We start from the raw sequence: 144,179 nt of genomic DNA, 5'->3' as shown, positions 1-144,179 counted from the left end.
GGGCATACCCAGTCTCCACGAGGTTCAAAACCCAAAGGTCTGTTGGAACGGATTTCCAACCCCGCAGAAAGTAGGACACCCGACTCCCCACAGGTCTTACATGATCCGGGATGGGGGATCTAGGGCTGCTTCCCTGAAGCCTCATTTGGAGCAGAGGAGGAGGAAGATGACGAGGGGTTGCGACCAGAACCTCTCAGAACCCTTTGCCTCCCTCTATAGGATCTACAGAGGGGATTCTGCTGTTGTTGCTGTTGCTGCTGCTGCTGCTGCTGAGGTTGACGGTAGGAATGAAAAGAGGACCTTCCGAACCCCCTAAGCTTTTTTACACCAAACCCTTTAGCAGAAGCTTGCAGACCCAAAGATTTAGCTGTTACCCTGCTGTCCTTTAATCTTTTTAGGGCGGAGTCAGCATTCTCTCCAAATAATTTCTGTCCATCAAACAGCAAATCCACCAACGTAGCCTGAACGTCCGCGGAGAAGCCAGATGAACAGAGCCATGCCTGCCTTCTCACGGCTACAGACGAGCCCATTATCCTGGCCACTGAATATGCTGTATCAAGCCCTGACTGGATAACTTGTCTTGCAGCAGCCTGAGTATCTGCGACCACCTCCATGAAGGACGCCTTATCACCCTCAGGCAGCTTAGGGGGCCAAAGACTTCATCGAGTCCATTAAGGCATGCACATAACGACCCAGCAAGCACATGGTATTAGTAGATTTCAGTGCCATACTACCGGAAGAAAAAGTCTTCTTTGCCGCCTGGTCCACCTTTTTGGACTCCCTGTCCGCAGGAGCTTGAGGGAAGGCCCCAGAAGCATGCTTCGAGCAGGACGCTTGCACAACTAGGCTCTCTGGTGAAGGGTGTGATGAAAGAAAATCTGGATCACCAGGTGCCACCCTGAAGAAAGAGGTTTACGCCATACCTCCAAAACAGGCTCCAAAATTGCCTCATTAAAAGGCAGTAAAGGTTCTGATGTTGAAGTAGGAGAATGCAACACCTCTGTCAGCAGGTTAGATTTAAACTCCGCAGTGGGCAACTGCAAATCCAACAACTCCGCCGCCTTCTTAATAACCATATGGTAAGGAACCAATTCCTGAGGCGGAGAAGCCCTAAACGACGTATGCTCCCACTCAGGGGTCGTATCCAGGCCACTAGCATCCTGTATTCCTTCAAACTCATCAGAGGACGTGTCCACTTCACCTTCCTCTACCTCCACTCTATACCTTTCCTCATCCAAAACTCTTTGGGCCTTCCTTCTTGACCGAATCCGTGGAGCCGGCGTCGTCGGCGCCGTATGCGGCGTCGGTGGAGCCAGAGTCGTAGGAGTCGGTGGAGCCAAAGATGGAATCGGCGGCGCCGGACGCGGCGCCGAGGGAGTCGGCAATGGCGTCGAGGAAGGCTCTGAAGCATGACGATCCAGCCGGAGTCGCGATGGATCCCCATACGGCGCCGGAAACTGCCACAAAGGTGCCATCGGCAGAAAAGGCATAAACGGGGCCTGAGCATACAACTGCGGAACCCCTAGAGCATATGCCAAAGGACCCGTGGGACCAGTCGGTGCACCGGATTGGAAGGCAGCTCGATTGAAGATTCCATACATCGCATTTAAAAACTGCGAAGGATCCGAAACCGGAGCCGGGAACTGCGGATAAGGAATCGACCCTGGAGTCATCTGCGGAGTACCTGGCAACGGCGCCGCAGGATCCTCAGGCCCTGGAGAAGGCTCATTACTTTGGTCCTGCTCTTCATCAGAACCAGACGACTCCACAGGAACCTGAGACGGCGCCGGCGATGGCGCCGGGGACTGCACCGGGGACTGCGCCGGTGACCGCTCTGGAGTCCGCTTCGGCGAAGGAGATCCTCCTTGAGACTTAGAAGGAGAAGGAGAAGGAGACAGATCCTTACTTCGGCGTCGAGGCGAAGCCGATCTCGACGCCCTTTTCTTCGAAGACCGGCGCCGAGAGGAATGCTTCCGTTTCTTATGATGTTTTCTTGACTTCGATGATCGCGAAGTCGACGACTCCGGTCTCGACCTCTCCTTCTTTCTACCTCTCTTCTCTTTTTTGGCCTTAGCCATAAACAGCTTTGCCTCCCTTTCCTTCAATGCCTTCGGGTTCATCCTCCTACAGCTCGAACAATCTTCGACGTCGTGGTCAGATGAGAGACACCACAAACAGTCCTCATGGGGGTCTGTCATAGACATGCGGCCCCCACATTCCCTACAGGGCTTAAACCCCGACTTCTTCGTCGATGACATACCGAATTTCTTTAACAGTAACACCTTACAACTACATAGTAGCAGGAGAGTACTAGAAAAACTGTTGCGTGTTATCACGCCGACGTGGCTCTCTTATGGCTCCGGTGACGTCATACGGAGTCGCGAGCGGAGCCGATGCATTATGACGTCGTCGGCGTAGAGAGCTGGGGAAAAAAGTTCTGTGGAATGCTGGTGCAGGGGATATTCACAAGGTGAGGAATCCACTGGCAGATGTATCCATCAGAAAGGGTCCACCTGCTGGTGCTAAGACACCAGGGCTTTTAAGATCTTGCGGCGCCTTCTAAGGTGTAGCACAGGAATGTGCTCCCTCAGGAGAGTGGTCTGGGAGCCTGGTCATTAAGGCTGAACCTGGTTCACCAGTTCTACTTCAGCAGCTCTGACCATAGCGCCACATCCTCTCCCCCACTGAACACCATACTGCCCCACTTAGAGAAACTTGCAGTGCACTGACCCGCTATAAACACCTGGATGTGACTCAATTCTAATTACACACTAGACAAGAGCAATATGCTGCCTAAAAAAAGTATAACATCCTAGAAAAAGCAAACACTCATAGGGAATGCAAGATTAGGTAAAGCATGTCAAATGTAAGCAGGAAAAACTTGGTTAACTTTTTCCTTTTACACTCATTATTCTGGAATTAGTGAGTGCTTTTGCATGAAAAGGTAAGGCCATGACTACAGGGCCCGGAAGGAACCTGTTTCAGTGCCCATTGCTTATATCTTATCAAAACCTAAGCAGTATGGTTTAAAAAGACCACATTCGGTAGCACACAGTCACTGTACAAATTTTGGAGCATATTATCAAGGGCAATATTGCCGCTTTAGCTGCACTTTTTGCCGCTAAAGCGGCGATATTTTTATCGCCCTATTAGCAAGCTTTCGCTAACAGCTGTTAGCGACAGTTTACTGGCAATAGCTTCCGTTTTTTTTGCAACTTTGCTTGTCAGCGATATTTATCGCTAATGACATGCAAAGTAGGTGTTCCTCACTAAAACTAAATGGAAACAGTTGTAATCACAACTTCCCCCTATTATCAATGCCCGCGTTGCGATAAAAAAGTCGCACTAACCGCGATTATCGCTGGTTCCTAATGCCTGATTGAAACCTGACTTAGACATCTTTTCAATGGGATGTGGATTTTCAGGCTGAGACTACCTTAGCTTATTACCAAGGATTTCAGGAATTTCATAACTGGATGTCCAGCGATGATCAGTCATTTCGCTGCTATCGCTGTTTTTTTTTATCGCCTACGTGTTGCTAATAACGCGCTATCTCCGCGATAAAAACCAGCGATAGCCAGCGGTAAACAAATTGACGCTAAGCGCGCTTTGCGATATTTATCTCAAAGCGTTGCTAATATGCCCCTTTGTTTTCCAATTCACCCACCAACCAGGTATTTCAGTACCTCCAGGCAAGGTGCACTTTCCCACACAGGGAAAACAATGTTGTTCAAAGGGAGAGGAGAAAACAAAAGTATCACTTCACTGGCAAACACTGTAAAGTGGCGCTAATGTGTTTAGGTGTAAATCAATCTGGCCACCTTGAAAGCACTCTGTCTTGCTTTAATTAGTTATTTATTTTTCACAATTGGAATGTTTTATTTCTCTCCACCCTGAGGCTGCACTTGTGTCAGAAAAAGACAACGTTTCCAGCAAAAATGTTTTTCTTTTTTGGATCAATTTCACAGGGGAGCAAATAAACGAAAGGAGGAAAGAGAGGGTAATACGCGTTTCTTGAAGTCTCGGTTTTCACCAGCTGAGGAGCGAGACAGAAAGAGAGGGAAGACTCGGAGGCCTAGAGGCCGTCACCGTGGCGTGTGTGCACAGTTTAATTTATGGGGACTTGGGGAGGCCGTGCGCGCAGTAGCACTGTTTAATTTGAGAAGACTGGTCTCCCTCGCTGAGAGTGAGGGGGCCCCTGGTGCGTGGGGGCCCCCCCGCACCGCGGGGGCTGCGGGGCATGTGTTACGCCCCTGTTCTTAAGAAGACAGTCAACCAGCAATGTACAGAACACCTGGAACACAGCAACCTCCTGAACACCTCCCAATCTGGTTTCTGATCCATCCACAGCACCGAGACAGCCCTGAGCGAAATGTCAGCCCTCATCATCCTGGACCGATCAGCTGCCTTCAACTACGTCTCCCACCACATCTATTTTAGCAGACTCCATCACATCGGAAGCCAGGGACATGCCCTCCAATGATTGCCTCATTACTCATCGGCAGAACCCAAGGACTCTGTCTCCCACCTTTCACCTTTGAACCCAGGAAGATCATCTGTGGCATACCCCAAGGATCATCCATCAGCCTCACCCTCTTCAACACTTACATGACCCCTTTAGCCAACATCATCAGATCTCATGGACTGAACATCATTTTCAGCCCAGATGACATCCAGCTCACACTCTCACTGTCTCAAAACAATTCCACCACCAGTGCCAACTCCACAGATGCATGTTGAACGACTCCTACTGGATGAAGGACAACTGCCTCAAGCTGAACACAGAAGTCCTCATCTATGGTAACAACTCTTCACCTTGGAGTGAGACAGTCTCATCTGCTTGCTTCCGAACCCTACGCATTCTCCTCAAGATCATCAGGTGGCTTCCATTTGACACCAGAAAGACCATCACACAGTCCATTGTCACCAGCAGGTTGGACTTCAGGAAGACTCTCTACAACAGAGTAACAGCATGCCTCCTATTGAGACTAAAGACAATACAAATCTCAGCAACAAGGCTCATCATCGACATCCTCAGACTTATCTACATCATATTCCACCTTAAAAACGTACACTGGCTCCCAATCCAGAAGAGATGCTATTTTAAGATGTTGATCCACGCATACAAAGCACTGCACAACATAGGAGCTGCATGCATCACCAACCAGACACCTATATTCTCCCTGCTATTCCTCGCAGTCACCTCCTAGACTTGACGAGCCAGCAATATTATTTGGCGGCCAAAACTTGGAACAACCTCCTGTGAGAAAGTGGCTCTGTATATACTGTTCCCAAATAGGTACAGTGTGTACAGAGTCCACAGTCTCCAGAAGTTTGGCAGAGGTTAAAGTTAGATATAACCTTACTCTCTAAAGTGGTAGCTTGGTCAAGCAGTAAGGCAGTATCAGAGGACGGTGTAAAGCATTTGTTGTACACACTCAGTCAGCAAATGGTCTCACACACTCAAGAACTGAACTCTAGGCCAATGGTTGATATAAAAAATATATGGTTGTTTTATTTTAGAACTAACAATAGGTATTAACATATACTTTCTCAGAATGAGATGCTTTAGTTATATACTTTTTCAATATGCAATTGACTTTTGTAGGTAAAAATTACAGGTTGTTGCAATAGGCAACACAATTTCAAACACAATAGTACATTGAGCTCAATGGGAATTTTAATTTATTTGCAATAGATTACTTTTCTAACTTCAGGACTGGATCCTAGATTCAGTCCTGACACAGTTATTGGAAACAAGTGAGTAAAGTCGACTTAGTTACTGTTGTGATTTTTAGGCAATATTTTGCTATTTTAAAAGTTGACAGAAGAAATTTCATAGAAATTAGTCAATGATTCCCTATGGAAGAAAATTGGGTTAATGGTAAGTACGGTTGTGAGGACTTTTCAGGGTCAGTGCTGGGCACCAAGATCCAGCACTGGGATCTCTCCTAATAGCAGGTGAGTATTTTCGTTTTCGTTACTCGGTTGATTTTAGGTGAATATTTTGAGTTTTAGAAACTCCACACAGAAGAAATTTCAGAAGAAACCAGTCAATGTTACCCTATGGAGGAAAATTGGGTTATCAGCTTTTGGGTAAGTACTCGACTGGCAGAGTTAAGGTTCCGGGCACAGACTCAGGGGTCTCCCAGGGTCAGGTAAGTACAGTTGTTACACCCTCAGCAACAGAGGGGCAGCCGGGTGCAGAGTGAGTTAGGCCCAATGTTATCCTAAGAGAGGCAGGGGGGCCTTGGTTGGTGGCTGCTGACTAGCAGGCCACGTGGCTGTGGGAGCTTGCTCAGGGCAAATGGGGAAGAAGGTAGGAGTAGAGGTTACACTGCCAGGGCCACTCGGGCGGCTGGGTGCAGGGTACTTTTGAGGCTTCGTGCGCTCAATGGATTTCAAGGGGAAAGCTCCAGGATGAACAAAGGCTGCAAGCTCTGGGACGAAGATTCTTAAGGTGCCACCACCACTTCAAGAGGTAAGTTGGGTAGTTGGAGGATAGCTAAGTATCCATGAGCTGGGCACAGGGGGCCGCACGGCGCCGGGTGCAAGGGTGCGTTTTGATGTCGGGAAATTTTACCCTCTGTTGATCGCGGGTGGGGGGGTACCGGGTTCTGAGGATGCAGGCATCGTCAGAAGCGTCGAGATGAGTCCATGGGTGCTGGATTCGGGGTCACAGTCACTGGCGGGACATCCTCGGGGTCTTTGTTCACTCCGGCACAGGCCAGGCTTGGCGGGTGCAGAGTGTACAGGGTTCGCGGTTCCGGGCTGATGGCAGGGGTTAGAACTTGCTTTGAGCAGAGCCACTGCTCATGGGAGTCCCAGATGCTCAGAGTCACAAGGTAGCCAGGACCTCCGGGGTTTGTGAGGTTGCTGGCCACAAGAGGTGCCGGGATGTAGCAGAAGCAGGTTCGAGGGTCGACAGGCCGGTAGCGCTGGGGCCAAAGCAGTTGGTGTCTTCCTCTTCTTAGCAGCTGCACGACAGGTCTTCTTTCTTCTTGCTCTTCTTTGCTTTTTCAGAACCTGGAATCTGGAGAAGGAAGGTTCAGGGTGCCTCTAAATACTAGATTTAATGGCGTTACAGGTAGGTAAAGGGCAGGGACAAATGGGTCCCTGCCCTAGTGTGGGTACACCCCTATCCTGCCAATCTCCTGTGGGAGGGGGGCAGTAGCCTAGTCCTGATTGGGCAGGGCCTCCCATCTTCAAGATGGCGAGCGCCCGGAGATGTGCTTCACCTCGCCTCCCCCACCTGAGGGCACCTGGCAGGCCTTATTTGGGGTTTCCGGCCAGTCTTCCTTCCAGAATGGGGGTCAGAACCGGTGGGGGCCAGTTTGCTGGGTACAGCAACTGGCCTGGAGAAGCTCACAGAGGCGGCATGCCTTTGAAGCTTCCCCCTGACCATCCTGGGGGAGGAGACCTAGCACCTCGCTCAGGATGTGCATTGTTGCAAACCCAGGAGAGCGGGGGCTCTCCACCCAGGGGTCCAGCAACATCTCTGGGCAGCCTCCCAGACCAGACGTGGATTGTAGGTTAGGTTTCAGGGGGCATCACTAAGATGCCCTCTGTAGTGCTTTGTATATTAAATCTCACACTGACATTAGTCCGGGTTTAATGTGCTGAGAAGTTTGATACCAAACTTCTCAGTCTTCAGTGTTGCCATTATGGTGCTGTGGAGTTTGTGTTTGACGAGATCTCAGCACCATATACTCTTAAATGGCAGCACTGCACTTACAGAGCTCAGGAATGGATCTGGGTACTGTAGGAGCACAGGGCTCATACTCCTGTACCCACACCACTGGCATAGGGCACCCAGCTAGAGGGGTGGCTGATGTATGCCAGGGCAGTGTAAGTTGTGTAGATGGCACACAGGGATGTGTGCCATGTCGATTCTTTGTTTTGTCTTGTACCCAGACACTCAGCCTGCAAGGACAGTGTGTTTGTGTTAGGGTACAGATCCTCTAATGGTGGCACAATAAGTGCTGCAGCCCTTAGAGGCCTTCGCTGGTCACAAGGCCCTGGGTACCTAGGGTACCGTATACCTGGGGCTGACATGTGGCCAGGGTTTGCCAATTTGGGTTTGAGGTTTTTAGGGATGGAACATAGGCCCTCAGCAAAAAGTGGGGGCATACCATGCAAGAAAGATGGCACTTCCTCACACCTCCCACTCCTCCTCAGGGCCACCTCATCCCTCCAGCAATTCAGAAAGGGACTCAAGACCTGGTTCTTCAAATGAACAATTAACCAAGTAGCAGCCATCAAAGTCTTGCACCCTGAGACCCTCATGGCTGATTTTCCGCTGTTGCTTGAATATGAATTTACTTTGAAAAACAAAGACAAGAGGTGTTTGGAAAAACAGCAACAGTTGATTTTATCAAACACTATGGCCTGGAGAACAGCATACAGAAACCGGGCTGGGGACTGATTCAAAGTACCATAATTTGAGCGTCTTCATATGCATTTCTTGAAGCATCATAAAACAATTCATAGACTAAAAGACTACAGCGTCTAGCCCACGGAACTAACTTTGTACTGCAGTGAACTCTGCTCCGGCGAGACAGAGGGCACGGTGGGAGCGTTGAAGGATGAGAGGCAAGTACCTGCTATTTTAGGGTAGGGAAGTGGACATCAAGTTTTTGGAGATCCTTGTGAGTAGGTTGGATCAGAACGGGTCAAATTTTATAGATTGGTATCTTAAGGTCAGGTCTTAGTTATTGTGAGGGAGCGATCCTAATTTTGGTGCCATACGGAATATTTCTGGTTTCAAGAACGTTTAGTAGGTTTATTATGGCTGCTCGCCATAGTGCTGTTTTCCTGGTGTAGAGTATTATATAATTTTCAATGATGCCCTTTTCCCTGTTGCAGTACTGGTCAGAGATCAAAGTCCCAGGGTGTCTTCTTAGGAGATTGTGTCTGAAGGTTTTTCAGGTGGACTTGGATAGGTTAAGAGATATATGACACGTGTAGAAGTTACGTCCTGCAGCTTTCAGGCATGTTCCTGCCATACTGGTGAGAATGATTCTAGGTTGGTTGAAATAATAATTTGTATCCACTTTCTCAGTGAGCTTCCCTGTACAGAGGAAATTGAGAGAGTTATGCAGAGTAGATCGGTCTATCTGCTATCACCGTGACTTTCCTAGAGCACTGATCAGGATGTCCAAACGCAGCGAAGAAGTAGTGGGTGCGGTCATCGGAGAGTAAAAATAGGAGTAGTGAGGCTGCTATTCAGGTGTATTCCCTTCCTGTGTTCTAGGAAGTTATCAAGATGTCACTACATTATGTAGGGTAAACGCATAGATCCAGAATTTTTTCAAGGAGTCGAGGTGAAAGGACCTCAATGTCAGAATCAAGGACCTTATTACTGTGTATGAGGATGTTTAAAAATGGCGGCCTCTTTGTGAAGGTGTGCAGGCTTTCTGTCCTATTTCAGTTTCTATGGTCATATGTAGCTTAGGCCTCTTTCCATTCTTGCTGCTGGCTAACCGTGTGAGAGGGCTAGGTGATCATTCAGGGACCAAATGAAGCCACATATTTAAAGTCTGATGTGCTTCCATTCAGCTATTTTTGAGTTGTTCCAAAGTTAATTCACAAATGTGTTTGAATGGCTAATTGAGTACTCTACACATTTTCCTTTTCCTCATGGTTCAATTCTAAATTTGGCATAAACATTTGTAAAGGGGTAAATAGTTCTTTTAAAGCTTGGTGCCACAAGCCTCCAATTGAGTGGACGAGGCTAAGACCGGGAGCAAAGCCGAGAGCAAGCAGGCAGGCGAGGCCACAGAGGAGGAGCACAGCCCACCCCCAGGCTGGACCCGGCAGGCAAAACGTGGCACTGGGTGGTGAACTCCAGCAGAATGCCAGCCCACCCCAGGGCAGCACACCCTAGGACCGAGGAAGCAGGCGATGGCCTCAAGCAGGGAGCACGGCCGATTCTAGGGCCGCACCTGACCAGGAAATTAGAGCCGCCACTCGGCAGAATCTGCAGGCGGCCCACCCCAGGGCAGCACTCTTCAAGACAGAGGAAGCAGGTGGTGGCCTCATGCAGGGAGCACGGCCCGTTCCAAGGCAGCGGCCGACCAGGAATGAGAGCCACCACTTGGTAGGATCTACAGGTGGCTGACCAGACTGTGAGATGGCCGGTGGATGCAGGAGCACCCTGTCCTAGGCGTCATTGCTCTTCTGCAGCCAGCAGATGAGACCACACTGCCAGCTCAACACCGCAGGGTAGATCCGTTGTCCGGGAGAGAGGTGTGATTACTGGTATTCATTGAAATTTTCACTGGCGACGAGCGAGGGATCCATAGAAGAGAGTTTTAACACCTCAACATCGTGCTAAAGAGGAAGATACGAATGGTGTGCGTGGAAGATTACTTTCTGCTATTGGAATTTTGGAAGTGTATTTGAGCAGCGAGGAAAATTCTTCAAAGAAGTAAAGGCAGAGTCGGTCTGGGAAACGTGTAAGAAATTACAATTATATGTCCTACCACCTCCAGCATCTGACTGTTCCTGAGGTGAAGCTTGTATCCAGCGGATTTTGGTGCCGTTGTTTATCATCAAGGATACTCGGTGAGGAGATCAGCAGGAGGGGTTGGTGACTGTCTCTGTATTTGGCCGTGTAATCGCAAGGAGGTGCGACTCTGTGAGCCTCTCTGTTGGGGCCACACCTGACCAGGAAATTAGAGCCGCCACTCTGCAGAATCTGCAGGCGGCCCGCCCCAGGGCAGCACTCTTCAAGACAGAGGAAGCAGGTGGTGGCCTCATGCAGGGAGCACGGCCCATTCCAAGGCAGAGCCCGACCAGGAATGAGAGCCACCACTTGGTAGGATCTACAGGTGGCTGACCAGGCTGTGAGATGGCCAGTGGATGTAGGAGCACTCACACTGCCCTAAGGGTCGTTGCTCTTCTGCAGCCAGCAGATGAGACCACACTGCCAGCTCAACACCGCAGGGTAGATCCGTTATCCGGGAGAGAGGTTTGGATAAGTAGAGATCATCGTTTCACGTGGAAACAATTCCTATACACGGTGATAATATTTATGTATTCTGACACCTTTAGGCCATTGGTCAAGCATTTGCCTCATGACTTCTATGCTTTGTTGTTGGGTTATATTTGTATATATTTGTTGTCGACTGAAAAGAACCAAGAACAAGGGGCAATATGCCCTTTTAAAATAGAGACTTCAACCGTACCAACAAACTTATCAGGACCACTCCAGTCCTGAAAGAAATTTACCATGCCCTGAGGAAGCCCCAGGCCAGATGGCCATGTAAAGGGGGTGCAACACATGTTGGCTGTCTTAGGCTCTTCTCTTGACCCGGCTCTGTACCTTGTGAATGAGTCAGAATACATAAATAGTATCACCGTACATACTGTGTATTGGAATCTTTTCCACGTGAAATGACGATCTCTACATGTCCAGACCTCTCCTCTCCAGACCTTTCTTGTATCCAGGGGGATAGGGATGTCCACCTGTCATGGACAAGTACTCTTAACATATCCCGCTCAATTAAAATACGGCTATTAAGGGATTGGGACCATTCACCCCTCCATATATTGAAGAAAAGATCCGATGTCCGAGCTTCACCTTTCTCTCCAGTCAAACGACCTGGCAGGCAGCAAAGATGAGGAGGCGATGCCAGACAGTCCCGGGGGTGAAACGGCAGACAGAGAAGGTGAGCAGAGTCAAAACAGATACTCAGCAGCGTTATAGTCGTTCGGAGAGAGTAGCAGTGAGAGCCTGGGGGGTGGGCGGCAAGGTTGAAACGGGGATAACAACCAATTAGGTAATCCCCAACCTGGAGTTTACTGGAGGGGCTCCTGTTCGGCAGCCATCTTGCTCCAATCTATCTTATCTTCAACCTATCACATCCTAGGCTCAGATGAGGTTTCCTTTTGAGTAAGTATCTTTCCTTTATTATAACTGAAAACATTGATTATCTATAAAGTTCAATCAGAACTCTACAGTTGAGGCCCATGTTCTTCTTCATCCCTCCCAATGCTATGAGGCGCCCGGAAACCCTAAGCTATGAAACGGCTCTACTTGAAGATATCAATACTCTCAGGACAGAGAGGTCATTCATACTATATAATATCTTGTGGCTTGAAAGACAATTGTTCAAAAAACTGTGAATGAAAGATTCAATCATAATACAATCTGTAGGTAAAAGAAAGGGCATAGCTAAACAAGACAGACAAAAATATGAGGCAGAAATAATCATGCAGCTGTGCAATCCCGATCACTTTAAGAAACTGTCTGCCAATCTCTTCCCTGTGATCAGACGCAAACTTCTAGAAGCCACCATTCGTAGACTAGAACTAGCATTTCTTATACAATCAGAATTTGAGTTTCTGAACAAGAAATCTCCAAGGATAAAAATTCTTTACACTCTTCCCAAAATTCGTAAAGATGCCAACACACCTTCTGGAAAACCCATTCTATCAGGTGTGATTCCATTCTTGAGCCCATTTGTGAATACAATAACATATTCATTAAAATATATGTCCCATTACTAGACACATATGTACATGACAGTAGTTTTATTGTTAATCTCATGGAGGGCCTGGAATATGATCCATCAGAAGAGAACTAGTAATTCTTGACATGGAGTAAATCTATACAAATATACCCCAACGACACAGCATAGATGTCATGAGGTAAATCCTTGACCAATGACCTGCCCTCTACAGTGTACCTACTTCATTCATTGTTGAACTCCTATAAATTACCCTCACCACCAACTAATTCCTATTTGGTTGTGATTATTACCAACAATGCCCCGGGATGTCAATGGGAGCCATTTGTGCACCAAATCTAGCAAATCTCTATGTTTGCCAATTTGAAACTGACTTTGTCAAGCAACCGAGTGCACCGAAGATACAACAGACACGACCGCATACACCATGTGGGTCGAGATCGCCACACCACAACTCCAGTGCTTTCTGCTCAGTGGACGATTTCTCTGCAAACATACCACAGAAGTCTGGGATGCAATCTCAAACCTCACCCTGGATGTCGTCTTCCTCACAAACACCTGGCTAAAACCCAACCTCCGCACCAGACATCGCCATTGTGGCCCCTGAAGGCTAAAAGATAACACACTCAGACTGAACAAACAAAGATGGAGATGGTATTGCCATCATCAACAAGAACACGATGCAGTATACAACCTCCCCAGACAAACCAACCCCGATGATAGAGCACCTCGACATCCAACTCCACAAAGATGAAACAAGCGCCTTCCGAGGCACCTTCACATACAGACCACCATCATCCCTGACCTCATTGCCCCTACCGCCACCAACTCCGAGCTCTATGTCCTCCTTGAGGATATCAATTTCCCCCTTGATGACAACAGTGAAACCAACACAACCAGACTCCTAGAAAGCATGCACAACGTCCTCTCAAGCAAATGGTCATCGACCTGACCCACATCACATGACTCATGCTCAACTCTATTTTCATGTCCAGCGACAGAGTCAAGTACAGCCACATCACACAGCTCACCTGGTTGGACCACTACTGTGTCCACTTCAAAATCTTAGGGTCTAGCAACATGTGCACTGTGCCCCCCAACTCCACATACAGAAACTGGAGAAAGGTTAGAGAAGTCCAGTGGAACAATGCCCCCAACACACAACTCTCAGGCACAGCATCTGACCCAGATCAGGCTGAGAAGCATCTCTCCCAGTGGATCTCAGACTGCGCCAACACAGTCAGCCATGCCAAGCCAGCCACATTCAAGATACTAGAAGAGTCAGCTGGTTCCCCACAGAACTGAAATCCACCAAACGCAACTGTCTGCAACTTGAAAGGAAATGTCACACCAGCAAACAACCGTGACACTTCATTGCCTTCAAGACCCCACTCAACCAATATCATCGTAGATTAAAAGAAACAAAGAGGAACGCAAGCACTGACCACATAGACACCAGCACAAACTACGCCAAAGTCCTCTTTGCCATCGTGAATGAGTTCTCCAACCCCACAGCCACAGAAAAACAACATCAACCCCGCCCAAGAAAATGCATTCAATATTCTTACAGTCTGTATATTGTGCAAGAGTCGCTTCCCACTTAGTCAGTGAACAAATAGTATTAACATGGTGCAGATCAGCATGAATCAATTACATCTGTTCTAACTTTCCCGTGTCCAACTCCTCCCTTCCTCTCCCCTCTGCAGGTCTCATCCACGTCTGAAAAATATATCTGGGTTATGCCCATCGTCTTGTTCTCTCCGTTCCCCAGGTGTTATATGTTTCCTCTTGATGCCCCCTCCAATGGATCATGAAGTGTTGGGCTGCCTGGTTGGGACTATATCCGCGTTAAGATTTACCTGATTCAGTCCTAGGGTCTCTCATGCCATCCACCAGCACTTTCCAGACTCTAGCTCTTTCGACCAAGCCAATCCCCCTCAAGGCGCTCCTAAGCTGGACTCTACCCTCACAGCGTACCCATCTTTCTAGTTCTTTTTCATATCTCAATCCTGGTCCTCTCTGGTGCCTTCCAACACCTCGTTATTTCCCGTTTGGCTAGGATAAATGCCAAGTGTTAGAACCTTCTAGTGACCCTTGTTTTAGATGTGTGGGGTAACACTCTTAGAAGGCAGTGGGTCAGCGAGCAGGGAAATCTCAGTGATTCTTGCCACTTTTTTCATAACTACATCCTAATAAGTGTAGTGTTGAACATGTCCAAATCTTGTGCAGCATTCCTGCACCAAGTTCTCCACTTCGCTGACACCCAGCATCCTCCCTGTGAAAGTATTTGTTAATGAGCTTAGGGGTGAGAAATGCCCTGTGTAGGACATAGATATTAATTAATATGAAGCTGGTGTTTCACAATAGCTTGGGGTTTCTGGCTAGATTGTTCTCCTAGTCCTTGTCATCCATAGGGATACCTAAGTCCGCTGTCCAGCATTCCCTCAATGCTGTCAAAGGCTGTAGGTTATTACTTCCTATTGCTCTGCAGATGCATGCATTGTGGTGTATGGGTACTGAGGTACCAATCTCCCAAAGTCATCTGATGGCCACGGTCACCACTCTATGAAGCTCCCCTTGCCTGTACAGGTAACCTATCCTAGTCGCTGTTGCCTGTATCCTGTCCCCTATGCCCCTCCACTGTCCCCCATGCATCAGGATATGCAACATCATCAGAGTAAGGGATCCAACAATTTGTTTTATGAGACATATCCTCCAGCAGCACTGTACCACCTGGAGCTCACCAGTGCACTCCTGCGGGATCCCAATGGCTTTCAGTAATACCCACAAGAGCACATCTAGTTCTGGCAGAAATAGGCCCATCACAAACCCCTGCATGTGTCGCCCCCATAGCCATTGTGTGAATCACTGTAGCTGTCCTATTAGGTAATCCAATTCAAAGTTGAGAACAGTAATTCCCACTTCCCCCATTAGGAGCTTCAGCATCGCCATGGCCACCTCCCTGCGGCTAGTTAACTTCTTACATGACAAGAGCTAAGTCATCTATGAAAAGTACAAACCTCCCACCCCCACACATCAAACCTGAACACCTGCTCACCCCCTCGTATCCTCTCACAAACCAAGCCACAATCAGCTTCATAAACTCTGTGCACCCAGTAGCGCCCAAAGACCCCTGTCCCGAACACGTCTTCAACCTCGGGAGCAAGATGATTAGTGACAAGCACAAGAAAGTCCTGACCACCTCCATCACCTTTGCCTCCTTTCCTGAGGACTGGAAACATGTGAAAGTAAGGTCCCTCCTGAAAAAACATACTTTGACCCAGCAGAACCTAAGAACTACCAACCCATCTCCCTACTCCCCTTTCCAGCAAAGGTTCTCAAGCAGTGGCGTAACGAAACTTGAGGGGGCCCCCCTGCAAAGCACATGGAGGGCGCCCCCCCTACCCAGGCGGCACGGCCCACCATCTACCACTTTGCCCTACCGCCCAGAAATCTAGCATATTTTGATTTGAAACCTCCAACATTTAAATGAAATGCCTCTATATTGTCTTTCTCTAAGTTCCAATGAGAAAGTGGGAAACACTCTTAACATGCAAGCTAAGCCATTTTTATTAATACTGTCAAAAACGGATTATTTAACTGAGGCAGCAATCAGAACAATGCCAAGGAGTGATCCTATTGTCTCAGGAACTGCCTTTGGCTGAAGAACAAAGAACAACTATGAAGGGTCTGAAATAGAATTGACAATACCTTGAAACTTTGAAAGACCAACCCAAACCTGCAATTCCATAAAAACTCGACTGACAATAAACATGAGAAGTACACAAACTATAACTCAGTATCCTGCGAAAGTCAAGAGAAATAGACTGGTGAATTATCTGCATGCCACACACTAGCGACTGTCAAGGGTTGTGCATGATAATAATGTGAACTGAGGAAGCAATTTTAATCATAATGTCTTTGTTAGTAAGCACTGCAAAACAGGCAGGCAAACAAGGCTGAGGAAGAAAACTGTTTGGATGCTTCAGAACATTGATGCAGATGTCTGTTCTAATTTATCATTTCTGTAGTGTAAACTATGCTAAATACAAGATTTAAGGTACACGTATTACAGACAAGTGCAAGCAACACTATAAATAACACTGCATGTAGAATAAAAACAAACCATATCAGCAAGTACCTAATGACAATCTATTCAAACTGTAGTTGGTAAAGCAAAAGAAAAAGTGCAAATACTTTCAAAGTGCAAAATAAAGCAATCACCAGTCCAGCAATATACCAAAATCAAGCAATCCAACTTTCTTCTTGCATCAAGGTGAAAATACTTTCAAAGTGCATGGTAAAAACAAGTCCAGCAGCTTCCCTCACAAGGACGGACCTGAACCACCAGACTGGGCCTTACTTCATAACAAACAGAGGCCTCAGACCTCAGTGTGTCAACACTGGCGGTATTTACAATTTACTAAGAGTATAGACACGCCTGCTAAATTACAGATTCACCATTGCCTCCAAATGGCTCTATCATCACGTGTGACACCGCCTGCCAGGCCTGGATTTTAAGCCAACAGCGCCTTGCATTCTGGGAGTTGTGCTGTGACCATCTAAGTAAGGGGTTAAACAGTCCAGCATGCAAAGTGTTGCTGGATAAAAGTTACGAATGGACACGACATGGTGCCAATGCCATTTGGCAGCTATGTTTTATACAAGCACAAGGGGATGTTTAATTTCCTCAACACAAGCTGCAGAAGTCTGGCGTCAATTAGCAAACACGTTGTGCGGAGAACCCAGAAATATGCTGTGTAGCCCCGGTGTATGGACCTGAGGTGTCATTCTCTAAGAGACCCAGTGGTAAAAGCCCACAGTTGTCTCTAATGCATGTTAGTGTCAGGCAGTGGTCGAAGTGGTGGGAAAAAAGTAGGGAAACTGTGGGAGGAGAATCAGAGGGCGGGAATAACCAATGGATTGGGTCAGTGGGCGGAGTGAGAGGTGTGGCAGAATGAGCAAAATATCCCAATTTTTTGTATTCGTTTCCCATTTCACTAACCGGTTACAGCTTATTACATTATTTAATTTAACCAATAGATACACATGTTTATTTTAGGTTAAATATGTGTTATTGACATTAAAATACATTCACAAAGTGGGATACGTTTCCAATCACAGAATGTCCCAAATATCCTTAAAAGTGGAATCGCAAGTCATTTGTCTCCCAGCCATGGAGTTTCTGTCATCAGCACTTCTCCTCCCTTTTTCCACAAGAGCAGTTCAAACATGAATGGCAAAATATCCTAATTTGCAAATGTTTTCCACATAACTATGGCTTTGACATATTTGCCACATAATTCATCATCTGCTGCATAATCAGACGATTTTAACTAGTAAATTGTTTATAGCTCAAACACATCAAAAGTTGCTAAAAAATGTGACTTGTGCTGCGGTGAAGTGGAGGGCCCTTTGCAAAGGTTGACTGGTCACCTTTCTCATTGCTGCAGTTGTATGTTCCATTAGTACTAATAAGGAACAATCTTTGCAGAGACTGTTAGCATGTGTAAAAATGTCAAAATATTTAAAGTATCAGAAAATGTACAGCACCACTAATACCAGTGTAGGGTGTCAGAGCACTTTACATCACACATATTACACAGAGACAATCATTCATATGTGTGTAAATCACTGTGTAGGAAATGTTACATAAGACAAAGGACTACAAAGTGTAGGAGTCACATGACAAACATACTAGTAGGCAGCATAGTTTAATAGTGATTGGTCTGCAGAGAAACAAACTCAGAATTAAAAACATAATACCATGGTTGGGGGTTCTCTTTAATAATCAGAATTGATTTCAACCCAAATGAACCCTTTTTTTCAACATTAGGATAATCGAAGACTGGGGAAAAAAACATAATGCTCTCCTTTATACCTTGGAGTTTGCATGCAGCTCTTAAATGACAGTTAATAGCTTACTGTTCTATGTTAGGATTTTAACTTATTAACTGCAATTAACAATAGGGTCTTTCTGACAAAAGCAGTGACCCACTGACCTATTCACATTATGTGCACTTTGTGATCTGCATGGCACATGTTCTTAGCAGCATGCCCATTACACCTCTGCAATTTCTTTTCATGAGTCAAACCTTCCACTAGACAAAAGACCATCTCTCTCTACTAAGAACATTAATCACTGGAATTATCAAGACATTTTTATTGTTGCACAAAAATGTTGGAGGCCAGGAAGGAGGCAGCAAGTGCTTTTAAAACCATATTATACTTACAAACATGACGCCCCCACCTGAAGTTAGTGCCCTGTGTGGTCGCACTGCCCTAGAGCCACCCTGCTCAAGGGTCCTGTGACCTCAGTGACAGAGTCACTGCCACTCTATGGTGTGCTGCTTCATAGGTCTGTCCCCAAGACTGGAGGTGAACTTCATAGATAGTGGTGGACAGGCCTTCAAGATTAATCCACACTTGGCACCGATGAACAAGTTACTTACCTTCGGGAACGCTTTTTCTGGTGGATACAGTATCTACCTGTGGATTCCTCACCTTGTGAATATCCCCTGCGCCAGCATTCCACGGAACTTTTTTCCCCAGCTCTCTACGCCGACGTGGACGACGTCATAATGCATCGGCTCCGCTCGCGACTCTGTATTACGTCACCGGAGCCATAAGAGAGCCACGTCGGCGTGATGATGTCAGTTCCACCCATTTTTTCCGTGCCTCCGAGGCACACAGGTGGACCAACGACAGATACAAGGTATACACAGTATACAATATACAATCATATACACAAAGTATACAAGGAAAAGGAAAGCTAAATAAAACAAGCATTGTCTACCAATACATAGAAAGCATAACAACAACTCAAGCAAGACGACCTTTAAGGTATACAAAGGTGGACAACGGGGAGGCGGGTGGGCCAGTGAGGAATCCACAGGCAGATACTGTATCCACCAGAAAAAGCGTTACCGAAGGTAAGTAACTTGTTCTTCTGATGGATACATCTGCCACAGCAGTTCCCACTCCTGGAGGAGGGTGTCCACCTTTCCTATACCAGAAAGTCTTGCAAAACAGAGCGCGCGAAGTGGCCCTCCCTCCTCATTTCAGAGTCCAAGCAATAATGCTTTGCGAAAGTATGGAGGGAGGCCCAAGTTGTGGCCTTACAAATATCTGCCACAGGAACACCCCGGGCGAGTGCAGATGTAGTTGATTTGCCTCTAGTTGAATGAGCCCTAATACCTTCAGGAGGAGTCTTACCAGCAAGTGCGTAGCAGATCTTAATGGCAAGTACAATCCATCTCGACAAGGTGCGCTTGTGCACCACCTTTCCTTTCGAAGGACCAACATAGCCCACGAAGAGCTGATCATCCAGAAGAAAGTCCTTTGTTCTGTCCAGATAAAAACTCACAGCCCTCTTTGGATCCAGGCGATGGAGTCTTTCCTCCTCCTTGGAGGGATGAGGAGGTGGATAAAATACAGGAAGAGTAACAGACTGCCCCAAATGAAACGGAGTAACTACTTTTGGCAGGAAAGCAGCCCTGGTCCTGAGTACCATCCTTTCAGCATGCAATGTTAAAAAAGGGGGTTTAGAACTAAGAGCTTGAAGCTCAATAACCCTCCTTGCCGAGGTTATGGCCACAAGAAAGACCACCTTGAAGGACAACAGCCTCAAAGGACAGCTATGAAGGGGCTCAAACGGAGAACCCATCAGAAAAGTTAAGACCAAATTAAGGTCCCACTGAGGCATTACAAAGGGAGTGGGAGGAAACATATTTGTAAGGTCCTTGATAAACCTCAGTACAACCGGGGATTTAAATAATGACGGTTGATCAGGTAGACATAGAAAAGCCGATAAGGCCGACAGATAACCCTTAACCGTGGCCATAGCACAACCCTGCTGAGCCAAGGAAATGGCAAACTGGAGCACCTCAGAAAGATGTGCCTTTAAAGGGTCAATGGATCTCTCTCCACATCATTTTACAAACTTGGACCACCTGTAGGAGTAAATGGACTTGGTGGAGTGTCGCCTGGCCGATAAAATTATATCCACCACATCAGGCGGGAGAGAGAATGAATTCAGGTTGCCCCGTTCAATCTCCAAGCATGAAGGTGTAAGCTCTGGAGGTGGGGGTGTAAAACCTGCCCCTCCGACTGCGAGAGGAGGTCTGCCCTTCAGAGGGAGACGGAGCGGAGGGCACGAGGAGAGGTGGAGAAGATCTGAATACCACACCCTTCTTGGCCAATCCGCGGCAACCAAAATGACTTGGGCCCGGTCTTGGCGAATCTTCCTCAGAACCCGAGGAATCAAGGGTATGGGAGGAAACACGTAAAGGAGTTGTGAGCCCCATCTCAACTGAAATGCGTACCACAACGCCCCCTGCATCGGAAACTGGAGACTGCAGAATGACGGGCAGTGCGCGTTCTCGAGGGTGGCGAACAGGTCCATCTGAGGAGTCCCCCACATCCGGAAGACGTGCTGAACCACCTCTGGATGGAGCCTCCACTCGTGGTCGGCGGAGAACTGCCGACTGAGACTGTCCACACGCATGTTCAGCACCCCGGCCAGATGTTTGCCATCAGACAAATCCGATGGACCTGAGCCCAGGACCATAGACGCAGAGCCTCTCTGCAGAGACAATGCGACCCCACTCCTCCCTGCTTGTTGACATACCACATCGCGGTAGTGTTGTCCGTCAGGACTTGAACAGACTGACCGCGAAGGGAAGGGAGGAAGGCCTTGAGTACCAAACGAATCGCCCGCAATTCCAGAAGGTTGATGTGAAGCAACCTCTCCTCTGGAGACCAAAGACCCTTGATCTCCAGATCCCCAGATGTGCTCCCCACCCTAGGGTAGAGGCATCCGTTATCACTGTGACCACCGATGGAGATAGATGGAAGGGCTTTCCTTGGGACAGATTGCCCTCCACGCTCCACCAAGATAGATCCGCCGCAGCTTCTGGAGACCCTGATCGACTCCCTGAGATCTCCGTTGTGCTGATACCACTGCCTGCGGAGGCACCACTGGCACGCCCTAATGTGCCAGCGTGCATAGTTGACCAACAGAATGCAGGAGGCGAACAGACCGAGCAGACGAAGGACCTTCAGAACTGGAACAACCGCTCCATTGTGGAATAAAGGGACCATTTCCTGTATGTCGAGAATCCTTTGAGGAGGAGGGAATGCTCGACACACAGTAGTGTCCAGTACCGCCCCTATGAACAGGTTGCGTTGAGAGGGCACCAGGTGAGATTTGGGCACATTGATCGAAAAACCCAAGTCGAATAACAGCTGAGATGTTACCTGCAGATGACGCTGCACCATCTCTGGGGACTCTGCCTTCAGAAGCCAGTCATCCAGGTAGGGAAATACTGGAATCCCCGACCTCCTGAGATGAGCAGCCACCACTGCCATCACCTTCGTGAAGACTCGAGGTGCGGTTGTAAGACCAAACGGAAGGACTGCAAACTGGTAATGTTGCGCCCCAACCGTAAAACGGAGATACTTCCTGTGCGACTTCAGGATTGGAATATGGAAGTACGCGTCCTGCAAGTCGAGCGACACCATCCGGTCTCCTTGATGCAACGCTTGAAGAACCTGTGCAAGGGTCAGCATCTTGAACTTCTCCTGTTTCCGGTAAAAGTTCAAGATTCTGAGGTCCAGGATAGGACGTAATCTGCCGTCCTTTTTTGGAATCAGCAAATACCGGGAGTAGCATCCCTGACCCCTTTCCTGCTCTGGAACCACCTCTATCGCACCCTTTTGAAGCAAAGATAGCACCTCCTTCTGCAGAAGAAGTAGATGGTCTTCTGAGCAGTAACCCTGGCAAGGAGGGTAAGGGGTAGGAAACTCCCAAAAGGGAAGGGCATACCCAGTCTCCACGAGGTTCAAAACCCAAAGGTCTGTTGGAACGGATTTCCAACCCTGCAGAAAGTAGGACACCCGACTCCCCACAGGTCTTACATGATCCGGGATGGGGGATCTAGGGCTGCTTCCCTGAAGCCTCATTTGGAGCAGAGGAGGAGGAAGATGACGAGGGGTTGCGACCAGAACCTCTCAGACCCCTTTGCCTCCCTCTATAGGACCTACAGAGGGGATTCTGCTGTTGTTGCTGTTGCTGCTGCTGCTGAGGTTGACGGTAGGAATGAAAAGAGGACCTTCCGAACCCCCTAAGCTTTTTTACACCAAACCCTTTAGCAGAAGCTTGCAGACCCAAAGATTTAACTGTTACCCTGCTGTCCTTTAATCTTTTTAGGGCGGAGTCAGCATTCTCTCCAAATAATTTCTGTCCATCAAACAGCAAATCCACCAACGTAGCCTGAACGTCCGCGGAGAAGCAAGATGAACGGAGCCATGCCTGCCTTCTCACGGCTACAGACGAGCCCATTATCCTGGCCACTGAATCTGCTGTATCAAGCCCTGACTGGATAACTTGTCTTGCAGCAGCCTGAGTATCTGCGACCACCTTCATGAAGGACGCCTTATCACCCTCAGGCAGCTTAGGGGGCCAAAGACTTCATCGAGTCCATTAAGGCATGCACATAACGACCCAGCAAGCACATGGTATTAGTAGATTTCAGTGCCATACTACCGGAAGAAAAAGTCTTCTTTGCCACCTGGTCCACCTTTTTGGACTCCCTGTCCGCAGGAGCTTGAGGGAAGGCCCCAGAAGCATGCTTCGAGCAGGACGCTTGCACAACTAGGCTCTCTGGTGAAGGGTGTGATGAAAGAAAATCTGGATCACCAGGTGCCACCCTGAAGAAAGAGGTTTACGCCATACCTCCAAAACAGGCTCCAAAATTGCCTCATTAAAAGGCAGTAAAGGTTCTGATGTTGAAGTAGGAGAATGCAACACCTCTGTCAGCAGGTTAGATTTAAACTCCGCAGTGGGCAACTGCAAATCCAACAACTCCGCCGCCTTCTTAATAACCATATGGTAAGGAACCAATTCCTGAGGCGGAGAAGCCCTAGACGACGTATGCTCCCACTCAGGGGTCGTATCCAGGCCACTAGCATCCTGTATTCCTTCAAACTCATCAGAGGACGTGTCCACTTCACCTTCCTCTACCTCCACTCTATACCTTTCCTCATCCAAAACTCTTTGGGCCTTCCTTCTTGACCGAATCCGTGGAGCCGGCGTCGTCGGCGCCGTATGCGGCGTCGGTGGAGCCAGAGTCGTAGGAGTCGGTGGAGCCAAAGATGGAATCGGCGGCGCCGGACGCGGCGCCGAGGGAGTCGGCAATGGCGTCGAGGAAGGCTCTGAAGCATGACGATCCAGCCGGAGTCGCGATGGATTCCCATACGGCGCCGGAAACTGCCACAAAGGTGCCATCGGCAGAAAAGGCATAAACGGGGCCTGAGCATACAACTGCGGAACCCCTAGAGCATATGCCAAAGGACCCGTGGGACCAGTCGGTGCACCGGATGGGAAGGCAGCTCGATTGAAGATTCCATACATCGCATTTAAAAACTGCAAAGGATCCGAAACCGGAGCCGGGAACTGCGGATAAGGAATCGACCCTGGAGTCATCTGCGGAGTACCTGGCAACGGCGCCGCAGGATCCTCAGGCCCTGGAGAAGGCTCATTACTTTGGTCCTGCTCTTCATCAGAACCAGACGACTCCACAGGAACCTGAGACGGCGCCGGCGATGGCGCCGGGGACTGCACCGGGGACTGCGCCGGTGACCGCTCTGGAGTCCGCTTCGGCGAAGGAGAACCTCCTTGAGACTTAGAAGGAGAAGGAGAAGGAGACAGATCCTTACTTCGGCGTCGAGGCGAAGCCGATCTCGACGCCCTTTTCTTCGAAGACCGGCGCCGAGAGGAATGCTTCCGTTTCTTATGATGTTTTCTTGACTTCGATGATCGCGAAGTCGACGACTCCGGTCTCGACCTCTCCTTCTTTCTACCTCTCTTCTCTTTTTTGGCCTTAGCCATAAACAGCATCGCCTCCCTTTCCTTCAATGCCTTCGGGTTCATCCTCCTACAGCTCAAACAATCTTCGACGTCGTGGTCAGATGAGAGACACCACAAACAGTCCTCATGGGGGTCTGTCATAGACATGCGTCCCCCACATTCCCTACAGGGCTTAAACCCCGACTTCTTCGTCGATGACATACCGAATTTCTTTAACAGTAACACCTTACAACTACAAAGTAGCAGGAGAGTACTGGAAAAACCGTTGCGTGTCATCACGCCGACGTGGCTCTCTTATGGATTCGGTGACGTCATACGGAGTCGCGAGCGGAGCCGATGCATTATGACGTCGTCGGCGTAGAGAGCTGGGGAAAAAAGTTCTGTGGAATGCTGGCGCAGGGGATATTCACAAGGTGAGGAATCCACTGGCAGATGTATCCATCAGAAAGGGTCCACCTGCTGGTGCTAAGACACCAGGGCTTTTAAGATCTTGCGGCGCCTTCTAAGGTGTAGCACAGGAATGTGCTCCCTCAGGAGAGTGGTCTGGGAGCCTGGTCATTAAGGCTGAACCTGGTTCACCAGTTCTACTTCAGCAGCTCTGACCATAGCGCCACATCCTCTCCCCCACTGAACACCATACTGCCCCACTTAGAGAAACTTGCAGTGCACTGACCCGCTATAAACACCTGGATGTGACTCAATTCTAATTACACACTAGACAAGAGCAATATGCTGCCTAAAAAAAATATAACATCCTAGAAAAAGCAAACACTCATAGGGAATGCAAGATTAAGTAAAGCATGTCAAATGTAAGCAGGAACAACATGGTTAACTTTTTCCTTTTACACTCATTATTCTGGAATTAGTGAGTGCTTTTGCATGAAAAGGTAAGGCCATGACTACAGGGCCCGGAAGGAACCTGTTTCAGTGCCCATTGCTTATATATATCTTATCAAAACCTAAGCAGTATGGTTTAAAAAGACCACATTCGGTAGCACACAGTCACTGTACAAATTTTGGAGCATATTATCAAGGGCAATATTGCCGCTTTAGCTGCACTTTTTGCCGCTAAAGCGGCGATATTTTTATCGCCCTATTAGCAAGCTTTCGCTAACAGCTGTTAGCGACAGTTTACTGGCAATAGCTTCCGTTTTTTTTGCAACTTTGCTTGTCAGCGATATTTATCGCTAATGACATGCAAAGTAGGTGTTCCTCACTAAAACTAAATGGAAACAGTTGTAATCACAACTTCCCCCTATTATCAATGCCCGCGTTGCGATAAAAAAGTCGCACTAACCGCGATTATCGCTGGTTCCTAATGCCTGATTGAAACCTGACTTAGACATCTTTTCAATGGGATGTGGATTTTCAGGCTGAGACCACCTTAGCTTATTACCAAGGATTTCACTATCGCAGGAATTTCATAACTGGATGTCCAGCGATGATCAGTCATTTCGCTGCTATCGCTGTTTTTTTTTATCGCCTACGTGTTGCTAATAACGCGCTATCTCCGCGATAAAAACCAGCGATAGCCAGCGGTAAACAAATTGACGCTAAGCGCGCTTTGCGATATTTATCTCAAAGCGTTGCTAGTATGCCCCTTTGTTTTCCAATTCACCCACCAACCAGGTATTACAGTACCTCCAGGCAAGGTGCACTTTCCCACACAGGGAAAACAATGTTGTTCAAAGGGAGAGGAGAAAACAAAAGTATCACTTCACTGGCAAACACTGTAAAGTGGCGCTAATGTGTTTAGGTGTAAATCAATCTGGCCACCTTGAAACCACTCTGTCTTGCTTTAATTAGTTATTTATTTTTCACAATTGGAATGTTTTATTTCTCTCCACCCTGAGGCTGCACTTGTGTCAGAAAAAGACAACGTTTCCAGCAAAAATGTTTTTCTTTTTTGGATCAATTTCACAGGGGAGCAAATAAACGAAAGGAGGAAAGAGAGGGTAATACGCGTTTCTTGAAGTCTCGGTTTTCACCAGCTGAGGAGCGAGACAGAAAGAGAGGGAAGACTCGGAGGCCTAGAGGCCGTCACCGTGGCGTGTGTGCACAGTTTAATTTATGGGGACTTGGGGAGGCCGTGCGCGCAGTAGCACTGTTTAATTTGAGAAGACTGGTCTCCCTCGCTGAGAGTGAGGGGGCCCCTGGGGCGTGGGGGCCCCCCCCGCACCGCGGGGGCTGCGGGGCATGTGTTACGCCCCTGTTCTTAAGAAGACAGTCAACCAGCAATGTACAGAACACCTGGAACACAGCAACCTCCTGAACACCTCCCAATCTGGTTTCTGATCCATCCACAGCACCGAGACAGCCCTGAGCGAAATGTCAGCCCTCATCATCGTGGACCTATCAGCTGCCTTCAACTACGTCTCCCACCACATCTATTTTAGCAGACTCCATCACATCGGAAGCCAGGGACATGCCCTCCAATGATTGCCTCATTACTCACCGGCAGAACCCAAGGACTCTGTCTCCCACCTTTCACCTTTGAACCCAGGAAGATCATCTGTGGCATACCCCAAGGATCATCCATCAGCCTCACCCTCTTCAACACTTACATGACCCCTTTAGCCAACATCATCAGATCTCAGGGACTGAACATCATTTGCAGCCCAGATGACATCCAGCTCACACTCTCACTGTCTCAAAACAATTCCACCACCAGTGCCAACTCCACAGATGCATGTTGAACGACTCCTACTGGATGAAGGACAACTGCCTCAAGCTGAACACAGAAGTCCTCATCTATGGTAACAACTCTTCACCTTGGAGTGAGACAGTCTCATCTGCTTGCTTCCGAACCCTACGCATTCTCCTCAAGATCATCAGGTGGCTTCCATTTGACACCAGAAAGACCATCACACAGTCCATTGTCACCAGCAGGTTGGACTTCAGGAAGACTCTCTACAATAGAGTAACAGCATGCCTCCTATTGAGACTAAGGACAATACAAATCTCAGCAACAAGGCTCATCATCGACATCCTCAGACTGATCCACATCATATTCCACCTTAAAAACGTACACTGGCTCCCAATCCAGAAGAGATGCTATTTTAAGATGTTGATCCACGCATACAACGCACTGCACAACATAGGAGCTGCATGCATCACCAACCAGACACCTATATTCTCCCTGCTATTCCTCGCAGTCACCTCCTAGACTTGACGAGCCAGCAATATTATTTGGCGGCCAAAACTTGGAACAACCTCCTGTGAGAAAGTGGCTCTGTATATACTGTTCCCAAATAGGTACAGTGTGTACAGAGTCCACAGTCCCCAGAGGTTTGGCAGAGGTTGAAGTTAGATATAACCTTACTCTCTAAAGTGGTAGCTTGGTCAAGCAGTAAGGCAGTATCAGAGGACGGTGTAAAGCATTTGTTGTACACACTCAGTCAGCAAATGGTCTCACACACTCAAGAACTGAACTCTAAGCCAATGGTTGATATAAAAAATATATGGTTGTTTTATTTTAGAACTAACAATAGGTATTAACATATACTTTCTCAGAATGAGATGCTTTAGTTATATACTTTTTCAATATGCAATTGACTTTTGTAGGTAAAAATTACAGGTTGGTGCAATAGGCAACACAATTTCAAACACAATAGTACATTGAGCTCAATGGGAGGCAGAAGCAGGTTCGAGGGTCGACAGGCCGGTAGCGCTGGGGCCAAAGCAGTTGGTGTCTTCCTCTTCTTAGCAGCTGCACGACAGGTCTTCTTTCTTCTTGCTCTTCTTTGCTTTTTCAGAACCTGGAATCTGGAGAAGGAAGGTTCAGGGTGCCTCTAAATACTAGATTTAATGGCGTTACAGGTAGGTAAAGGGCAGGGACAAATGGGTCCCTGCCCTGGTGTGGGTACACCCCTATCCTGCCACTCTCCTGTGGGAGGGGGGCAGTAGCCTAGTCCTGATTGGGCAGGGCCTCCTATCTTCAAGATGGCGAGCGCCCGGAGATGTGCTTCACCTCGCCTCCCCCACCTGAGGGGTGGGGTTGGCAGGCTGACACACCCCCTGTCCTTACTTGAGGTTTCCGGCCAATCTTCCTTCCAGAATGGTGGTCAGAACCGGTGGGGGGCAGTTTGCTGGGTACAGCAACTGGCCTGGAGAAGCTCACAGAGGCGGCATGCCTTTGAAGCTTCCCCCTGCCCATCCTGGGGGAGGAGACCTAGCACCTCGCTCAGGATGTGCATTGTTGCAAACCCAGGAGAGCGGGGGCTCTCCACCCAGGGGTCCAGCAACATCTCTGGGCAGCCTCCCAGACCAGACGTGGATTGTAGGTTAGGTTTCAGGGGGCATCTTTAAGATGCTCTCTGTAGTGCTTTGTATATTAAATCTCACACTGACATTAGTGCGGGTTTAATGTGCTGAGAAGTTTGATACCAAACTTCTCAGTCTTCAGTGTTGCCATTATGGTGCTGTGGAGTTTGTGTTTGACGAGATCTCAGCACCATATACTCTTAAATGGCAGCACTGCACTTACAGAGCCCAGGAATGGATCTGGGTACTGTAGGGGCACAGGGCTCATGCTCCTGTGCCCACACCACTGGCATAGGGCACCCAGCTAGAGGGGTGGCTGATGTATGCCAGGGCAGTGTAGGTTGTAGCCATGGCACACAGGGATGTGTGCCATGTCGACTCTTTGTTTTGTCTTGTACCCGGACACTCAGCCTGCAAGGACAGTGTGTTTGTGTTAGGGTACAGATCCTCTAATGGTGGCACAATAAGTGCTGCAGCCCTTAGAGGCCTTCCCTGGTCACAAGGCCCTGGGTACCTAGTGTACCATTTACCTGGGGCTGACATGTGGCCAGGGTTTGCCAATTTGGGTTTGAGGTTTTTAGGGATGGAACATAGGCCCTCGGCACCTGATTGGCAGGAGTCCAGGGCACACTCAGTCAAAGCACATTCAGCAATTCAGCAATTCAGCAAAAAGTGGGGGCATACCATGCAAGAAAGATGGCACTTCCTCACACCTCCCACTCCTCCTCAGGACCACCTCATCGCTCCAGCAATTCATAAAGGGACTCAAGACCTGGTTCTTCAAATGAACCATTAACCAAGTAGCAGCCATCAAAGTCTAGCACCCTGAGACCCTCATGGGTGATTTGCCGCTGTTGCTTGAATATGAATTTACTTTGAAAAAACAAAGACAAGAGGTGTTTGGAAAAACAGGAACAGTTGATTTAATCAAACACTATGGCCTGGAGAACAGCATACAGAAACCGGGCTGGGGACTGATTCAAAGTAAATGTAAATGTGTGTGTACTTGTAAAGCGCACTATCACTCCTGTCGGAGTATCCTGGCGCTGAAGACCGCTGGGGAACCCGTCCTGGTTTTCCCTGTGAGATGGTCCCTTACTGGGTATCTCCAAGGTGAAACCAGGCATCCCCGGCGTCTGTGGGGGGCCGTTGTAGAGATGAGGCAAGCTTAATGCCCAGAGTTGCCGAGTGTGTTCCTGGTTAGAGTAGGTACCGAGGCGAGAATTATCGAGTCCATTTTGACCCTGGTCCACGACCCTGCCGCGTCGGGAATTGAACCCTGGTCCCTGGCCGATTCTCTGCTTACGGGTCTGCCGCCTCTAACCAGTGAGCCACACCTCTCCATCATCACCAACAATCATTTGAGCGTCTTCATATGCATTTCTTGAAGCATCATAAAACAATTTATAGACTAAAAGACTACAGCGTCTTCATATGCATTTCTTGAAGCATCATAAAACAATTCATAGACTAAAAGACTACAGTGGGCACAGAATGCAGCTGCACACATGCTTTTTGAGCTAGCTAAGCACTGCCATGCGTCGGACCTTTTACGCCGGCTCCATTTGCTACCATTGAGCAGAGAGTCTACTTTAAGACCCTGTGTACGACACACAAGATCTTGTATGGTCTGGCTCCACATATTCTGAGTGAGCTGTACTCCCTCTATGTCCCGACATGAGCCTTGCGCTCTAAGGACCTGTATTTGGCCCATGACCCATAGGTGAGCAGGTCAAAAGCAGGAGGACGCTTGTTTAGGGCACTTGCCCCAACCCTTTGGAACTCAATCCCTTTTGCCACCCGCTGCATGCTAGATCATTGGGCCTTCAGAAAAATTATCAAGACGTGGCTCTTTTCCAATCACTAGATTCCTCGCCCCACTGCTCTGCCATATTTAGCACTGGGAAATCCTGCTGCCGGGGCAGCCATGTTCTCTACAAATGACCATAACATAACATAACATAGATCCTGTTTTGGAAGAGGAATGTAGGCCTAGTCAAGGGGGACACAACGAGGAACTACCCCCCTCAGGAATATCTAAAAACAAGGAACCGCAGATATTGGCGGTAGATAAAATCCCTATTATCAACCTTTCCTCAAAAATTTTAACAAAAACACAAATGGAAGTATTGGAGAGAGGATTTAGCTTTGCACCCACAGTAGTACCTAATAAATTTGACTTTGACACACATCTAAAATCGTTCTTTAGAAAGATTAGACTCGAGGATTTTTTTGTAGGGAAAGAAAACCGCCTTAATACCAACATCACTGGTTTCCGCGGTAAGTCTACCTTCACCCCAACTTTAGGACAAGTTACTGATAACATCTCCACTTTTGAAAAAATCGTGGAAATAGAAATTAAATCACTTTTTAAACGTCCCCATAATTTCATTAATAATAATCTCTCTTCAGAACATAGGAAGGCGCTGAGGGAACTAAAGGAAGACACTAACATTATTACGAAACCTGCCGATAAAGGCGGTGGTGTAGTAATTTTTGATCAGAAAACATATGATGAGAAAATGATAATGATGCTAAATGTAAAAGAACATTACCATCCAGTCTCTCATAATAAGAATACTCAACTTAAAAAGAGGTTTACAATCTTTTGGAGATGGCCATCAACGAGAACTGGATTAGTGAGGATGAATATAAATTCTTATATAGCTCAGGCCCTATTACACCAGCAATCTATGGACTGTCGAAAATTCATAAGGATATTGACAATCCCCCAATACGACCTATAGTTAGCAGCATCGGGTGTATTCTTGAACCTCTCAGCAAATATGCTGATTTTTTTCTAAGACACATAGTGGCCAAACAAAAATCATATCTTAGAGATTCAGCACTTGCCATTGCAACCTTTGAAGGCCTGGGCTTCAATGGGGTGACCCAATTCTTGTCACCCTTGACATTGAAGCCCTCAATACAAACATCCCACAAGAAGATACCATTAAAACTATTACAGCTTTGCTTCTGAGTGAAGATCTTGGTGGTGGTAACCTTGATTTTATCATGATGTGTGTGAGTATGGTACTAAGAAATAATGTTTTCCTCTATAAGAAGAACCTCTATCATCAAATCAAAGGGACCAGTATGGGCGCTACTTGCACCCCTAGTCTGGCCTGTCTTTATGTCAGCCAATTTGAACAAGTCCATGTTTTCAATGAACTGGCTCCTTTTTTTGAAAACATCAGTCACTGGCACCGTTTCATCGATGATATCATCTTTATCTGGAGTGGTGCCAGTGACCAATTGGAGGAGTTTATAGCCTGGCTTAATTTGGGTGACTCCAACCTCAGATTTACATCCCAGTTGAGCAATGTTTGTATAAACTTTTTGGACATCTGTATCAAGAATAATGATAACATATTGGAGGTTGAGCTTTACAGCAAACCAACAGATAAAAACACCCTGTTACACTATCGGAGTTACCACCCTAAAGCACAAAACGATTATATTGCAGAAACTGTACCACACTAAAAGACTTCTATGTTCATTCAGACAATCTCAAGAAGAAATTATTGGACAGAGGATACCCAAAAAAACTTATCAAAAATTCATTCAAAAGAGCTAGATTTTATGACAGGGAGTCAATGCTTGACATTAATAAAAAGAAAGATAAAAAGATAAAAACAAAAATGAAGATAAGATTGTGTTTGTTCTCATCCATTAGTAACCAGATAAAGAATATAATCAACAGAAAGTGGAAAATAATAAACAATGAAAGAGAGGAGCCTTTAGAAAAACCGTTGTTTGCTTTCAAGCGCAACGTGAATCTCCGCAATTCATTAGTATACACCTATAGGGACATTGAAGAAAATATCCAAACAACTCTGTTTCAATCCAAGGCAATAGGTAACAATAAATGTGGATTTTGCTCGATATGCGATCAGTGTATTATTAGTAAACAAATCATGTACAAAGGGAATACAATTTCATCCAAAGCTTTGACCAACTGCAGGAGCAAAAATTTAATTTATTTCCTTATTTGCCCGTGTGGCCTAGGCTATGTGGGCGAAACAGGTCGGGAAGTTCGACTCAAAATAATTGAACATAAATCTGCACTTCGTACGCATAAAGAAAATGCACCACTCACAACGCATTTTCTCCAACACAACCACAAATGTGATGAGTTCAAGTGGTTTGTGTTGGAAAAGATTAAGAACAACAGACGTGGTGGAAATGTAGACAAGGTCAGAAAAAAGAGGGAACAATGGTTTATATGCAAACTAGGTACGATCGGGGGAGGCCTCAACTCAAAGGAGGACTGGATGTCATTCATCTCTTGAATTGTTGGCCCTTCATTTACTATATAAAATATGACAGTTTTCTCCTTTTTCCATATTGGGCATCCTTCGTGAGAGGTAGATCTGTACTTGCAAGTCATCCAGGAAGTCCTATTCCAAGATGATGCTCATTATGGCGATCCTCGCGAGTATTTGTATATTCTCCCATTTGTTTTCTCAAATCAGGCTGGTAACGAGTCTATATATATAATAATTAAATTCTGATTATTTTTGCCCCATACACTGATATTGACCGCAATGTTGTATTTACGAGTGTTCCGGGCAGTTGCGGAATTGACTGACTATATTCAGCCCAACATGGCGCTCTTTTGGGAATGTTGCTTAGTCGTTTGACGTTTCAGTCAATCAGACGTTGCTCCCGACCCGGGAGCGGAAGGGATCCTACCGGGGAATACTCGCGCGACTGACCGGTGCAACACGGCAACTGTGTAGGCGGGAAAATGCTGTTTACGAACAGGTGTTTGGCATTATTGAAATAATATATATAGGGTCTAGGGTTAGAGATAGAGGCTGTTTATCCGTACCCCGCCGACCAAAACCCGTGGCTGAAATACGAAAAGTAAGTTATGCGCCAGTTTTTATTTTTTCCCTTTATGAGACGAGGCAGCCCGTTTGTAAGCGAGAACCCAATAGTTTAAATGTTTGATTTTGGGTTAGTGTTGCAGTGATATCTTAATCTAGTAGTGAGGGGACTTGGGATAAATATAACCATGGGTAAGATGGTGGCAGGACCTGGTATTGAACTAGTGCGTTCTACTAGTATACCCCGTGTTGGCATATCACATTAAATCTATGTGATTACATTGAACAATGCGAATCATTATATCCAGAGATATTTAGACTTGAGTTGGAGTGATACGGTAGAGAGGTGAACTTTCTCTCGTAGATTAGCGATTCTCCCTCAAGTACAACACAGTAACATTGAGCCTGTAACGGGCAAGAAAGCATGAACTCACATGTATAGGGAAGGTTAATAGATGTGTCCCTTAGGTGATAATTATCTTAACAGATAGGTATTCAAAGGAAAGTAACTCTGATGATATCCTTTTATTTTAGACCCTAATTATAAAAGGGATACTGTACAGCGATACCCCTACAAAGAAACCATAAAAAGCTCATGGCAAGACGGTCAAGACATACGTAGGAGGGGTGGCTTCAAAATTACGCATATTTCATCCCCAGGTAAACAGCAGTAAATCTGCGTTGTATTTAACTGTATGAATCCGAATAATGTACTATCCTGATTCACATCGTTCATCCTTCATAGGTCGGTCGATACATCGTATATGTGCCTTACCATTCCGATTGGACCAAGAATAGTGACCTCTTACAAATAAGGACGTTATTATAAAAAGAAGGGGAAAACTCAAAGGAAACAATAGATTTAAAATATGGAAGGTGAGCGGTTTCCATTCAGATTGAGAATCTAATAATCGGTTATACCCATTCAAATACCTATTATGAGGATTAAAAGATTATATTAAAAAAAAATAATTCTTCTCTATTGTTAATAGAATAATTTAAGAGCTGTGCAGACTACCTACAGGAGTCTTCCGTATTAAAAAATTTAAAACTACTGAACTACTGTATGGATGAAAACCTTTCCTAACTAGAAGAGGTGAGGTCCTATTTGGTCCCGCTTTTCAGTTTGAGAGAAAATTACTTGACGAAATAGAAGAAGTTAGGTCCTATTGGTCCTGTTACAAATGCCTGAAAATGGTAATCATTTTTGTCTGAGTGTGCTAGAGGGTTGGAATATACAGTGAGAGGATAGATAGTTGCATAAATCAGAACACAATAGCAAGATGAATTTTATTTGTGTAATTGACAGAATGGGTCAAGCATATGTTCCAACAAGATTTGTAGTAATGCTGAGGGCATTTTCTATATATATGTCCTAGTCTTTAGTATTAAACAACTGAAAATAGATATGCTGTGCACTCATTGACCGTTTGGAGAATATTGATTGTGTTTTTTTATGTTTTAACATATAGGTACAAACCTAACCATTGTGCCAGTTCCTGTTGCCTTTTAAATTACTACATGAGAGTCAAGAATGTGGTCTTGAAAATGATGGAGATATATTTAAACCATCAAAACGCGTCGATGCTTATTTTTCTACACAAATCTGTTTACAAGGGCAACAGCTAACGAGTACTAAGCACGAAAGTACCTGGCCCTACGCCCTATATACTGGTGTTACGGATGTGTAATATTCTTTATGACATATTGTGGTTGTCTATATTAGTGACTCTCATTTTTTATGGTTTTTACGCTTTGTGATGAACTTAGGTTGCTCATTTTTTATTGGTTATTTATGTGAAATCATTGTCTGTATGAAATAATCTTCTTGTTTTTTTAACACATGTCAAACAATTAATAAATCTACCTACCAAGTTAGTTTTTTACTGGTTTACAGTTTTGTTCTGTGTACTTCTGATTATATGCAACGCAATCTTCCTCGGTCGAGATGAATGAGTGAGATTATTGGGTTTGAAGGAGGATACGTGTGGGAGAATTTTCATCTGCACTCAATTATTTGGTCCAAAGGATACTTTTTTGATTTACCCGGCCTAGTCATGGAGCCATAAATGATTCCTACTTAATGAAAAAGGCAGGTGGGTCTTGATGGAGCAAGTACTCGTATAAAAGAGACTCGGAAGCAATCCTCTCAAATAACTTGCAATGTAGTAATAATTGTGTTCGTAAATACTAATAACGCACCAGAAAATCCGTACACTGAAGCTTGAGGGAAGCTTTCATATGTGTCGTACTAACAAGTAACCCGAGAGTGATTAAAGATGGCTGCTAACGCGGGAATTGTCACTGCGCATGCGTCAACTACATCTTCGTAGTAATGACGTACCTTTGCTCTGGAGGGAAATCTTTGCAGCTCTGCAAACGGTTTCAAAATGGCCGCTTGGAACTCACATGTTAATGCGCATGCTTAGGCTGAAACTAAACCCTGCAAAATCAATAAAATGCTAATGCGAAAGATTTATATAAGTAAATGGGAATCGAGTAGAGATTTAAATATTACCCCTTGAATATATATCACATATGCTCTGGTTATTGAGGAATTTCCTTGAAAAGAAGATTGGCATTTCGAGAGATAGCTGATTTAGATGAACTGCACAGGCAGCCCATACCATAATATCATGGGCAATCGCTTCACTCAGGCATACTCTCTGCCATACCATTTCGGAGTTTTACAGTGATTCATTCGCCAATCTCTAAGGAGATTAACTTTTGCCTTTGTACAACAGTTGTGGCCATACCCTGGAGTTTAACTCTTATCTATTCTTACATTCTGGTGTTCCTGGCCACATTTCCATGACCATTATCACTGATCCTTAATAATACATAGTCTTGCTGTTCACATACACTAATTATCTCCCCCTTGGTAAGTAGCAGCATAGCATCACACATACATGTCTCAGGATAACTGACTATTCCAGTCCCTAATACCTTGTACTGCCCACACAGGTCTTATGTATGTGTTTGTATCTAAAGGAACCAGGACAGTGGCCTTGATGTCCATCCAATACACAGGCCTTCTATGCAATCTCACCCAGTATGTATTCTCCTTTATTCCGCATATACATGTCAATTCCATTACACTTTTATTAATATTGCATAACTCTTCAGCTCCCCAGTTTGATGTCAGTTCTGATGAGAACTCTTTATATCTCATGCACGGTTGAAACGCAGTCGACACCATCTAACGACAAACCTCAGATCTAACCATGCCCTGGTACCACCCCTGGTGTGGCTAACTATATTTACTTCTGTTGGCTGTATTTTGTTGTATACCAATATACCATTAATATTCACATATTTGGCACTTCTCTTGCGATGTTCGTCTATGGTTTTTCTCATTTGGAGTCCTGTTTAGTAAGGCTCTCTGTAACGCCCTGAACGTCTCAGGATCGTTTAACAGACACGACAATGAGGACGCAACCACTTGTGAAGGGTTAGTTCTTTTAATGAAGGCAAATAAAATACAAAGAACAAACAAAAGTTATAGTCACTGGAATCCTCCAGGCTAAGTACGTTACCAGCCCACAGCACGGATGGTCCTAACCGTCCTCTGCATATACGCCGATCCCGGCGTATGCCAACAGAGGGCAGAAATGAAATGGCCGACAATGCCAATCGGTAGGCTGTGAGGGGCACGAAGAGTGTTGGGGAGAATCGAGGAGTCAGGGAAACACCCAGCCGGGGTCTCTACCTGAAGGGAGCAGCCGCTCAACCTCTTCCTCAGACTGCACCGGGACGCGGAGTCACCTCCTGGTGATGCGTCACCGATACCCCAATCACAAGCAAGAAGACTGAACCGAGAGCAGCCGCTCGATCGATCCTGTGGACTTCCGAGTCTGTAACGCGGCAAACACCTCCTGGTGTGCGTTACAGCTGGCAGTCCCTGTGTCTCTGGTCGGGCTGGGAGTTACGACTCCAACCAGCAAAAGCGCCACTGCGCTTGGACTCAGCCGAGTCAAAAAGCGAAGCTCAATGGTTGACCGGTAGAGCTTCCGGGTCCTTCACAGGTGACGATGGGGCAAGACACGGCCCAGGGAGTAACGACTCGACCTACCTCCGTTCTTGCCTTACTGGAGCACCACTCCGGAACACTGCTCTTCACGAAGCAGGTACGTCGGTGTAAACACAATATCCGACAGCCTTGTACCTCCCGGTTCCTCCCTTTATAGGGCGTGTTTTCCTTGAGTTATGTAACAGCTCTCCTGTTTACATAAGGGCGTGTTTCCCTTGAGTTATGTAACAGCTCTCCTGTTTACATAAGGGCGTGTTTCCCTTGAGTTATGTAACAGCTCTCCTGTTTACATAAGGGCGTGTTTCCCTTGAGTTATGTAACAGCTCTCCTGTTTACATAACCTCTCAACCGCTAAGCATCCTGGGAGATGTAGTCCGTTTTCGCTGGTTACCGTTTTCCTCCCCTCGTATGACAGGAATTCTTGACACTCTCATCACTCACCTGACTGTGTTATTTTCAACTGTTTTGTGCATTTCATTATGATTTTTGGAAATCAAATAAAATTCGGATGAATTAAATTTGATATAAACACTGGTTGACTTTCAAATACATTTTTACTGAGATTTAATTTGCAACAGAATGTCTTACTGAGCAGTCTCCAGCCCTGATTGATTAAATAAGTATTCTCCTGTTGTATTATAGTGTTCTTTAAATGAGTTCCACGTGCATGCCTGTTCCAAGTGTGCACTTGATACCCACGTTCACATGGATGTTTGGGTTTTTCTTGTTCCCTTAAACTACTCTAAACCAGAGAAGGTAGCTTAGAATCTGAGGTACTTAATTGATGACACTCTTTCTATGCAAGACCAGGTAAATGCAATATGTGGAAAATGCTTTAGTCTACTCCGCTTGCTGTGTTAGCTTTTCATTTGGATTCTGGTGAAATGGCGAGGGATATTCACTCAAAAATTAATTATGAACAGGCTGGCATATGGTAATTCTTTGCACCTAGGAAAGGCCAACTTTCTATTCACTTGACTGCAATTTATTCAGAATGCGGCAGCCTGACTTATTTGTAATAATATGCAAAGTTGTTCGGCTTGTGCCTGCTTGAACTCACTTCTTTGGCTTCCTGTACATAAGAGTGCCAAATTCAAGCTAGTATGTCATGTTCATAAGGCTCTCCATGACACTGAGCCAGCAGCCGCGGATCGTGTAGGGCGTGTTAGTGGGGCGGTGACGTGGCACAGAGGAGGGGCAGGGTGGGGGGTTGAAAAATGCGGCATACGGCCGATTTCAGGTAAGTTACGAACACATTCATTGCGTGCGCTGCATCGCCAAATGCGATGCAGCGCGCTCAACGAAATTTGTTTTATTATTTTTCTTTGTAACTTACCAGAAATCGGCCGTATGCCGCATTTTGCAACCCCCCACCCTGCCCCTCCTCTGTGCCACGTCACTGCCCCACTAACACGCCCTACACGTTCCGCGGCTGTGAGCCAGCCATTTTGCGTGACTGAGTCACTCCTTATAAGCCAATGTGAGCAGCTTGTTCAGCAAAACTAACTTTGGTGAGTGGCCAAGCGTATTAGAAAAGCCAGAATGGGTGGCCACTCTTTCAAACATCTGGCAGTCTCTCCGTGGAACTCTGCCCCTTGATCTTTGCCTTACCTCTGACCTCTTTTTTTTTGGAAGAGGTTGAAGACTTGGCTATTTCCCATACTGGGATTTTAGTGCATGGAGCTTTATAAACCTTGTTCCAGTGCCGGGATATGCCCTAGGGGATGATTGGAGTGCTTCATGAATACAATTTGAAGTTCCTAGAATTACCCACCTACTCTTGCAGCACTTCCTGTTTGTTTTACTGTGAGCTATCACACAGTGCCCCTCTCTACCTATAAACTATGTGCCAAAACCTTTCTTCCCTTATATGGAGCTCTGTGCACATCCCTGGAGTGTATCACAGGAGAATGATGAACTCCCCCTACAAACCAGTTATGAAACAGGTTTCCTGCCACTAGTATCAGGCCACTAGATTCGAGCTATTCCAAAAGTGAAGTCATGGATTATAAGGGGTTATAATGTAACCCCATCCAGGCGGCGGATCTCCCCTCCCTGCTTTCCCCCCCCCTCGTACCCTCCTGCTATGCTCTGCTACCTCAAATCACCACTGACAACTTCTGTTGGGTGCCTGAAAAGGTCGCAGTTTATTCATATCACAAAACTTTATACAATTGTAACGCATTGTTCATGGTCATGTACATATTGCATGGTTATTCTTGCCCCAGCTTTATCAATCAACTGGGAGGGGAGGGAACCCTTTCTGCGTTTCCTGCTTCCGGGTTTAGGCTTCAGCTTGCTACCGATTGGGCGGGTCTCCGTTTGGACCTGTCCGGGCCGCAAGTGCCGTCCCGCTCGCCCTGTGACCTTACATGGGCCCTCCCTTCTCCCAGAGGCCCCTGCCGGCTGGCATCCCAAGGGCCTTTCTTGTGTATCTACTTTAATTGCTTGTGACTGGGTCCTTTGTTTTTGTCTCCTTCTGAGCCCCTGCCGTGAGGCATCCCAAGGGTCATGGGGAGAGCATTGTCTCTAATCCTTGTTGGCGGCGTGCCGCCCTTTTGGCTCCCTCAGTGCCCCTGCCGTGCGGCATCCCCAAGGCATTGCAAGAGCTTCTCATCTATCTTCTACTGGGTTCTCCCCTTTCTTTTGTTAATTTAGTCTGTCTAGCTCCGCCACGCTCCCTATGGTTTCTCGATCAGAGGGAGCTCCCCCCTAGCCGACTCCTACCCCCGACTGTCATAGGAAACCCCTCTGCTCCAGAACCCCCACGATGTTCAGCAGGAACATATCCATCCCCACCCCTGTGAGGTGAACTCCGTCTTCGCTGTGATACCCCGGGGATCTTAAGTTTATGAACCCATGCCGTACGAAACCCCAGCCATTCGCCTTACATACTTTTGCCATGGTGATATTGAGTTTCTTCCTAGACTTTTCCACCGCCCCCAGGTCGATTGCCCCCCGCCAGGTGCTCCGCACGATGATTTCTGAAAAAATATGTCCGCGGGGCGTGTCATTCTTGCTAATGCTGTGAGGCCCTTCTGCATGTCTTCCAAGAGTGCCTTTCGCCCCATTGCTGCCAAGTCATTCCCGCCCAAGTGGACCACCACTGCATCTGGCTTGCTGCCCCGCTGTCCCGCATCCCGCGCTATGAACAGCAGCCCTTGGCCCGGGGGGGGGGATTTGTGATCACCAGCCCGGTGACCCCCCTTTTATTCCCCCCCCTGGCCCTTGAGCGCGACCCCTGATTGGGGGGGGCTCGCTCACGCCTTTGGGGCCAATCCTGGCCCCCGTCGGCCTAGCCCTTATTCAAATCCCTGAGGGGGTTGGCCGGGGGAGGGGCGCCGCCCCCGGACGGCGTTTTGCCCGGGCCCCTATCGGGTCCGGCTTTGCCTACCCGGCCCGGGTTCTAACTCAGTGCTTTTCAATGAGAGAGCCAGACTTCCCACAGTGAAAAACGGCTTCGGAAATGTTTCACTACCAGGACAACCAAAACATAATTACATGTGCCCTACATTTTAAATACCATCCATCCATCCTTCCGAATGACATTTAGTACCTGCCTTAGGGGCAACGTACAAGTTTTAAAAAAGCGGGTTTAGGCCTGAAAAAGGTTTATAAATTATTTTGCCAGTTTTAAAACTACACACTCATGTGCAAGGGCAGGACTGAAGACATGCTTGAACTGCCACTCTACGGGTGGCACAATAGGTGCTGTAGTCCACTAGTGTAATTTAACTTACAGGCCCTGAGCACACAGCATACGTTTCATGGTCGCCAGCCACGTCTGTAATAATAATAATAATCCACATTTATAAAGCGCGAACAATCACCCGTAAGGGTCTCTAGGCGCTGGGGGCTGTCGGGAAGATTAAGCAAGCTATTGCCCAGAGTCACATGGTGCTGGGCTTAACTACCGCCGGGGATCGAACCGTGACATTCAGATTCCAGAGTCAGTCGCCCTGGCCGTGGCACCACACCTCTTCCACGTCTGTAAGGCCTCATGGCCGAGCGGCAACATAAACTTTGTTGCAAGTTGCATAGAGCAGGTGCTGGTGGTAATTGCAGGCTAAGATGCTTTCATTGCATTTGTTGTGTACAGTGTACAACAGTTGACAAAGGCTAAGAATATCCTGTGAGTAGTGTACCAACTATTAACCAAACATGACAAACAGAAGTGATGTAGAGTCCCTTCTGCTTCCAAACTAACTATTGACCACATATGCGAAGCAAAGGTACTATAAAGCCTTTGTTAATGTTCTTCCTTTTGTGTATTCCCAGAAACTGTTATATGTACCAGGAGGGATATGCTTGTTTATTGGGACTTCCAATCCCAGCAGCCTCGAGCAGCAGCCATCATGGGAGAGGCTCTGGTGTAAGGAGAGCCCCGCCCAAAACCACAAGCACTTGGCATTGAGAATCCTCCTGCTGCCAGCGGGCACTCCTGGATTTTCACCGGTGCCATTGGGGGCTGCAGTCCTATGCTAAACCCTGGAAATTCCTCCAGCTGTGTTTAGAGATTGGGCCAATCACTTAAGAGAGATTTAGGCAGAACCATTATGAGTCAACTGCTAATGTCCAAACCAGTTTGCAGTTATCCTCAGTTACAGAAGCTAACAATGATCGAAACCCCATGGCAATGAAGGAATAGCTTGTGGTATGTACCAACGAATATGGTTGTCTTCTTGTTTAGAAAAGATGAATACAATAAACTAACCCTGTCCTTTGTTCATCACCTAAACGCTCATTCTTTCATATCAGCGCACTTGCTCCTGTTAAGACCCATCACAAGTTCCCTTGGCAGGCGATTACAAGTATTTAGTACATACTATGCATAAGAAGGAAAGGGAAGGGAGATCAAGAAAAAAATATTGTCTACTTTCTTTTACATAAATCCCTCCCAGCTGCTCCATCCCCCACACTGTTTCCCTTTCCTGGCAACTCCATAGTCTGTGCGATAATAGTAAGTGGACTTGGTGGTGCATGAAGGTGGACATCTGATTTGTCGTGTAAGACCAGAGGAACTTTACGAGCATTGTGACATGCCAGGGATTTATAGGTAAGTTAAATGCGCCAATTAGGATTTTTAACCACTTCAATAATATTGTAGGGACCAAAGCACATATACTGGGGCCTCGTCAGCATGGTCCAAGCAAAGAGTGTCCACAAATCAAAAGCAACAGTTTGTAAAGGGTGCTCAGGCAAAAGAAGGGCTTTTCTAATGGAGGTGAATCATTCTCTTGTACCACTAAAGCTGTCAGACCCTGTATGAGGGGGTCACCGCTCAGACAGGGACTTCTGGGACTCAGCAATGGTTGTTAGGGTCATTTTCCAATGGTGTCCTAGAGTTCACCCTACTATGATTTTGAAAGCAGGACAAAGTAAATCGTTTTCATATTTGACTCTCGGGGTAGCAAGGCTGAGCAGTAAAGGGCTATTCAGGGTGACTGAAACAAGAGCAAGACAACAGTCAAACAATAGATAAAAAAACAAATTATGGGGGTGGGCAGAAATATCATGGTGATTGGGGCTGTGCTGCCTCCCTCCCAGGCAGAAGATATCCCCTCATATGGTGTTATTCTTGTCCTACCGTGCTCAGACATCCTATTCTAAACCTTGCCAGGGGACTACTACCCTCATACTGCCAGGGCCAGGCACGGCTCCTGCCAGGGCCAGGCACGGTTGGTGCTCGGGCATTCCTCAGCATCTAATGCATCATCCTCACGTTCAGGCTACCCTCACCTGCCATACGTGCCCTCATGTTCAAACCCAGTAGGCAGCTACTGTCTGTGAAAGCTGTGGCACGCATCAACATGGATGGGGAAAAACAGACCCCAACAGACTCCGCACCGGGCACTATTCTAAAGAAACTGACCACTCTCCGGCTTTCTGTGACTATTGTGAAAACCATGACGGCAAAAATAGCATTGGATATCTTCCTGATTTACTCTGAGCTCTCCTCCTTCCACACACACATGCAGCAGACACAGGACAGGCTGCAGCAGGTGAAGCATAAAATAGTGGCCTCCATACTGGGAGAAGGACCACTTGTTCCACCAGTGCAATGTTATGGAGCCGGAGGACTTTAACCACAGAGATAACCTCTGCTTCCCGAGGATACAGAGCTATTGGAAGGATCAGGCATGCTGCGGTTGATGACGTGCTTTACCCTGGAAATTGCCAAGCTCCAATTAGATTCCTCTCTGGAATTCCAAAGAGCCCAAAGACTCAGAACAAGCCGGCAACAGATTAACAACAGACCCCAGCAGGTTATAGCCTGCTTCCTGAGGCACCAGCAAATAATTCAGGAAGCCAAGCGCCATAGCCCACTCGACCACGGGGAGCTGGAAATCATCATCATTCAGGACTTTTATCAGGAGAGTTTGCAATGCAGGAAGAGATTCCCAACCCTTCAATCCTGTCTTAAGAAATTTGACCTGTGTTATGGGCAACTGGATCCTGCCACCACACTGGCCATCACGGTAAGACCCAAGAATCTTTTTATTTTTTTTATAAACTTTCTATTTTCAACAAAATAGAGTGATATCAGTCCAAATGGCAGGCCCACAGTAAGTGACTCCAACTTCAATACATCAACATAAGCCACAAGAATTTGATGACCCTGGACAGTTAGAAAGCTAGCTAGGTTCTCACGATGGCCCAGAGATGGATGTCTCCCCACCAGTGAGCCTCCAGTGACACAACATCTCAATTTCAAGATGGTTCCACTGCCTCCCAGTCAAACAAACAGTGATGTCTGGAAGAAATAATGTGACAATGGGTGTCTGGCGTAAAACTGAATCAGATGGGGAAATGCCCTAAACTGCAGGATAAATCACACTCACCCCTGAAGTCCCTGTAACAGTCTGACCTGCAATGGACTGTCCTGGAGAGATCGGATGCTTTGTATTAGAATAACCTGGACTCTTGGTTTACATCCTTTGCAATGTTGATATGGGTACAAAGGTCTGATGGAGGAATTGCATGAATGCTGGAGTTGCAATGCTTGCTTTACCTGCTTCATGTTTATTACGGTCCACCATCTCCCCACTCCCCTACTGTTGGTTGTGACACAGGGTCTCCCTTGGGACTCATAGCTTTTAATATGGGCAAACCTTGGAGACACTACTGATATTGAGTGGGTTGCTCTCATTGTGGAGGCTGCATACTTAGGGACCCAAGGTGTCAGCTCTATGTTACCATGCCTCCCTACATGCCCACCACATCTACTGACAAGTCCTTGAAGTTACTCTCCAAAGGCCTGCATATTTCTACGCTGCTGCCACCCTGCTCAGCCTTAGCCAACTAATTCCCAGTAGGTTCACTTTTCTTCAGGCTTTATCAGGGCGCCAAGCTGCCCTTCCCCCTTCTTGCCTCCTCCCTCTTTCCCCCCAGGTGAGCAGCTGCCACACCGCCAGTTACCTCTAAGGAGGCTCATGAGTGAACCATATGGTTGAGAGGACCATCTCGCACCCTGTCCCAGGGAGTGCTCTCACTTGACTTTGCCCGTGCTCAATGGTTAAATGCCCTATGTCATGCATAACCTTGAGATCCTCTTACTTAGTATGAATGGAATGACTCACATATGTGAGGCTGGGGGCATTCCCTGCAACATCCATGGCTTTATGACACTGACCCATATTTACGACAAATCATAAGTCTGAGGCAGTGCCAAAAACTTATTGTGTAAGGGAGGCACAACGAGGAGATATATCTTTATTTCTCTTCATGTTTCCTCTTTCTCTGTGTGCTACATTTGGCAGCACACATGGAAAGAGGAAAAAGCCTCTTATGATAGTTTTTGTGCAGGAAGGGAAACCTTTCTGCACCAAAATAATCATCTCCTCAACACAGACACCCATGCACCATGGTGCAAAGGTGCCAGAGTTGGCCCATGGCAGCCCATTGAGCACCAGCGCAGGGGAAAAGGACAGGAATGCGCCATATCTAACATATACAGTGCATTCCTGTCCTTTTTATTTGTAATGGGGCAGTGCATCAGGAAAGACTGCTGCGTTGCCCTATGGCAAAGAACTCATAACTAACGCCCTGAATGTCATAAACACACTTTTCCAAACAACAGTAATAATTAAACATGAACTCCAATCAGGAGAGTTGGGGTGTGTGTCATTGGTGCACCCAGTGCCCCTTTTCACTGCAACATATAGAAAATGACGAGACCAATTCTATTTTTGCTGATGTAATGATATCCCCTGCATAATTCCTGACCGATTTCTCTGCCGGTTCTGGACAAACCATATTTTATTGATTGCTGCAAGAAGCTCATTTAAATCTGGGAAACATTACAACAAAAACATTTTAGACATCTTGATTAATATGCAATCTTTATTTATGTTAGTGCTTTGAAGCAGATCAAATGTTTACAAATTCTGATAAACCCATTCCATTTGAACATTCAAAAGTGGAATAATGTGGATTTTGGTATTCTCTTCTCATTAGGAGGGATTCGTGAGTGAACAGGATTGTTAAGTTTGTATGGTTACCTAGAGCTAGATGTACGACCTTACATTTTGTGAGTACCTATTTGCGATTTTTTTGAGACTCGCAAGTAGAGATTCTCAAAATGAAGTGTACGATAGGGCCAGATGTACGACCATTTTATTTTGGGAGCCCCCAATTATGATTTTTTGTGAATTACAATTAGGGACTCGCATAATAAAATGCACTAATGTGTCTCGGACACATTTTGAGATTCCCAATGGGGTCACAATTTACCTGCCTCATCAGTATTCATGAGGCAGGTCACAATTTGAGACCCATTAAGAATGGCATGTAGTTACAGGGATGGGGCAGCTGGGGTCAGCAGATCACCATGCCTGGGATTGATTTTTAAAGGAGCATTTTTTTTCAAATGCAGCCCGTTTTACTCAAATTAAAACGGGATGCATTTAAAAAATAAATAAATAGAAGCTAACTTTTCATTTTTTAAGAGTAGGCAGTGGTCTCTGGGACCACTGCTGGCTCTTCAAAAATGTTGGTGCCGATATTTACAAAGGGGAAGGGGTGTCTTGGGGACCCCTTCCTGCTCACAAATGGGTTACCACCTCTTTCACTGAATCAGTAATACATGAATGTTTTGCGACCGCATTCCAGTCGCAAAACAATCATACATGACCATGTGTCTGGCTATTAGGAGGGGATGCCTTTCATAGGCCCCACCCGAATACCAACTCACAAACCCTATTTTGCAAGTCAGTAATAGGTTACTGAATCGCAAAATATGGTTGGTACATGCTGACAGCCGATTTAGCGGCCGCAAACAGCCTGATTATCAGCTTTTGATCACTAAAAGCTGTTGTACATTTGGCCCCTAAAGTTAGTCTTGTAAATCTTGATGCCCCCTTTAGCTGGGTGTAGAGGCCATTACCAGTTTCTTGTCTGTAACTCATATTTGTCTACTGTTACCAATATTTCAGAAAGTTGATATGCAATTATTTTAAATATAATGCATTCACATAATTTAGCTGTACAATAAAATTGTTAGAATAGTGAATGGGATCGAGTTTGGAAGAACACATTGAAACATAAACAACTTTAAAGATAATAATACACTTTTATCGGGGCTCAAACCAAATTGGGGGCAGGGAGAAATGTTGAGTCAAAGTTGGCATGGTATTGGTTCACATTAATCGAACTGTCAGTATAAAAGGCAAATTCCATTCAAGTATCTTGATTAGAACAAATAGCAATTAAAACACTATTGGTGCAAACTATTAGCAGGGAACCCCCTGCAGTACATCTGGATTGCTAGCAACAGTTCTTGGTGCCTGGAGATGACAGAGGGAGCAATCTCTATTCTGTTGAAATGTTTAAACATTGCTCATGGCCACCTATCCAAAGTTTGCACAGGAATCAGCATTGTGGGCAGTGTGGCTATTACCAGATGAGGTATTGTGTGCTTTTTCCTACAGTACCACAATTTTCCCATTACAGATTTCACCAAGAAAATCATAATAAAATCTAACAAGGGAAAATAACAAGAATCATGTCATAATCTCTGCTGTAAATACTGAGTTCCCATTGTATGGATATTGCATAGCAATTCTTAACCAGGAGTACACCACACTTTGTATTTCCAACACCCTTGCCTGTAACTCTGTGCACCCCGTTCAAAGGACTGACACTCATAATTTGGGCCAGACTCTGACGATTCCCAATATGGCGGTAGTGGTCGGACCAGCTCCAGGGAGTTATATGTGCAGAAGAAGCTGCTAGAGAGACTACATGAACGTGAAGCATAGAGCGCTAGATGTGCATATTGGCTTTGGCTTTCAAAAACATAAAACATCAGGGGTAATGTGCTCCCTTCTTTCCCTAACCGAGCTCTCTGTAGGAATATTGTCTACTCACACTCACTTTCGGGAATACACTTGTCATTATGCAAGACAAATCCTTTCGCACAAACACACCCGGGAGCACATATAAAGGTGCAGGCAATGTGTTCTTGTTTGTAGTTCTTGCAGGTTCTCTGGCATTGCTTATTACAGCGACTGAAATAAGTATTTTCTGGACAGGATTCACAATCATGTTCCAGGACACAGTTGTGAGAACCCTCATGTTCAAGAATGTAATTGTCATCACAGACACAGCCGGGGACGCACATCTTGTTACATGGCTCCATCTCATTTCGATGTTCACAGCTTTGTTGACATCCAGCCCCACAATCTGAAAAATGTTGGTGCTCAGGGCATTCTGTGGAAGAAGATAATAAACGTTATTGCAACACATATGAAAACATTGAAAACCATCAAGACAACAACAATTGCAACAACACAACCCTACTTGTGTTCTTCTGTAGACCTGGTGGGGTGTTTCAAAGTATTATTCCATGTTTTAAGCTGGCTCATTCCATGAACTGAACATGGAAATAAATACATGTCTGGCAATGGACACAAACTACTAGGGCCTGATTTAAAAAAAAAAAAGAAACATTTACTGTGTGAGTTGTGTTTTTCTCTACTGTTGGTGTAACTGTCTCCAAAATATCCATAAAAATTGCACATTCATAGCCAAAATATTTCTGAATGAATTCAAATTTCAAATCATAGAGACATTAGCAGCAACATCTCTTCCAAATTCAGGATTACTGGAATCCCATAAGAGCTCTTTATTGTTATGAGCATATGACATCATTAATAACAGTAAATGTAACACATATGGTACATTGATGTTAAATATTTTTGACCCAGCTTCCTAGATGCAACTGAAGAGAGAAATGCATCTTTCCACAGCCTTTCTTTGTACATGGACATCCACATCAAAATTGTCAAAATGTATGTTCTAATTTCAAACCATACAGTAGGCCGAAAGTAAAAGATTTTGCGATGGTAAACCCACTGAACTAACAAAATCACTTGGTTTTCAAGATTCATTTTTGTAATATACAAAAGCTACTTTACAATTTGCAAACCTAATCAGAATTAATATAATATTTGTTGTGTCACATTTCATAGCTATTAATTGTGCATATGGACATAGCTATTTGAATGTAATTGTGGTTATGTCTTGCATGCAATCCATTAGGGGAGAACCATATGTGACCCTTAGTTTGATGCTCACTAGGGACCTCTAGCCGCAGATTGTGGTACTGCACCTAGTCAACTATGTTAGACCTTTAATGAATTTCCCTTCATTAGCTCCACATAGAGTACAACCTAATCCAGGATTAATATAATAATTATTTTGTCACATTTAAACGCTACTAATTGTATATATTCAATTTACTGTGATACTGTCTTGCATGCAATGCATTATGGGTAGGGTAGATTTACCATATCTTCAAAGTTTATGATGCTCCCTAGGTTCCGCTCGGCGCAGCTTGCAGTACTGCACCTACACATCTCACATTTATATTCAACCTGCTATAAATTTCCTTCATCAGCTCCACATAGAGTAAAACCTAATCTGGAATTAATATAATAATTGTTTTGTCACATTTCAAAGCTATAAATTGTATATGGACAGAGCTATTTGAATGTACTTGCGGTACTGTCTTGCCTGCAATGCATTATGGGAGTACCATATGTGACCAAATGTTTGTGATGCTCACTAGGGACCTCTAGGAGCAGCTTACACTACAGGCAGTGCTGGTACCTTGCTCACTAGGGACCTCTAGGAGCAGCTTGCAGTACTGCATCTACGACATCTCACATTTATATTCAACCTGCTATAATTTATTCTTCACCAGCTCCACATAGAGTACAACGTAACCTAATCCGGAATTAATATTATTCTTTTGTCACCTTTCAAAGCTACTAATTGTATATGGACAAAGCTATTTGAATGTACTTGTGGTACTGTCTTGCATGCTATGCATTATGGGTAGGGTGGATTTACCATATCTTCAAAGTTTATGATGCTCACTGGAGACCTCTAGGAGCAGCTTGAGGTGCTGCACCTAGACATGCAGTGCTGGTGCCTTGCTCACTAAGGACCTCTAGGAACAGCTGGCGGTACTGCACCTAGACATGCAGTGCTGGTGCCTTGCTCACTAAGGAGCTCTAGGAGCAGCTTGTGGTACTGCACTGGGACATACAATGCTGGTTCCTGGCTCACTATGCAATCATCTGCAATGCACTAGGTCTCACATTACTGAAAGTATGAGCTATTGGTGCTGCATTATTATCTGCAACACCAATACCTCAAACTATCATTAATGCGAGACCTATTGCATTGCAAATGCTTGTTTCTCTTTAGTATGGGATTGCATGTTACTTTTTCAGGACTCCATATAGCTAATCTAAGATCAAATTAAAGATGTGACTTACAAAGTTTTGAAACTCTGCCTGAAACAATTAGGAGGATAAATGGGGCTGACTTCAAGTCTATTCTTCATGTATTATACAGACGAGAACTCTCACACAGGTAAAGTTGTCAAGCCATACCTAAATAGTGGGCGCTGAAACAAGCCACTGCTACTCCCTCTGTGCCATATTTCATGTATTTTGTGACAAAAAAAATTAATAAGATTTCAAATTCAGCATGTGAAATTGTTTGACACAATGTCATAAGTCTGAATATATTCAGTTAGGGTTGGGTGATTCCAGCATGCCACAGTAGGGGAAATGCCCTGCCTGAGGACTCAGAAAAGCTCAGCACCATGATTGCAGCATTCTAGCACGACAGTGGTGAACAAACATACGTCTTTCTAGAACACAAGTCTTATCATATTCAAATTGAGACTGTAACAATGCAAAGAGAAAATGTTTCCTACGTTCCCAGCTATGTTGTGATAGTCACCCACCAAATCCTCCATGTAGGAGGCAACATTTGAAAAGGGAATACTGTATTCCCTCTTAGAAAGTTCTGGTTCCTCGGGATGAAGTAAATTAGGCCTTCTAGATTATATTTTTGGTATGTATTGAATAGTAGTGTTCCCAATCCCAACCACCTTCTTTCCCAAACTATTAGTAATGTAGGATTGACTAGCCTGTTAACTAGAGAACTTAAGGCAAAGATTAGAGGCTTGTGCAGAAATAGGAAGATTCAGACGTGCTCAACCTTTTGATAAAATGGATTATTTCCTCCATGTCTGTTCGCCTCTTCTCTTGCTATTTTTTTCTTTTCTCTGGAGAACTGGAAATTAGGATGCCATGAGTCTTTTGTACAAAATAGAATAGTTTCTTAACTTCTAAAAAATAATCATCTTCAGAGAGTGAAAATGATAACAATAGATCCAAATGCATTAGCATAGCAAAACGCCTAACCTTAAAGTGTTTGATTCAGTTTTTTCTGTGAACAGGTCTCTTCAATTGCTTGTAGTGTTGTGTTTAAACAGTTTGGTGCCCTTGGTATGATTGTATTTATTTTTTACTAAACATCTCTTAATTGATGATGTTCTGGTACAGAGACAACACAAACGGCCATTACACCTGAAGTGCAACGAGGCAACAACATTCCATTACATTATGATGACAAACAGCACCAAAGACAGTGCAATCAGTTGCTTACATCACCTATAGTAGTAAGGGTAACAGGCAGTATAGGAAAAATGGGAGAATACCATTTCAGCATAGTTAGAACCTCCCCAACACCTTTAACAGAAACAGAAAGAAAAAACAAAAACATGCTTGAAATAGAAATGTGTCATTCTAGGTGAAAACAACCATCTTTTACACTCAAATATTCCTAAAAGGCCCAAGTAGTAGAGCAAGGGGGAGGGGGATGTGGCCAGGGGTTTAGACTAGGAGTGAGAGCTCAGTTGAAGAGATGGATTGCTTTCAGTCTATGTGGAGTAAGGCAGGAGTATTCCAACAGGAGTATTCCGGATGATATTTATAATCTCATCCTTACACACAATTTTGACATTGCTTTCCTCACAGAAACTTGGTTAAACAGATCATCTCACCCTATCATAGACCTACTAGTTCCCCCTAGTCATAAGATTATTCAACTAGATATCCCCAAGCAATCTGGTGGGGGAAAAGCTTGCATATACCGCAACACTCTTGCAGTGTCGCAGGCAGAAACAATCATCCTGCCTGAAAGTGAATATCTGGGCATCAACATCACTAGCAATAATAAGCTCAGTTGTAAGCTACATGCCTTCTATCTCCCTCTTGGTTACAATCTGCTGTTCATTGAACAAAACATGGAGATCATCACAACCAATGATAACTCTCAAGTTTTCGAGATTTTCCTTTGAGACTTTAACCTACACTGGAATGACCTGAAGGACCAGGCAGTGAACAGCTTGAAGTCTTTTATATCAGACCATGAGTTCACCCAAATCTGCGACAGCCAGACTCACATCAAGGGCGAGACTTTGGATCTTATAATCTCAAAGACAGATAACATCACATTGGAATCCATTATCCCCTGTGATTGGACCAACCATTACTGAATCACCTTCCTAATCGAGCTAACGGTGGCTCAGATGGCCCAGAAGAGAGCACAACTGAAGAAAATACAACAATGGAAAATAAATCTACTAGACATAACCTCAATGATTTAGACAACCACTTTAAGATCACTTTGAACCCTCAGGTTGACATGGATGATATCCATGACCTCACAGACTTCTATCACACTACCATTTTGGAAGTTCTTGACTCGTTTGCCTCTTCAACTAAATAATATATCCACTAAAGTATCCAAGCCCTGGTTCAATGACAACTTGAACTTAGAAACACTTAAAGAGCTTGGATATCCTCTCTCTCCTTGACACTCCTAAAAAGCTTAAAATCAGCAAGGAACACATAAAACAGAAGAATAAGAAAATTGAAAGCTAACTTTTTAAAACTCAACTTGACCAAGCAAAAAACCGACCCAAAAAACTTTTTGAAATCATCAAACAACAATCAATCAATGTATCAGAGCCATCCCTCTCTCAAACTGTGAAGACCTGGCTGCATTCTTCCTGGAGAAAACTACAAATATCAAGAATGAACTTGAATCAGCAAAGGAACTACTCCTGGCTATCCCGTTCATCTTACCACACTCCACCCAGCCTGGTGAACAAATTTACTGAAACTATTTGAACGAAGGATGGGCATATCAGCAGTCGTATTGCAATGGTTTACCTCATTCCTCCACAACAGATCCCAAAGGGTCAAGATGAACCAATTTCTATTGAAGCCTTCCGCAGTCACACTGGGTGTTGCACAGGGATACACACTCTCTCACCTATTCTCTGTAATTCATTCTTGGAACACTAGCACGTTCCTTAAAATCTGCTAACATTCATTATCACATGTATGCTGCTGACACGCAATTGTATTTCAAAATCTCTTCCCCAGGTGACATTGTATCCCTCAACTCTATTCTACAAATTGCTTATATTTGGTTCACTGACAATCATCTTATGCTCAATGCCGCGAAAACCGAATACCTATTCACATCTCCTCCTAACAACATTCCCAACATTGATCTCTGAATGAAACATCTTACCGCACTCAACTATTCTTCACACATCATAGATGCTGTTAGATCCTTGGGAATTACATTAGTCAAACACATGAATATGCAGGATCACATCAGAATGAACACCAAAGGAGCAAATTATCAGATGAGCATACTATAGAAACATAAACATGTCCTCCAACAGGAGGAATTCAAGCGTGCGGTTCAAGCTCCTATGTTGCCCAGATTGGACTACGGTAGTGCCACTATATGTGGCCTACCTAGATACAAACTGGCGCCTCTAAGAGCCTCCCTCAATGCTGATTCCAGACTTGTCTCCGGTACAAAACAAACACATCTCCCCTGCCATTAAATCCCTGAACTGGCCCTCTTCACAGGCAAGAATTCAACTAAAGATTGCATGCATGACAATAACTAGAAAGATTGGGGGAATTGCAGACAATTGCAAAGTGCGAGAACCCTGCACACTGAAACCGCAGCACTTCCATAAAAAGAAAACTGGAAACAGAGCTTTCTCAAGTGTCGCACCAAAGATATGGAACTCTTTGCCTTTGAATGTTCGCCTAATTTCATCTACTGCCTCATAAAAAAAAGATGTAAAATCAATTCTGATGAACAAGTTTTTACACTAATCTATCTCTCTGTGCATATTTATTGTATCCATACCTGTAACTCTTTTATGATGCCTGGCCTTTCCTTGATGACTATCTTTGAGAACAAGTGTATGAAGTTATGTATGCTCAAGGCTTTTTACTTCCCTTTATACATGTGATCATGTTAGATGTTCAATTATACTATTGGAAATCACTCTAATACCCACTAGGGTCATGTTTGCGCTATACAAAACTTTATAAATAAATAAATTCCAAATGGGAAAAGTATTGTATGTGGGTGCTGCCAAATGCGCGTGATCCTACTCTCCGTGTTATTTTATGAAAACACCATTTTATATCAAAGACTTGCTACAGGCACATCAATCATTGGGATATAGGTCGAGAAGAAGGTTTCTTCCAATGTAGGGCTATCAGTTGCTTGGCAGCCCCAAATATGTTGGTGATTAAGTGCCATTCAGCATGCGTCATGGCCTGCATGTTTAGGGGTCAGATACCAGGAATGGTTGTTGGGTAGGAATCTAAAAGAGCGGAACGTATAGTTCCTCCTAATTTGGCCAAGAATGTCTTTCCAAAAGGTGGTGATGCTTGGGCAAGACGACCATATTGTGTAAATTGTCTCCTGGTACTGAATTGCAGAGCCAGCAAAGTGGAGCAGTTGAGAAATATAGTGCAAAGCTGAGATATGAGTGAGTCAATACTTTGTATGCTGTCTTGTGCTGGGCTAAGCTTATAGAAATCCACAGGATGTCGCGCCAGAGTTGTTCCCATTGTTTTGTAGATAAGCCTTCCCCAATGTCTATGTGCCTTTGTGATTGATAAGGATGTAGGCAGATGGGGTGAATTGTTGGAGGGCCTGGTATGTGTGCAAGATGAGTCCACGGGTCTCATCAAATGACCAAACTAGGGTCTCAAAAGCTCTCAGTTGGCGAGTAGCCCCCTGTGCCTTGGGTAAGGAGAGAGCCCAGTTGCACTGTAAATGATATTGTGGTCTAGTGGACTCAGGGAGACATAACTCCTGTCAACACTGATCAAATGTCTTCAGGGAATCACCATCAAAGTCATCCCAAAGTGTGTGACAGTCCCCCTACCTCCTGTGACTATAGGAGTGTGGCTGCAGAGTGGAAGTAAAGTCTGGATTATGTGCCAGAGGGGTGATGGGCGAGTGGAAAGTGGTCAGGCCTCATTTCACTGCAGCTTTGTCCCATATTTCCAGGACCATTTTAGTAGGGATGGCAATATAGGGTCTTTATGGTCTTGTGTGTGTCGGGAGCCATGCTAAGTCCCAGAGGGGTCCACAAGCCACAGCCCGGTAGATATGAAACCAATGCTTATTGCTTTCTCATACAACCCACTCTGAGACAAAGCAGAGGTGTGCTGTCCAGTAATATTTATGGAGATTAGGGCACCCCGGTCCTCCCTGTCCCAAGGGAGCATCAGCACTCTGTTTGAGAAGCAAGGGCGTCACCTCTCCCAAAGTAAGGAGCAAATATCCCCTTGAAGGCACAGTATCTCATCAAGGAGATCCGTGTAGGTAAACTATGAAAGAGGTAGAGTATTTTTGGAAGGAGAGACATCTTTACTGAACTTGAACAGCCCAGTGTGGGGGTTTCCAGCAGTGGAGGACCTCTAAGACAGATTTATGGTCAGTTGGTCATTGTCTAGGTGGCCAATGTTTAGGTAAGCTGGAGGACCAGGTATTGAATGGATCAATGTGCTTATTGGATGGGTGTAAGGTATAGAAGTGCCAAAAGGCCCATAGGAGGGAGAGTCAAGTTTAGTGCCTGAGACTTGGACAAATTCATCTTGAAGCCTCAGAGGCATGGAGAGTAAGCACACACATTGTGAGGGATTTCACTGGCTGAGTGCGAGTCAGGAGAATATAGTCAACAAACAGGGCAATATTATGAGTGCGTCCCCCAAAGCGTATCTGTCCTATATTCTCGGTTAGCCGAATGATGACTCCCGAGAGTTGCGAGGGGGCAGTCCTGTTTGGTGCCTTTCCGTAAGTGCATGGTTTGACATAGACCTCCATTGGCCTGAATTCTTGCAGTTGGGAAGGTGAAGGGAGCCATGATCCTGTCCATCATTGCAGGGCCCAGTCCTGCCTACTGGAGTACAGCCTTTAAGAAGGACCACCTAACCCTGCCAAAAGCCTTGCCAGATAGCATGGTGGCAAGACTTCTCCACTAAGTCGGTCAAACGGCAAAGATTATCTTCTCCTGTTTGTTGTGTTTAAAGCCAACATGGTCTGGGTCTATAAGACCTGGGAGGTAGAGCTCCAGCCAATTATATAAGCATACCGTTTTGCATTGGTGTTTATAAGTGCTATAGGACGGCAAGAGGCACAGAGCTAGTGGTCATTGCCTGGCTTCGGGATAAACTGAGATCTCTGCCTCTGAAGAAGTCGTGAAGTTGTTTGATAGAACCAGCAAATTCTCCTGCAATTGCAGAGGGAATTTACAATAAAAGGCTAGTAGCAAACCATCAGGACCTGGGATTTTACCAAGGGGAAGGCTCTTCAAGGCACGCCGAAGCTCCTCCAAAGTAATGGGGGCTTCACGCAGCATGTGGAGTGTCAAGTGAGTCCCATTTACAACCCACAAGATAATTGCCATTGACATCTAGAAAGGCCTCATTGCTAGCATAAAGGGCCTGGTAAATGCCTACTGTTTGGCCATTTTAGAAGTTGCCCAATCACCCAGCTTCGTCTGGATTCCGGGATGTGTGCACAAGCTTGTTGCTGCCACAGTTTTCGGCCAAGAGGTTTCTCACCTTTTTACCACCCTCATATTAATTTTGTTTGAGAGCAAGGAGGTCCCATTCTGCATTGTTATTGCACTCTGCCCTAAGCTGACACCTTAAGAGAGCCATGAGACACTTATTGCGTTGGGGTAGGTTGGCATGATTCAGGCATTCCAAGTCCTTGATAACAACAGCCAAACCCATTTAAACCAGCTTGGCTTCTTTCAACCGGGCGTTGAGACAGTTGCGATAAAGCCCCTGAAAGTGACTTTAAATCTGTCCCAGAGGGAGTGTGCCGAGATGTCTGGGTGGGTGTTAGTCTCAGAACAGTTTGTTATCTCAGGTCGGATTTCTTCAAAATCTACCAGGTCTTGTAGAAGTTGCAGGGGAAATCACCATTGTGGGAGAAGCGATTTACGTCCTCCATTCTATTCCAAGTCAGTTCTATGTGTGCGTGGCCCGAGATCGAGATTTACTTGATGAGCAATGTGTCTAGATATTACAATAAGAAATAGGTGAAGATGAAATAGTTAATGCGTGAATATGACTGATGGAAATGGGAAAAGAATGAAAAGTCCCTAGTGTCAAGGTAGGGGTTTCTCCATGCATCTACAAGGCCCACATCAGCAATACTGTGCTTAAGAGCTGCTGACATGGCACCAGTTACCTGAAACAGGGCTGTGCTGTTATCCAGAGTGGGTCTCATACCAAATTAAAGTCCCCATCCAGCCCCATATCTTCCTCCTCCTGAGACAGTTTATCCTTGAGCACAGACCTAAGGAAAGAATCTTGTGTCTGGTTGGGTGTATATAGATTTAGAAGAGTGAGGGGGTGTCAACCATGCTGAAGATTAAGGTCCAGGAATCAGCCCCCCCATCTCGGACCACCCGCAGAATCTTGGAGAATAAAGAGGTCAAACAGAGAATTGGCACCCCTGCTGTCTTAGTGGTTGCATAGGCCTAGTGACAAATGAGGTAGACAGCGTATGCTATGTGTGAGTTGCCCTGGCGGAGGAGGTACTCGCAAGAAAATCATTTTGCCATTCTGTTGGAGGAGAAGCCTACACACCTGTTTCCTTTTTTGGGTACAAATTTAACACCGGGGATTAGGTCATTGGTGATGATTATAGGTTGGGCAAGGGTACCCAGCTTGTGTAAGCAGCCTGACATAGGAAAATTATTGGAAGGAAAAAAGTGAGTGGGGCAGAGTGGGGTGTATAGTTAATTGAGTATAGGAAACAGGAGACGGAAAGTGAGCTCAGGGCGTCATACAACTGAGACAGAGAAATGTGCACATTAGGCAAAACAGTACTAACAGCCAGGACAACCGGGACAAAACAGTAGATCCAGAATTGAAAGGGGCCAGCTCTTGGCAATACCAGCCAGACAGATGAAGTCACTCCCCAAAAGTCTGGATCAGAGGAATGGTCCAACAGCAACTGCAAGTTCAAGGTCCATGGTCCATGGCCATCAGGGCCAACAGCGTAGCACAGGGTCGCACTTTAGGGGTTGTTGTCTATATGAATGGGAAGAAGGAGGCGATGTGTATCGATGAGTGCAGCACACTGCTTGGTCAGGAGGTAGCCGTCCAGTAGTCCAACACCAAGGCTCATGGGAGAGCAGGGAGGGCAATCTGTCAGCTATGCTCCAAGCCAGCATATGGACGATTGATGTGGGGTGATGAAAGGAACCGCCAATCGTGCTGTGCAGAGAGGTGAAGGAAAGCACAGCAGATCAAACTGATTCCAATGTCGAAGGGGGGGAATAGAGGGTGCTTCCAGATTACAGAGATGCTGGATAATGTCTTTCTAATTTTCACTAAACTGTAGGTCCCTGCTGTGTTTAGAGGCATTTCTGGAATATACTGTATTCGACGGAAGGCACTTGTCGGGCTGGCGAGCTGGGGGTTGATAGGCTGACCCCGCAGAGGCTGGTGGGATGCTTAGAAGGTGCTGGACTTTTTTCAGTGACCACATGAGTCTGTGTTTGCCCTAACAGTCAAAGTTGATAGTGAAGAGATGTTCCCACTGATTGCAAATATTCAGTTCCTGAAGCCTATTGGTGATGAGGCAGAAGCTCTACTTGCAGAACAAGGTGGAAGGTGCAACATCTTGAAACTGTTGCATTGTATGTCCTTTGTATACCAGATCGGCCTTCTTAAGTGAGGCTTGCAGGATGGCCTCCTTCTCGCAAAGGAATGCACCCATGTGAGGATTTCAGGAGGAGAATACGGATGCCTCAGTGTTCCTGTTACTCTATGCAACCTGTCCAGCATTGAAAGGGAGATATCTGGATCCTCCCGGATGACATACAGGAGGTCTGCAGTGTATGACACAATATCAGAGACCTCCATACCTTTCAGAATGCCAGTGATACAGATATTGTTCCATCGAATGCAATACCTGATTCATGCGCTTCTGTTGGAGGTTGATATGCTGGTCTTCAAAGCTCACCATCCCTCACCAGAAACTCTCTTGGATCTTCTTTGCGGGAAACCAACATTTGTTCCATGTTACTAATTTGATCGCCAAGCCCATCAGCATTGCATTTTATTTAACGGATGCATGATTTGAATTCAGTATCAAGGGAGCCGATCTCCGCTCAAAATTATTGGAGGCAAATGTCCTTGTAAGCTTGAGTTAGGGTTGCTGATGCAGCAGCCTCAGAGGGAGGAATCCACTGTCAACAGATTTGCTTTTTGCCGCAGTGAGGTAACAGAGCCTTCCTTGGTCATGGCTCAAGATGTAGCTCTAATGGTACTGCCACGGGCATTGCAAGGCACCAGTAGAGAGTCAGGGGGGCTACACATCTGACCAAGGGCTCCACCATATCAACTCCAGATGGATTATCACCACAGACAAAGAGGTAGGAGCAAGAAGCTGTGAGCATGTATTGAAGGGTGATGATATATATTGCTGGGCTAAGGCAGAATGCATGTCCTTCACCTATGGGCTGGCTATTAAATATGTGCCAAAGATACAGGGCAGTAGCTCTTCGATATTGCTGCCTAGAGAACTCCAGGGTGTGGTTCCAGCCTCACCCCTTACTTTGCCAAGGGATGCAGGGCCTAACAGGTAGCGCCAAGAGGGGAATATGTGTCTAAGGCAGCAGCTCCAAAGTTGTCAGGCTCTACTGTCCCTGTAGTTTCAATGAGGTTATAGGACTGCCTCTTGTCATATGTGATGGTGTAGATCCTGGCAGCTAGGGGCATACCCAGACCCAGTGAGGTATAGGGGTGAGTCTTGGAAGTCTAGAGGTATTCCTTTCCTGAAGCACAGAACACACTTGCTGCGTTAACAACCCTTTGTAGCAGTCTCTAAAGCATAGGCCAGCATGCTGCACCTTGGACCTGGTGAGAATGTGGGCGGTAGCCGGAGCATTAGTGGGTGGGGCAAAGTCCTTCATCATACACAATCTCTCACATCTTGTGGAATGCTACAGAGAGAAACATGATATGGCCCCAAGCCGTCACAGCATTACTGCTGGAGGGTCGGTTGTAGTCTCCTCTACTACTGGGGGATGCAGGCTCAGCTAAGGGGCCACTCCTGCCTGATCTCTGGGCGGGGGTTGAGGGAAACTGCAGAAGATCACTTTGGTGGATGGTAGTCATTTATTCCCCCACAGACCTTCAAACCCTGTGCTCCTTCCCAGTAAGGACCGGGATTCAGTCTCAGGTTAACCACAGATCCCAGCACCAGGGCCCAGCTCCCAGCGCACAGCTCTGTGTTAGGCACTAGGGGTTGGTGACAGTTTGCACAGCAGATCCAGGACCCCTAGCTCCCCGTGTACTCAGCAGGGCCTTTTTCACAGTAGCAGGGCCCACATCTTTCTGACCATGCACCACCACAAGTGCCAGACAGGCCCCATTCCGTGCAGCATCACCTCCAAGGGCTGTCAAGATTAGGGAGCGCTTGTGTCTGCCACAGGGCATAACGCAGCACAGCTCAGGGTCTCAGCCAGATTTGGGCCTTCACGGTGAGTTGCCAGATCTGGGTTGCCTGCAAGGTGGTACGCAGCTAATACCCAGCCCCCTCCACCTCTTGTTGACCAGAGGGCAAGAAGATATCTTCCACTCTCCAACTCTGAGTCCCCGGTGCCTATGCACCCTCTGGGCTCTAAGCTGTAAAGAGCTGTGGTTTCCATGGGTCTGGGACCCAGTTAAGATGGTGGCAGTGCTGTGTACACTTGTACCCTACAGCAGGGCCACAGCACCAGGCTGACTCTCCCACTGGCGATAAGGTCCCCAGAGGCCACAGGAGTGCTCAGGCCACCAGTCTGTAACTAGATAAGTAGGGTTTTGGCCCTGTTGAGTGGATTGTGGCAGGAAAGGCCTCGTAGTCCAGAGCTCAAGGGAAACACGTCTAACACCATGTTGAGTCAAGCCATGCCCCTGATCTGATCTTATTTTTCAGTGAAAACCATGCAATTAACAAATATCTGCCAAGCATATTTGCCATTAGATTAGCTGACTATATTTTAAGCAGTAGAGGAAAATCATTTACCTTAGTACAAATGGTGACATGCCACCAGTAATTGGTTGTTCAAGATTAATTTAGATCAAGGTCAAGTACATCTAATGGGTGTGATAAACTGACACTACAGGGTCAGAATTAAACAGAGAATTCATCCTGTTTACAACACCTGACAGAACTTCTGAAAGGAACTATAAACTCAACATTTTCAGGTTTAGTTGAGTTGAAATTTGATGTAGTTTCTAAATATCTATTTCATAAATACTTTACGGATGAAGCAAATGTAGAATTTATTATATGCAGTGCTACTAGGAATCCTTGGCCTTGGCCAATCATTTAGGGTCAGAAGGCAGTCTATTATTGGATAATTATGCAGCCTTTCTATAATTCTTTGAGGAAACCTTTGATTGCTGTGATCAGAAATATGATGCTGAAGAAAAAATTGTTCAATTTCAGCATGGATATCTTGATCTGTAATCATATGTTGCCAGAGTTAAGGTAATCATAAGTGAAACTGGTGGGACAGAGTCTACCTTGTTTACAACATTTGGAAGAGAAGTGTAGAAAGAATTTAAAGACAGGATTTACTGTGTTCCATGACAATTCTCTTTCCAAGATATTTTTAGTCAGGCAACAAGTAAATAAATGAAATGTGTAAGGTTACAAAAATGACTTTTGGATCTCCTACAATAATGTTTCAATTTAAAGCACTGAATCCAAAGAACCAATGGGATGACAAAACATTAATCATAAGAGGGGCAGCAAAATCATTGCTGAAAGTTATAGGCCTGTTATATAAATGCAAATCGCAAACCATTTGCAATTTGTTATACAAGCATAACAGAGACCTTCTTTGATGCATTGAGTTTGAAAATGTAGGTATGCTATAATTGTATAGCAATCTGACTATTTACCTATTTCCCACTTTCTATTTGCTTTTTGTCTTAGTTAAATTGTGAAACTCAAATTACACACAATTTCACAATTTGTGAATGGACAAAAAAACAACAAGTTGCATATATAATTTAACAGTATTTGCACCAAGTGGTGACCAGACACTTAGGCCCCGATTACGATGCTGATTGGATGTGAGTCCGACCGGCATCGTCTCAGAATGGAAATCGACCGGCTATTAGTCGGTGGTTCCATCTGACAAAGTAGGATGCGACCGCCCGTGAGGCCATCACAAACATGAATTTTTCCATTGCAGCTTGTGCTGCCGGAAGAGGGCCGCAGCACAAGCAGCATTGGTAAAATTGATGTTTGCAAACATCCATGGACGGTGTGCTATTCACATGTGGTGCCTGGCACATGGGTATGGATGATTGGGGGGTACCAGAGGTTCTCCTGAGGCCTCATAGCAGATGCTGCAGAGGGACAGGGGCCCTTCTAGGGGCCTCCACATTCTGATTCTGACAGCCTTCAATGGCGTATGTACCGCATTGAAAAGCTGTGTGTAAGGGACATCATAAACCCTATTGTAGGGTATTACATTTTGACCAATGGTTGGACAGGCTTCTTGAGCCCGTCAGAAGCATTTGTTGGTCCCTCCGCCTACTGCCTCCAAATGCCACAAATCTTAATGAGGTGGTCGGACTGCGGCACTAGATGTCAGTAGGACTGCAACCGATGGCCTGTTGGTTGCGATCTGACCAACATCATAATGAGGTCCTTAGTATGAAAGCTCACTCATATAACATTAAAATCATAAACTGTAAACTATGGTGAGATGGATGCACATTCTAGTACTCCAGCAGAGGAGGAGTAACAACAGGCGCCACCGGGAACTCCGGCACACCGCACATATGGCAGTTGTGCAGGTCCCCGGGACGCGTCTCCTGTGGGGGGCGGAATCAGCCAAGGCTGAAGGCACGTCCGGCACCCGCCCCACGGGAAGTCCTTAGACGAGTGGGAGAATGCCCCTGAAATGTAAGAAGCACTTCAGGGGCAAAGTAGGAAGATCAGGTCCCGGATCCTGCCGGGACCTGTTCCAACCCGATTTTGGGCAAAAGCCCCATTAAAAAGGAGCGCAGAGCGGCAGCAAGGTCTTTTACTTACCGCTCTGCCTTGGAGAAGATCTGCACCCCTCCGTCCATGCGCCGGAGGTCACCATAGTAGCACCTTTTGTTTCTCTTCCCATACAGGGTATTTCTTAAGGTTTTCTTTGCTGGATTCCAGCGTGAGGAGCAGCAATAGTCACCAACAGCTTTGGGCACTCTCCCTTTCCTCCCTGGTTGACCTGCACTGCACCAAAGCTGGGAGCCAAGCAAGTTAGAGTGCATACTCACCTGCCCCACTTGATTGGACTTGTAGGAGTGGCTCTGGCTGTGGGGGTGCTTGCGGTCAACAAGGTTTTTTGGACTGTCACTTGTTCTGGAAGGGAGGTAAGGGTTTGGGCAGCGACCAAAGGGCCCAAAGTAGTTAGACCCCAAGTTACATTTAGGAGGACCCCTTTTCCTTTGCAAATGCAGGGCTAAATATTTTTTAAGGACAGGCAGTGGTCCCAGGGAAAAAAAATAAATGAAAACATTTCAATTAAATTTTTTTAAGTGCATCCCCTTTTCCTTTATTTAAAAGCAGTCCCAGAAATGGTGTTCTGCTGAGCGCAGCAGGCCACTATACCTGGGAGGGCCTGCCATCCCTAATGGGATCGCAAATTGTGAGAGGCTCATTAATATTCATGAGCCTCTCAATTTGCCACCCCATTGGGAAGCACTAAGAGTGTGAAATACACTGTTGTACATCAGAAATAGCGCCTCTCAAATTGTGAGTCGCAAATAACTATTTCCACGCTTGTACATCTGGCCCTAAATGTGATGTTTAAGGCTAGGCATTACCCAGGAGTATTCAATCATGCATTTGATACATTGTCTCATTTCAAGATTCAGGTTTTCAGGTCCTACCACCCAGGAGCAGCGGTCAGTCCAATGCCTTGTCCAGAGCCTCTGTGGCAACTTGGTGCCCCAACCTATCGGACATCGTGGCAGCTAGCCTAGCACCCAGGACTAGGCGGGCCTATGAGGGGGCTTTTAACACTTACTGCAATTTTCTAGGAGATACAGGGAGGGGGCATGGCATGAGCCAACGTCTGTACTATAATTTGTGAAGGAATTGAGGGATTGGGGCGTTCGGTGGCCACATGGTGGCAGTAGCCTTCTTTGAAAAGATGAAAGGCCATAGGGATCCCATGGGCCCTTTAGTAGTACAGAGCGCAATGAAAAGGTGGCAACGCCTGCAATGTCCCCAGCCGAGATCCGGCACCCATTGCCATGTAGGTATTTTCAGCCCTCATGGAGGCAGTAAAAACAGTAGGTAGACCCATGGGGGAGGTCCAGCTCTTCAGATCTGCTTTTTTCCTCGCCTTCCATGGTGCCTTCAGGGAGGGAACTGGTGGAGCGGAACAAGCATGATTGGCAGGGTGGGATGCAATTTACAGATGTGCACCTGCAGGGAGGGTCAGTATCCTTATCAATTCCCAAGTCCAAGACTGACCAGAACGGGAGGGGGGTCATGTTATTCTGCACAAAGCTCAAGGGAGCGCATGCTGTCCGGTAGGCAACCTAGGGGCATTTTAGATACAATGTTTGATGAATACATTGTTCATGTTTGTTATCCGCATCCCTCAGCTGAATTAGGAACCAAAAAAGAGGCTTTCTATTCTATTACAATTTTTCCCAAATAAAATTGGATGTATGGATGGGCCACATATAAGAATCATTTGTCCTCTATCAGAATCAGAATAGATCAATTTTATTAAGAATGTACCACTCTCTAAATATCCAGGGGCCCGATTCACAGAACTAACTTAAGACAAAATCCTAAACTTACTACCATTTTGGTATTCACAGAAGGCACTTACTCATTTTGGTATTCACAGAAGGCACTTACTCATTTCGGTATTCACAGAAGTTAGGACTCCTAAGTTTAGGACTCCTAAATGCCTTCTGTGAATACCGAAAGTCTTAAAATTAGGATTTTTCTCAGTTTAGGACTAGTATAGTTAGGACTCCTAACTTTAGGACTCCTAAATGCCTTCTGTGAATACCGAAAGTCTTAAAATTAGGATTTTTCTCAGTTTAGTAGTAGTATAGTTAGGACTCCTAACTTTAGGACTCCTAAATGCCTTCTGTGAATACCGAAAGTCTTAAAATTAGGACTTTTCTCAATTTAGTAGTCCTAAGTTTAGGACTCCTAAATGTCTCGTGTGAATACCGAAAGTCTTAAAATTAGGATTTTTCTCAGTTTAGGAGTCCTAAGGTTAGGACTCCTAAATTTACAACTACTAAACTGAGAAAAAACCTATTTTTAAGGCTTTCGGTATTCACAGAAGCCATTTAGGAGTCCTAAAGTTAGGAGTCCTAAATTTAGGACTACTAAATTGAGAAAAATCCGGAGTTCACCACCCAGACTTAATTTTAAGATGGATTTTTCAGAGTAGTTTGACTTTGATTTATTCTAACTGGACATGGCATATGTCTAATAGACATATACCTAATACTAGATCCCTCTTTATTTACATGTTGGCCTATATTGGATCTATTAGGTACATTAGGTGGTTGTGTTTCTTCAAGGGTATATTTCATTTGCGATTTCTGGCTACTATTCCTGTAATGTTTTTCAGATACCAGATTGAATTATGTTATTGCACTCAGAGATGGTTTCATTCATTTTGTTAATAATTCAACTAACCCCACAAGTGTCTTTATGTTGTTTGTATTGAATTGAAAAATGAAAGCATACAAATCTGATGCACAGGGCCCCTATTGGTATGTTTTTTTAACTAATGTAGATCTTGCTTGCATAGAGGGCCTGCCCTATGTCAGGACAGGCAGCTGTCCAGATGTACATCAAGCACTTTCTAAAGGGAATATATTAACAACATTAGATGTATCAAACTCACTTACTAAAGGCTCATTACTGATCTTCTATGTCTATGTTTCTTTTGCTGTATGTGTATTTGTGATCTGGGAAGGTGGATCAATTTTGGGAAATGTGACATTTATGAATAGTGTTTTTAAGTGTTATTGGTAAAACACATAAATAGTTTTCCCATTATAATATTGAATTGCATTCTATTTTCAATCGTAAATTTAAAATAAATAATATTATATATCTTATGAGTGTTTCTTTTATCTATCCCCAAATTAATTTTGACCAAAACGCATGCCTAGGTCATATTCGGAAATAAAATGTTACTTTCAATTGACACTTTGAGCTTTCTTTTGCTTCTTTCCCTAAAAATGAAAAAATACATATCTAGTCAAAAAATTCTTGTCTTTTTGTTTATCACGTTGGTATGTAAATGTTATTGTGGTGTGTTCATTTGGTACTGCTTGACCCTAGCACACACTCTTGCCTATTCTTTTGATATCAGTGATTCTCTTAAGAACTGCATTTGTGACATAACAGGATTATGCTTAGTAAGGGAAGCAGTTGCTAAAAAATAGTTCTATTTCTAATAGCATGTAATTATTGACCTAACCATACTGTACTGTTCAAATAATATCTGCCACATAATCTTACGCAAACCAGTAGGCCTGGTTGTACCTAAAAATGCTAGTCATCCCTACTGATTTTGACAATTCGTTTTATGGTATGCAGTACCACTACTGTTTTTAGCCCACAATATGCCTATAGTATGTATTATCCCTCCATATTAAATAATGTTTTCTCAACAAAATAATGCATGTAACTGACCGTAGTGTGAAATGATGTATGCAGACCAAAGACTATTTGATATTACATGCTTTGTTATAAAACAAATGTAGAGATCCCTTTATTCCTACATCACTAAAACAGTCACAGATTGCACCAATGAAAAGATAACAGGAAAGATGTGTAAAAGCCAATTACTACGGTGACCTACAGACTCAAGATGTGTCTGATCTTGATATTTGTCATGAAAATGAGTGAGGGTGGTATCTTTGTACTGTAATTTGTAATACTGTGCAGTTGTAGTACTATCTTTACCAGTACATTTACTTTATATCCTCCTATTTGCTGGATCTCTGTAGGCATGTATGATTCTTATTATAAAGTCCATCATAACTTATTTTGGCTCTACATTATGAACCCATTTTTCTAATTTAAAAAACCTATAAACAAAACTGGCTTTACTGTGAACTAATTCCAAGTGTGGAACTACAATTTGCAGGAGGGGGGCCCAACAAAGAGAAATTAGGAAAATCACCAAAATAACCATCAAGCACAAATTGGCATATCTATATTCTCCAACTTTTAATTTTAGAGATGCTAAATTACAAACTTATAATATTCTTACCTCCGTTCACCCACATCAAGGAAAAATCTGTGAATAGAAAGCACAAGAAATCCTGTCAGTTCATCAATGGCAAGTCAGTGAGGCTGTACATGGAATGCGTTAACATGATATTGAGATTATGAGAGCAATACAACATGAAATTTACACCAATTATTTCATGCACTCAAGGTATATTTTATGAAGGGTGCGAGTGTGGTATGAGTTTCCCCACAGATTGACCCATTGTTTTAATGAACCTGCAGTGGGTAAAGCAAGTTGTGGTATTCAGACAGTACAGTGAACAGGATTTTTCTTTCTGAGCAGTCCTGTCTAAAATAATGCACTAACCTGAATTACTACAGGCTAAATTAATTCAATAAAGATGGCACATACATAAAACAACTAGGCTCTGCACAGAGACAGCACAGCCCATCATGCTACAGCAAGGAAAATGTCATATGTAAAATATTGTTATAGAAAATATTATAGGGATATGTATGCATGTTTTCCACTTTGTCCTGAAATGAGGACGATATCAGCAGTAATGAATTCGATTATATTATATGTATGTATAGAGGCATAAAATTACCTATAGTACAATACTTAATTCAATTTGAATGTAACCTACTATCTATCTATCTATCTATCTATCTATCTATCTATCTATCTATCTATCTATCTATCTATCTATCTATCTATCTATCTATCTATCTATCTATCTATCTATCTATCTATCTATCTATCTATCTATCTATCTATCTATCTATCTATCTATCTATCTATCTATCTATCTATCTATCTATCTATCTATCTATCTATCTATCTATCTATCTATCTATCTATCTATCTATCTATAAAACTAGAGGTTAAAGTAACATTATAGTTAGCTATAAAAACAGGCTCTGTTTTTGCATTTTTTAGAAATTCACTGAAAAATGACAAAAGTAACATTATCGTTAGGTGAATTCGTAGCTGGTAACATTAATATTTGGAACAAATAAATACACAGATAATCACCAGTAATAGTTAGTAGCGCCCATCCCACATTGGTGTTGTTTTTTAATGAAAGGGGAGAGGTGCACTTTCCCCCCTGCCCGAGCTGTTATCAGCCCCTGGGACCACATCGCCAGAGCTATTTATTTAAATATAGGGGAGGGGCCTAATATGCTCTGGGTCCCCATCCTCCAGGATCACCCTTTTGAATAAAAATGACAGGGTGTGTGGGACTACCCTCCCCAGATAATTGTAGCCTGAGGGGACCCCAACTGCCGGGGTCCTGCAGTATTGTTAGGGGAAGGGGGCATTCAGCCCCCCCAGTCAATTTCAGCCTGGGGGCCCCACTCCCCAGGGCCCAACACTATTTGAACAGGGAGGAGCAAGCGGGTGACCTACTGGGCCGATTTCAGTTCCTGTGACCCCAAACCTGAGGCCCACCACCAATTCAAAGGTGGGGCATGCAGCCCTCCTCGGCCTGATTTCAACCCTGGGGACCCAATCCCCTTGGCCAGGTAAATTAAATGTTGGTGCCCACCCACATATTTCAGGAGCTGGCATGGCTCCCACACCATGGGAGCAGGTGATAATGCTGCTCCCTCCAGGCGGGAACAATAATTAGATCTGTTTCTCTGCTAACATTACTGCAGGCAAAGAAACAAATCTGAAGACAGCTCCCAGTTAGTGGGAGCATTTTTAAGCTCCCTCCAGTTGGGAGCACTCTTCATGTTTGCTACTGCTTGGCAAGTGAGTTAAAAATGTTCCTACCGAACAAGAACCAATATTAGTTTCACTGCCCACATTGGTGCAGGCAGGGAAAACACAATGGCCCCGGGTGGCTCAAGGAGGGGGGGCCTCTCACTTAAAGGAATTAGCCCAAGAGAGTCCCCCTCCATTGCACTGTTGGACCTGACCCTGTAGAGGCTCATCTAAGGGGGCTGCAAGGCTCCCTCTTCCAACAAAAATCCATGTAGGCCTTGGGTGTGGATTCCCCAAGGCATTTAATGGACCAGTGTAGGGCACCACAGCCCACTCGGTTTCTTGTCTAAACATAGCACCAGTGGTAGACTGTCCTGGGTGTATACTAACTAAATACGGCCTGGCCGCCATTTTGTTTAATTGCAGACTCATTGCGTTTTTGGTCGTTTTTCTTTTTGCCTCGGGGGGGGGGTCCCTCTCCTGCAGTATGGCCCAAGGCAAATAAAGCCCCCTGGGACAATCAGAAAGCTCTATTTCTTTAATTGACTCTCCCACAAGTTCAACAGTTAAATTTTCCATATTGCTTTCACTTTTATTTTCTCTAAAACTATGTAATAGAGTTACACTAATTCTGCAGATCAAGATCTACCTTACTGCCAAATTAGGTGAAATTACATTCAGCAGTTTTTGCTGTAACCTATCCTAAAGAAGTCAATGGAAAATACTTGGGAATTTTGCATTTAGGGTCCCCCTTTTTTCTCGGATCCTGCTGGATGGGCACTTGCCTTGCACACACTTGTTAAAACTTATCACCTTTTTGGAAAGTTTTGTAGAAATTCTTGAATTTGTGCAAAAGTAGCAACACAACAAAAAAAAAATCAATAGAAAAGTGATCATAACGATAAGTAGCTAATAACTAGACACCTAGGGAACTCAAGGGTGTGTGGCTCTACTGGGTCTTCTAAAGTTTTCCTTTGAAGAATCAACTGCAAAACTTACATTTAGCTAAAAAATCACATCAGAAATGTGAGGAAAACTTTAATTTTTTTAGCTAGCATTTTAGGAGCTGGAAGAAGGCTGAAAGCATGAATAATCGAAAAAATGGGCTATTTCCCTGTAAAAATCTGAAAGTTTGTTGACAAATATGCTTTTCTGATAAAAGTCAGCCTGTTACAAACAGACACTTTCTTCTGTAGCACTATTTCCCATGTATCCCCCCAAAAACTAATTTAGCTGTATTTTTGCTAATTTCCCTCCTCCAGGGATTCCACAAACCTTGGAAACCTTTAGAATCACCAGGATGTTGGAAAAGAAGACGCAGATTTGGTGTGAATACCTTATGTGGACAAACAATTATCGGGACCTAAGACCAAACTACCCTAAATAGCCCAAAAAAGGCTTGGCATAGGGGTGAGGCCTGGCAGCAAAAGGGTTCAAACATCCTGAAGTATTCTGATTCAGCAGAGTCAAAGCAATCTTTTGTTTGCTAAGTTCACCATCATGCAACCAGCTAGGATTCAATAGTGTGTCGCTGATACTACAAATACCCATTTTCAAACTACCAAGCAATATGATTGCTAAAATTACTGTCAATTATAGCCTATTAGGCAAGCAGTGAATGCTAGAGCAGCATATTTAGCTCCCCATTGGCTGTCATCCATATGGACCATGTAATGCGTAATACATAACATGATGCATAACAAGACCTGTCATTGTTACCCCTATATTGGTTTTGTTGCAATACTTATTGTGGACATTCTTATTGTCAGACCTCATGATCATACCTATATTAAAAAGTACCATCTCCACAGTTTTACATATTCTCATTGCACGGCAAATACTTTCTTTTCTTGTATATGCATATGTGCTGATCCTTACATTAATCACAATATTATGCCAAAGTGAAGAATATACTATATACAAATGTTTTCTACACAGCTACACATATCACCATTGTCTGCTAAACACTACCATTTATAATGTGTGCATGTGTATTGAAACTAACAAAAGGCATAGCATTATAATCAAGTGTGCAATACTACACACAGTAATCATTTTATTCCGTTGCAGCTATAATATTGAGTGTCCCAATCTGTGCCATTGCTTAACGCACTCTGACCCACGTGACATGGTGTGTTTAAGAACTAATCATGAACATTTCTGATACAAATTCTGCACTCTACTAGCTCTCCCTCCACAATATTGTGCCCGAATTGGCAATAATTTCATATTTCTACATGTCTACAGCCTCATGTGTTTCATTCATGTATATAAGTTGATAGACTGCTTAAAGTCATTCATGCTCATTCCGGACATATTTAATATTCCATAACCCTTTACACAATTTCCCAACAAAGGAGATTCAATGAAAAAAGGAAGAATCTAATAAAAAGAGAAGAAGATAAATTATAGAAAAAGATATCTCAGCTCTTTTGTTTTTTCAGCCCCATGGCCGCCTTGCCAGGATGGCTAGAGGCGGTGCTCGGCCCTGCGCCATTTACATTTCAAAAGATTCACCTCCAGCACACAAAGGAACCTGAGACTAGCCTCTTGTCACCTCAGACTTTTTGAAGCATTGACAGAGGAAGGGAAGAACTTTAAAGACCACACACATAGGGAATCCATCCACCTCAAAATTTGACACCAGGTATGAATAATGGACTTCCTGAGCCACTCATCAGTACACTCCTGGAGTTCTGTGGCCTTTTCTGTAATACCAAAGGGCCTCGTGATGGTAAAAGCAGATGTGCACATCTACTGCACTTATTAGCAATTAGTGTAACATATATCCGGGGGTCTTTTCATATCCCCTCCTTCATATACCAATAATTGCTATCAAACAGTTGTACAAAAGACAGATTAAATACAAACAGAGCTCATTTGTATCCTCCATAATATCCTCATCTTTTTCTTAGCACTTGAAAACCCCTTATCTTAAAAAGTATGCTGCTGGCTCCAACACCTCATTATATGTTTTAGAATTTATGTGTACTCACCAAGGACGAGGAGGAGAAAGAAGAACTGAGTTTTCATCATCATGAAATTCTGCTGCTTTGGTGGATCACAGGAAGAAATCTGAATCTCAAGCAAATAGAGAAAGTTTAATAGTTCAATTGATCACCTTTTCTAGTATTGAATGAAATTAGTTTTAAAGTTCATACACAGCCTTAGACATTAACTCATTTGACCAATAACATGTGTGAAGAACATTATAAAATGTATCCAGTGGTTCTTAACCTGTAGTCCATGGACAACTGGGGACTGACCATGACACTTGTCCCAAGGTTTCCGGGACTGGTTAATATAAACAGATTACTGAAGTGTTACCCATTACAAAAATAGTAGTAAGCGAAAGATACAACCAGCACTGAGACCTCCTACCAAGTGTGGTCCGTAATAAGAAAAATGTTCAGTGTGCTACCACAGAGTGAAGTTCAATATAAATATGAACATCGCATATGTATTAAAGCAACATACAGCACACATTGGACATGTATCTAATACAGTGCAAAATACATCAAGATACAGCCTCAAGATACAATTATCCAAGCGCAACCAGCACAGCCAACATGTGTTTCATCATTGACTAAGACTTCCTAAGGGCTACTGACTTATAGCAACAAAGGCTACCTGAATGCAGTCTACTCATCCACAAAATGTGTTGTGTAAAATCCTTAATCCTCTCTATGGTTACCAGTCAATAACAATGAGCGTATAGTCAGGCAATGGTCCACGGTGATATGCAAATCAGATGAGATCAGTAAAAGGTACAACTGGTACTTACCCCCTGTAAAGGGGTGGTATCCTCAATCTCAAGATCCACGATCAGGACACATAAATGCAGGGAACTGTAGGTGGTAGATACCTTTCATACTTTTACTGATTGCATCCAATTTGCATTTCATCTTGGGACATTTTGATACAAGACATCTGCCATGTTTATGAAGGAGGATTCCACCCTCTAATCTCTAAATCAGGCCCTTCAGGTCTTGATATCTTTCTAAAGATTATTATAAAAGACCTAGCATGGACTATTTCCTTAGTACCAAAGTGTCAATCTTTTATTAATGTTAACTCATGTTTTTCCACTTGACAATTAAATATTCAGGAATGACAGTAGTGGAAATCAGTATGCCCACTTCTGTAACCACTTTAAAGCATGTGTACACATTGTTGTTGAACACCTATAAGAAATCTGGCCTATAGACCATACTAAGTTGCCATACCTAAATTGTACCACTTGTTTACATAGCATCTTTAGTTTCCAGAAGATCCCTATCACCTGCACCCCCTCAAAGTTCAATCTTATCTCCTGTTCTCTTCAACCACCTACATGGATCTCTTTGGGAGACTACTTGTCAATGGATGCATTTAAATTCTCTTATATGCTGAATGAAATGTGAAAGTCTCTGCTGCTCCAGACATCCAGTTCTCAATCTTTGCCGGCATTTCATCTAGACTTGGTTGCCAAGCACCAACCTAAAGGTCAGTTCCACAAAAATAGAATCCCAACAACAAGCGAAAACCTTGCTCAATATTATGAACCTGAAATTTTACCTAATGCTAAGTCACTTGGATTCACCCTACATATAGACCCGATCTTCAAGACTCACATCAGCAAGAAAATCAAGAGGGCATGCTACAAACTATCTACACTAAAGAAAGTAAAACCATTCTTTCAATAAATCAACTCTGTACAAATAATGAAATCAAATTATGGGCATCCCACATGCCTCATTAAGGGTCTACAGAAACATGACCACTCTGAATAAATGATTCTGACTCCCTTGGATGGACCACACATCGTAAAAACCATCTACATTTCCTCAACACTTTCAGGACCTGTACACTGACATATCTGGCTGACAAGCTCCCAGCCTCTGTTGGTTTTAGAACATCTGCAGCCAGTTAACGGATACAGGAAACTGGAAAGAAAGAACAATCTTTCTCCATCTATGCATAAAAAATGTGAAATGACATCCACATCTACCACGATTGTCTCAACCCTGAACGAGTTTGGGGAAAGGTTAGAGAGTCAACTCTTCAACGTTTACTATAGTACAATGCATTGACAGTCCTCTTTAATTCATAGAAACTGGCTAGCCCTCCAACAACACATAATCTTTGACTTGGATCCTGTTCCCTGCTCCTGTCAATTTCAGCTAGGTTTGTGCTATACAGATACAACATACATATGTGTGCTTTATGGGCAGTGCTAAATCCTCACTAATCATACACAAACGATTCCCCTTAACTTAGAATATAAAGTTGCCAAGCTCAACCTGTCAGAGGATTTATAAGTACGAGACTCCCTATCTGACAATATTCTTAAACTGAAGCTGTACAACTTTTTGTTCACCTCTTTTCTGCAGTAATCTCAGTCTTTTGTAATGTATGAATTGACATATCGAGCAACAGCAATAGAGTTGTCTGCAATACATTGTATGTCTATATTTGTATTCCACATTTTCAGAATGACTGCATTGTAATCAATAAAGTATTTCAAAGCCTCTATTCTTCTCAGATTGTATCTGTTTTTCAGTGACTTCCATGTTACTGTATGTCTCACTGCAGACAAAAAGCTGTTGACTATTCCTTGTGAAATAACGGACATGGTGATCCAAAACAACATTTTGTGTATTATTTTTCTTTAGATCTTGTAATTTGGACAGCAGTATTTCCCTTATCTATGTGTTTGAAAGCAGGACACTTGTTGTCTCAGACCTTTATCAGTAGTGTGTTTCAGGGTGGTGCACATGAAAGAGAACACACACTCATCACTGTGTGTTTCAAATTTTGGAGCATTGTTTAACAGCCTGTGAATATGAGGAGCACCTCTTGCTTGATACTCTTTACACCCAAAATAATCAGTTAAGTCTCCAAGAGGAAAACTACTTTTGTTGCACATAAAAGACAGCATGGAATAAAATCTATGGTTAAATATCTTCAAATATTAGCAGGACCCAAAGAGCAAAGAGCAAAGTTCTCTTTCAATCTTTACATTAACGTCCTCAATATTTGTATTTGCCTCTCTCAAAAACTCAAGCCGATCATCAAAAACATACATACTCAGCTCAACCAATTGTAAGAAACCAAGTAGGTGCTTCTAGGTTCCTCAACATGCATTTGAGTTCTTCATGATGATGATACCAATATTGATTTGTACACTGTTAGTATGCCATCAAATCCATTAAGTTATATTTCAAGTTTTCATCTTTATCAACAAAATCTTAAAGATTTACTCTTGTCTTCAATATATGATTCACAGCATAGGAAAGTCCAGACAAGTCACTCTCAAACAGAAGATGAAATAGTATAATTGTGTGTAGTGGTATTCAGCCGCAGGTATCTGTACTGGGCGGTCATCATAGCACCCACCTACTCCAGCGGGTAACAGTTGCTGGAAACAAAAACCTCTAAGATTTTTTCCCAGACACTTAAGGGACTCACTTTTGCTCGCTTCATTTGTAATAATTCAAGAGCATCACCAATTACCACATTAGAATGCAGAGGGTGGATGCTATAGTGTTCATAAAATTTCTTCAAATCTAGATCTATCTACTTTTTCAATCTGTCCACATGATGGTAAGGTACGGTACTCAATGCAAATTTGATTCTCAGCAACAGCAGCATTTCTATAGAAAATATTATTTTGAACAAGGTATAATGTTTTCTTTTTTATTTTTATAAACTTATACTAAGTCTTGCTAGATTTTTCTCTTCCCTTCAGTTCCAACAATCTTTTTAAAATTCAAAGGTGAATACACAACTCTTCCTTTGAATCCTCTCTGAAGCTCAGTTGGAGGAAATTTCCCTGTATTTGGCTTCATATGAACTATTTCTGGAAAAGGTTGTATGAGTTGTGCAATAATGTATTCATACATATTTAATTCTTTAAGCTCTTATGGAATAAATACCAATTCTACCTCTATCTGGCATTTCATTGTTCTCAAATGTATCATAACAGTACTGACAGATAATCTGCTGTGTGGACAAATCCAATGTTTCCTCAACAAATAAATATACACCAAATGTGTGCACTTATCTATTTCACTTTTAAAATATAGAGCTACATTCTGAGTTTGCATTTCGTAGTGAGTGCATTGATAAAAAATACAAACATAGTTTGTTTTTTCTGAGGAAACTTTGATAAACTTTGCAATGGCTTGAGCAATGTTTTCATCTGTAATTTCTATATCTTGTTCTTCTACACCTCCAACAAGCAACTCTTCTTTTTCCTAAACTCTTTTAGACCGAACAACTGAAAAGGAATATCTTTGCAAACTTACTCTACCTCTGCTAATGTCCCATATAATAAAGTTCTATTCATCTCTCCTAAACATAAAGCAGGAGTTTTTACATGGTAAAGTTGTTAACCGAAGTTCATCATTGGAGTGGTGAACAGCTAACATCCTGGAATGATGAAACATGCTTCTACAAACTTTCCTTAAAAGATATGCCAGTGAATGTCACTGTAAAGTACTATATTTCCTAACTTTGCATGGATCTAATCCTTTCAAAATATAATTATCTTTTTCAGACCTCTAATTGGAAAGTCACGTATGAAATTTTGTAATAAATCAATTGATTCCTGACAAATACTGCAAACACTACTACAATTCCATTTGTATACCAGGGCCTGTCTAAACTTCTCTTGCACCTCTTCAGCTATCACTTCCTCTACATTCCTAGCAATCATCTCCTCTTCTGCAACAGTAGTACCATAATTTATTTCATAACAATAACCAGTTAAATCAACAGCATGCACTAGTGTATTCTCTTCGAAATAACTTTCCCTATTGAAATAAGGTTCTGTATTAGACATGTTTCCATTCACCTTCAAACATTTTGTAAAATGTAGTTCTAATAATAAGTCTTTTTCTAACATTTCTTTTCTTCATAAACAACACTGTTTTGTCTAGTGTCCTAGAGTGCAATATTAATATACTTTACTCTTCAAAGCAAATAATTTCTCAACAATACTCTCAATATGTTGCATTTTCTTAAATGCATCACTACTCCTGTAATATTTCTTCATCCTTTTCAGCAAATGTTATATTACCCTAGTGAGAAAGATTTTAGTTCTTAACTCCCTAAATAGTTTCTGTCTCCATGACAAGCTCTTTGATTTCTTGGAACATTTCCTGCTTTTTTCCACTTGATGTGCAAATTCCATTTTTTAGATAAGATTGTACTTGCATTCTTCTTTTTTTGACATATTTCTTTCAGAAACTGCTTAGTAAAACATTAAGGTCAATATTAAATCCTCTAATGATTAATTCACTAAGTAACTAATTTACTCAAAAAATATGACATATTAAGAGAGGGTGTAAGAGTATCTGTATAGGTATATGAATGAGTGTGACACTGTGTATGTATGCAAGAGAGTCTGACAGTCTATGGATGGGTATGTGAGAAGGTTCAAGAGTCTGTGCATGGGTATGTGTATCGATATAAGCGTCTCTACATGAGTATGTCAAAATGAGTGAGGGTCACTGTATGACTATGTGAATGGTTGTGACACTGTGTATATGGCTATGTGAGAGGCTCTATAGGTCTATGTATGGATATGTTAGAAGGTGTGAGAGTCTTTATATGAATATGCTAATAGATATAAGGCAGTGATGGCTGGCACGAATCTGGGATGGCAGGGCAGGGGAGAGGGAGTAAGGGAATGTAAAAAAAGAAAAATACCCTCATCTTCTTGTCACTCTGTCCCACATTGTCTCTCCTCTGTCGGCCGAACAGGAAGCAGCCAGGCTCTATTGAGCCAATTACAACGCTGCAATACAGCATTGAGATTGGTCTGTGCTTTGTAATTCAGCTCTCAAATAAGGACTGTGGGCCTAGGCATGTAATTATGTAAATGGTTCTCACGCTGCCTGTATGAGTATGTCAGAGGGTGTGACAGTCTATGTATGGCTATCCGAGAGAGTGTAAGGGTTTACCTATGGGTAAATAAATGGATATAAAGGGTCCCTGGATGGGTATGTGACAGGATGTGACATTCAATCTATGAGTATGTAAGAGGATGTCAGAGTCTCTGTATGGGTATGTGAATGGCCATAAAGCCTGGGTGGAAAATTACGCTCCGCTCGTGGAGTTTGCGGATTTTGGCAACTCCTCGTTCCGTGTTAAACACAATTACCAATAACTCCATGTTCTACAGCGGAGCGGAGATTTTTTGTGTTTGCGATCTCAAAATGCTTTTTTGCGCACACGGGAGAGAATTACAGGGATGCCTGCAAACGCAGATGAGATTTCCCATCTGTTTGCGAGTGCCACGAGAATTGCTAGCTGGTCACACGTTCTCGCAAGCGTGTGCGATCGCGGACACGTCATTCGGGCCCGACATCGAACACGTTGAATTTGCACTCTGGAGAAGAATCTCCCTCGAGCAGCAACAAAAACTTCTCGAAATAGGGGCAGTTCACGAGATAGAATTTTCCACAGAGGAAGAAGAGCAAGCCACTCTTTCAGAAGATCCATTGTCTTCCAGATCCCCAGCAAGGAAAAGGAGGGTTGGTCCATCGAGTTCTTTTGCAAGCCCCCCTTCTGATGATCTTTATGCCAATTGGATGCCACCACCTCAGTCTGTAAGAGAGACATGCCACAAGAGGAGGCTAGGGAAAAGAAGCCTTAGCCTAAAGAGGAGAATAAATGATGACGAGCCAGTCATCATGGACATTAGTCCTGCCCTGGTGGAGACTGACCTATTACACCATCCCAAATTGCTCTGAGGGATGTGGCATGGATACCACCAACACAGATAACACCAACACCACCACCAGCTTCCATATTTGCATTTGCAAAGGCCTGGCAGCGGCCTATATCCAGCAGAACCACCTCAGTAGAAGTATGTTCTGCAACTGTAGAGAGGCAAAATCCACCACGCCCACCTTCCAGTTCATCTGTCATTACAAGTGGCACCTCCAGCAGCACCAGAAAGCTCACCTCCCAGTTTGGCACTTCTTTTTGGTTAGCAGTAAGAAGGAGAATGTTGCTATATGCTCCATTTGTGGACAAGGTGTTAGTCGGGGTAAGCTTGGTACAAACTATGGTACTGGAGGCCAAACAAACCATCTGAAAAAACACCACTTGATCCAGTGGGAGGCGCACCTTAAAGGCCCAAAAACTGCACCCATTGCTGTTGGTGGTGATGAGGAAGTAGAAGATACGGTCATGGTGGAAGGTGAACAAGAGGGAGACATTTTCTCTGGAACACAAAGTAGCCCTGTCCCGAGCAGTGAAGTGGTACTGCCCACATCCTCATCAGCCTCAACAACATCTCATTGGCACAAGAGTAAGAGTCAGGCTGATACACTAAGGCATGAGAGTACCGAAATAAAAAAAAAACGTGCGGCGTTGAGCCTAACAACATCTGGCACCAAGAAGTCACCTGCATCAGTGGCACCAGAAAAGAAAAAAATCCAGCCCTTCATTCTCAGCATGTTCAGGTCAGAGGGTAGTACGAACGCAACCACCCAGCGGCATGTTTGTACGATGTGAAGCTTGCTAAAATCTTAGTGCTGGACCTCCTCCCTTTTTCTTTTGTGGAAGCGGTGGGTTTTCTTGAACTTATGACTGCCATCTGCCCAAAATGGAAGATTCCCAGCCGATCCTATTTTGCCAGAGTCACTGTTCCAGCACTATATCACGGCATGCTGGAATTGCTTGGACAAGCTTTGCAGCAAAGTGCTGTTCACACTATCACATGTGAACCAGTTGCCATGTCACTGATTAAATGTGCATCGCTGCACAATGGACCTTTTTTGTGGGAGTTAGAGAAAAGATATCTACATGTGTTGACACTGGTAAGCATGCAACTGTAGCCATTTTTGCCATGCAGAAATCTCATACTGCTGAAAACATTTTGAAAAAGTTTAACAGCAAGGTCTTTGAATGGCTGCACCCAAGAGGTCTTAACATTGGTTATGTTGCCACGGACAATGGCAGTAATATAGTTAGGGCCATGCCCATTGGTGGCTATTTCAGGGTCCTGTGTTTGGTGCACTGCATTAACATTATTGTTCAAGGCTTTCTGAAAAAAGAAGACCGAGTCAGCAACTTACTGACCACCTGCACACATTTCAGTCATTGTTTTAAAGCTCGGAAGCAGCTGAGGATCATTCAACGTGAACACTGAGTGCCAGTTAAATCACTCCTCCAGGAGGTACCAACAAGTTGGAACTCAACTTACATGCTTGAATGTCTGTGTGGGCAGTACAGACCACATAATGAATATGTCATGCAGAGAGGGGATGCTACTGTGAAAGGAATAGCCATTGAGATGGACCCATGGGGCCTGGTTAAATGCCTAACAGAAATGTTACTTCTTTTTTAGCTCTTCACAAGTGAAGTCATCAAGGAGAACTGTACTATGGGCCAAGCTATCCCATTGCTGCCATGCTACAGGAACAGCTGAAGGGGGTGTCTGCAATTTACGCAGGTGTGGAGGAAAAAAAGAAGCATGTGAGTTGGTGGAGAGCTTATCCCTGTGCTTATCTGAAAATACAAGGGTGCAAAAAGAAATTTTGTCATCCAACCATTACATTTCTGCCACAATTCTGGATCCATGGTACAAAGCAGTACTGAACACTAACACATTGATTCCCTTTTCAGAAGTGGATGTTGCCAAGTACAAAACTTGGATAGCTGTGGAAGCCAGGCAATTAGAAAAAGAAAAGCCGGCAATTAGAGGCCAGCTGCTACAGGCAACAACAAGTACTGCAGGGCAGCAGGCGTCAAGTTCAACTTCAGAGACTGAGGGCAGTGCGGTGGGCTCACAGCAGCCAAAACCACCAAGAACAACATCAACAACAAAAACAGGTGCACCAGCCCCACCAAAATTGGCACAGGAATGGTTTCTACAGCAAGGGATATTAGGTCCAGTTCTGAAGCTAAGGCAAAAGAGGCAGAGAAAAAGTGGAGCAACCCCTGAGCATTGAGCGGATGGTCCAGGCCTATCTGGATGACCCAACAGAGGTCTACATCGACAAAACCCATTGCTGTATTGGTATGGGAAAAGGCACCACTGGCCAGTGCTCAGCCTGCTGGTGATAAAATATCTGGCTTATCATGTCGCAAGTGTTTCTTCTGAGCGTGTTTTCAGTGCTGCTGGCGCCATTGTACCAGTCTCTCACCCCAAAATGTGGAGAGGTTAACCATGATCAAAATGAATCAGCACTTCATACCATCGGACTACACCATACCTGAAGTTGCACAGCAGGAAGATGATGATGGTGACTTAGGTCATGGAAGTAGTGTGTTAGATGACCTACTTTTGGGTGAACCACCAGAGTTTAAGGACGAGCTCTACTTCCCTGACAACTAGGCTTTCAATTTGTTAATTTCTTCCTTATTTACTTTTATTATTTGTGTGTGTCTTTCTTTCTGGTTTGAATCCCAACAAATCCATCACCACCATCTTACTCTTTTTATTGCCGCATCAGAGTTGCAACTATGCAGATGTATCAAAGAAGTAAGTCCACTCCTCCGATTCGTGCTCCATCCTGACTCACCCGAAGTCCATTTCCCTCAAGCCAGACATTGGATGGAGAATAGTATAAGAAATGTGTGCCTGCCTCCTTGAGTCCCTCCAAGGAACATGACTATAGCTATCCTCCTTTCCGAACCGAGAGGGACTGCCCCTTAAGAACAACAGGTAATGATGGATGGCACACATTGGATGCTAATTCTGAGTGATTGATGTTTGTGTTGTTGTTGTGCATGAAGTGTACTAGTATTATTAAATCTACACAGAAAAATGTGACTCAAGTCAATGTTTCCCTTCTTGTTGTTTAATAACAAAACTGTACTTCTACTGCAGGACTATTAATTGCATTTTTGAATATGGTATCTACTCTGGACTCACTCGGTACACTACAGAGTTGGACACCATGATGATGATGACCATACTATACTCAGGGCAGTCAGTCAGTAAGATCGGAGTTGACTGATTGAATAACTCGGGCGTTTCGTGAAGTGGCCTAAAAAGTAAACAAGTAAACAACAACCACAGCAGACCTACATGTCTGGGTACTGGTAGAGGCGAGTGTAGCGGTATGAGTGACAGCGGTACATTGATTTAGTTACTTAATTTGGAAAATGCTATATTGCTGTATATGTGTGCTCTGTCTGCTCAAAATCTAAGTTAAGTGGTAGTTGGGTGGGCGCCGTGTAGGGTTGGGCGGAATTTGCGAAATCCACTTCCGCAAATTTTCGCGAAAATGCTTAAAATTATCGTAAACAAGCGGAAATATCGCGAAGATGCGGAAGTTTTTTTCCTGTATGTTCGCGAGATTTTCTGCATGGTTGCGGGTCGCCAACTTACCCATGTGGTTGCTCGCGGGCGTGGCCATCTTGTTTTGAGTTGTCTCGCGGTGCATGATCGCGAGAAGAAAGACGTGATCGCGCGACGCATGACGTCACTGCGGGCGCGAACTGTCGCGAGACAGCGCAAATGGCTCAAAACAATACAACATCTCATTGAGAGCGCGACCGGATCAAGTAAACTTGTCGGCGAACACAGGGATTCAGGTAAGGCGATCGCGCACGCGCGAGAATGTATTATTTTATAGCGCGAGCAAGAAACAAATTATCGCCAAGCTGCGGAAACCGGAAATTTTGACATTTTCGCGCTCTCCGCGGAACGCGAAAATGTCAAATTTTCGCAATTTCCGCAAACGGAACGAAATTTTCGCCCAGGCCTAGCGCCGTGGGCCTGCTCTGTCTTGTTGTTGTTGTTGGTTATTGCTGGAAACAGAGTAGTAGACATGATTTAGTTATGCCACCTCTGAAAGTGTTCATGTTGCTCAATTCTCCGTAATTTATGGGTTTTTTTGCTCCTTGATTTTTCAATATCCCTTTTGCTTTTCCATCTACACTTCCAAGCCGGCCTTTACCCTGTGCTATACTAGGGAAAACAACTCACACTTACCTTACCAGTCCATATCAGCCAGGCAGGCAGTGGCACCAAAGATTGACGCACGGTGCGTCCATGGAAGGGAGGACAAAGAGGAATGCCGAGATGCAACTCCCCAATTTGACCAGGATAGCATACAGTAACTCAGTATCATTCATCTTCTTTTAATTAATTTGAATATTTTTTTCTCTCCAATCTTTACGTCTGTTTGTTGTTATTTATTATGTTTGCTCCTTGCTTATAATTGATTTCCACAGCTATTTTTTAACTTTCTTTGCTAGCTTTAAAACGAAGCCCGGTACAACAGAACATAAAATGTATATCATTTGGGTCTCTTAGTCTCTCTGGGGGCAGACAGGCAAGGCAATTGCATATTAATCATAATTATTAATATTGCTGCCCTGTACTGTCTACTAGTCTAGATAGTACTACTTAGCAATAACCATCAAGTCATCATCATGCATGCAATTCCTTTTTCTCCCTTAACAGATTTATGAATATGATGGTCATCTGCCAAGATTGTGTGGTGTCCATGTGTAGTGTCTTTGTCAAACCTTTCCCTCAAATATCCTGTTACAACCATTCATCAAACACTAACCCTCTTCCCCCGGGCTGTGTGATTTATATTGAGGTATGACTAAATTCATTTACACCAATAATTGATCACACACTCGCTGGGGTGGATGTGGTGAAAGCAACACTAACTCAAGGCAGGACGAGGATGTTCTTCTGCTTGCCCACCCGTGTTCAGTATTTACAAGTCAATTTTTTCCAGAGTAACATAATCCAACATAATTAATTACTGGCATTGATTTATCGCCATTACAGCACTAAAGGTTATGCTTGTCCACTTCATTTGTCGAGTCAACTACAGTTTGTAACTTGTACTAGGCTGTCCCCGCCACCATTAAGTTTTATTTGACTTTAGCATTGCTAACCATTATTATGGTTTCTTGTTTGGCAGTCTTCTTGTGTACTGAACTGTACTTCTTTCTACTACTCCTTCCAGAGTCTCCCTCAAGCGACTGACTGTCTCATTTTCTTTCTTTTTTTGCTAATGCTACTGCCAGTGTCTACAACTACTACCACCACCAGCATGGCCTCTTGGGAAACGAACTCTTGAATCCAAGTGCTTCACCTTGGCCTTTGCGCATTGTTGCCTGAAGCTGCTTGCTTAATAGTCAGTTATCATCTTTCCATTTCAAAACACACCATAGAAAACGCATAAACTGTCTTTTTATAGTGATAATTTCTTCATGTGTTCATTTATTTCATAATTCATTTATATCTCATTTATGAATTCAAACATTCTTCTTTTGTGTGATCCACTTATAAACCAACCAAAACTGTTTTTCCATCACATCCATTAGTTAATTCAACATAAATCTTTCTTTCGTTTTTTTGTGCCCAATGCATTTCGGGCCCCTCTGGCCCTTCTTCGGGGGCTTAGTTTCTTATATGTCATTCGCCGTTCCTGCTGTCTGTCTGTCTTTTATTTTACATTCCACCCATCCTACAACCACCCATGCATCTGATTCCAAACAGCCACCTATGCATCCCACTCATCCTTATCTGCCAGTCAGATATTACATCTCGCCCGTCCTTCCTCCTTCCATCCTTCTTTCCCTTATCGTTTAACTCATCTATCAAGGTTGTCTGACTCTTAGTCTTCTCCATAAAACTTTCCCAGCAGAGTTGGAGTCAGATAGAAGAGGCCATTAGTTACTCAACTTCCGCCGCTAATGCTATTGCTCTAATGCTAAGTAAAGGGTGTCTTCTTCTTCAACCTTTGTTCACAAGAAATTTGGGTACTAGAGTAGAGTAGACAGTAGTAGTATGTCCTATCCTATCAAAAATAGCAAAATATCTGGTAGGACATTTTGTTGGTTTGCAATTGTCGAAAAGCCTCTGAAGAAGACTAGAAGAGGACAACCCAAAGGACTGGATTTAGTGTATTAAGCTATTGGTGAATCTGTGTTTTAAAACTTTTTTTAAAAAAGAGTAGCCAACTGGGTAGTAGTACAGAGAGTCAGAGCAGAGGCAGTTAGAGGCAGGGATAACAAAAATTTAGAAACAGATAGATCGAAGAAGATTTGGTAAAAATTTGATTTAGGAAGCCTAAATAATAGTTTGGAATAAAATAAAGTGCAGTAAAAGTTAGGGAAATATAATTATTAATATTAACAACAGGAGAAAATATTGTGGCCAGCAGCAGAGCCCTCAGTAGAGGAGCGGTCCTGGCCCTGGGAGGCATCTTCTCCAGCTCCCTGTCTTCTTGCCCATGGGTGCTGATCATGTAAGATATAATAAAGAAAGAGACAAACATTAATGATTGGTGTGAAACAAATAAAATACTTTAAAAAACACACAAAAAAAGGTTTTTGGAAACAATAATTGCAATAAAATTGACCTATCTAATCTGATCGACTAGCAGTATCGCAGGATTCTCGGACTGTCTAGTTATTATATATGACTAATCCAGTGTTCCATTCTGATTCCACAATCCTAAACCTAAGTACCACCTAACCGAGCTCACCAATTCCAGATGGGCCAATTGTTCTCTAAGTCTGCATTTCCATCTATTTTAGGCCTAAAAAATGCAAAGATGGAGGACTCATGCATAAATTTGCATTCACCAATTTTTTTGTTGGTTGCTGCTGATGTTCTGCTGATGATGACTTAGTTGCTATATTACTCACTCACTAACACATTATAAAAGGTTCTACTAAGGACTTAAGTCAGCACTCAGCCGCACGTGACGTGACGGAGGATGTGCCATGCAGACCGCTAAAAAATTACCAACTAATATAAACTAGCATTACCTAACTTAAGTTCTCTAAACTCTCTTAGATAATCAGCCCAAGCGAGCGCAAAGATGCAAACAAGTAAGATTAGTAGCGGCAAACACCTGTCTAGTGTCTAGAAGAATAACAATCACAGAAGATTTTTAAACCTAACTTACCTGCAATGTAAGCAGCAGCATTCTTGCAATTTGGGAAAAAAATTATATTCACAATAACAGTAACACAGAACAGAAAACACAATACTTCTATAATTAGCTCCTCACCAATCCCCACAAGCTCAACACCTAACAGGTCCAGCAGGTCCAGCAGGTTCTGCTCCCGGTCCAAGATGTCTGACCACCGGTGGGTCAGCTGGTTATGGGTGCTCCGGACCTCAGTGCAGCAAAACACTGCCCGTCGCACCCTAGCCCACTGCCGGTGTTGCTCCTGGAAAGCGTTAACAGAGCCAGGCCTGCCCACTGCTGCCAAGGTCAAGGGGAGGTGGCGCTGAACAAAAAAACAAGGGGCGGCCACCTCCACCTCGGTAAAAAGGGCCCGGGGTTGCACCCCTTCCGGGCACCGTCCCTTTGCTAGTGGAGGAGGTAGTGGTACCTTTAGCCATGGTTCTGGGAGGCCGAAAAGAAAATGTAGGAGTAAAAAATAAAGCCAGGAGAAGTAGGAGAGTAAAAGAGCAAGTAATGTAAAACAGTAGGAAAATGTCAAAAAAACGCAGTAAAAAGTAGAAATAAAATGAAAAATATACACTTAAGGAGAGAGAGGGATAGATAATAAATAAAAACGATCAGAAAACAGTGTAAAAAACAAAGGATTGAAAAGATTAGAGCAGGATAAGAAACATGCCCCAGAAACATGCAAAGAGTAGGAAAACAAGAAGGCCGCGCCCATTGACGACCGCGTGGTGAAGTTTGCGCGATATTTTCCCCCAAAAAAACATCTTGTATGCGTGAGAATACGAGAGCATGCAGAACAAGCAACCCCACATGCTTGCGTAACTCAGTGCAGCATTGTGGAGTTTTTTTGTTGCTTTGGGTAGCCTCGCGTAGCACAGCTACACAGACTCTGCCCAGGTTAGTATTTCCATGGGAAAATTATAGGGTGTGATAGTGTTGGTATAGGTATGTGAATGGGTATGAATGTGTCTACATGGGTTTGTGAGAGGGTGTGGGAGTCGCTGTATGGGTATGTGAATGGGTATAAGGGTATATGTAGGGACATGTGAGAGGGTGTCAAAGTGTCTGCATAGGTATGTGAATGAATATATTGATGCCAATATGGGTATATAACAGGGTCTAACAGTCTATAAATGGGTATGTAAAAGGACGTTAAAGGTTTTGTTTGGTTATGTGAATCTATATAATGATGTCCACATGAATATGTGAGAGTGTTTAAGAGTCTATGTACAAGTATGTGAATGGTTATGACTCTATATGGCTATGAGGGTATGTGATAGTCTATGTATGGGTATCTAAGAGGGTGTGAATCTCTCTGTGGGTATATGAGAGGATGCCAGAGTCACAGTATAAGTATGTAAATTGGTATCAAAGTGTCTTTATGGAAATGTAAGAGGGTGTAAGCCTCTAAGTATGAGTATGTGAATGGGTGTCACACTGTCTCGATAAGTATTTGAAACAGAATAAAAGAGGATTGTATGAGTTTCTGAAAGGAGTTCAGGGTCTGTCTCCAGCCATATGAATGGGTTTAAGGGTGTCTGTATCTATATACTTATATCAATTGGTGTAAGGGTGCCTGTGTAACAGTGTCTGTATGGGTATGTGAGAAGCTGTGACTGTATATATATGAGTATGTGAGAGGTTGTAAGAGTCTGTAGGTATGTGTATGGATATAAGTGTGTCTACATGCATATTTGAGTGGATGTGAGAGTCTTTATATGGGTATGTGAGAGGGTGTCACACTGTCTGTATAAGTGTATGCATGGGAATAAAGGAGATCTGAATAATTATGTGGACTGGTGTGAGAGACTCTATATGGGTTTGTACTTGGATATAAGGGCATCCATATGGGTATGTCAGAGAATTTGAGAGTATCTGTACCGTTATTCATATGGTTGTGACATTGTGTGTAATTTCTCCTGGGTTACTTTCTAGAAATTGTCTACTTAGAGTCTTTCAGTACTTATTTATATGTCATTCCTGTATTACAGACCTATTGCTTTGAACCTCTGTCTACATGTGTGTTACAGTATAGATAGTTATCTACATTACTGTTTCACTATACCTTTTACAATCTCTACAGACCCTGCTATATACTTTAATTTCTCTCTGGGTTCCTCAGCTTAAATTGTACTTTTTAGTTAGTTATATAGCTGAATACATCATTATCTCTCTGAGTGACTTACTGCACACATCAGCTTCCTTCTGGGAATGTAGTGCATGCATCCTTATACCCTTTGCTCTGTTACTGTATGTATAGCTATATTATTATGTGTGAAAAGTAACTATAGCTTACTGTAAATACACTTTACTTCATTTTCATCTTTTACTCAATTCCAACATTTCCTTTTACTTTGCTCAAACATCCTGCTCATCTACCTTTCTCACAATCAGTCCTTCTCTATCAACTGTTTTCTTATGGCACAGCTAAATTCATATACCTGTTAAATGTGATAGTTGGTGAGTATTTGTTTTCTCAGTGTTGGGTTCTCAAACTTTTCTCAAGAAAGCAGACACAAACCAAGAAAAAGAATAATAGACCACTTTCATACAAGGCAATCATTAAGGACTCCCTATTCAGGTTTGCTTTTAGGGTTAGAGAAGCTGAAAACAAATAGAAACACTGCTTTAATTTCATTTAATGTTCTTACTAATCATACAGCTCTTTTGAATGGTCATATATCTTAACTCTCTGTTTGACTCCTCTAAAGAAAGCCCAATTCTGTAGCAGTTGTGGGTGAGATCCGCAGATCCATGAATGGATCTGAGAGTCTCAGCATGGCCCCAGAGTAACCTCACAGAGGATCCACAGAACCGCATGGCAAACTGAAATCTTTTTTAAAAACTATTCCTAAACACTTCGACTTCCACACTACTTCCTACAAATCCCTAAATTTAGACTCAATGTTTTGTTCTCTATTTCTTTCACGACCAATGTCTTCTCGCATTGATGTTGTAGCCTTATTTGTTACCTCCCCCCATACTTCTGTAGCTCTGTTTCCATGGTTACCAACAATGTAACATTCTCTGACAGCAGCAGGTCACAAGCTCACAGCTGTCTCTACAGCAGCATGCTAACAATTAAGTCCAAATTTCAGGTGTGGTTGAGTGTATACAATTTCAAACTTACTTCTCATACCCAATCACACATCAACTTACTTTTAATCAGTACATTACTTACACCATCCAGTCAAATTTAATGTGTTAAACTTGACTTCATAGGATCATTTTAAACTGACTTCATTTTCAAAACTGCCTCATTCAGCTGCAGACTTATTCTGTGTAGTACTGCTCCATCCTTCAGTATGGTAAGAGTGTGGATTGTGGGTCATCGCACATATTTTGAAGGTCAGAATATATAGAATGAGATGTATTTGTAGAATATAAACCGTGGATCCTTTGTAGATGATATGTGAATTCGATAAATGAGAGTATAATCATCAGGAGATAAAATATGGAAAAGAGGAAAATAATTTTTTGATGATTAACGTTGTCGATTATGTGGTTTGTGCACTGGCCCAATACTACACTGATTAGCTTCATCCTCTTACGAATTTAATACCATCCACTGTAAATAAAGTTAGTTTCAAATTATAAAGAAGAATTATAAAAAAGAGAAAAAAAAGACATCAGAAGATGTTTAGAATTTTACATTTTATGAACTTCTTTTCCATGAAAAAAGAGAGAGAAAAAGTGCTTTTGAAAGTAGGATCTTTATATCTAAGATGATGATGTTAAAAACTCTCCCTGGCTTGTGGGTCTTTTACACTTTGAGAAAGATTGGGATCAGCCGAAACACCTCAGTGGACGTGCTGCAATAATGAATTGATAATTGATTGATAATTGGATACCTAAAGTACCCACTTTTGTCTCGCTTTTGCAAGAAGAAAATGTGTATCTGGAACTTGGAGCCATTCCAGCCGTAGGTCACCCGCACAGTGGATGTGGTTGTGATTTTGGCATGTGTTTACGATATATGTATATATCATTTTGTTTTCAGTCATGTTAAATCTGTGGATCACCCATGGAGTTACACGGAGCTTTCGCGAATGGCCAAACAAAATGTTTTCACAGTGCAGGCAACTATAACTCACGCGACCGCAATCCTCTGCTGATGACGTCAGATATTACATCACTGATGACATATGTGTCTTTCTGGAAAAAAAAATATTTGTAATATATGTATAGCTAAAAATTAATGGAAGAAGACATGGGTAAATAAGTGTCTAAATACAGTGATGTAATATCTGACGTCATCAGCAGAGGATTGCGGTCGCGTGAGTTATAGTTGTCTGCACTAACTATAACGGGGGAAATTCAATGGTTTTTCACGAGTGAAATGTCCAGCTAACTATCACATGTGTGAAACCTATGGTTTTTTTAAGTGAATTTGCAAGGTTTTTTAAATGCTAATTCCTAACTATAATGTGTGTGAAACCTATGGTTTTTTCAGTAAATTTGTACGGTTTTTTAAATGCTAAGTTATGTATTTATTTATTTTTAAGGTTTTTCACCGTGCGCGCACCGTGCGCGCGCTGTGGTCGCGCGGTGCGCTTCGTGCACCGTGCGCCCACTTTACGCAGTTCGCGGAATTTTTTATATATATATATATTTTATATTTTATATATATATTCACTGAAAAAACCACAGGTATCAGGGATGTTATAGTTAGTTGGACATTTTACTCGTACAAAACCAGAGAAATTCGGCCGTTCTAGTTAGTTCAGTTAACTATAACCCGCGCCCCCGCAATGCACTGCTGATGACGTCACATATTATATCATTCATGACATGGTCACTGACATCACTGATGACATCATCCAGTGACTGTGTGTTTCAGTAAAGTTTAAATATGTTTAATATATATAGGGAAAGGCTTATTGAAGAATTAGTGGGTGTATACTTGTCTGAATTAGTAGGTGCGTGACTGACTCTATAAGTGAGTGATTAAACGTATCTTACTGAATGCATGGGTTAGTGACTGCATCCGTCTCTCTGTTGGTGTGTAAGCGGCTGCATGGGTTTGCAAATAGCTACATGAGTGTCTATATGGGTTATTGATTGGTTGTCTGAGTTTCTGTATGTGTGCCTGAGTGTTTGTGTGGGTGGGGTGTGTGTGACTCTGTCCATAGATGTGTGAGTGGGTGATTCATTGGGGCATGGTTTCAATAGTGGATCTGTGATAGACTGTATGGGTGGGTGAGTGTGTGTATGGGTATGTTAGTGAGTGAATGTATATTTCAGTGGTACATGTGTGAGTAACTACATATGGGAAAAGCAGTATATATGTGTGCTGGAGTACATAAATTGCTATACGTGAGAGTGTGTGATTGTATGAGTGGCTGTATGGATGAGTGTGTGCTTGTATCAGTGATTGTATAAGAGCGTAAGAATGTGCTAGTATTTGTATGAGTAAGTGAGCTGGGGTGTGTATAACTGTATAGGTGAGTAAATGGCAGTGTGATTAATTATTTGCATGACTCACTAGGTGTGTGAGTGCCTATATGGATGAGTGATGGTGTGTGAGTGTCTATATAGGTGTATGAGTGCATATGATAGTCCTGTACTGAGTGACCATAAGTATCAGTGACTGTACGGGTGAGTGAGTGGATGTGTGTGTAAACCTAAGAATCAGTGAGTGTGTATGTAGTTATTGCTGTTGGAGTGTCTATGGTTTTGAGAATGGAATTCTGTAATTTAGAGTGGGTGTATCAAAGGTTATATTAGGGTGTGAGAAGATGCATCAAATTATCACATGTATGATGTCATCAGTGATGTCATTTGAGATGTCATCAGTGATATCACTGACCATGTCATGAGTGATGTAACATGTGACGTCATCAGCAGTGTATTGCGGGGGCGCGAGTTATAGTTAGCTGAACTAATTATAACGGGGGAATTTCTATGGTTTTATACAAGTGAGAGAGCAGGTTTCCTGCTCTCTCTTCCAAAATCATAACCACAGTTTGCTATGACAGGGTGGGAGCCGCGAGGATCCTGCCCTGCCATAGCAAACTGCAGTGTCCCGGGGTTGGGCACCCTGGGACACTGCAGGAGCTGGCCCTGGGGGTTGGCAGTCCCCAGTGCCATCACAGGCTCCAGGAGGTTGTCGTTGCACTATTTGATTCTGTTGCCACTGACGTTGTTGCAGGACAAGGCGCATATCCCCTTTTTAGGAAACCTCGAGGAAGAGGGAGAGGGAAACCGTGGCAGCAAAGAAAACGCGACGGTCAAAACGAAGGGAACGGATAAGCAAGCACTTCATCCGAAAGGATTGGTACGAAAACCCGAAGTATGAGACAAAGGAAGGATCAATGAAGAATGAACTTCAGGTAGTAAATCTCTCACAACAGGAACTATCCTCCGCAGAAATCTCACTACTAAAACGGGGTATTATTTATTGCCCCATACAAAAAATGGACTTAGCGCAAACAAGGATAGATCTTTATCTATCCATCCGGAAAATAAAACTGGCAAAATTCTTCATTGAAAATCAAAATAGACCTAAGCTAATAAAAAGCATTGCCGAAACCAACATCAAAACTCCTGGCAAAGGAGTCAAAAGATTTCTTGACATTACTCAACCTAAACGCAGAAGAAGGAGAAGAAATCTCCTTGAAGACAGCATGCCCACAATTAGGGGCTGGTTTGAGTGAAAAAAGACCAAAATCCAAGTTTTATCCACAAATAGCGCCAGGAAATAAAATTGACATTTTCCAGGAAGCTATTATACATGATCTCTACAAAATGAAAAAATCAAAACATAAAGACAATCTGAACAAAACGGAAAGAGAGGCCCTCGAAAAATTGGCCAATGATTATGAATTTGAAATCAAAATGGCAGACAAAGGGGGAAACGTGGTGTTAAGGGATCGAACTCTATACACCACGGAAGCACACCGTCAATTAAATGATTGTAACTATTATGAAAAATTACAAACGAATCCCACAACATCAATTAAACAAAAAATCGACAAAAAAATCAAGATATGGGTATCAAACAGTTTAATTGATGAAGATGAAAGCAAATACTTATCAGTGGACTTTCCAATTTCAGCAACAATGTATTTCCTCCCAAAGCTCCACAAAAATCAAAAAGAACCACCAGGGAGACCAATTTTGTCAGCAAAAGGCTCCCTTCTGGTAACAATGGCTAATTTCATTGATCATGATTAATCTGTGCTTAACCAACAATGTCTTTTTATTTGGGGATGAGCTATATTGTCAACAAAACGGAGCAGCTATGGGATTTTCCTTCAGCCCCAGTTACGCTTGTTTGGTAATGGGGTGGTGGGAGAAAGAGATAGCATAGAACATCAAGCATGAAAAGCATACAAAACGGCTAGTTAGCTGGACACGATTCATAGATGATTTGTTCATCATTTGGAATGGAAATGAGGCAGATTTCCAGGAATATTATGAAATTTTGAACACAAGCATACCCAATCTAAAATTCACGTATAAATCAAGTAATGAAAGAGTAGTTTTCCTGGACACAGAAATTTATGTAAAAACCAACTGCTTGGAAACTACATTACATCGAAAAAGTATGGCAACTAATGCGACTTTGGAGGCAACAAGTTTTCACCAGCCATCCCTTATCTCCAGTATACCATACGGGGAGTTCCTCCGCCTGCGGCGAATCTGCAGTGAGGAGGAGGAATGGAAAAAGCACAGTGCAAGAACAATAAAAAGATTCAAGGATGGAAAATACAGCAAAAACATAATAAATAAATGTTGGAATAGAGCAAATGAAAAAACAAGAGAAGAATGCCTGGCACTAAGAAATGTTGATGAACCAACTAACGGGGAACCCATAAGACTCATTATGGACTTCAGTCAAGAGTCCAAACAAATAGCCGAAATAATAAAAAATAATTGGAAAATCCTCCGTATGGATGGAACTATCAGCAAAAAAATTGGTCCCCATCTAATAATAACATACCAGAGAGCCAGGAACTTGAAAGACCTTCTAGTGCACAGCCATTTTAAAGCGAAAAAACAAAAGGAAACATGGCTCAACACAAAGGGTTTTATTAAATGCCACAAATGTAAAGTATGTGAAATTGCGAAACCAGTAACAGAAGTCACAATAGCAAACAATAAAATCTGGCAAATCAGAGACCTGTTAACATGAAAAAGCCAATATACGGCATACGTAATTGAGTGCCCCTGTATGCTTAAGTACATAGGCAGTACCATCTGTGACTTAAAAAAACGCATACTGGAACACGTACGTGCCACGAAAAACAAAGACAGGAACAACGCTGTGGCAAAAAACATGGAGACATACCATAATGCAAATTGAAAAGCTTTGAAGTTTTATGGAATTGAGACCGTACTGGCCAATGAACGAGGAGGCAACAGTGAGAAGACTTTGTGACAAAAGGAGTCTCGGCATATCTTACATTTCAGCACCATGACACCTTTTGGTTTGAACCAGTCAGAGGAACTTTACATACACCTGTAAAAACTGTCTGCTACCCTAAAGTAATGCAATCAGGAAAGATGTTTTCTATTAACTATGCTTTTAATTATTTGTACACAAAGTCCAAGTTATAGCATGCCAAATTTGGGGATCACCCACCGGAGGGTAGACAGTGAGTAAAGTGCAGGAGAGTACGAAAGCACAGGCAGTGCGATCTTTCCACAAATGCCCACTGGAGGGCTTTTGAAAAATGACAAAATAACCTATACCTATTAAAAAACACATATGATTCTCTTGGCAGCCACTGCTCTTAAAGTACCAGGGGTACATGAAATAGAGCGGGACAGGATAACATGAAAAATAAATGTCAGCACACACACAGTTTGTTGTTAAATATACAACTAAGCATAGTTTAGGAATGATAATGAACATAATATATATTACTGAATGCATTAGCTGTAAATAAAAATGTAGATATACTAACTGTCAAAAAAACAGGACTACAGCTCACAAGAAGCATTGGGTAAATTCTGGTAGAAAGCAGGAAATTATGTCACAGCTTTTCCTGTAAAGGGTTTCTTTTAAAAATGTGATTTATCATGTGACAAACCAACCGTGATGAAGGTATATGGATATACCGAAACGTGTGGGTTTATCTGTGTTTTTTTGTGGCTGAAAAATGAAAAAGATTTAAGAATAAATCAAGACTTTTTGAAAAGAAGACTGCTGGAGTGCGACCAATTACTTCCTCTGAGGTTTTGATTTTTTTGAATTGCGGTTTGGTTCAACCGCACTGGTAACGCACCTCCCAGAGCGCCTGGGAACCCGGGAGAAGTGAACCCGCTGTGACATATATATATATATAAATTCACCAGTTATAGTTACCTAGGCTAACTATAACTTACACCCTCACAATGCACTGCTTATGACCTCACATATTACGTCACTCAAGGCATGTTCAATGACATCACTTATGACATCCCAAATGACATTTCCAATAACATCGTCTGCAGAACCCACACGTACCCACATAGAACCTCTCATATACCTACTCACATACCCACATACCCATTCACATATCCATTCACAGACCCTTACAACTACTGACACACAAGTTCACTCACTCATCTAGCCACTTACATAGCCACAACGTCACCCACACAGTCACTCACACAACCACTCACAGACCCATACAGCTACTCACAGACCCACAAAACTACTCACACACCCACTTTCAGACATTTATAGCCACTCACATACTCACTCATATACCCATACAACCACTCACATACCCATTCATATACCCACACAGCTACCCATATAACTGCTCACTCACAGATACAGCCACTTTCCTTACATATCCATTCACACAATACATCAATCAATCAATCAATCAATCATGGAATTTATAGAGCGCGCTACTCACCCGTGAGAGTCTCAAGGCGCTAGGGGAAGGGGTGCTGCTACTGCTGGAAGAGCCAGGTCTTGAGGTGCTTCCTGAAGCTGTGGTGGTCCTGGGTTAGTGGAAGGTGAGTGGGGAGGGAGTTCCAGGTCTTTGCTGCGAGGTAGGAGAAGGATCTTCCTCCTGTGGTGGCTCAGCGGATCCGTGGGACGATGGCGAGGGCGAGGTTGGTGGACCGTAGCTGGCGGGTGGGGGTGTAGAACGTGAGTCGTTTGTTGAGGTATTCAGGGCCCATGTTGTGGAGTGCTTTGTGTGCGTGCGTGAGCAGTCTGAACGTGATCCTTTTGCTGACGGGGAGCCAGAGGAGGTTTCTCAGGTGTGTAGAGATGTGGTTGCGGCGGGGAATGTTGAGGATGGGTCGTGCGGAGGCGTTTTTTATGTGCTGGAGACGGTTCTGGAGTTTGGCGGTTGTTCCAGCATAGAGGGCATTCCCGGAGTCCAGTCGGCTAGTAACGAGGGCCTGGGTGACTGTTTTTCTGGTTTCGGTGCGGATCCAAAGGAAGATCTTCCGGTGCATGCGAAGGGTGTTGAATCATGGGGATGAGACGGCGTTGACTTGTTTGGTCATTGTGAGCGAGGAGTCTAGGATGAAGCCCAGGTTGCGTGCGTGGTCCGTGGTTGTCACCAGGAGTTGTCCCAACATTTGTTCACAAGTTCACTTACTCATCTGTACAGCCCCTGACAAAAATACGTACTATACAAAACAGCCACTCACACACCTAGTCACATACTTATACACCCTTCAAATAGCCACACGCTTACCCATACATCCACTTACATACCCTGTCACTCAGCCATAGAGTCTTTCACACAGTCACTCAGTCACCTATACAGCCACTCACACACATACATGTTTATCCACAGAGCCACTCACACAGTCATCCCCATCACTAGTACAGCCACTCACAAGCACTCGCCCACCCATACAGCCTCTTACACAGTGACTGACACACATGTACAGATACTCACACATCTACTCACTCACCCATACAGCCACTCTGACACCCACATTCACACTGAAACAGACAGTCACAGTGCCTTTCAGATGACATATATTATAAACAGTATCACTCAGAAGAACAAAAAGTATGGTACTTTATCTTATGCAGTATCTTGGTATGTATTGTTAACTCTCAGAAACGTTCATGACATCACTGATGATACCACTAATGACATTTCAACCAACATCACAGATGACATCACTGATGACATCATCTAGTGAGTGTATGTGTTTTTAAGAATTTATGTGTGTTAAACATATATACTAATTTACTACAAAATTTAAATTAGTATACTAGATGCACTACTACTAAGTGATACTACTTCTCACATATATTATGTGAGTGGGTGTGTGCCCGTATGTATCCTTATTTGTATTGGTGTATGAGTCACTATATGGGTGTATAAGTGGGTGTGTGAGTAGATGTGTGGGTGTGTGAGATGCTTTGTGAGTGACTACATTGGTGAGTAGGGGATGCGTCAGTAGCTGTATGGGTGAGTGAGCAGCCTTGTGAGTGGTTCTATGGGTGGATAACTGGGTTTTTAGTGACTGTAAGGGTGAGTGAGTGGGTGTCTGAATGGCTATATGAGTGGGTGACTGTGTATGTAAGTGGCTGTATGGGTGAGTGGCTGTTTGAGCAGGTGTTTAGTCAAGTGAGTTAGTGTGTGAGTGATTATTAAAGAATAAGTGGTGTCCATGTGAATAGCTTTACAGGTGAGTAGGCATTTGTAAGAGTTCTTGTATGGTTGTGTAAGTTGTTATGTTAGTGATTGTATGCGTATGTGAGTGAGTGGGTGAGTGTTTGTGTGGGTGGGTGAGTGGTTGTGCTCCGGGCAATATGGGTGAGTGTGTGGGTATGTGAGTGACTGATTGCATCAATAGATGTATGGATGAGTAAATGGTTATGTGAGTGGCTGTACCAATGAGTGAGTGGTTGTGAGAGGAGCTCTATAGATGAGTGAGTAGTTGTGTGACTCCTTTAATTAGTGTGTGAATGAGTATGTTGGCTTTGTGGGTGTGTGAGTGGAGCCATGAGAAGTTGTATGATGGTATAAGCGGGTGTGTGAGCGATTTTCTGTATGATGTTGTGAGTGATATAATTTGAGATATCATATTCCAATTGAAACTCAGGTTAGATGTCCTTCACATCTAACATGGCCTTCAATTGGAATTCCATAGAGCATATTATCAAGCCCATTATCGCCTTTTTAGCGGCAGTTTTCTGCCGCTAAAGCGGCGATAATTTTATCGCCTGGCTTGATAATATGCCCCATAGTCTGGTTTCAAAACGTTCCATTTATCTCCCAGGGCAGATGCTGCAGCCTTTAATCCTTAGATTGAAGTATTTGTTAGACATGGCGTGTGTCTGATTCTGAATTTGTGAGGTGTTAAAGGTTTATTTTGTTTTAGGCTGTTTGACCTGTTTGATGGTCTATTAATGTATGCACAATGCAATGTCCAGATGAGACTTTCTCAAGGACCTGCTATTGTCATCCTTTCCACACTCCCATTGCCCCAGTAGTTAAGTGTCACCTCGTATTGTTTCCACGACTCAAGTCCTGTAATATGGCGCGGTGAAACGTTTCCTGGTTTCACTGTGAATGATGCATCAGCTTTGCCTTGCGGACTGTGGGGCATATTATCAAGACAGGCGATAATATTATCGCCGCTTTAGCGGCAGAAAACTGATAATATGCTCTGGAATTCCAATTGAAGCTGATGTTAGATGTGAAGGACATCTAACCTGAGCTTCAATTGGAATTCCATAGAGCATATTATCAAGCCCATTATCGCCGTTTTAGCGGTAGTTTTCTGCCGCTAATGTGGCGATAATGTTAATGCCTGTCTTGATAATATGCCCCTGTGTTTGCCATTAATTGATAGTTGTAATATTTAATAAATGAGAGATCTCTTAAGATTTTTATTTTTAAAAAGCAAGAACAAATTGGGATGTTTGGTTTCCAGCAATAGAAAATACTGTGTCAACATGGACTGCTAAGGATAAGAGAAATATACAGATTCCTCTGAAAGCACACAATGCAAATTACCACCCGTTAGACTATTACACACGGACACAGAGGCAGAAGTATCACGGTTGACAGCAAGTGCTGAGAGCAATCACATGCTCTGTTTATAAATTATCTGTTTAAATATATGTGATTCTATATTTTGCTGTCCTGATTGACATTAGTTCATAAAGTTAAAAAACAGTTGTTCAAAACTGAATAAACCATTGAATTGAAGACAGTGAAGCTACTCTGCTAAGCAGTCAAACTTATAAAAAAGCATAGATTGGTGGATACAACTCACCTCCGCTGTTTCGCTCTGAGAAGTACTACTGCCTGAAACCTGTTGCTGCTAGGAGGAGTGTCAAGGTTATATAGCCAATGATGTTTCTAAGGCATTGTCATAGTAAATATAGCGTGATGTGCCTATGCCAATAGCAGCACTGCCAAAGATTATGTAAGCAGAAACATCCTACGCACACGTCATGTCTCATGATAAGCAAGAACACCTGCAAGGATACATACAAGGATGCATACATCATAAGTCTCGTGGTTAGTGTGAGAAAATGCCCTTCTTCACTGACCACTCCCATTTTTGTGAACTGATGCATCTGCTATTTTATTTATATTTATCTGCCTCAATGCATGTGCTCGGACCACTAAAACAGGTCAAAATTGCCTAAAGCCATAACTGGCATATTTAACTTTCCTATAAGCCCAGGATGTATAGTGCCTAAAGTACACCCATGACATGGACATTTAAAAATATCACCTATTGACTAATGTGACTAATGTGCCACCCATTCACTTGTGTAACAGCACAAACATGACTCAAGTCCTACCATAGAAGCCTGTCTGCTGCAAGTTTAAAACTGCAAACCCATTCAAAATGACCCCTTTTGAGGGGCGAAAACCTCTCTTTTAGATATATGAAATTCACCCATAAGTAGGCATTGTAGCACAAATGTAGGGTGAATGGAATTGAAAGGTTTGACATGTAGACATTTAAAATTAACATGTCCTTACAGTGACTGGTCCCCAAATGCTATTTACACCTTAAAAACGCTGGTTGGTCATTAGAGAAACACTTGAAGCAATATGACATTAATTCTGCTATCTCAGACTAGGGGCTCGCTAGAAAAATAAATCAAAGACTGTGTTAAATATCTATTAAAAAATTAAACTCAATAAATATTAAAGGAACGGGAATTTTAGAAAATTGCATTTTCTCAGCCTGAAGCACCTGGAGGCTAATTTGCATTAGATGTTGTCTTTCAGGGAGAATATGATGAGAGGGGTCACTTTTCAGGGGCATGCCTGACCTTAGGAGCATGATCAGCACAGTAGCAGCACTGAAAGGCAAGGGATGGAGCTAAGCAAAGGAGCCTGCGTTGTGCGGGGATCTTGTAGTGTGGGCTTGTGACCAGTGTCCAAGTCAGGCAGTTTGTGCCACAGTAGCCCATCTCCCTCTTCTCCATGTCCCGGGAGCTGCAATAAGAGAGACCACAGAGCTTAGCGGAGTGTGAAGGAGCCCCTGCCCTGAGGCGGCCTCATGGAGCCATGCCTCCTGCTGGGGATCTGAGGACTGCTGTTACACGCTGGTGGTGAGTCTGGAGTATGGCCCATGGAATGGGGTTGTGCTATGATGTTACACAGTAAAAGTGAAATGTTTAGCCATGCCTCCTTCTGCACTTGGGTAGCTTAGGACTGCTGATGCATGCTTGCAGTGCATCAGGAGTACCGCCCATGGAATGGTCTCATGCAAGCCTATGATGTTAAGCAGTAAAAGTGAAATGTGGAGCTGTGCCTTCTGCTGCTGTTGCTAGGAAGCACGGCTGCTGCTGCATGCTGGCCGAGAATCCGAGGTACAGCCCGTAGAGTAGGGATGTACTATGATGTTACACGGTAAAAGGAAAACATTATCTGTTAAAATATACAAGTGCAATTCAACTTGCTGTGCTAGTTTTGCAAATATGCAGTTTGTGACATATACGCTACTGCCAATTTCAACACCCTGAAACCAAACTGTTAGCACCCTCCACCACCACCCTTAATTCATGTGTGCTTACTGTGGATTGGGGTCCCTTCTACGAGTCACTGGGTGACCCTCTACACACAGTGCGCCTTTTCCATTCAGTCTCTTGGTGCCTGTGGCACAGTGACAGTAGGTAACTCATGAAGTTGCAGTAATCTGGTTGTAAAAGAAGTGTGATGCTCTGCTTTTGCCTCCCTTATGCAGTGAAGTCTGAGTATTGCCATCTCTTCCAGTAATTGGAGCAGTCTATGACCCCTTATTTCATGGATTGAAATACAATCAGCCTTCCCTCCTTTTGGAGTAGTAACCTTCACGGGCTCCAACATCTGTTGTGAACCACATCAGAGTGACTCCCCCTCCATCCACTAATAGCCGAGGGCTGCTGCCTCCCAGCACCAGTGCCAGCCCCCTGCCCTTGGAGGGATCTCCTGCAACAGCTCTTAAACCACTGGCAACTTTTAATGGCTGCAAAGTCACAGTACCGTTTGACGTTGTTGTGGGTGTGACTAGATTGTTTTCACTGTTTTTAAGAAACTTGACTAAGATCATTTTTTTTTTTTGATAATCAAGTTTATTGGATTTGAAGCACATCAAACAATACAGTGGTAGCAAAATCAAGCACATTAAGACAAGTGTTTACAGCCACACTAGTGGAGACAGAGCTGCATAAGACATACTGCAGGCTATAATAATGTCCGTAGATGGCAAGGAGCCTACACACCCGCAACCCCTTTAGGGGATTTGAATGAACCATTTGCCCCACACCGTCTTGAAACGTTCAGGACAACCCCGGGCTTCAAAGAGGGATTACTCCTGTTCCTACACCAGTCAACCCCTCATTTCCATTTCCTTACGCTAGGAGGCTTGGCTTGAGACCAGAGTGCCGTAATGTCTCACTTTGCCACCGCAACCGCCGTGCCGAGGAAGCGTTTGTTGGCTCGGGAACCATCAAGGCCATTGAACACCCCCAGGAGAAAGCGCACTGGCTTGTGTGGGACCGTCCACCAAAGGGACAATGTGAGTTCCAGCTCCACCCCCGCCCAGAAGGCCGCCAGGGCCGGACACCGCCAAACCATGTGGTAGAAGTCTGCAGGAGCGTGATCGCAGCACGCGCAGTTCGATGAGGACCGCAGTCGGGCGCTGTAAAGATGCGCAGGGGTGAGGTAAGCCACATGCAAATAATAAAGTTGAACTAACCTCAGCTTGGAGGAGACTGTCAGTGTTTTGGGGGCCATGAGGGCATCCCTCCAATCTGCATCTTCCATGGGGCCCAGCCACCCTTCCCAGGAGGCCACGCAGCGAGTCTAGGGATGCGAGGCCATTATTCACCAAAGAGACGTAGATCCGCGTCACCCCCCCACCCAAATTCCCCATCATCTCCTGGGCTTCAAGAGGACTAAATTCCAGGAAGGAGGTGGGAGATAGAATGTGGACGCGGAGTGCATGTCTAAGTTGCAAGTATTTGTAAGATTGAGAGGGATGGAGGGAGTAGCGCTGCTGCAGGTCCGCAAAGGTTCTGATGTGGTCCCCCATGCAGACATCCCCAAGAAGCGAGATCCTGATGACGTCCCAGCGTTGGAAATCTGAAAGGGACGAGGCCTCACGCAGCCACTCACCACACCACAGAGGCATCTGTCTAGTGAGTTTCCGGTCCCACTTCATGTGGCGCAGTGCCTTGCGCCAAACCAAGAAAACTGTCCTGGTGGCTAGGGGGAGATCCATATAAATAAGCCGTGAGTTGCGGGAAGTCCATTGAGTGGAGTTCCACCTGGTACGCTGGGTCAGACCAGCCACCCGCAAACCAATCGTGGACCACGATGAGTCTCGTAGCTAGATATTAAAGGTGGAGGTTGGTGACTCCCATGCTCCCTTCATAGCGAGGTATGCGACAAAAGCGCCTGGGACATCCGCGGTCTCCCGCCTCCCCAGAGAAACCGGGTGAAAATACCATCAATTTTATGGAACCAGCTCCCCGAAAGATGAAGGGAGACATTTTGTAAGATATGCAAAAAACCTGCCAAGGGTGTTGAGATGGAGGGACTGCCACTTCCGAAGGTCCGCTCCTGTGTTGTTGACCAGGGGTGTAATATTGCGGGCCCATTCGAGTTCTGGGATTAGGGAGATCCACACACCCAGATATTTGAAGGACAGCCGACGCAGATGAATGTTCGTCTGCCAATCGAAGCAGTCCCATGATGGATGGAGAGGCACCAGGGTGGATTTCGCCAGATTAAGCCGTAGGCCCGAGACCCATTTAAAGGCAAGAGAGGACCGCCAGACATCGCGAGCTGGAGCTCTCAGGATCCGCCAGGTGAAAAAGGAGGACGTCGTCGACGTAAAGAGCGATCTTGTTGACCCGAAAAGGATCCAAGCCCACCCACGGATGCCAGCGTCTTGGCGTATAAGAGAGGCCAAGGGCTCCATTGCCAGCTCGTACAAGAGCAGCGAGAGTGGGCAACCCTGGCGAGTGCCCCTCCAGATGGGGAATTTCTCCAAGAGCACCCCATTGATTAAGACCCTCGCCGAAGGACTGGAGTAGAGAACACGGATGAGGCGCCGGAACGGAAGGCCGAACCCCATCAGTTCAAAAACATCCTCCAAATAACCCCAAGCAACCCTGTCAAACACTTTCTCAAAATCGATGAGAAGCAGGGCCAGGTACGGGGGAGGTGGTGGCGGCGCACAAGGGCGAGATGGAGTGCCGAGTGCCTCAGGCGGGCATAAAACCGCTCTGGTCCAGGTGAACTAAGATGTGTAAGTGAGGGCGGATCCACTGGGCCAGTACAGTAGCAAAGATTTTCACCTCAGTGTTGATGAGGAAAATAGGGCGGTAGTCCGCACAGGCAGGGAGGGCGACTGTGTCTTTGGGAGGACCACAATGGTGGCCACATCCGTTTCAGGAGGAAAAACTCTGTGTCCATCACGTGTTGGAAGAGGGCCACCAGGTGCGGGACCAGTAGTTTGCAGTAGGTTGCATAGTATTCTCCGGGTATCCATCCGGCCCAGGCTTCCTGCCCGAGTTGATGAGTGAAATGGTCCCTTGTATCTCCTCCGAGGAAAGGGGGAGATCTAGGGTCTCGGAAACGTCCTAGGGGAGATGGGGCAGTTGGGTCCTGGTCTCCAACAGCACCGCAGCCAAAGAGACCGTGGAAGGCCTGGCGATGTACAGATTGGCATAGTACCCTGCAAAGGCTTGGGCAATGGCCTGCGAGGTGGAGTGGTGACATCCGGTTGCGCCGCAAACTTCCGGGATGACGCAGTCCGCCTTGGGGTACGAGATTAAGTTTTGGAGCAATTTGCCGTTTTTATCACCGCAGCCGTACACGTGAGCCACCGAGGAACGCCAAAGCATTTTAGCAGAGTCCCAGGAAACCTGACAAATCTCCTCGCGGAGGAAAGCAAGTTGCCGGGTGGAGTCAGGATTGTAAGCAGTGGCCTGGGCCGCCTCCAACAGTGCAGCGCGGGCCTCCAGTTGTGCAAGGCGGGCGGCCTGGGCAGCACGCCATACATGAACCAAGTCTCTAGGCACTCCCCGCATAGCGGCCTTGACAGCCTCTCATAACATAGCCCGCGAGGCAACCGATCCCGTGTTGATCAGGAAGTATTGCCACAGCTCTCGTTCAAGGGATTTAATGAAGTCCCTGTACTGCAGGAACCAAGCGTTCATACGCCAGGTCGTCGGGACACCTTCGGGATGAGTCCAGAGTCAGAAGGAGACGGGGGAGTCATCTGAGATGCCCCGGGGTAGAATATCAGCCCCCGACACCAATTGGCAGTCGGTGGCCGGCAAAAGGAACAGGTCGATGTGGGAGTGGGTATGGTGGGCCGCCGCAGTGTGGGTGTATTGGACCCGGCTGGGATTCCACATCCTCCAAGCATCGCAGATCTAAGATAATTTTTAATCTCTTTTTAAAACTTGTTTTGCGTGAATGTTGAACTAAATATACTTTACCTGGAGCTGGGGAAATTGTGGAATTGAGCTGGGCTGGGGCTCTCACGAAGGGCAAACTGTACTGGTTATGCACGCTTTCATTGATTTTTTGCACATTGCTAGGCACCAACTTTTGCTGATGCACTTAGTGTTCTGCCTGGGCCTCTCTAAAAGAAAGAAGCTACATGGAGGCATGAAATGGATGCACTGCTGGCACGTCAAAGGTGTGCTAAACTTTATTGACAAAATCAGGTATAGTACACCACCAGTAAACTACGAGCTCCTCAAACCTCTGCAGCTGACTCATATCTCCATTCAATATACCTTGTCAATGTTTGTTGGTCAGTGACTATTGTGACTATTGCGGCTGGAATCTCCAGCTTGGCCTTAATCAGGTACATGTTACTTCAACACCTGCAGCAGCTTGTTTTTGGTCAACGGACACTCCTTGGAAGGACATAAATTGGATATATACCATCTCCTAATGGAATTGGTACCTGATGAGCTTTTCCATACCAAAACCAGGTTACATGAGGGCTCTGGACCCGATGTCATCCAAGCCTTACCCCTGGTTACTTCATCAATAAGTTAGATTGGTTGGGAAAAGGAGGTGGTTGCATAGGTATAATCAACAAGAAAACCCTAAAGGGCATGTTCTCATCTCTTCAGATTCAAAATTGTGAGAGTCTGCTTTTTGGATTCACTTTTACCTTTTCTGGAATGTTGTTTTATAAAGTGCTGGGCTCGCCTGCTCATTTTTTACAGGCTCTTCCCAAATTTGGTTGCGGGTCTAGTTATAAACAGGGCCAACATCACTTTGCTCAGTGATTTCAACATACATACTATTGACGCCAACCTCTAAGAACCTCTTACCAGATATTGTGTCTCTACAGCTGCTGCAACTAGTGGAGGGCCCCACTCTTGAGAGAGGCCACACCATTGACCTGGTTTTCAGTAATATGACTAATCTTCAGGTGCAGAGCCCTTCACCCTTAACTTGTTTGAGATCAGTTTCTGCTTCATATTACTCTATCTGTCCCTTCCTCTCCTCCCCCCCTTGTTACAGGCCAGACTTCTGGAAGAACACTGGTCTAAATAAAACTGGAGGCAACAAGACCAGATCAATCTTTACACTTGTAGTTTTATTGAGTGGATCACTTACTTGCTGGACATGGTCTAGCCTGCAAGATGGTATAGGAGTGTACAGCAAAGCAAAAAATCTCTTCAGTTTAATGCCCACTGACCTGCCTCAAAAAAGGATTGTAAGTGTCTGGAGAGAACCTGGAGAAAGTACTTTGACAAAGCCAGCAATCCTAAGTATAGGAGCACCATTAGGGTCAAATGATGCTGAAATAAAGGCCTCTCCTGAGTGGCTGTACCAATGAGTGAGTGGTTGTGAGAGGAGCTCTATAGATGAGTGAGTAGTTGTGTGACTCCTTTAATTAGTGTGTGAATGAGTATGTTGGCTTTGTGGGTGTGTGAGTGGAGCCATGAGAAGTTGTATGATGGTATAAGTGGGTGTGTGAGCAATTTTCTGTATGATGTTGTGAGTGATATAATTTGAGATATCATATTCCAATTGAAACTCAGGTTAGATGTCCTTCACATCTAACATGGCCTTCAATTGGAATTCCATAGAGCATATTATCAAGGCCATTATCGCCTTTTTAGCGGCAGTTTTCTGCCGCTAAAGCGGCGATAATTTTATCGCCTGGCTTGATAATATGCCCCATAGTCTGGTTTCAAAACGTTCCATTTATCTCCCAGGGCAGATGCTGCAGCCTTTAATCCTTAGATTGAAGTATTTGTTAGACATGGCGTGTGTCTGATTCTGAATTTGTGAGGTGTTAAAGGTTTATTTTGTTTTAGGCTGTTTGACCTGTTTGATGGTCTATTAATGTATGCACAATGCAATGTCCAAATGAGACTTTCTCAAGGACCTGCTATTGTCATCCTTTCCACACTCCCATTGCCCCAGTAGTTAAGTGTCACCTCGTATTGTTTTCACGACTCAAGTCCTGTAATATGGCGCGGTGAAACGTTTCCTGGTTTCACTGTGAATGATGCATCAGCTTTGCCTTGCGGACTGTGGGGCATATTATCAAGACAGGCGATAATATTATCGCCGCTTTAGCGGCAGAAAACTGATAATATGCTCTATGGAATTCCAATTGAAGCTGATGTTAGATGTGAAGGACATCTAACCTGAGCTTCAATTGGAATTCTATAGAGCATATTATCAAGCCCATTATCGCCGTTTTAGCGGTAGTTTTCTGCCGCTAATGTGGCGATAATGTTAATGCCTGTCTTGATAATATGCCCCTGTGTTTGCCATTAATTGATAGTTGTAATATTTAATAAATGAGAGATCTCTTAAGATTTTTATTTTTAAAAAGCAAGAACAAATTGGGATGTTTGGTTTCCAGCAATAGAAAATACTGTGTCAACATGGACTGCTAAGGATAAGAGAAATATACAGATTCCACTGAAAGCACACAATGCAAATTACCACCCGTTAGACTATTACACACGGACACAGAGGCAGAAGTATCACGGTTGACAGCAAGTGCTGAGAGCAATCACATGCTCTGTTTATAAATTATCTGTTTAAATATATGCGATTCTATATTTTGCTGTCCTGATTGACATTAGTTCATAAAGTTAAAAAACAGTTGTTCAAAACTGAATAAACCATCGAATTGAAGACAGTGAAGCTACTCTGCTAAGCAGTCAAACTTATAAAAAAGCATAGATTGGTGGATACAACTCACCTCCGCTGTTTCGCTCTGAGAAGTACTACTGCCTGAAACCTGTTGCTGCTAGGAGGAGTGTCAAGGTTATATAGCCAATGATGTTTCTAAGGAATTGTCATAGTAAATATAGCGTGATGTGCCTATGCCAATAGCAGCACTGCCAAAGATTATGTAAGCAGAAACATCCTACGCACACGTCATGTCTCATGATAAGCAAGAACACCTGCAAGGATACATACAAGGATGCATACATCATAAGTCTCGTGGTTAGTGTGAGAAAATGCCCTTCTTCACTGGCCACTCCCATTTTTGTGAACTGATGCATCTGCTATTTTATTTATATTTATCTGCCTCAATGCATGTGCTCGGACCACTAAAACAGGTCAAAATTGCCTAAAGCCATAACTGGCATATTTAACTTTCCTATAAGCCCAGGATGTATAGTGCCTAAAGTACACCCATGACATGGACATTTAAAAATATCACCTATTGACTAATGTGACTAATGTGCCACCCATTCACTTGTGTAACAGCACAAACATGACTCAAGTCCTACCATAGAAGCCTGTCTGCTGCAAGTTTAAAACTGCAAACCCATTCAAAATGACCCCTTTTGAGGGGCGAAAACCTCTCTTTTAGATATATGAAATTCACCCATAAGTAGGCATTGTAGCACAAATGTAGGGTGAATGGAATTGAAAGGTTTGACATGTAGACATTTAAAATTAACATGTCCTTACAGTGACTGGTCCCCAAATGCTATTTACACCTTAAAAACGCTGGTTGGTCATTAGAGAAACACTTGAAGCAATATGACATTAATTCTGCTATCTCAGACTAGGGGCTCGCTAGAAAAATAATTCAAAGACTGTGTTAAATATCTATTAAAAAATTAAACTCAATAAATATTAAAGGAACGGGAATTTTAGAAAATTGCATTTTCTCAGCCTGAAGCACCTGGAGGCTAATTTGCATTAGATGTTGTCTTTCAGGGAGAATATGATGAGAGGGGTCACTTTTCAGGGGCATGCCTGACCTTAGGAGCATGATCAGCACAGTAGCAGCACTGAAAGGCAAGGGATGGAGCTAAGCAAAGGAGCCTACGTTGTGCGGGGATCTTGTAGTGTGGGCTTGTGACCAGTGTCCAAGTCAGGCAGTTTGTGCCACAGTAGCCCATCTCCCTCTTCTCCATGTCCCGGGAGCTGCAATAAGAGAGGCCACAGAGCTTAGCGGAGTGTGAAGGAGCCCCTGCCCTGAGGCGGCCTCATGGAGCCATGCCTCCTGCTGGGGATCTGAGGACTGCTGTTACACGCTGGTGGTGAGTCTGGAGTATGGCCCATGGAATGGGGTTGTGCTATGATGTTACACAGTAAAAGTGAAATGTTTAGCCATGCCTCCTTCTGCACTTGGGTAGCTTAGGACTGCTGATGCATGCTTGCAGTGCATCAGGAGTACCGCCCATGGAATGGTCTCATGCAAGCCTATGATGTTGAGCAGTAAAAGTGAAATGTGGAGCTGTGCCTTCTGCTGCTGTTGCTAGGAAGCACGGCTGCTGCTGCATGCTGGCCGAGAATCAGAGGTACAGCCCGTAGGGTAGGGATGTACTATGATGTTACACGGTAAAAGGAAAACATTATCTGTTAAAATATACAAGTGCAATTCAACTTGCTGTGCTAGTTTTGCAAATATGCAGTTTGTGACATATACGCTACTGCCAATTTCAACACCCTGAAACCGAACTGTTAGCACCCTCCACCACCACCCTTAATTCATGTGTGCTTACTGTGGATTGGGGTCCCTTCTACGAGTCACTGGGTGACCCTCTACACACAGTGCGCCTTTTCCATTCAGTCTCTTGGTGCCTGTGACACAGTGACAGTAGGTAACTCATGAAGTTGCAGTAATCTGGTTGTAAAAGAAGTGTGATGCTCTGCTTTTGCCTCCCTTATGCAGTGAAGTCTGAGTATTGCCATCTCTTCCAGTAATTGGAGCAGTCTATGACCCCTTATTTCATGGATTGAAATACAATCAGCCTTCCCTCCTTTTGGAGTAGTAACCTTCACGGGCTCCAACATCTGTTGTGAACCACATCAGAGTGACTCCCCCTCCATCCACTAATAGCCGAGGGCTGCTGCCTCCCAGCACCAGTGCCAGCCCCCTGCCCTTGGAGGGATCTCCTGCAACAGCTCTTAAACCACTGGCAACTTTTAATGGCTGCAAAGTCACAGTACCGTTTGAGGTTGTTGTGGGTGTGACTAGATTGTTTTCACTGTTTTTAAGAAACTTGACTAAGATCATTTTTTTTTTTTTGATAATCAAGTTTATTGGATTTGAAGCACATCAAACAATACAGTGGTAGCAAAATCAAGCACATTATGACAAGTGTTTACAGCCACACTAGTGGAGACAGAGCTGCATAAGACATACTGCAGGCTATAATAATGTCCGTAGATGGCAAGGAGCCTACACACCCGCAACCCCTTTAGGGGATTTGAATGAACCATTTGCCCCACACCGTCTTGAAACGTTCAGGACAACCCCGGGCTTCAAAGAGGGATTACTCCTGTTCCTACACCAGTCAACCCCTCATTTCCATTTCCTTACGCTAGGAGGCTTGGCTTGAGACCAGAGTGCCGTAATGTCTCACTTTGCCACCGCCACCGCCGTGCCGAGGAAGCGTTTGTTGGCTCGGGAACCATCAAGGCCATTGAACACCCCCAGGAGAAAGCGCACTGGCTTGTGTGGGACCGTCCACCAAAGGGACAATGTGAGTTCCAGCTCCACCCCCGCCCAGAAGGCCGCCAGGGCCGGACACCGCCAAACCATGTGGTAGAAGTCTGCAGGAGCGTGATCGCAGCACGCGCAGTTCGATGAGGACCGCAGTCGGGCGCTGTAAAGATGCGCAGGGGTGAGGTAAGCCACATGCAAATAATAAAGTTGAACTAACCTCAGCTTGGAGGAGACTGTCAGTGTTTTGGGGGCCATGAGGGCATCCCTCCAATCTGCATCTTCCATGGGGCCCAGCCACCCTTCCCAGGAGGGCACGCAGCGAGTCTAGGGATGCGAGGCCATTATTCACCAAAGAGACGTAGATCCGCGTCACCCCCCCACCCAAATTCCCCATCATCTCCTGGGCTTCAAGAGGACTAAATTCCAGGAAGGAGGTGGGAGATAGAATGTGGACGCGGAGTGCATGTCTAAGTTGCAAGTATTTGTAAGATTGAGAGGGATGGAGGGAGTAGCGCTGCTGCAGGTCCGCAAAGGTTCTGATATGGTCCCCCATGCAGACATCCCCAAGAAGCGAGATCCTGATGACGTCCCAGCGTTGGAAATCTGAAAGGGACAAGGCCTCACGCAGCCACTCACCACACCACAGAGGCATCTGTCTAGTGAGTTTCCGGTCCCACTTCATGTGGCGCAGTGCCTTGCGCCAAACCAAGAAAACTGTCCTGGTGGCTAGGGGAAGATCCATATAAATAAGCCGTGAGTTGCGGGAAGTCCATTGAGTGGAGTTCCACCTGGTACGCTGGGTCAGACCAGCCACCCGCAAACCAATCGTGGACCACGATGAGTCTCGTAGCTAGATATTAAAGGTGGAGGTTGGTGACTCCCATGCTCCCTTCATAGCGAGGTATGCGACAATGCGCCTGGGACATCCGCGGTCTCCCGCCTCCCCAGAGAAACCGGGTGAAAATACCATCAATTTTATGGAACCAGCTCCCCGAAAGATGAAGGGAGACATTTTGTAAGATATGCAAAAAACCTGCCAAGGGTGTTGAGATGGAGGGACTGCCACTTCCGAAGGTCCGCTCCTGTCTTGTTGACCAGGGGTGTAATATTCAGGGCCCATTCGAGTTCTGGGATTAGGGAGATCCACACACCCAGATATTTGAAGGACAGCCGACGCAGATGAATGTTCGTCTGCCAATCGAAGCAGTCCCATGATGGATGGAGAGGCACCAGGGTGGATTTCGCCAGATTAAGCCGTAGGCCCGAGACCCATTTAAAGGCAAGAGAGGACCGCCGGACATCGCGAGCTGGAGCTCTCAGGATCCGCCAGGTGAAAAAGGAGGACGTCGTCGACGTAAAGAGCGATCTTGTTGACCCGAAAAGGATCCAAGCCCACCCACGGATGCCAGCGTCTTGGCGTATAAGAGAGGACAAGGGCTCCATTGCCAGCTCGTACAAGAGCAGCGAGAGTGGGCAACCCTGGCGAGTGCCCCTCCAGATGGGGAATTTCTCCAAGAGCACCCCGTTGATTAAGACCCTCGCCGAAGGACTGGAGTAGAGAACACGGATGAGGCGCCGGAACGGAAGGCCGAACCCCATCAGTTCAAAAACATCCTCCAAATAACCACAAGCAACCCTGTCAAACACTTTCTCAAAATCGATGAGAAGCAGGGCCAGGTACGGGGGAGGTGGTGGCGGCGCACAAGGGCGAGATGGAGTGCCGAGTGCCTCAGGCGGGCATAAAACCGCTCTGGTCCGGGTGAACTAAGATGTGTAAGTGAGGGCGGATCCACTGGGCCAGTACAGTAGCAAAGATTTTCACCTCAGTGTTGATGAGGAAAATAGGGCGGTAGTCCGCACAGGCAGGGAGGGCGACTGTGTCTTTGGGAGGACCACAATGGTGGCCACATCCAATTCAGGAGGAAAAACTCTGTGTCCATCACGTGTTGGAAGAGGGCCACCAGGTGCGGGACCAGTAGTTTGCAGTAGGTTGCATAGTATTCTCCGGGTATCCATCCGGCCCAGGCTTCCTGCCCGAGTTGAGGAGTGAAATGGTCCCTTGTATCTCCTCCAAGGAAAGGGGGAGATCTAGGGTCTCGGAAACGTCCTAGGGGAGACGGGGCAGTTGGGTCCTGGTCTCCAACAGCACCGCAGCCAAAGAGACCGTGGAAGGCCTGGCGATGTACTGATTGGCATAGTACCCTGCAAAGGCTTGGGCAATGGCCTGCGAGGTGGAGTGGTGACATCCGGTTGCGCCGCAAACTTCCGGGATGACGCAGTCCGCCTTGGGGTACGAGATTAAGTTTTGGAGCAATTTACCGTTTTTATCACCCCAGCCGTACACGTGAGCCACCGAGGAACGCCAAAGCATTTTAGCAGAGTCCAAGGAAACCTGACAAATCTCCTCGCGGAGGAAAGCAAGTTGCCGGGTGGAGTCAGGATTGTAAGCAGTGGCCTGGGCCGCCTCCAACAGTGCAGCGCGGGCCTCCAGTTGTGCAAGGCGGGCGGCCTGGGCAGCACGCCATACATGAACCAAGTCTCTAGGCACTCCCCGCATAGTGGCCTTGACAGCCTCCCATAACATAGCCCGCGAGGCAACCGATCCCGTGTTGATCAGGAAGTATTGCCACAGCTCTCGTTCAAGGGATTTAATGAAGTCCCTGTACTGCAGGAACCAAGCGTTCATACGCCAGGTCGTCGGGACACCTTCGGGATGAGTCCAGAGTCAGAAGGAGACGGGGGAGTCATCTGAGATGCCCCGGGGTAGAATATCAGCCCCCGACACCAATTGGCAGTCGGTGGCCGGCAAAAGGAACAGGTCGATGTGGGAGTGGGTATGGTGGGCCGCCGCAGTGTGGGTGTATTGGACCCGGCTGGGATTCCACATCCTCCAAGCGTCGCAGATCTAAGATAATTTTTAATCTCTTTTTAAAACTTGTTTTGCGTGAATGTTGAACTAAATATACTTTACCTGGAGCTTGGGAAATTGTGGAATTGCGCTGGGCTGGGGCTCTCACGAAGGGCAAACTGTACTGGTTATGCACGCTTTCATTGATTTTTTGCACATTGCTAGGCACCAACTTTTGCTGATGCACTTAGTGTTCTGCCTGGGCCTCTCTAAAAGAAAGAAGCTACATGGAGGCATGAAATGGATGCACTGCTGGCACGTCAAAGGTGTGCTAAACTTTATTGACAAAATCAGGTATAGTACACCACCAGTAAACTACGAGCTCCTCAAACCTCTGCAGCTGACTCATATCTCCATTCAATATACCTTGTCAATGTTTGTTGGTCAGTGACTATTGTGACTATTGCGGCTGGAATCTCCAGCTTGGCCTTAATCAGGTACATGTTACTTCAACACCTGCAGCAGCTTGTTTTTGGTCAACGGACACTCCTTGGAAGGACATAAATTGGATATATACCATCTCCTAATGGAATTGGTACCTGATGAGCTTTTCCATACCAAAACCAGGTTACATGAGGGCTCTGGACCCGATGTCATCCAAGCCTTACCCCTGGTTACTTCATCAATAAGTTAGATTGGTTGGGCAAAGGAGGTGGTTGCATAGGTATAATCAACAAGAAAACCCTAAAGGGCATGTTCTCATCTCTTCAGATTCAAAATTGTGAGAGTCTGCTTTTTGGATTCACTTTTACCTTTTCTGGAATGTTGTTGTATAAAGTGCTGGGCTCGCATGCTCATTTTTTACAGGCTCTTCCCAAATTTGGTTGCGGGTCTAGTTATAAACAGGGCCAACATCACTTTGCTCAGTGATTTCAACATACATACTATTGACGCCAACCTCTAAGAACCTCTTACCAGATATTGTGTCTCTACAGCTGCTGCAACTATTGGAGGGCCCCACTCTTGAGAGAGGCCACACCATTGACCTGGTTTTCAGTAATATGACTAATCTTCAGGTGCAGAGCCCTTCACCCTTAACTTGTTCAGATCAGTTTCTGCTTCATATTACTCTATCTGTCCCTACCTCTCCTCCCCCCCTTGTTACAGGCCAGACTTCTGGAAGAACACTGGTCTAAATAAAACTGGAGGCAACAAGACCAGATCAATCTTTACACTTGTAGTTTTATTGAGTGGATCACTTACTTACTGGACATGGTCTAGCCTGCAAGATGGTATAGGAGTGTACAGCAAAGCAAAAAAATCTCTTCAGTTTAATGCCCACTGACCTGCCTCAAAAAAGGATTGTAAGTGTCTGGAGAGAACCTGGAGAAAGTACTTTGACAAAGCCAGCAATCCTAAGTATAGGAGCACCATTAGGGTCTAATGATGCTGAAATAAAGGCCTCTCAATCAGCCTATTTTTCTTCCAAAATTGAGCTCTCCACCAATTCCCTCAAGAGATTTTTCAGATTCTGAAATATATCACGGAGCCAACGCTCTCTCACACTGCTCCAGAAGCTTTGATAGAGAACAACAATAATTTGGCTCTCTTCATTCAGTAGAAGATATTGGACATCTACTTCTCCTTCCCCGACAGCTTAAACATTAAGGATTCTTCAGATAACATCTAATACAGTCAGAAGAGTCTCGCAATGTCTTCCCTGACCTTGCTGTGAACCTTAACACAGATCTTCTAAGTGCAATAAAGTCAGGTTCTCCTATTGACCCTGCCCCCTTTGCATTCTCCGTCAAGGGTCTGATAGTATTGCTCCAACCTTGGTGGAGCAGCTCAATCTCTTCCTCTCCAGTAAGCAGGTCCACCCAAAATAGAATCATGCAGTGGTTTAACCAATTGAAGAAAACATCTGTCTTGATCATCTCTGTCCGAGAAACTACAGGTCGATCTCCCTGTTACCAGGAGCCTTGAGACACATGTTAACAATCATCTTTCTGTCTTCCTTCTGTCCAACAAAATCCTCCAACCCAATGAAATCTGGTTTAGACCACAGCACAAGACAGAAACAGCTTTGCGAGGAATTAAGACACTTGTTGGACCAAAGAGGCTCAGTAGCCATCATTCTCTTTTAACTCAGTGCAGCCTTCGACACGGTAGATTATGCCACACTCATCCATCGGATATCAAACGTGGGGATTGACAGCCGTGCTTTGAAATGGCTTTTCTCCTTACTTGACAATAAAACATTCCAGGTGTTAGATCACTCATGTTACTCTGACAACCTCCCTTTAAGCTGCGGGGTGCTTCAGAGGTCATCCCTGAGCCTCACCTTTTTTCAATCCTTATATTCACACCCTAGCTGAAATTGTGTATTGCCATGGGTTAGCACTGGTTATATACGGCGCTGACACTCAACTGGAAATTTAAAACTCCCAGGACTCCAGCTCAAGTCACCGTAGTCTGGCCCCATGTCTTCAAGAAGTAACCAGAGGGATGGCTAACTGTAAACTGAAGCTCAATGAAGACAAGGCTGAGGTTATAATATACTTTGAGGGAAAAGTAGTTCTGCCACTTAATAGCTTCACAGGAGCACAAAACTTATATTCAATTAGTGTCCCTCTCTCTTGATAGGACTGACATTTAATACAAAATGTATGTCTCTTCATTACATCCAAGCCACAAATAAAAAGGAATCCTGTCTTCTTAAAGATTTGTAGAAAATGTATATAAATCGTATATTCAAAAAGAATAAGTATATGCACACACAGATAAACACTATGCAATTACATACAAATTAAATGACGTGAAATGAATACAAAACAATAAATATATATATGTCACAACACAATATACAAATGACACATCAATATAAATCCAAAAACCACATTTAGACAAAGTGTGAAGTATTTTGACTATGTATCATCCCAGTTTTGAAATTAATCTAGTTATTCCCAATTATTCTGGGTGATCATTTGCACTTGATAAGTAGCGTTGACATTTCGACCCCTGGAAATATTGCGAAAATATATTCGTCTGAGAGCGGTCTTCTTCAGGACTAAAGAGAATCTGTGTGTGGCCTTCTATGAAGTTCCACCCTGACTTCTATGACAGCACAACCGCTTGTTCACAATGGATGACTTGTGATTCTTCTTATTCTGTAGGTAAGATTAGTCCAAGGCACATTGTGCCTATATATCTCCAGCGTCTGGCGCTCGGGTTCCAAGTATAAATCTCTCTTTGTCTCTAAAATGCATATTGCGGGGCCTGCTGCCTCCAGTAAACTGCTTCGAACAAGGATCCAAGGCTTAGTATTTGCCTTTAAATACTCTACGGCGTGTGAAAGCTCCTTCTGAGAGCCATGAGGTTATTATATAGGCATAAATCTCAGCAAGAAAATCCCTACCAATGTTTGTAATTTGTAATTTGTAATTGGAATTTATGCAGCACATTATCACCATGCGGTCTCTAAGCGCTGTGAGAGGGTGCTACCTTAGTCCAGGTGGGGGATGGCGCAAGTTACTGCATGCCCCAAGCCTCCTGAAAGCGAACTGTCTTGAGCTTTTTCCTGAATGGGATCAGGGAATGTTCCTTTCATACATTCTCAGGCAACTTGCTCCAGATTTGGGGGATGCAGGAGGAGAACGCCCTTCCTCCAATGGAGGACAGGCGAAAGCGAGGGCAGACCAAGAGGCTGGCCTCTGATGACCGTAACGTTCTGCTTGGATTGTATTTGGCTAGACTGTCTTTGATGTATCTTGGGGCTTGGCCATAAATGGCTTTGTGTGCAATGCAGAGGCCTTAGAATTTAATCCTCTGTCTGATTGGGAGCCAGTGCAGCTGGCGCAGGAGAGGCGTGGCATGCATTTGTCTGGGTACCTTAAAGATCAGTCTGGCGGCATCATTCATAACTATCTGTAGTCTTGCCAGAAGTTTTCCTGGGAGACCGAGGTAGAGGGAGTTGCCATTGTCTAGTCTTGATAATTTAGGGCTGATGCAGCTAATCTAAGGGTGTCAAAGGTAAGAAGGGGGGCCAATTTGTGTAGCTGTCTCAGTAAGCCTGTGCAAGTGCCCACTATTGCCGTACCTGTTGGGTCATGGATAGATTGGCATCGATGTTCAGGACCAGGCTTTTTACAGCCTGTGCCGGCTCTGGGTATATGCCTAGTTCTTGAGGTAGAGATTGCTCCAGGGGTTGGCATCAGTGGTGATGGCCAACACCTCTGTTTTATCTGAATTGATCTTTAGAGAGTTGGCCGTCATCCAGTTGACACTGAATTTGAGGATGTTCTGAACTCTGGTCTGGGCGATTGGAGAATTATCAATCTGAATGATGATTTGGGTGTAGTCGGCGTAGTTGTAGATCTGGTACTCCATCTGATTCAGTGCGGGTATCAAAGGTTGGAGAAAGGCATTGAATAGAAGGGGTGACAGTGCCGACCCCTGTGGAACCCCGCAGGGAAGTGTGCCTACGTTGGATACAGCGTCAGTCAGTTGTATTTTCTGGGAACAACCATCCAGAAAGGACGTGAGCCATGTAAGTGCCTTGCCCTGAACTCCTAGATCAGATATCCACAACAGGAGTAAGTCATGACTGACTGTGTCAAATGCCGCGGATAGATCTAGCAGAATCAGGGCACATGGTTTTTTGGTGTCCGCCCTCAGTCTTAATCCATCCAATACTGAGAGCATAACCCGTTCCAGGCTGTGGTGGGCCCGGAAGCCTGCCTGGTTAGTTTGCAAGAGACAATTGACTTCCAGGTGATGTGACAGTGCGAGAAGTACATGCTGTTCTAGAACCTTTGAAAGGAATGGGAGTTGAGAGATTGGGTGAAAATTCTTCAAGTTCTTAGTGTCGGCCCCCGCTTTTTTTAAGAGCGGAATCACACGTGCCTCCTTGAAGTCCTTGGGGACTTGTCCTGTCTGCAGGGATGTGTTGAGAAGTGAAAGGATCTCGGTCTTGATCCCAGGAAAGGCCATCCTAAAAATTCTAGGGGGGCAGGGGTCCGCAGGGGAACCTGATTTCACACGCCCTACAAGTAGAGCCAGAGAATCAGGCATGAGCACAGGAAAGGAGTTGAGGGGTTTATCAAAGAAGGGGGCCTGGGTTGTAGGTTCTAAAAGGCAGGGGAGCATAGGGGTACGCAGGATTTCAGTCAAAAGATCCTCTACTTTAGAGGTGAAGAAGGCTTGAAATAAATCGCTGTCTTCCATACAAAAGGAAGGCTTCTGTTCCTTCACTTGTCTAATTTCTTTCAGGATCTTGAAAGTCTCTTTTTGTACATTGTCAGCGGACGCGATCTTGAGTTCATAGAAATCTGATTTTCTTGTTAGTATAGCTTTTTTGTATGCAGTGAATTTTGCATGATATTTTAATCGAGCTTCGGGATCTTAAGCTTTCCGCCAGGCTCTTTCGTATTGGCAAAGTTCTTGTTTCAAACTTCGAAGGGTATCATTGAACCAGGAAGCCCCTTTCCCTTTGTCCCTAATGTTTTCCCTACGTGCAGGTGCAAAAGTGTGAATAGCACTGTTCAGCCTTTGTATCAGGGCGGTACTTTTTGCGTCGGGGTCACCTGGAGTGGGACTTCGGGGGCTGGATTTTTTGAGGGTCGAGACCAGGTCCTCTGCTCTGATCTTATTCCAGCTCCTAAGGACTTTCCATTCCGGGGTTGGAAGGGTTTTATGCTCCAGAGGTGGGAGACAGCCACTAATGATACAGTGGTCCGACCAATAGCAGGGCCTATGACCAGGGGGTCAGTATGTGGCTGGGAGGTCCAAACCAAGTCAAGTGTGTGGCCTTTCTCATGGGTGGGACCTGTCACAATTTGGTGGATAGAGCCTCGTCCATTAATGTAGCTTGGCTCTCTTTGGGAGATTGATCCCAGTGGAAATTGAAGTCTCCCATTATTACTATATGTTGGTACCGTGAGCGCATATCGTGGGTCAGTTCCATCAGGTATTCGACGAACCTGGGCGAGGTTCTCGGGGGCTGTATACAATAAGGGCAGCAACACAAGCTGCCAGAAAATAGAATTTTGCCCCTAGTACATCCGCCCCTTCAATGCTTTCTGCAAAGAGCATCTCAGCCTTGAGGGGATGCTTGTAAAAGAAGGTGACCCCACCCCCTCCGCAGCTTCCTTGTCTATTATGATAGAGGGCTGCATAGTTAGGGGGGATGGCGGCTACCAGGTCTGGGGTAGAGGATTCATCAAGTCAGGTCTCGGTGACACCTAATATATCTGTGGTGTTGTCTTGCAGTAGGGAGAACATTTCTAGGTTGTGTTTTTCAAGGACCGGGTGTTCAAGGTTGCAAAACTGAGTCCCGGAGGCTTAGTGTGCCAAGATTGTGGTAGACCGCAGATTTACGTGGCCTTAATAGCCCTTCTGATTAGAGTATGGCTGTTATTAAGTTGTCCGGTGGTGCTATGTTATGATTTAGGTGGTGGAGTTCTGCCAGAGAGTAAACATGGCCCGGGCCAGGGGTCCTGGCCCCTGGACAAGGTCGGGCACGGACAGGCGCAGGTGGGCTTGCCTTAGGTGCGCCTTTGGCGCGCCTGCGGCATGCTCGCTGGCCCCAGCTCGATAAAAATACCCTGAGGCTCCGCCCACCCACCACTCAGCCCTGCTGTGCAGCGGCTGTCTAATCAATGCACTAGACCGGGAACCAACCGGAAGTGCTCGGGCCGAAAAGTGGGGACGCGCTGAGGAGCGAGCAAGTGCAGGATGCAATCAGGTAAATGACACAGATAAAAAGAACTGATTAAAAGATTCTGTTTCTTTAAAATTAAGATGAACAAAGTAGCAGTAGTACAAACAATTGCTGGAGAAGGGTAGCAAGCGCGGCAGCGTTGCGAGAGACCCACCTTTGACCTGGGCAGGACTCTCTGATCAGCGCGCTTGCTCCAGCTCGATAAAAATACCCTGAGGCTCCGGCCACCCACCACTCAGCCCTGCTGTGCAGCGGCTGTCTAATCAATGCACTAGACCGGGAACCAACCGGAAGTGCTTGGGCCGGAAGTGGGGGTGCGCTGAGGAGCGAGCAAGTGCAGGATGCAATCATGTAAATGTTCCGGAATGTCTCAAGAGGCTTCCCAACCCTAAATGTGTAATAAAAAGTCTTGGCATGTGGCTGGACTCCAGCCTCACAATGGTTCACCAGGCCAAACAGCTTGCTGCTAATTGCTTTAGGACCCCAAATCTGTTAAGAAAGGTTCTCAATCTCCTTCCTTTTTCAGCCACAAAATTAATCATCCAGACTCTAACTATTTCATACATTGACTATACCTTGACTCCCCCACAGCATGATCAAGAGGCCGCAGGTCACTCAGAATGTCGCCGCTCGGCTCTTCATCAATCTTCCAAGGCACCAATTGGCAAAAGAGGTCTTGAAAGATCTACACTGGCTTCCATTGAAGCAGCAAGTGCAATTTAGGGTCCTATGCATTTTACACTGATCCCTACACAAGAGAGGTCCCCTTTTGATAACATCACTAGCCACCCCATACATTCCTGGGAGGTCACTCAGATACTCTTCAGCTCATTTGCCCCAGTTCATAAGATTAGGAAATCTCGTTAGGGAGGCTGTTCGCTCTCTCCTCTGACAACCAAACTCTGGAATACTCTCCCACTTGAACTACGTCAGCGGACTAACACATTTTCTTTTCAGCAACTAATTTCAACCTCAGTGTTGTTCTGGATATTGTGATGACCTTTCTAGTGCTGTGACACCTACGGGTAGCCATGCGCTCTACAACAATGGAATAAGTAATGCCTGAGATTTGAAACAATTGTTTTTCACACCTGCTGCTGGGCTCACACATAATTTAATGTGATCCCTGTCTGAACATGTGCCTCGGAGACCATAAAGACGACAAGGACAAACTCACCAGACTGCATGCCAGGCAGCCTAACAGAGCTGCCAGCCTGTCGAAGTGCCTCTCGAGGGTGAAGGCAGGATCTTGGGTCATAGAGGTTGGTGGAACTCTGCAGAATTGTGTGGCGTTTTTATGTAACTCTGCGAGTTCCGCCCACCCCGACTGAATAACCCTGATTAGGTGTGTAAGCTGCTCCCAGAGCAGAGACAAGGCCTGGGTGTGCAGAGTTGTTTTGGTAGGAAGGCCATTAGTGTTAGAGCTGTCAGCCTTAGGGTGGTCTTCCCCCTAAAAGTTGCCTACTTACCTCCATTTTCTGCTGGAATTTCCTTTGTTGGCCTAAGGACTATGTGCACTTTACCACTGTGCTAAAGTACTGGCTGGCCAGCAGCACATAGAGAGCCATCCACTTAAGTAGACCCTTAAAACATGTCCCAGGTCATCCATGGCAGCTGGATTGCAGTTTGAAACTGCAAAATTGACATAGCAAAATAACTCCTTGCCCAGCCTTAAACCCCCCTTTACTTCATATGTCACCCCTAAGGGAGGCACCTAGGAGTGAGCCAAAGAGCAGGGTGCAATGTAATTAAAAGGTTTGACATGTACTTTTGAGTTGTACATGTCCTTGTAGTGAAAACGTGCTGTTCATTACTGTGAGGCCTACCTGTCCCATAGGAGAACTTTGGGTTAGTGTTAAAATGAAGATTGTCTCGTAGACAGGTCATGTAGAAACAAGTTGTAGGTTTATTCATTAAGTAACAGTTTCAGATAAAGGTAACTCTGAAGGTGGTAAAGTCCATGTAATGCCCCACCAGGAGCAGCCTCCTTGCTGCTCAGCCCATCTCTTCCAACTGACGTCTCGTGAAGTCCCACACACTCAACATTCCAAATGACATCATTATACACTAAGCAGCAAGGGACAGAACAAGAATAAGGAAGGTGCACCAACCCATTAAAATTAGGTTATAGCACATCTCCTTTCCTTAGGGAAACTAAACACAAAGAATGGCAGAACATAGCAAAGAGATATAAATGCATTAAGGCACAAAGAACAAAATTACATTGCTTACATAAACAAGAATAAATATCTTGAAAAAATAAGTAAGCAGTACATTAAGCAACTGAATGGATGTAAGGCAATAAGAAAATACTCAAATACAGAAAATACATTAAATAAATGAATGCATGAAAATACCATAAGCAAATGCATGAAAATAGAGTAAGCGAATAAATGAATGAATGCCCCATTCCCTCCCTTAGGGAAACTCATTAGCTGGGTACTCACCACCCACGAACTCACTCCCAATGACACACTGAACATTGTAATAGGGGAAACACACCTCCATATAGGGGAATACACCTCCCAATGTAACTGAACATTGTAATAGGGAAACACACCTCCCTATGAAACTCTAAAACTCAAAACACTGTAATAGGGGAAAACACCTCCCTATAGGGGAATACACCTCCCTTAGAAACAGAACATCAACATCCATCCACACTGTAATAGGGGAAAACACCTCCATATAGGGGAATACACCTCCCAATGACACACAGAATATTGTAATAGGGGAACACACTTCCCTATAAAACTCAAAACACTGTAATAGGGGGAAAAAACGTCCCTACAGGGGAATACACCTCCCAATGACACACTGAATATTGTAATAGGGGAACACAGCTCCCTATAGGGGAATACACCTCCCTGCGGAACAGCACTGGGACACTCACCGCCCCACAAACTCACTGTAAAACACAACTCTGTGGAACAGACAGGGACACTCACAGCCCCCCAACCTTGACGTATTAAGGTACTAACCACTCTAGAAACCAGAACTCGGGCATTCACCGACCCACCACTTCAACACAATCTTGTACTCACTACCCTTGAAAATAGAACAGCAAAACACAAATACATGTCCACAAGCACACACACCAATGCCTGAGAAGTAGAACATAAACAATAGAGAAAGTCATTAAACACCGGTGAGCGAGCTCTCACCCGGCGCCTTGACATGAAGAGAAAACCTTTTCAAGAGCTGCATGTAACTGTCGCCTTCTGATTTGCTGTTGCGCAGTAACTTCATCCTAGTTAGTGTCTTTGCATAGTGTCCGAAAAATACATCTCCATGGATGGCTTCCCAACAACTGTGCCGAAAGTAGAGTCAAAAACATTTGGTCTATAAAGTTCTCCCTACCTAACGATTTTTTACAGAGGACTTCTGCAACCCACACTTTTCAGGGTAACTCAGTGCTGCTGATGTTGCAGACCATGCAGACAGTGCAGACTATGTCTGCTTCCACTGGTGTCTCAATTGCCAACTGCCGCCTACATCTCCGTCTGCCAACTGCTGCCCACATCTCCGTTTTACCAAATACCAAAAAGAGTACCTGAATTAGCTGTTTCCACACAACGAAATGTCCACAACTTTATCGGCGCAGGAAAACAATGCGTGGTTGGTGAAACAGGAAACCAAGTAGGTCTGAAACACCAATCCCAAAATGGTGGCACGCAGCGTACGCTGCACAGGGTGACTCTCGGCACGTTAGTGCTGTGATCGCTATAGAAGCAGCTAAGCTGGGAAAGACGTCAGAATGGCCACGGAATTGCTCCTCGCGACCATTGAAACAAGCAGGTAAGCATTAATCGCATTACCTGGCTCGCGCACTGTCTTTTAAAAAAAATCAACATGACAGTTGGACTGTCCACTGTAGTGCGCTTTAAAAAAAAGTGTGGAAAACGCCAAAATTCAAGATTAAATACACAGTACCTGCGCAATGGTGCACACGAAATCCACTCGAAATCACCCAATACCTGAATCTTAAGACACTTTCAACTTCACACGGGCCGCAGGTTCAGAGACATCACCTGCCTAATGGCTCCCTCAGGGTGACAGTTATCCTCGGAGCATAATTCGCTGTCACCCATTCCCAGCACACGTCGCTGCTCCCTCTGGAGAGGTGAGGAACAAACAATTCATCAACTTCAGCATTCTGTTCAAAACGGCTCACTAGGGGTGTCTGTCTATCTTCCCAGAACAGTTAGCTGCTGCCAATGCTTGCGCACCAGTGACTATTTCCAAGCCAAATCAACAGCATGTCACACAACTGTAGCAAAGACAGCTGGGCCAAAGCAACACCTCCAAAGTAGTTAGATGGTAGTAATCTCCACAGTAATTGTTAGCTGACTAGTAGTAGAAGGTGAAACGCCCAGGCTGCTGGTTGTCCTGTTGATGAAGGACACCGGTGGGGCTGAGGGTGTTTTCATTGCGTTTCCTTTACTTTGACGTTTCAATTCATATGTTCCAGTCTCTTTAGCAGACTTCCTTAGTTCCAGTATCGTCTTAGCTTCTTTAAACACAGTCTTTTCCCTCAATGTGTAGGTTCTCACTTCAAATCATCGCCAGTGTTAAAATGAAGATTGTCTCGTAGACAGGTCATGTAGAAACATATTGTTGGTTTATTAATTAAGTAACAGTTTCAGATAAAGGTAACTCTGAAGGTGGTAAAATCCATGTAATGCCTCACCAGGAGCAGCCTCCTTGCTGCTCAGCCCATCTCTTCCAACTGACGTCTCCTGAAGTCCCACACACTCAACATTCAAAATGACATCATTATAGACTGGGCAGCAAGGGACAGAACAAGAATAAGGAAGGAGCACTAACCCATTACAATTAGGTTATAGCAGTTGCCTTATTACATTTAGTTGCAATGGAAAAGCTTATTTAATGGTAAAGCCAGAGTTTAAATTAAAATTCTCAAATTTGCCACTGGCCTTAGCAATTTGGTGCCTTAAGCTTTTCCTGGACAACATGACTGGATATAACTGACAGAGTTTGTGAATTCCTCCCAGAGAGCCACACAATAGAGGGGTTAGGTGTGCCTGAATGGGCCACCTGCTGTCAGGTGAAGAACTTGGCACCTCCCCAAGTAAAACTAAATAGGCTGTGCGATGCCTTCACACAAGGGGCTTGTCCCCTCCACCTTTTCACTGCAGCCAGCTTGGATGCAGGGCGAGGAAGTCAGGAAATTCAAAGCACTTCAAAGAGAAATATTTAAAGATTCCTCCCATTTTCAAAGAGCCACCAGATGTAAAGATAGAGCCTTCAGAACCACTCTTCAGTTCCCTTTAGGAACATGCTAAGGACTCCCTGAGGACTGCCTACTGCTGTGACCTGCTGTGCACTCTTAAAGACTGCTTTTCTGCCTGGATCCTGGCCTGCACCCTCAGAGGCAAGCCCTATTGTTTTAATCCTGCTTCTCCACCTGAACATAGGACTACCAGAGTGACTCCAAGGACCAATTTCCTGATGTTCTGTGCAGAGCCACATGGACTTAAAATGCTCCCGGAATCTTGAACCGACACCTGGACCTGGCCTGAGTGAGTCCTGAACCACAGGTGGTGTTCCATCAGTCCTGGGTCCTTGGTTGTGGTGCTAAAGGTGCCCAGATACCCAAAATCCAAAACCTAGAACTTTTTGGACCAACCTTCTAGTCAATCCATCCAAGGTGCATCACCAGTCTTGGTGGGCACAGAGGCTTAGCACAAGGACAGAAAGGTTTCTATATCTTTAGTGATTTAGCGAATGAGGGACACTCTGGTATTGTAGGGGAAAACACCGAAATTACTGTAAAAGTATTTAGGGTCAACTCTCTGATCTTTTTCCCTATTGGTTAGGCATTCCCACCCACAAGCTAGTGCCATGCATAGATCTGGAACCCTCCTTTGAACACTACTTGACCTGTGGAAGAACAGAACAAGTACTGCACCTGCTGTTTGGGACATGTGAGGAGACCTGCATGGCTGGAACCGGACCCATGTGTACCCAGGTCAAGGAGGTGGAATCCATGTATTAGTTGTTTGACCTCTTGTGTAAGCTATAGGACCACAACAAGCTGCTAGAGGCCTGTTCCTAAAGAGCCCAGGTGACCAGTTTCAAATGTACCTGAAGGACTCTTCTGGAGGGAGTTTTCACCCTGAAGTGCTATTCCTGAGTTTTTTTTAATACTGTACAGGGTTTGCATGCCTGTGATAGACAGTAAAGAAATGGTTCCATGTATGTCCATTCTGATTGGGTGGATAGACAATTAGCCATTTCTCCAAAGGCCCTCCCTACGTCGAGCTGTTAAAGAGGTTTAAGTATAGCGGTGACCGAGTAGCCAGAGCCATAGCAGAACAATAGATCCACTCATAGCAGTTGAGACAGAGTACCCATAACACCAACTTTTAAATTGGGCCTTAGTTACATAGATAGATATCTTGACTAAGCAAAAGCCCTAAAACTGTCTGCAACTGGTAGGACTTTTGTAAGTACATAAGTGTAACATTTGTATTCCTCCCACTCTGAGCTTTTCCTGCCAAATCCAACATCTTCAACTGAATCTTGTCCAATACCTATCCATCATCGTGATAATCACCTAGCATACATCTGGCTGTCACGCCTTCTGATGAAGTTGGACTTCCTAAAAGGAGACCTAGGGTCCAATTTACAAGCCCTATGCACCACTAGAAAGTGCACATAAACAATCACCAAAGGTGCTTTCCTAAGTCTATGTGTGCTGCAGAATGCAGCACGCATAGAAAGATGAAAAAAACAAAGAGAAATAAGTACATCTCTCCTTGCTGCACCCCTCTACGTCCCTCCTGGGGAAGCGTAGCATTCAGACGCATTTCCAGGTTACGATTTCTCATAAATCTGGAAATGTGTCTGGCTCCATGGGTGTTTCCTGGGAACACCCACACCAAAAGCTATTGAATGCCCTTTTCACGCAAAGTGCTGCATGGAAAGGGGCCATAGGTTGGCATTTCAAGTCCTTGTAACTATGGGGCAGCAAAATGCGCCCCTGGTGCAGCACTGAAATGTAAATAAGCCAGTACATATTTTAACCAGGGAATGCTATGGGTTTAGTCCAGTTTTAAGCAATCTCTCAGGATCACCTGGTTTAGTTGTACACATTGTCTTTTCCATATATGAATTACATCCTCAAGGTATGATAAATCCAAGCCTAAATGTGTCAGATAATTTGCACATGAATGGGGGAATGAGAGCAATATCTTGTAAAAATGTCTCCCCACACTTTGCAACGGAGCTGGGTCTATAGTAAGTAAGTATCCTTTATTGTTTGATTAATTAAAATCTTACAATAATACAAATTTGTATAATAGTCCATTATATGCAATTTATAAAACAACAAATCTTTAAAATTCTGTACATATTTTGAATTAAATATATATGATAAAATTCATTACATTAAGGATTTACAAAATATGATAGTTATTAGTTTTCTGTTTTATGCTCATCTAATTTTTTCCATACTTTCATTAAAAATGTTACCAAAGCAGAATTCATGAGTATATTGTCTGAAGAAAAACATAGTATCAATGCCTGTCTACACGTTCTTACTCCTCGGTCGTTAAATAGTCTCTTTAGTATAGTCACTCTTTCGTTTTTCAATTCAGGACAGAGCCACAATAGATGGATAATATTTTCCTCCCCAGATTTACACAGCCTACATAATATGTCCTTTTCCAGTTTTTTCCAAGGCGGTAAATGGCATAATCCCGGTAATACACCAAATCGTGCTTTAATAAAAGTTTGTTTATTTTTCAGCGACCATGGCGTATCCAAGTATTGCTGTACCTTCTTTTTTGAGAAACCATTTATTATGGGCCATGCATGTTTTCTTTTTACAAATATATATTTGTCTCTTATCAACGATAAGTGATCTGTTATTTTATTAATAGTTTTTTAAAAAGATTCTGGGTCCATCATTTCCCAAAGTGCTGCCCCCTATTTGGCACTAGTCAGCGTTTTCAGTTGGTATATATATATAATTTCTAGTATAGGTCTCATACCCAATGTTGTAGTAAGATTTGCAAGTGCTCTGATCCCATTTCCAAAAGGTCTTTCTACTTAGCACAATCTTTTTCCAATAAGGCTTTTTGTGAAATATACACCCAGCTAGGTAAACAAATTAACCACTTCTAATTTCCCCTCATCTATATAGACATTAAAAGATTTCATAGAGGAGGAGGAGCCTAGCGCGCATCCAAGATGGTCGCGTGAGCACAGGGCTCCCCGGACCCTTTCTGCTCCTCGGAATTTATCCTGAGAATATCCTGACGTGGCTTATGGAATCTGAGAGATAAAGACCAGCTGAGCATATATCTCTTTTCAAAAATCAAATCGGACCTGGGAATCCTGAGTTGTCGTCGTCGGAACTTTTGGGACCCACCCGACGGAGGTGACCGGGGTGAAGGTGACCCGAGGGGCCGGGCTGCAATTGAACAACAGCGGCTTCAGCGCGGTGCCAGCTGCCGATCCACCACTTTCGGTTTCGGTTTTGCACTTCAGGAGACCGGCAGGGGGGTGCGCTCGGGGTGGCGAGGTGCTTCCTGGGCCTCTGCATGAGGTTTTCTTCCACCTGCCACTAGAGTGCCTATCGCCTCGGACCCCCTATACCGACATTTTGTGGTCTTCTTGCTGGTGCCCTTACACCTCTTGATTGGAGGTCCCCTTGAGTGACCGTGTTCACATGGGGGGCAAAGGGGGTCCCGAGGGGCGCAAGACCAAGGCTTCCCTCCGCGGGGGAACAGTCCAGAGCAATAACATGGACCGCTACACCCAGGGCAGGGGGCCCTCTGGCGCTGCTGGCCTCCCCTCGGATACTGCGGAGGGAGGCACGACCGTCTCTACGGAACTATCCCTGCAGGACATTATGGGCGCCATTGATGGCATTAGGGAAACCATCGCGACGCAATATGAGGCCCTGGCCCGTAAGATTGACACTGTCGCGATTGATGTCACCCTGATCCGGGCCGACCTCTCCAAAACTAACGAGAGGGTCCAGGCTCTCGATACACGGACCTCCACCCTCGGTGCGGAGGTGTCGGATCTGCGGGCCGCGCTTGGAGACATCAGGGTGGTCAACGATCATATGGCCCGGCGGCTTGAGGACTTCGAGGGACGGGCCCGACGCAACAACATCCGCGTCATAGGTGTACCGGAGTCCTCCGACGGCCGCCCGGTTGACCTCGTGGTCGAGGAACTTATCCTGAAACAGTTGTCCCCGGCTGGCCTAAGTAAGTTCTTTGCCGTGGAGCGGGCCCATCGAGTTCCGGGCGGTCGGCCACGGCCGGGGGCCCCCCCGAGGCCTATCGTGGCCAAACTGTTCCACTACAGGGACCGCGACGCTATTCTGCAGGCCTCACGGACCCACGGCCCGGTTCGTCATGAGAACTCGACCATCAATTTTTATCCGGACTTCACGCAACTGGTCCAGAAACAACGGATGGGATTCCAAGGGGTGAAGCGTCGTCTCCGCGAGCTGGGCCTAAAGTATTCGATGCTCTACCCTGCAAAACTCCGAGTGGAACATGGGGATCGGACAGCCTTTTTTGACTCTCCTGTGGCCGCAAGTGACTGGCTGGACTCTCTGCCGGACGGAGGTGGCCGTCCCGGACCCTCTGCGGGCACCGCGGGTGACGGGTCCCCTTTAGAATGACTTTTGGTCCTTGATTTTGCCGTTTTGCACTGTACAGTTGGGTCTTATTTCATTTGTATATTGTGTTTTACCAGGACCAGTGAGGGGGGCGGGCGGGGACGGGTCCCTTACCTCCTCTGGGGTCTTTTCGTAGAATGGGGTTAGAGGGGCGACAGGCACACTGCAAGTTGGGGGGTTTTTTGGCCCGCAGGGGTGCAGGGTGGGGGGAGTTGGTCTTGGGGTGGGGTTGGGGGGGAGGAGGGGTTGTTTTGTTGTGTGTTTTTTGTTTACAGGGCGAGGTACTGATTTTTGTCCACATTTGGGAACTGTGCTGCAGGCTGGGGGACCCTTGATCTATTGGGGGGGATGGGGGGGACGGGTTGAGGCTTATGTCATGGAACGTCAATGGGTTGGGGGACCGTATCAAGCGGGGTGTAGTACTGCAATATTTGCGTCGTTTGACTCCTGATGTGGTGTTTCTCCAGGAGACGCATCTGGTTGGCAATGTTTGTCATGCAATGAACAGGGGGGGATACCGCCTCGTGGCCCATTCTGGCTTCACAACTGGTTCCAGGGGGGTGGGCATTCTCCTGCGAACCTCACTTCCGGTGGAGATCACTAAGATAGTCTCGGATGACAGAGGGCGCTATGTGTGTTTGATTGGGAGGTGGGAGGGGCAGCCCCTTGCCCTGGTTTCAGTTTACGTCCCCCCGGGCCTCCAGAACTCCACCTTCACTGACTTGGGTCGAATGCTGCTTGACCTTCCGGACAGCCTCCTGCTCATGGGCGGGGACTTTAATTCTGTGGTTTCGGGTGAACTGGATCGTCACCCACCGAGGACCCTCCCCGCTGCCCAGGCATGGCTGGGTGGGATGCTGGAGACCTTCGGCCTGGTGGATAGTTGGAGATTAATGCATCCGACCCAATGTCAATTCACCTTTCACTCGGGGGCGCATGGGAGTCTCTCTAGGTTAGACTACTTCCTTATGCCCGCGGCGCAGACTGGTCGGATTCGAGAGGTCAAGCACCTGGCGCGGGGTATCTCCGACCATTCTCCGCTGTGGCTTCTTTTTGACACCGAGCCGCGGTCTGCAGGGCGGATCGCTCCCATTAACCCATGGTACCTGCGAGACCCTACGACTCGTGACAGCCTGGTTAAGGCTATGGACCAATACTTCCTTGATAACGAGGGGTCGGTGTCGTCTGCAATGTCCCTGTGGGAAGCCTTTAAAACCGTGATCCGCGGACACGCCCTCTCCCAGATAGTGGTGGCTAAGAGGGTCAAGAGTGAGGCAGTGGTGAGGCTGGAGACTGACATCTCGGGGCTGGAGTCGGCCTTGGAGGCGAATGTCACTCCGGACGGGCTCCATGCCCTCAGCCTGAAACAGTTTGAATATAGGTCCCTGGTCACTGACGCGGCCAAAACTATGTATAGGGAGCAGCAGGGTCGACTGTACGATGCCGGGGACAAGGCGGGAAAGTTGATCGCGTGGCTGGACAGGAAGGAGAGAGTGAATCGTGTGGTCCCGGAGTTGCGTGCTGCGGATGGTGTGTGTGTGACGGAGCCGGATGAGATTGTGGAATGTTTTGCCGACCACCTCCGGGCTGTGTACTCCCCAGTGACTGACAGGGATGAAGACGACTCTCGCCTTCTACTGAGGGATATCGCCTTGCCCGGCCTGTCCGTTGAGGACCGTGAGCGGCTGGACGCCCCCTTGTCGGCGGATGAAATAGCGACCGCGATCCGATCCCTTCGCTCGGGCAAGGCTATGGGTCCCAACGGTCTGCCCATTGAGCTATATAAATTGCGCCCTGACAAGCTTGCGCCCTTCCTCAGTCGCATGTTCCGTGAGTCTCTGGCGGCGGGTTCCCTCCCGGCCGACCAGCGTTTGGCCACGATAGTCGTGATCCCCAAGGAGGGCAAGCCGCGAGACCGCTGTACTTCTTACCGGCCTATTTCACTGCTAAATGCAGAGCCTAAGATCCTGGCGAAAGTCCTTGCCAATCGTCTGTTGAGCGTCGTGTGCGATCTTATTCATCCGGACCAATGCGGCTTCATCCCGCATCGTAACACCGCTCTTAACTTGCGGCGTCTTCACGGCGCCCTTGCCAGGGCGGAGCTCCTCTCCGAACCGGCCGTGCTGGTTTCTTTGGATGCCACGATGGCTTTTGACACCATCGAGTGGCCATTCCTCTGGGCTGTCTTGGCTAAATTTGGCTTTGGGGAAGGATTTATTGGCTGGGTGAAGCTTCTTTACACGGGACCCATGGCTCAGGTGGTGGTGAATGGGCGGGTCTCTCGGCCCTTTGCCCTCGGCAGGGGCACGAGGCAGGGATGCCCGTTGTCCCCTTTGCTCTTTGCTCTCGCCCTGGAGCCACTCGCTGCTTGGCTCTGCTGGGAGCCCTCGCTTAGAGGGATCCGGTGGGCCCCGGGCTTTGAAGATCGGGTTTCGCTGTATGCGGACGATATTCTCCTGTATCTCACCTCACCGCGGCAGTCGCTCAACGTCCTCTTTGACGTTCTGACTTCCTTTGGGAATAATTCGGGTCTCACGATCAATTGGTCTAAATCCTGCGTCTATCCGATCTCCGGTGGTCCTCCTCTCCTGCCGCCTCGGCTTCCGATCCAAGTATCTCTGAGCGGCTTTAAGTACCTGGGGATATACGTTTCGCTGGACCCGGTGGCTCGCTATGAGCAGAATCTCCTGCGTCCGCTTCGGCGATTGCGAGAGGACACGGCCCGGTGGTGCAGGCTGCCCCTGTCCCCGCTGGGTCAGGCCGCGCTGTTCAAAATGATGTCCCTTCCCAGGTTCCTCTATGCACTCCAGAATTCCTTCGACGTCATCCCAGTGGCCTACTTTCGTGAGGTGGAGAGCCTGCAGAGGAGACTGGTGTGGGACGGGCGGGCGCGTATTGCTCTTGCTAAGCTTACTCTCCCCTGGTACGACGGGGGCATCGCGCTTCCCGACATTCGCAGGTATTATTGGGCCGCGCAGCTTTCGGCCATTAACCATGCCACGTATGCGCCTGGCCTGAATCCGGCGTATGAGATGGACAAGTTCCTGCTTCCCGGCGGGGACTATAACAGGGCACTTTACTCCCGCTCGGCTGGCCGGACCCTTACGGGTCCTACTAAGATTGCGGTGCGGACCTGGAGGGCTGCCACTGCGGCCACGGGCTGGAGTGAGCGACTGACATGTGCTACTCCTTTGTTTGCCTCCGATCGCCTGGGCAGCCTCTGGACTACGAAGGGGTTTGACCAGTGGGACACGATTGGTATCAGCAAAGTGGGAGACCTGTGGCATAAGGGCGCGGTTAAGACTTTCGCGGCGCTTCAGGCCAAATATGAGCTTACGGACAGGGAGTTCTTCCGCTATGCCCAGGTTCGACACGCCCTGCTCTCGGTCTTTGGAGAGGGGACCAAGATCCCGGTTTCCTCGCCCCTCGAGGACCGCATACTTGACGGACATGTCCCTGACAGTACTATTTCTTTAATTTATAAGAAACTGATTAATCATCGGGCTGACCTCTTGGTGCGCCTTCGGGAGGCTTGGACGGGGGATGGGGTGGAATTGGACGACGAGGACTGGCAGTCTGCACTGTCGTCCCCCAAGGAGGTCGCCATTCCAGCCCGTCTCCGGTTGGTACAGCTTAAGATTCTTCACCGGGTGTATGTGACGGGTCCTCGCTTGGTCTCGATGGGATTTTCCGACGACGGGCTCTGTAAGCGGGGTTGTGGGCTCAGCGCCACCTTTCTCCATATCCTGTGGGAGTGCCGCGAGGTGGCGGACTACTGGCGCCGGGTACATACGGTTATGGGACAGGTCACTGGGGTTGTGCTGCTGCCGGAGGTGCGTCGCTGTGTCCTGAATGTGTGGGAGCCCAATGATTATAGCGCGGCTCAGACTCGGTGGGCGGCCCTGGGGAACATGATTGCCAAGAGAGATATAGCGCAGCTTTGGGGTGCCCAGCGGCCGCCCACCGTGTCAGTATGGAAGGAGAATATGGACTGGTGTATGTTCAGGGAGAAGACTGTGTATGTTGCCCGTGGTAAGCCGGGGGCATGGGACAGAATCTGGGGGCAATGGAATGCATATCGCGGGGGTATCTGTACGCCCCCCCTGGTGGACACCGATATCGCCATGTCCCCCTGACCCTTGACGGTTCCGGGCACCTTTTGGAATGACTACATATGGACGTTCATTTCCCTTGGCCCCCCCCCCCCGTCCCCAGCCTCCCGGTACTCCTTCCTTTAGCGTGCTGCTTAATGGTCTGAACTGGAGTTCCCCGGAGGAAGCCTGACCTGCGCTGTTTGTCTTTATGCCTCGCCTTTTGTTTTTCTTTTAGTTTTTTGTGTCTGTTGGACTTAAGTCTCCTGTTCCTTTAGAACTATCCGGAGCCACTACGGGGCCGAGCCCCGGGAACCGACTGCAGCCTTGATAAATGTATATTTCATTCTGTACTTAGCGGCCGGCCCTGGTGGTTGTAGGCCCGTGCTTGTAATCGAATTATTGTTCAATAAAATCTTTAAAAAAAAAAAAAAAAAAAAAGATTTCATAGAGCATACTCCTGCAATTATTAAAAAAATATATTTTGAGGCATTTTCACACAGGTCTAACCTAGCCATATAACTGGTGTACTTGTGTATACATTTCTGCAGCGCCATAGGAGTTTGAGCCAGGAGCGCAGCATAATCACCATAGAGGATTATAGGTAAGGGGGATGACTCCACATAGGGGACATCTTTCGTCGTTTGCCCCAGAATTGCCTCCAGCCCATTCGTGCACAAAGAGAACAAAAATGGTGAAAGTACACAACCCTGTGTTAGTAGAATCAAAACAATTCAGCTTTAGTATTGAGCACCCTGAACTTCATCAGCACTGGCCAAGGCATTCTTCTAGGTTAATCTTTTGGATTATACTTATTCATTTACAAATTAAGCACTGTCAATATATACCATCTAGGGAACATGACAAACAGAAATCTGCACATATTCTAAAACATAGGGCAATCTGTCAGTAGTGATGGGGAGGGAAATTTCTCTCATTTTGCCTCTTTCTTCCTTTCTCTTTCTCTCTTGCACACACCCTCTCTTCCAGTCTCTGTGCCCAGATTGACAAAAGGACTTGCGACTCGTGTAGTTATGAGTGAAGAGTCTCCGCTCTCATGCAGGAGTCTCTGCACTCACAGTGGAATTTCTGCATGGCACACTGCATAGAGTGCACCGTGCAGAAAATTCTCCAAGAGTTCGGACACTTCGCCGTGAGTACTGACACTGTACACCGTAACTTTATGAGTCGTAAGACTCTTTGTGACTAGGACTCTCTCTGTAAGAACTGCCTGAAGCCATTATCAGGCTTGTGATAGAGCAGCAGACCGGACAGTTTTTACTGCAGTTGATCATCAGACTTCTGTTATCTAAGGGAAGAAGTGGTGGGCTCTGATGCTTCCCATTTGATATAGAACATGAACAAGACTTTGCTTCATATGCACCCTATGGAAATCCCTCTTCCATTGCTAGTACTCGCTTATATCATGCACATACACAGTGCCTATTTGTGCAGTCGTAAAATCACCAATAGACATTTTTTCTTGTTCCCATATCATCACTCATCTATGTAACAGCTTCTAGTCCCTACTTTTCTGCCTCACCCCTTGTGTGTTAACTGATGTGGTATTCATTAGCCTGACTTGGTGGTATTTACTATTTTTGTTTTATAAAAACATCCCCAAACAGACAGGGCCCAACAGTTTCCTACTGTGCTTGGGAACCTTTTGGTCCTCCTAAGGGCCATTGTCAGCAGAAAAAGCTGCATGAAAGATCTCATGTCAACACAGAATGCAAAACTAAGAGGCTCTTTTTAAGGTTGGGAGAGGCATGCTATTCCGATTATGGGCTTCTTGCTGTTATTAGCTGATAATGGCAACTTGGTCTCTTGTGTGTTGTTTGTTTATAAGGGGTTTTCTAATGTTCAGCTTGGATTAGGGTAGAGGCTTGGTTCCTATTTACTTTTTAAATATATTTTAATTGGCTTTTCAACTTTTACATTATTAAAGCAATTATTTCAACAGTGTTAAACAGTACGCACATTTTTTGGCATATAAAGTTATAGCATAAGTCTTTTGCATTACCGGTTGTTTTTTCCATCATTACAGAGTTTGTGGCGTAAAGACAATCATAATTTGCCAATATCTTAATGGACTTTGCACCCTTTTTATGTGTATTGTTAGACTTGGCATCTTTTGGCGTGTTTCCCCTGAGTTTTTGCTTTCTGACCTCCCGGTTTTGACTCTGTTTTTGCCGGCGTAACATTTCTGCGCACTTTTCACACTGCTGATCAGTGGTAAGGTGCAGGCGTCCCTGTGTAAATTGTGTTATGTATTGGTGTTTCCATGATTGGATATTTGATTTACTTGTTAGTCCCTAGTAAAGTGCACTGAGTTTGCCAGGGTCTGTGAATCAAATGCTACTCGAGGGCCTGCAGCATTGATTGTGCCACCCACGTGAGTAGCCCTGAAAAGGTTCTTCAGACCTGCCATTACAGAGTCTGCGCGCAGTTTGTAACTGCCATGCCGACTTGGCCAGTGCACACACTTGCCAGTCCCTAACCTTCCCTTTTCTTACATGTCATGCACCCCTAAGGTAGGCCCAAGGTACCCCTGTGGGTAGTGTGCAGTGTATGTGAAAAGTGGGACATGCCCGGGTGTGTGTGGCATGTCCCGATACTGAATTACAGTCAATTTTGTTTTTCACTATTACAAGGCTACCGGTTCCCCATAGGAGAGAATGGGAGGTTCGTTTATAATATCTTATAAATGTAACTGGCCCAGGGAATTAAGTAGGAAAATGAAGTATAGTATGCCTTAACTCAAAATCTAAAGATGCATCTTTTAGTGAAGGTGATTTTTACATTCTGTGTTTGAAAATACCACTTTTAGAAAGTAGGTATTTTCTTGCTCAGTCATCCTTTGTGCCTCTGCATAGAGTATGTGGACACTGTCTAGGGCTAGTGACTCCATCTCACTGACTGTGGAGAGTGTACTTGATGGGTTGGATTCCTGGATTGCTACTAGACTGGTCCTGCTGTGCAACAGAGAAGGCAGCCCTGTGGCAGTAGTTGGCTAATACAGTCACTGCATTGGCAGAGTATTTCCGGACTCACTGACATCAAAATGAAGTGACAGGATGAGAGGAGGCGGGTACAGGAAACATTTACTAGAATAGTGGTCGCAAGACCACTTCCTGGTGGACAAACTAGAGAAGGGCGTCCTCACCACCATTCATACCCACCTGCTGCATGGGCAACCATAACACAGGTAATGTGAAATTATTTAAACAATGACTTTATTAGATAAATGAGTACTATAGACTAGGAATTTGACTGTGGAAGTCACTTCTCGTTTGTGCAATTAATCATGATGATTTAGACTCTCATCTCTTTCATTTTGTCTATTGAACTACAAGCCCCAGCATCCCATGTACTGGGAATGTTAACTTTCATTTTCTCATTCACAAACAGTGACCCATCTCTGCTGGTGATTACAGTTTACTCTGATATACGGCACATAAACATGTGCAGTTAATAGTAACCATCACAGTAATTGAGTAAATATGTTAGGAGTTGTACACAATCATAATTTGTTGGTTTTGTCTGTTGACTTCTAAATTTAATTTCCGAAAAATCCAGAGTAGATCCACCCACTGGAGCACTTATTCCTCAAATTGAAGAAAGACAAAGTCATCAGGGCAGTTCAACCAATACCATGGCACAAACTCATAGAAAATATTGCCAGAAGTGGGTCCTTTGTATTACATTGTGATCAGACAACCAGAGATAGTTTACAAAGAATTCATAAATAGTCTCACACCAGTGAACTGAACTAGGATATTTTGACATGTGTAGACTCGAATGCAAATGAAATTACACTGATATCATTTTTGGCCCTGTGATGCCTTCCAGGAAAATACCTACTACAAGGAACTCTGCTCCACTTGCGGGCGTGAGACATGGTTAGGCAGCACGCACTAGGTGGATGTTAGCCAACTCTGTGTAGAGGACATTACGGGGACTGAATCACTGGGGTTCTCACTTAAGGATACTAGTGGTGCTCTTTATACAGGCCTGCTCTGCTATAGACCACCAGGTGGTGCTTCCCATGGCGAACAAGAATTGATTGATGCAATGTATAATCTATCGCACTCCCACTTTAAGTTATTGATCCTTGGAGATTTTAATCTCTGGAAGAATGGTACAATTGAGATAGCCTTTAGAGAGCTATGCCAGGCCTGTGAGAATATTAATCTCCAACAGCTGGTACTGCATCCCACTCATTAGAAGGGCCATGTGCTTGACATTGTTTTTTGTGATGATAGAGTCACAACTGTAAAGGAGATACTTCCGCTATGCTGGACAGACCATTATTTGGTCCTTTTCTCTTTAAAAGTAGCTAGTCACCAAAAACAAGCTAACTATGCGACTGTCACTCGAAATAGTAGAGAATGAACCAAAATATATAATACTAACGGATCTTCCTCGACTTGTTGATGATGGATTTGTCAAAAATGAGTCAGTTGGGATGAACTACCTGAATTTGTGTCATCAGATTACCAATTCTCTAGATCAGATAGCCCCCATGAGGAAAGCTAGAAGATGTAAAAAGCCTTCTGCACCTTGGTATAACGAAGAGCTTAGATTGATGAAGACCAGCTGTAAACAAGCAGAAAGGAAATGGAGAAGGAATTACTTAGAGAAAGACAAAGTAGCCTTAAAAAACTGCTTTATTCTTATAAAGAGCTGATAGGTAAAGCTAAGGCCAAATATCTTGAGGAAACCATTTTACATTCATCTAATAAATCTCAAACTTTATTTAGCCTAGTAAGAGGTTTATCCAACCCAGACTGCGCAAAATCAAAGTTTCTGTCATCGCAAGAATTAGGCGATGATTTAGCAGTTATTTTCGAGGACAAAATTAATAAAATCTTAATTGGATTAAAATCCCCTGCGGATGATGATCCGCATCAGTACATTGGTAATGACATCTCAATGAACTGTGGTATAATTGATAGGGAACATCAGCTTCTGGATCATTTCCAGGTTCCCTCGCAGGAGGAATTTAATATAATAGCAGCTGGCATCTCTTCAGGTTCCCCTATGGACCCACTACTACACAAATTCTAGAAACTGTTTGGTGGTGAACTCTTTCTGCATCTGTATCAAATTTGCAGTCAATCTATAACCAATGGTGTAGTACCGGAATGCTGGAAAAAGGCAGTTGTTACCCCATTGTTAAAAAAAGCTACATTGGATCCCCAGTGCCCCTCTAACTACAGACCCATCTCCCTGCTTCCATATCCGATTAAGATCTTAGAGAGGATAGTGAGCAAATCTCTCTCAAAATATGCTGAGGATAATGATCTGCTGAACGATGTCCAATTTGGGTTCCGTCCAGCACACGGGACCGAGACTACCGTGGTGGCAGTCTTGGATGACCTGAGATTGCGGGCCGACAGTGGTCAGACAGCTTTTTTAGTGCTGCTTGACATGTCAGTCGCATTCGATACGGTTAATCACCGGATCCTGATTAAGAGATTGGAGGAGATGGGTGTTGTGGGTAGGGCACGGGACTGGCTGTACTCCCATCTTTCTAATAGACAGCAGGCAGTGACTTTGTCGCCATTCACCTCTCAGAATAGAGATGTTAAACACGGAGTTCCACAAGGCTCGGCTATCAGCCTAATTTTGTTTAACCTCTATCTTCGCCCTCTTATTGTCTTAATAAAATCATTTGGCATTGATGTCATAAACTATGCGGATGACACACAGCTTGTCTTTTCCATTGAGGGCAATAATGCAGTGTCTTTAGAAAAACTTCATGATTGTATGCATAGAACAGCAGAATGGCTGAAAGAGAATTCACTGCAATTTAATGGGGGGAAAACTGAGGTCCTGTACTATACTGCAGATAAAGGTCAACGACCTCTCCCAGCAGACTTTTGGCCAGGTCTGGCTAACAACTCCTTATTGCCCATTAGTACAGTGCACAATTTAGGAGTGATGTTGGACAGCAATTTGCAACTGGACAACCCAGGTGAACAAAACGGTGAACACCTGTTTATCTCTGCTCCGAGCCCTTCGGAAGATACTTCCATTTTTACCTACCTCACTTAGACCTCAAGTGGTGCGGAGTATTGTCGTAAGCAGAATAGATTACTGCAATGCCCTCCTTTTAGGTTCCCCAGTTGCCTTGATAAAGTAACTACAAAGAGTGCAGAGTATGGCGGCCAAGCTGGCGCTAAACCGGCCTCGTAGAGCTTCGGCCTCACTGGCCTTAAGGGATTTACATTGGCTACCCATTGCGCAGAGGATTCAATTTGAGTCACTTTGTATCGTCTATAGGGCAATACATAAAACTGGACCAAAATGGCTGCAATGGAAATTTGTATGGTACTCCCCCACAAGACATTTGCGCTCGTCCTCTGCTAATCTGGTTTGTGTTCCCCATGTTAACAATGCTCGTATGGGTTGCAGATCTTTTAGTTTTACAGCATCCAGACTTTGAAATGCCCTGCCTCCGGAGCTTAGACAATTGAATACTGTGTTACGTTTCAGGAAGGAACTGAAAACCAGATTATTCCCCAGAGATTAGATCAGCCTATCCCAGTTAGATATACGCAGTGACTGACTGGTGATCTAAGCGCCAGGATACCCTTGGGGTTACATTAGCACTATACAAGTGTACCTTACATTACATTACATTAGACCCTGGTAAGTACACTTAAAAATTACTATATTGAAGGCTCACACTATTTATTATTGGATGGTATGTTAGTAGTATGTGATATACATCTAAAATCTCTGATGCCACTCACCTCCATATGCGCAGATATGGTTCATAAGAGTATAGTAATTCATAGCACATTGGCTAATGAAAGGATGACGTTATATTTTAATTGAATTACTGTAGTATATATCAAATTACTTCTATTGTCTCATCTAAAGAGGACCAGCCCTAAATATGCACATCTATGACATACACATGGAAAATGATTCAGATCATCCTTTCTCTTGAAATAGGGATGTGTGTGGTACATTACAGCATCTGTCAGGAGCTTTTTAGTTATCCAAAGGACCTTATCCAGAGATCTGGGAGACATTCTGGCTGTAGCAGTAAGACCCACTACCATCTGTTTGTCAGTTAAGTGTGCCATAGAGTACACTTTTCTGAAGCATCTGAGTTGGTGTGTGATATGTTCCCCACATAATCAGTGATGTCTGTGTTAATTTTGCTCATTCACTTATAATTCATGCTGAACATTAATCAAGTTGTCACTTATTTCTAAAGCTGATGGGTCAAGGACCATGTCTTCTGTCACAAAATCAAGGAGCTAGACCAGGTTCAGCAGCTGAGACCACAGGGGATCTCAATAGCACACAAAGCTGTGGCTGAAACTGGGGAATTTAATTTTGCATTGCACATCTGCATTGAATACCTCAGTGCTACAGTTTGAGCTGTCACATGTAGGTATACACAATCCAGGTGGTATGTGGAACATCAGATAGATGCATAAAATATTTGTTCCAACCCTTGTGTTGTAGCACTTGATATACTATGGTAAATATGTATCATGTTGCAACCTGCATTAGTACACCCCTAAATACACAGGTAACTCTCCCTCGCACATTCCTGCCCTACTTTTCTTCCCCCCTTCACATGCATGTCCCCCACCTGGACCATCATACCCCCTCCCTGTATAGGTGCCTTCTGCCCCTGTACAGTCACAATCATTAACTGTGCTGGCACCCTCTGCCCCTGTACAGGCACAACAAAAAACTGTGCAGGCACCCTCCGCGCCTGTACAGGCACAACCAAAAACTGTGCCGGGATCCTCTACCCCTGTGTAGGCACAGCCAAAAACTGTGCAGGCTCCCTCTGCCCCTCTTCCCATGTCCATGAATAACCAACAACTGTGATGGCACCATCTGACCCTTTACAGACACAACCAACAACAGTATGGGCACCACCCCCCTGAGCTTTGCAAAGTAACACACCTGCAGATTGGCACCAGTGAAAAAAACCACTTACTCACAGAGATCCTTACCACCACAATTGCAAAGTCACAAGACAGATCACCATGATCACTGTAAAATATAGTTCCAAAAAATAAAATAAAAATATTTTTTCACAATTCAGCACTTCAATACTGAGTCGATTAATACTTGATGATCATCAAATTGGTACTCTGCTTGTAGGCTATGTAACTGATGATACATATGTGTGAGTACGACATGTAGATTTTTAGTACCATCTGTGTAGCAAGGTATCATGTTTAAAGCACAGTTAAATACCTACCAATGTAGATGTCCATACTTTTAATCCAGCATATATAATGAAAAACACAAAACAGAGAGAAGGATTTGAAGAACAATGTCTATATTGTAGAAAGTGTAAGAAAATACATTTAAACACAACACTATCAATTGGAAAGGAAGAAAAAATTAAATAAAATCTTCTGGCAGAATGAGGAAAGGAACTTGGAGGGGGTTGGATAAAATATATGATACACGACAGGATGCATCAGGTGAAACTGTCTAAGTACAAGCTGTAAAATCATTGTCCACCCTCAAAATATTGTGCAGTCACTGGCCATCCTCACCTTCATCCTTGACCACAATGTTCAAATCCTCTGCATTTCCATTGGAAGATGCAGGACAAGACACCCCACGGGAGCAGAAACATGAGCGGTACAAAGGATAGCAGAGAAAACAGAGAGGGAAAATGAACTTGGAGACTCAACAACTGTGGCCTAGGTGGGTCGTCTTGACAACACAGAAAATATGGGTGCACCCAAGGATGTGATGGAAGAAATAAGGCTGTCAAAATGACTTGATTATGACTCTCTGAACATCAGGATCTTACCCTTCAGCTCCTGGAAGCCATGCGAGAATACATTCCTGACATCTTTACTTGGCACCATCACTTCCTGGGATGCAGCCACCGGAGAAACACAGAGGGCTTTGGGTTGAACATTAAGGGTATGGTTTGTTGGGGCAGATGTCTTCCTCAGCTCTGCTGGACATGTACTTGGAGGAAGAGTGGTGGCAGAGTGTCCAGATGCAGGCCAGATGGACCACGGGCCTCAAGAGTTACAGAGGGGTTGGTGGCAGACCCAGATGGTATTGGTGCAAGCTCAGGGGGCACAATTTCAATTTCAAGTTCTTGTGGGCCAGGAGGAGACACACATTCATCTTTCCCCTGGCTGGTAATGTCACTCTCAACATCACCCCCTTTTGTCTCCTCAGCCTCCACCCGGGCTGCTGATGTTGCTGGTGTTAGATCGGTCCGGGTGGGTGTACTACCACTACCTGCTGTTTTGTCTCCCTCTTCCTCCTCGTCTCTGGTGGCATCCAGTGGACATGCCCAGTGATGAGCTGAGGTGCTCCTGATCTTCCCCTGCTCCTGTCAAGATGTAATATTGGCCAGTCTGGTCCACTGAAAATGAAGACAAATAATTATGCAGATGGTGTACAAATTAAAGAATTTAAGAAAAAGGTCAAGACAGCATAAAGCAAGTGCTGATTTTGTACTTCAATCTCACTAACAAATATTAAATGTTTTGGACCCTAATGTAGGTGTACTGTCACTGTAATGTTCAGAATGTACTTACACATTAACATCTTTATCAATGTTGGTCAGGATTCTCTTCAATATGTATTAACCCTTACATGCAGCATTAGTGCAAAGTGAGGTCACTGACATCTACAAATAATTAACATCCAACGTAATTTTACAAGTTGATATAGTCCTTAGTCTAGATCGATATCTTCACAGCTAAAAGTGGACCAAGCTTTGTCCTTTAATGCACAGCCCCAACAGTTGTACACTTACTATCAAGGTTCATCTGTTGTGTAGCATAGTGAAACACAGCATGAATTCTTAATGTGGTGTACATATGCACAGATGGCCTTGGATATGACCTTTTCTAAGTTTTCATTCCAATGTTTGGCCTATTCCTTGACAACGTCAGACACTTTACTGCTTTCTTTGTGCAGTACAATGGAATACACATGTGCTTCTTGGTACAGCTCCCCATATATTTGAAATGACATACATGGGAAGTCATGTAGAGGAAATAAAATACAGGAAGTTGAAGGCCATTGTATGGTCATTCTGTGCCACCCTCACCTCAGAGCAACAGTCATCCTGCTACTCTGTTTCTCAAACCTGTCTCCAACATGGCTGAGTAACTTGATGACAAAGCACCCCTTTCCGGTGAGACTAAATAGAACACCCTAATTGAGAGGGGGAGGGGTGACAAGTACCCTCAGCTTAATAGGAGCCCTGATGACCATCTCACTAATGCAGAGGTGACCCAAATCTGGTGAAATATTGCTGCACGTTACAGTGCAGTGGAGTGTCCCAGTGATGGAGCTTGATGTGTTGTAAGTCCTTAGAGAATGTGTTAATTTAACAGTACCAGATCAGACAGTGCCATCAACTCCTTGCCAAATACCCTACATGATACTTGAAAATATCCATGAGACAGTGGCATATGATAATATATAGGCATTAAACCTATATGTGGATTGCGTTTGGAA

The 144,179-nt window shown here is 44.8% G+C and overlaps 1 protein-coding gene and 1 long non-coding RNA gene across 2 annotated transcripts; one reads left to right on the top strand and one right to left on the bottom strand.

Annotated features, from left to right (window-relative positions):
- Positions 1-33,297: 33,297 nt before the first annotated feature.
- LOC146809200 (uncharacterized) lies at positions 33,298-35,315 on the top strand. The gene is made up of 4 exons (XR_014966373.1): positions 33,298-33,474; positions 33,972-34,097; positions 34,183-34,313; positions 34,910-35,315. It is a non-coding gene; the product is annotated as an uncharacterized LOC146809200 (long non-coding RNA).
- A 10,477-nt stretch (positions 35,316-45,792) lies between these two features.
- LOC146809199 (uncharacterized) lies at positions 45,793-113,718 on the bottom strand. Its single transcript, XM_085614842.1, has 6 exons — positions 113,642-113,718; positions 100,241-100,406; positions 99,223-99,270; positions 72,121-72,199; positions 67,454-67,480; positions 45,793-48,177 (listed from the first exon to the last, which is right to left on the bottom strand). The coding sequence occupies exons 1-6, from the start codon at positions 113,716-113,718 to the stop codon at positions 47,828-47,830; spliced, it is 747 nt and encodes a 248-aa protein (XP_085470968.1). The 3' UTR covers positions 45,793-47,827.
- Positions 113,719-144,179: the final 30,461 nt, after the last annotated feature.

The sequence above is a fragment of the Triturus cristatus genome, chromosome 7, assembly GCF_964204655.1.
Source record: "Triturus cristatus chromosome 7, aTriCri1.1, whole genome shotgun sequence".
NCBI lineage: Eukaryota > Metazoa > Chordata > Amphibia > Caudata > Salamandridae > Triturus > Triturus cristatus.
This window is presented reverse-complemented; position numbering and strand designations above follow the sequence as displayed.

Excerpts from the sequence above, each read along its gene's own strand:
- LOC146809199 (XM_085614842.1), bottom strand. The coding sequence starts at position 113,718 with ATGTACCTGATTAAGGCCAAGCTGGAGATTCCAGCCGCAATAGTCACA. Across the intron at positions 100,407-113,641 it reads GACCAACAAACATTGACAAG|CTCCCGGGACATGGAGAAGA; the intron begins GTATATTGAATG and ends CTCTTATTGCAG. Across the intron at positions 48,178-67,453 it reads CTTGATGTGGGTGAACGGAG|AATGCCCTGAGCACCAACAT; the intron begins GTAAGAATATTA and ends CTTCTTCCACAG.